Raw genomic sequence first — 123487 nt, 5'->3', positions numbered from 1 at the left:
AGGTAAAATTGCCTTAAAGATATTAAAGCAAATAAACTATGTATAAAAATTGAGACTAAATTGTCACAAGCATCTTAAGTACTGTTTAAACCAAATAATAGTTGCTGACATTTCCGGAAGCACAGCGAGAGTTATATTAACGTGTAATAGACAGCAAGGAGAACCACACGTTTTTAAAAAGCTTGCGAAAAATTATGGCAGCTTTGACTATCCATCATAAGTGGCTTCTGAGCACAAGTTTTCTCATCCTGCATATATGCAAAAGCTGCAAACAAGATGCCTGGATGCTTGTATAGGCAGTTCATTAGCTCAGCCTTTTCATTAGCCTTTTCATCGCCCAATACAAATTCCAACCAGTTCTATTTGTAGATGGATGAGAGTGTAAACTAATCAGTTGTTAGAGGTGGAACGAGACACGAGACGTCTCGAGTATCGACCTGTCTCGTCTCGTATCGGTCTCGTCTTGACTTAACTATTGCCAAACTCGAGACAGGAAGTAGAACTAAAGCACCTGCGCACGGTTGTTAAAACATGGCGTCTTGCGGTAGCAACAACTCCATATATTGTAATGGATTGCGGGCAACTGCCTTTAAAGTTACACCCGGTCCGTTACTACCTGTTGCTATTGATTATGTTGTCCACTGAGTCTAATCATGTAGTCCGGACAACGGCCCTGTTATATTTTAGTCCGGTTCTGTGTCCTTAAAACAGATCGTATCTGTGTCTTTAAAAGGGTCGTATCTAATTACTCTTCGGATAATCCAATTTAATAAATAACACTTTTGCGGGTAAAATGTCTGTATTTTATCGTGTCGTGTCTAAACACCAACCGCCTTCATATAATTCGGGCCTCTTTTACGTATACACTACCAATCGCGGGTAAAACTTGTCCGGACACGGAAAAACGAACGAAAGGCCGTGTCGACCATAGTCCGTGTTCGGTTAACAATGACGTTTTGTTAGCTCAATATAAGAGTATACATGTGCATGTATACAGCAATTAATATAATTTCATGAGTACAATTTAAATATAATTCACATACTACAGTTAATACACAAACAAAACTTAACATTAATGAATTGATAAGAATGAAAGTGTTATCGTGTGTTCTTTTAGTTGCGGTATTTCTTTGTAGAGCGACGGCTATCGGTTTCATTACACATTACATTAAAAAGTAAGAACTATTCAATAGATGGTAAAAATATACATGTACAAAGCAATATGTTTATAATAATTATGATCAATCAAGCTCAAAATTCTCAGAATATATAACTTCGGTATTTTAGAGCTGTTTGTGTCACTTTTGTTTACAAAAACTACATGCATATCACTATTAAAATGTTGTATTTAAATCGTTTACACCAGGTGAAAATTCAATTTAAAAATAGTTTTATTAATTTTATATATACCAAGTAGCTAGTACTTGTATAGTGAAATCATCACCAAATGCTCATTATTTTACTGTCTCGTGTCTCGAGTCTCGAATTTTTACAAGACAGTGTCTCGAGTCGAGTCTCGAACTTGGAAAACCTGTCTCGTTCCACCTCTATCAGTTGTAGTGTTCTTTTAAATACTTTTTTACAAATTTTTGTGTCTCCTTGCTGATTTTCTAGCCATAGTACAAGATTGCTAGGATTGTTCTTGGTCAGTGTGACGACCTAATCTTCTAAGCTCTCATTATCCCTCTGTTTTTCTTTTAACTGTCTCTGGCAGTAATGTTTCATGAATGGGCCAAATTCTAAAAGCTATATCTCAGCAAATTATCACAGCAAGAATTTATTTTTCCAAAATAATTTTTTTGTTGCAACTTTTCAGTCTTAACCTATCACAAAAAATTTTATTAAATTTTGCATGCTTGTGACACAAACTAAGGAAACACCCCATTTATTCAATAGTATCATTTTTTAAGGGACACAGATAATTGCTTGAGAATAGCAAAGCACATCTGCCCTTTAACTTTGGTAAACAATATTGTTATGAAAGTAATGAGCAAGCTATCTTTACAACTAACTGTCAACCATGGTAATGTTATGCAGATGTAAGTGTGTCATGAGGAGATTATCAACAAACAAGTTTTTCCAAACTGTTTATATATACCAGTACAACCTACACTAACAAGTGTGTCAATAAAATATAGTGAGTATGCCTAGGCAAACAATTTAAACCAATTGAAGCTGAATGGTCGACGCTGATAGCGGAATTCTTGGGAATCAGTTTGCATGTCGTAGGTTTGACTTCCCTATTACGCAATGTTTATCCCAAACCTCCAACCATGGCTTGGAACCAAGGAGGTCCAGGGCTCTTATTACCAGAAAACTAGTAGCCTACCCTGTCAGTCTGGCACGCTGAATTTGCAAAATTATTACCCATAGCTGCAAGGTGGTTAAGCTGAGCCATAGTTAGTGTGCACAGCTGCTTTGCCAAATATTTTGAGTTCAATTTTCCGTGCAATGTTTTTCCTAACCTCTATATCTAGCTTCGGACAGATGGACAGACACGGCTTTTATTAGTATTTTTAGTATCATTCTAAAAACTGTCTTCACAACCGAGTGGCTGGTAGTAGGTGAGCCAAGGCCTTAGCTTGAGGAATTTGACTTTAACGAGTCCTTCTACTGAGGAGTCTTCCTTAAAATCTGACATAAATATTCCTATAAAGTATACCTATATGAGTATAGTCACTGATATGGACCATTACATAAAGAGGGCTCCTGTTTGTAAACTAAGGAAAGAGAAGATAATTCTGACAACTTATGGAGAAGTGCTTTCTGCAAATCCTACTATTTTAACTGATTTTAGATTCATCAGTATTCATAAGAATACTAGCTCCTAGCAGCACTGTTTTCTAAGTTGTTTGAAAAACTGTTGAGCACTGCCCTCAGAGAGATATGAGAAAAGCTAGCTGATTAATGTCTCAATCACTACAATCACTACAGATAACACTTTCGCTTGGACATTCTACAGCCTTCAAAGCTCAAATCTTGCCCTTTGTACATCTTCTTTATATCTTTTTTTACTCTTGCATCTCTTGGGATGGTTATACAACTAATCTAACCCCATGTTGTTTCTTTTATGATTAGTTCTAAACCTTTCATTTTGTCATTTTCAGACACTGGCTCTACCCTATGGTTATACCAATATGCTGTGTGTGGCATGTGATGCTTCTCACAGAAAGTCCAGCAACCTGCTGCAGTCACTTGATCATGTCGACGGTTGTATCATGTTTGTGCAATCTTTGAGCACTCATTTACAATATGGCTGGTACATCCTTCGTCTTACACAATCTGAATTTAACATCATTCGTACTCTTCTCAATCCATGCTTTCCTGGCATTGGTTTGCAGTGCTTAGTCTTGTGCTGCTGTTATTAGACTATCTACCTCTTTCTAAAGGCTTCTTCTTGTCAACCACTTTTGTGTCCCCGTACTTTCTGATTATCCTACTTGTTTTTATTTGTTATTTTTCATTCATCAGTTTCGGTGTTTATTATCTAGCATAGCAACTTTCCGTTTTTCTCTAAATTCTATATTTGTATGTTTTCCTCATTGTTTGTTATCAGTTCATTTAAAATATGTATAATTTCTTCACTCTGGTCATTGTGTTTTTCTTCAGACTGCGGCCTTCATACTTTACAGTTATTATTGTTATTATTATTACTAGTACCCATGGCAGTCCGCTGTATCTTGAGGAATGGTCATGTGTGTCGATAATGTGCAGAGAATAAGTATATTTACAATTAGTCTACCCTTAAAAAAGGCAGCTCATTATTGCATGCGTTAAGGTAGTCGACTCTTAGGCTGTATACCACACATTTGAAACCAATAAAAACAACGATTTCTAAATCTCTAACCCTGGCTTCAGAGGCCCAGACAAAAATTCCATATACTATAGAAATGATTGTCTAGTGTCTGTTCTGTTTGATGTGCTGTTATTAAAACAGGTAGAAAAAGAATGCCTGAACTCGTTCTTCATTAGATGAAGTAATGCGCTTAAACACTCTCTGCTTGATAAGGTAGCATTTTATTGGCCAAAGGCAATGTTTTATTTTTTACATTTATATAAATATAAAATGCTAGTAGAAGCAAGAAAATATTTTCTTTGTAACTATTGATGCATCATTGTAGTAGTAGCAAATGAACTAAGACAAAATAACTGGCGTTTTGCTGCCTTCATCGCAAAACTAGCTGCATGCGATTCTCACAGTATGTTTGTTCAATTGTAGACAGAACAGTGTAAGCTTGTTAATTAGTGGCATGCTTAATGGCCTGTTCATGGTTTTCTGAACACTTGTTAAGAAATCGATTAACACTTTCATGCAGTATAGGCCATGCACCAAGGCAGTTTATCTTGCATTTCCATTGGCACCGTTTTTCAGTGGAAATTTATGCAGTGATTTAGACTAATTATTGTATGGATAATTCAAAGCTGAAGAAGTGCCTTAGCTGTCATTTCTACTTCTATGAGAGTTTTGATAAAAATGATATTTTAGGATTTATCTCCCCTGTAAAAACGATTCCTTCCATAGAAGCATCAGATTTGCAACTTTTTCATCAAAATTATTTTACAATGATTTAGAATGTCAGGGTGAAGTCAAAATTTACCTTTTATCTATTGTTGAACATTCCATATCCCATGATTGTTACATGCGCACTTAAATTATATACATGTATATACGTATATTCACATAGGTATATAACCATGTACTTCAAAAGCTTGATTTTACAATACAAAATAAAAACATTATAACTATGTTGTATAAACTGACACTGATGAATCATACAAAAATAATAAAAACACATTGTGAACATTTTGTATGTGTTTGAATACTGGTGTTTCTACTTTTGTAGAAATTATCTTTTAAATTTATTTGTTATGGTATCGTATTTTTTTAATTATGTATCAATATGTTGTTGATTAATTAACATTAATATCGAAAGACAAACTTTTTAGTGTAGTTCTGCATGATCATTCTATGTTTGCATAAATTTATTGATCTGTGCTATTTATTTTTTGCACCCTTGGGAGGTAATAAAATACAAACTAATTTAGTTGGTTTTAATGCATTTACAACTTTTTAGATAAAAATGTTAGGTAAACCAGCTGTTCTAGTACCTACCATTCAGTCCCATTTTGCCATAACCAGTCAGCCAACATCCACATTTGCAAACTATATTTGTTGTGCAATAAATAAAATGCTATGAATTTATTATTATATTATTTATTATTATTATTATTATTTATATTATTATATTAATGAATCCAAAGAATTCATTAATTTTGGGCACAGACCAACGAGGAGACAACTCCAAGTTCAAAACTACCTCTAACGAAATTAAAAATATATCCACGATAGGAGGCAAAATTGTTCCGCCTCCTATTATCAATTTGCTATACACATTTTAAATAATTTTTATATATACGAAGGCCTCTTATTAGGGGGCCTCCCATCCTACATATTTTGAGTATATATATATATATATATATATATATATATATATATATATATATATATATATATATATATATATATATATATATATATATATTTATATATATATATTATTCCATATATATTTTTCTAAAATATTCTATATATATTTTTCTAATATATTTTAGAAAATTAAATAGAATTAAATAGGTCACTTATCTTTTTTCCAGCTACTCACAGTTTCCTGCTAGTGCAATTCTCAGGCTGTAGATTTCAACTGGAACAAGATGGTGACTTTTCAAACGTCCCACTCTTTCACGTGATTGGTGGATTTTGTCGCGCTCTGATTAACTTGTTACTAAAAATTCAGAGAAGATAACTCTTAGAATGACGACAGGATGAGGCAATTTCTGTTCCTTTATCAAGTGTTGAAATGTCAGGTTTTTTAATAATGTAATATTTTTCAGAAATACATAAATTGCACCTTGTCTTTGAGTTACTGCAGGATTTAGCGTGTTTTATTATAGCTCAGTCAAGTTTGAAGTTAATGTCTCAGACTTTTAGTGCCCATATGTGTTTGCTCAGTTCTGCAGCATTTCTTTTTGAGCTATTATTTATACTGCTTTTATGGTTACGGTATTTAGTTTTAAAGTCGGTTTCACAAAGTCCGCCGTAGGTCTTAGCAGTGTGGCTTGGTACACTATGCTCTTCTGAAGGCAGTTTTGGTTAAGCAGACAGTCTGATTTTGTTCTGCAGTTGCATTTTTGATTTCGGTAATTGGTGGATTTGAAAGCAGCTTTTTGTTATGGTATTCTATTTTGTTTTTTGTTGTTACGCATAGTAGAGTAGCTCAATTTCAGGATATTTTTGTTAAATATTTTATGTAGAAGGTTTGTCTTTCGGAAGCACTTGTTGATCAATGTCAGGAATATTTTTCCTATGTTAGTTTTTACACTTGAATTAAATGGTGGGTTATACCAAGTTATGGTTCGTTGTCTAGTTTGTCTTTTTCTTTTGTTAGTTGAGGTTGTATTTTAAAAAGCTGTCGGGTATGATTGAATCGCTTTGTCAAAAATCGGTTTGCTAGAAGAAAGTTTGTTCAGTCTTTTATTAATGTTAAGTGGTGAGTTTTTAATTATGCAAGGGGGGTGGTTGCTCAGTCTAAATGCCCATAAAATAGTGTTGTTAGGTTTGGTGTATAGGCCGTATGAGCCTTTGGCTAAGTCAAGCGTCACGTCTAAAATGTTGACAATTTTCATGTTAGCTTCGATTGTTATTTTCAAATTGTTTGCTTTAAATATATTACAAATCGTCTTTTTCATGTTTTCGACATATTTAGGTGTGTCGTTGCATATTGCCAGTCCATCATCATGGTAGAGCCCAGCATTACTTTTTATTTTGTGTGGTAGTAGAGATAAGATGTAAGTTCCCACGAGTTCACAAATCTCAGCCTCGTCAAAACTACCCATCGTCACGTCGAACATGTTGGCAGAGTCTTTTCTTATCCAGGTGGCATTGTTATGGCTAAGATAAGAATTCTTTGTGTGCATTATTATATGTCATTCATCATTTTATCAATATCAGAATCGGTATATTGGATTGGTATTTGAATCGGCTGGAAAATTTAGAATTAGGGCATTTCTAACTCAAACCCTCATTGTTGTAATTAGATACCTTATCCATTTAGCCATGGGGAATGTTTTGTGTGACAAGTAATTTCCAAAATAATCATATTCATGCTTTTATTATGGTCTTTGAACGCTGCACAGTTTAAATAATCTGCATAGAATGAGTAAACACTAACAAACTCTTTGTGATTTAGATATATAAATATCTAATGTCAATTAATCTATACTAAAACAAGAACCAAGAAAAAAACACTTTAAAGAAAGCTACAAAAAGAGTTTGATTTTTTAGGACCTTGACCTTTACTATATTATATCGAAGAAAAAAAAGCAGCTGACAAATTTTTTGTTTTGTGACGATTTTCGTCCTAATAAATCTGTCTATTTGTGTATAATCCGATCAGATAAGTAAGTTTTAAGAGATTTTCGAGAATATACAAATACTTGGTAACATATTTAAATAGGCCTATATGTGTTTTGTATCGTTATTATACTTTAACTAATCTACAAAATGATGGTTAAATTTGTTGATGAAATTTTATTACAAGGTTTTGTCTCATTGCTGATGAATAGTTTTCGTAAGTTGTGTGCACATGCATTTATCATAAGAATTCCCAAACTTCGCATCAGCTTGTTTGGTCATGGGATAAAAAGCCACCATAACAGAAGGTTAAGGAATACGCCATTAAAATTAAAAATGGCTGTTTGTATATTAAAGCAGTTTTCCCAGTATAAATACCTCATATTTTCATTTTTTTTGTGCAACTCTTAAACTTATCAATACATGATTATTTTATATTGCAAGATCGTACAAGAATGACTGATAAAAAACAAACTTGTTAAAATGTTAATATTTGTGATAAAATGCTCAGATCAGCTTTCTTCTGTAATATATTTAATTGCTTGTGACATTTAAGAGTTAAATTAAACTTTGCTGCAACATTCAGTTTTGTGATCAGATTTCTTGTATTAACTTATTATTAACAGCTCATTCTGGTTGCATAATAAATGCTATTGTATGCGCTCTATCAGTTTACTTCTGTTCACGCATTCTATTGACATCGAGCAGGGTTTTAGCCATGACTAAATAAAACTTTGTTCTCAGTTGTAAAGGTTTCATTAGATATGATTTTGTCTATGATATTACGTAACTAAAAAGGCAATCATAATGAAAAGGTCAAGTTATAGCAATAATAGAGGTTTCTATGTCATGGAGTGGTGAATATACATGTATCTTCTTCGGCGTTGAACAGTGAGTCAATCAGCAAACTCATTTAGGTTGAACTAAAAATGCAAATATAATTCAGATTAGCAACAAAATGGATTAACTAAACTTAGGGATTTGAAGTTGCAGTTTTAATTTTTCAAAGACAATGCTTATTTTAGAGCCGTTATTTCAAAAAGGGTTTAAGACATAGTAAATGGAAAATACAAGCAATTGTGCAAAAAATAAAAAAGATTTGAACTCAACATTTAAAAGGCTTATGAACAAAAAAATTGTTGAGATGGTAGCATCTAGCAAGGCAAAAACGATAAAGTAGATGTTATTAATAATCAACCAGACAAACATCACAAGAACTAGGCTGCATAAGTACGTATGCATTATGACAGCGGAGGGCAGTCAGGCCAAGCGCAAAAGAGAACCAGTGTAATCAACTGGGCATGCCGAGGCCAAGACATGCCGAGACCATGAGGATGACTCGGCTCTTCTTAGTTAATAGGGACTTGGACAAACCTGTCAAATAAAAGGAGATCATAGGAGACCAGGCCGCCCTCGACTTGGCCGGGTAGTACTGGCGGCTGATCATTGGTAGGTAAGGACAGTCAGGCTGACCACCAAACGAGCAATTGAAAGATTAGCCTGTTGGCAAGCTAGCAACTAAATGGACTGACCTACTACCGTGTCAACGTTGAATGGACCAAAATGCTACTGATTCAGCACTGCATAGATCAATCTGCTACTAAAACAGCCATCCTAAAAAAGAAGCAGAACCTGCAGGCCCAAAAGTATTTGACATTCTTGACAACTGCTAACTACTCTTTTCAAGTGGCATAGTAGTTTCGTTCTTCAAGCTTTCACTAAAATAGGCAATCTTTCTTTCGGCTCTGTCTTGCGTATAACACAACACCACCCTAACCCAGCATCCGTTGGCATCCGTATTCAACGTGTACAGCTGATTTAGATCGGGATATTCCAAGATGTATGCTGAAGAGAATCTATACTTCCAATTTTCAAATGCCACTTGCTCTACATCGTCTCACTGCCATACCTCTCCTTTGCTTGTCAGTTTGCGCTGTCGGTCCGAGCTGTAATAGCAAAGCTTTAAAATACTGATGGTAATGCCTTGACATACATCAAAAGCCTTGCATTTCTTTGAGCCCTTTAGCAATGAGCCTGTCCTAGACTTGAACACGCATTCTCCAGCTCATTACCGGCACCTTTTTCGTCAACCAATTTGGTGTGACAGTGGCCTTTAGACTGAAGGAATTTGCACTTTTTGCTTATTTTTTAGTGCATCAACATTCAAGAACACTCTCTGGTAGCAGCTGACCAGATGTAGCATGCTTAAAAATCTGTCGCTAAAGAGTGCGTGAAGGTTGTCTTCAATTCAAGGAAGGGAGCAAGCATCTTGCTCGGCTACTGCATTATGTCGAAAGTTGATGCAGAACTTATAGCAAATACCATAGAGAGCTTCAGGCACATCAGTTTGCAGGAGGCCTTGTATGTGGTGCTCTGCCTCAGCCACTTCACATTCCAGTCAGCGAGGAATTGGCATGAGGCATGGTTTCTTGTATTGGCATAGAGTGTTCAACTTCAAAAGTCAAGCCCACGTCTCTCTTCTACAAGCTAAAAGTTGCTTAGTATTACATTAGAAGGATGGCAAGCTGCTCAGTCTGTCTAGTTTCCCTACAAGTTCTCTCAGGCAAGCTGAAACAAGTCCTCAATGCGGGTTGGCATTTTTAACTTATGCACTTTCAGGCTTCAGGCTGTCTGGATCCACCTGGAAAAGAACCCACTTGGTGGTATTCCACTCTAGTGTAAGTTCATTCTACAGCAAAGGCTTAGAAGTCAGAGTGTGATGAATGAGGTTTATGTACCATTCGATTACGATTCTTATTGGCCCAAGCTGGTTTAAGCTAGTAGCTAATAGAGGTTTTCTCAGGCGGCCCTTTATCAGCCCTAATGGGTGGTAGTTACAAGTGGTAACCAGACATGAAACAGCTATTTAGATTTGAATCAAGGCACTAAGTCTTTTACTACCAGCACTGGGGAGCCACTAGGAATGGCATCCATACGATGGCACCTTTGCTGATGTGGTTCATCACAAAGACTTCCTTGGTCTATACATCTCGAAACCGTATTTCTAACCAGATTATTTTGTAGATCGATATTCGGGTGGCACCAGTAAAGAGACTCTGTCTATCACTATCTTTTATTTGATCCTGAGTGGCCTTGAGGAGCTAGTCAAATGTCTGATTTTTAAGCAGGGTCATGAGGCCACTAGTGTTAATCAGAAACTAGATGAATTGACTCTCTAGCTTTTTTATGATGAAATAGCTAATTGAGTGGAACTAATCGAATACCAGCGCCCTAATTGATTCTGCACCATCTGTGCTCCTGACGGTCATGGGGCATGGCCCATGTGCTCTCAAGTCAATTATTTGAAATGGGTATCTGGTTCTCCGGTTCAAGTGGTAGGTTGGCAGGAGATAGAGCCGGTCTTGCTTTTTTGTAGCAGATGTCCAGTAATCTATTGGTTTATCTTCTCTTGTCTCCCATCGGTTCAGTCTATTCTTGGCCACCATGCCCAAAGCAATGCAAGGTGTGTGGCTGGTCCTCCTTTTGGTCAGCCAGGATGCTTGAATCAAGCTTCCTACGTGTGTTGTAATAGTTTAGTTGTGAATAGTTTTGGAAACTTTTAAACTTCTTAGTTCACTCCTGGTTCTTGATGTCATCAGGGCATGAGCCCACCTTAACTCTATTGTACGGTCAGCTGGTCAAAACAACTTTTGTCAGTTTTATAAGTGATCAGGGTCTTTGTACAAACAATAGTCGGCACTACTGTTGTGGCTCCTGGTCACTTTTTAGGTTTAGACACATTTTGCTTGGGCAGCCGCAGGCAGTCTCTCTGCACCTGCCCGCCAGTGTCGTACCGGTCGCTCTTCTGGCTGGGCCACTTCTTTTCTTTTTGACCCGGTGCGGCTGAGCCATTTCTTTTGGCTTGGTAAAACTGTGCCTGCCATCGCATCACCTTGATGAGAACCCTGACTATTCAGAACTGCTTGAAACAATCTACACTAGCGTACAACAACTACTGTATTACCCATACAGTAGTAAACTGTATTACCCATACAGTAGTAATACTCATGAGTATTACTACTGTATGGGTAATACAGTGCCCATACAATTTATTGCATGGGCACTGTCAATGCATTACCCATTTCAATTTAAAGAAACAGGCCATTATCACAATCTTACCTACTTTTTATTGTTACCAATAACACACAAAAGTTTTGCTGTTAGCCGAAACCATTTCATCAATTATGTTTAGCACTTGCCTTAATGTACTGTATAACCTTAAATTGAATACCATGGCGCTCTATTTTTCAACCCTTTTGTTATAGGAGCAGTCAATTGAAGATGACATTCACATAAAGGCTAGTGATGTATTTTTCAAATAGCTCATCAAAATTTTGGGGATATAAATTTAGCCCTGTAACAGGCGAAGCGAATGTCGCCTATATTGTGCTCTCCTTTTTAGTGAAGTGGTATTAAACCCTTTGGATGCGATAAATCTGCTAACTTACCTCTACTTTGTCAAAAATCGTTCAATATATATGCATCGACAAACCGAAGAATATCTCTACCAGTTGATATCTGTGGCTTGCAATTGACCTGCGATCATATTATAGCCTGTGTCCTTTGCAATTTGTTAATACTTTTTATTTACCTAGGTTGTATGAAAGTTCATTGCACTCCTCAATATGTTTGCTACAGTTTGCAGCCAAAACTAGTTTTTAATGTGCGATAGAAAAGGAGTGATGAGAAAAAGAGTGTCGATCAATTGTGTGATCAATTACCGCAACAATGCTATCAAATAGGATGCTATAAATTTGCAATTTTGAAATTTATATAATGATAATCTACCAAATGCTACAATTATATATTCGTGAATAATTGACATAAATGAACCATACGTATGTTATATGCAGAAACAAAAGTTAATGTTTTTAAAACAAAAATATATGCGTCGTTTGCTCGGATAGCTGCGTTCCGATTGTTGCTTTCAATGGAACAAAAATTTTCTAATTGTCCAATACCTTCCACAATGTTTTTTGACGTTAACTTTTTTGTTCTGCTGAACTAGTCGATAATAGTGTCCAAACAATTTTTTGGAAGACCAAAACTTTTATGAGCTGCATTTAGCCCAAATGCCAAGCGTAAAAGTTTGCTCAATGAATGTAACCTTTGGCCCAAAACTTGCAAACCGCTTTATATGCATGCTCTTCAAAGTATTAAGACCACATTAAACAAGGAACTACATACTGTCAGCCTAAAACAGTTAATATTTATTTCTATGGCTTTGCTTTCAAAGTTCATCTACCATCGTAAATTTAAACCATTTTGTATATACCGAAAATCCTCTAATTGAATGCCACCTCCATTTGAACGCCACCTCTATTTGAATGCCACCCTTATTTGACCGTCACTATGAAACTTTAAAAGCAACACCATAGAAACAATTAATTATGGTTTCAGGCTAATTATAGTAGTCCTTTGTTTAACGCGGTCTCGATACTTCAAAGTAGCCCACATATATATAAAAAACCGGTCTAACCTTACGCTGATAGATGAACTTTCAAATCAACACCATAGAAACAAAAACTGCCTGTTTCAGGTTAATAGTATTTCCTTTAACTCAATCCTAATGCTTCGAAGAGCATGCATATAAAAACGGTTTGCAAGTTTTGGGCCAAAGGTTACATTTTGCATTTGTGCTAAATACAGTCCATAAAAGTTTTGCTCTACCAAAAATTTGTTTGGTCGCTAACATCAACTCGTTGAGCAGTGCAAAAAAAAATTAGAAGCTAGAAGATACTATAGAAGGTATTACGCAACTAGAAGATGTTTGTTCTAATGAAAGCAACAATCAGAACGCAGCTATTCATGCAAACAATGGAAATATTTGTGTTTTAAAAACGTTAATTTTTGTTTCTGCATGTAATATAAGTAGGATTCATATATGTCACTTTTTCATGAATATAATTTTATACCATTTGATAGATTATCATTATATATATTATCTTTTTATGTCAATCTGTACATGGCTGATATCAGATATAACAATGTGTATAGCTGTTATATCTGATATCAGCCATGTACAGATAAACATAAAGAGAATAACAAGTCATAAAACCATTGCTAATTCATAACAAATTGTCACAGTTACAGCATCTACAAATTCCAGAGAAGAGATGATCACCATTGCAAGTCAACTTCAAGATTCAACCAACCCATTGTACTATTAGGACATTGAGAACTTTGCATAAGGAAATCTCAGATAATCATCAGAAGATTGTAGCTATAGTCCAGACTATAACAACTTGCGTAGGGCAATATCAAGATCCGCATTTGGTATGAATCTCTACCAAATGGTACCAGATGAGGTACCATCTGGTGGAGCTAGGTATCAGAATTAAAATAGTCGCGCATCATAATCTCCACCAGACGTGGGATTATGATGAGAGATTAGACATGTTGAAATCTACAGTGATAGAAAACAACAAGGAGTAGTCAGGAACTCCAAAAACTACAAAATCCACAATCAAAGGCCTGAAACATATATTTTCATTCCTTGACACTAAGGCTAATGCTGAATCAATATGAAAGGACGAATATTTACTTATACTCTTCACTCTTCTAATACTGTCTCATCATAGCAGACAGACGCCTTGCAAACACGTCTCTTCCACAAGTTATGCGAAGATATGGATGCTGTGCACTCATCACTATTGTTCCACACCGAAGTTCGATGGTTATCAAAGGGTAACATGGTTCTGCATTTCTTCAATCTACGAGCAGAGGTCAATGAGTTCTAGAAAACTCATAACAAACCCAAACTACTAGCTTCAATGCAGGTGGAAGGCTTCCATCAGTGTCTTGCTTACCTGGTTGACATATTTGGTTCAATCAATGAAGTGAACACAAAGATGCAAGGTAAAGACAGAAATGTGTTGAATGTAACTGATAGTATCAATGCATTCAAGGACAAGCTCAAACTCTGGGTGGAAAGACTGGCTACTGGGAATGTAAAAGTTTCATTTTCAGTTCTGCATTCATTAGTTGACAAGAAAGCTCCTTCCGCTTCTTTGCTAACCGACATAAAGCATCACTTGAACAGTTTTATAGCAGAGTTTGAGAGATACTTTCCAAAGTTAGATCCTAGGACAGAGCAATTGATGAGCCTGACCAGAGACCCTTTCAGGCGCAATATCCACGAGATTCCGGAACAGCTTTAAGAGGAGTTTTTGGAGCTGACAAACAACTCTGCATTAAAAGATGACTTCAAGGAGCTATCAATAGAGCACATTTGGGCTCAGGCCCAAAGATTGTATACCAGCATAAGCCTGGCCGCTTTCAAGATGCTCATACCATTTGCTTCCACATATCTTTGCGAGTCAGCATTTTCAGCAATGCTAACCATAAAGAGCAAATCTAGAAACCGTCTGGAAGTAGCTGACCTACTGTATATATATATACACCATGACCATGCTGACCATGTATATATATATATATATATATATATATATATATATATATATATATATATATATAAATATATATATATATATATATATAAATGTATATAAGTTATATATGTAAATAAAGTTCACTATCTAGTTGCAGTGCATTATTTGAAGGAGTTGGGAGGGGGGAATTTCTGTCTTTAGGTTTGGAAAAGGGGAAATGGGGCGAAAAAGGTTAAGAACCACTGTTCTAGATGGAGTTTGAAATTAAAAAAATATTGTATACATATCATGAAGTAATATCAGCAAAATGGTTGGCAGTAGGCCGATAGCTAAATTTTTACATGGACGCAAGTGAAAGGGTTATGCAGTGGAAGTGTGGCAATTCATAGACAATACAACATTGAATGAGAAGAACTCACCTTTTTGATGTATAAATTTGGTCGGTGAGAACAGCGTTTTTTCCAGTGGCCCCAAGAAACAAACGTTCATATGACCTTCTCGGTACACATTGGCAGTAAATATTAATTACATGCAAAGTACTACTCACTAATTTATTTTATTTAATGAGTAATACATTTGTTTAGCTGTATAGGCACCTTTGTGTAGGCCGCAGAACTCAGGATGGTGTTTTTTAACACGGTAGCAACTTTGCTGTTTAAAACGGAACAGTACCGTTGGGCACTGTAAAGAGGCGTGCTAACCGGAGATTTCGATAAATGTGCCCTAGCGGTGAAAGAGACACCACAGAATTGCTGCACCTCAATATAAGCTGCTTGGCTCAAATCGTCAGAAAAAAGCAGGGGCTAATAGTCCGAAATTACGGAATTTACTACACATATTAGTTCAGTTGGCTTCGTGCGACCGAATAGAAAAAGAAAGACTGCTCTATAATTTATATACTTTTATTAATTTATTTACTATTTATTTTTGTACGACGAAAAAAAGAAGGACCGCTCTATAAGGCGGACACGCACATACATACACATTCTGACAATGATTGCCGTTTATATATTAGATTTGCCTTGGAAAATCAAGCAGACCTATTGTAAAGAACGCAGTATCCTTATCGGTGTTATATCTTACAGCACCAAGCAGTAACACACCAGCAATGATAAAACTGAAAGGTTATATAACAAATCAACGGAAAATTTACGGTTGATTGGCTGCACAGTGATTAGGTCAACCGTTGCCACAACAACATATTTCGAATACAAAAAACGATAACATTTGTCACTAACTAATCTCGCAATACGAGCATTAATAATTTTTTGAGTATCTGTATAGTAACATGCAAGTCTTAGAACCATAATTATGGTAATAAATGGTTAACATTAAAAGTTGCTAGTATAACACATACATATACGCTACATTGACAAGTGTTAGGCATGCACCTTATTCAAATTTGACTGAATTGCGACGAATGTAATATAGATCCATTGAGTCAGCAATTTGAAGCTGCCAGATTATAGGATTAAAAAAGACGTCATCAACTCTCTTACGCATGCCGACAGTCTATAAATACTGGTACACACTGATTGACATTTCATTCGCTTTTACAAGCATGAAGCACTCGTGTCCTTTTTGCTACTTTTCTTGTAACTAGGAGTGTGACCTACAGAGGCATGCTCATGTACACAGACACCGCTGCTCCTCCTGTGATGAAGTGTTCACGACCCAGCCTCTCTTGCAAGCGCACATCTCTGCTGAGCACCGGATAACGCAGTCTACCCAGACCGAACCTCAGAAACCAAGAGCGTGTTCACCCCATCACCAACATCCTCACCACGGGCATCACTACACAAGGCCACGACAAAACCAACGGCTGTACTGGAGACCTGCCCAAAACGCTTGCCCTACTCCATGGCATGAAGTGGAGTCCAAGATAGTTCGTTCACCGGTGGACCTTATTGGAGACGACAGTGACCTTCTCAGGCTACTGGAATCACTAGTCAAAATCGACTTCTGAGTGCCAGTAGTCTCATCAATCACCTCGGCCCTTTTCAGGGGCACCATTTTCTTTTCAAGGGTTTGGTTCTGCGACAGCAATGGTGGAAACTTAGTGTTGTACTTACTGTCCACTTTTTTAATTACACTACCAAATAATTGGTAAAACCGTTTTTTTGAATAACAATTAATTTTTCATTAGAATTTAAGACTTTCGGTGGCGCACACCACCACCGAAAGTGAGGCTTCATATATAATAATGTTTAGGTGATTGTCTATACTTTTTTTATGTTCTACTCAGCAACAGTTAGCCTGTTTTGACAAACTGTTGTTTTTGCATAGTTGTTCCTCGGCGAGCATAGCGAGCAAAACAACAGCTTGTCCAGTGCATCATGCACAGGAATACTGTGGTGGACGCCAGGCCACGGCTCCGTAATTTATGTAAATATTTTTATAGGTTATATCTTGCATGCTGTGTCGTTCTTTTTATTATATCGCTATTAATTTGTCCATATACTATATCGCTATTATGTCTTTGCTTATCGTTGTATTATAACCATGCCAACGGATTAGCGATTCTTTTTAGTACTAATGTTATACGGTTTTTACTTGGTTTCGTTAGAAGGAACGGCTGAGTTTATTGTATACAAAAGACCACGCTCATTCAGTTGGGCAGAGCAGATAGCAGTACGCTCCTCGGCTAGTTTAATTTTTTTCTATAATAAAATTGAAAGAAACTACACACATTCTTGTCTCTTTATGTAACTTTTAGATTGTGCCAAGTAAAGGCCAGCAAATTCCATTACAACACCTCGAATATCCGACGATTTGCTATAAGATACACTGGCTTGTCACAATACGCAATGCACCTGATGCATCAGCTGTGTCAGAAATGGAAAGTTTGAAATAAGCAGAATTCACGGATTGTAATGCTAAAACAAAAGCGTGATAAACTGCCAAGCTAGGAATGCATCAGCAAAGGAAGCTCTGCCAAGTCAGCGGGACAGACTGCGGAGATAGGACTGCATCCGTGTTAGAAACATTGCTACAACAGCGTGTTACTTGTCAAAACAATTTATAAGTATATTGTTTGACAGGTAACGCCAGCATAAGAAACATGGAAAAACTAAGAGAAATGGCAATCTCTCCATTTCTAGAAACAGCGAAGTAAATGATGCTACAAATTGCTAGAAACAGCGTAGTAAATGATGTATTACCCCGATGCTCCTATATATCAAGCATAGTAGCTATCTAACCATTACAGCTGATAACAGACATTAACAAGCTTAGTGGATGTATGACTATATATGATATCACCAATACATATGAAGGAGAACAATACATAACAAGAAGTACCAAAGGTTATTCTACAGAACAAACAACTTTGCAGAGGGACAAGCACGAGCAAGGACATACATACATCGAACCATTGACCAGTCGTAAATGAACCAAATATTTACAACACTTTTATAGATATAGCTTATAACATCATTTATTATAGATAGTATGACTTTGCGGAATCATAATATAACTATGCATGATTTTAAAGGTTTTAAAAAAACAGAATTTCTGTAATGAATATAGAATAGCATGAAATATGAATATCTCTTTTTCCTTGTGTAAGATAGATGATTATAACTGTCTCAGGATGAATATTATAGCAAAATCCATTTTATATGAATCAGCTAATGAAGGTTTTCAGGATATGGCCAATCTGGTACAAACTATTTACTCAGTTTAATTCACAAGCGTATCGCATCGTCATGGAGTCCCATAAGATGTCAACTGTCAAAGCGTCAGATATCAAATGTCAAAAAAAGAATGCTGGCTGACATCGAAGACACTACAAACAGACATCACAAAAATGTTGAAAGAATCCAATGACATGTGACACTAATCCGAGAGTAAGTATTTAAGGAGGAGCTGGCAGCGAGCCAAAGCAGTGAGGATCTGGCAGCAAGCGAGAGCGTAGCTGCCAGCTGCCCTGAAAGGGAGTTGTTTGCTTCCGTTGCCTTGGCTGCGACTATTTCGGTCGCTCCATTGGTAATCAAAACGGATTTAGCCCAAAAAATTATGTAGAAGAAAATGAGATAACAACGTTTAACTAGAGACCAATCTCTGCGGTAACCTTTAGTAGAACTTAAGAACTTAGGCAACAACGACTAAACATGTTGTTATTTGTGCGCCCAGTCAGTTTTATTTGTTCTTATTAATTTTATTTTTAATTTGTTTTATTTTTAAGTTCTACTAAAGTTTACAGCAGAGACTGGTCTCTGATTTAACGTTTTTATTTTAATTTTTTCCCATAAATTTTTGGGCCAAATCCGGTTAATTATTACTAATGGAGCGACCAAAAAAACATCGGTCAGGCCGCATAGATGGGACAGAACAACTCCCTTTCAGTGTGTCTGATGCATCAGGTGCAGTCATAGATATATAAACCTAGATTGACCAATAATAGCTAGTCCCATCGGTTGCCTTGTCAGACTTAAAGATGTGGTTGCATCAAATTTGAGTTGATCTTAAAAGAAAGCATTTTTTTTTCTCTATCAGCTGATATGTTGTTTGTTGTGTTACACGATCTCATCGCCAAGATATTTGAAGATTAAAATCGAAAAAGTCTGATCGCCGTAAAAAACGCTTAGACCACAAAAACGTGCCCAGACTTGCCCAAAATGATGTCACGCGTTATACAACCTGTCTCTATCTCTCGTATTCACATCGGCTATTTGCGATAAAAGTCTAGTCTTACGCGGCTCTATTGGCATATATCTTATTTTATATTTGCTCATGTTGGCTAGAATAAAATTTTAAATCCAGCTACAGATGCATTATTATGAATGTTTCAAAGGCCTCGAATAACAAAAATTGAAAATTTGTTCTACTCACTTTCTCCAAATGTTGTGTAAACATTTGGGTACCAACTACCAATTCTACCGGTCTACGGTAATTCTGTCAAGCTAACTATGTAGAACGAGGTCTTTGTATCAGCACAGTTCCGCAGCTACCCATACTAACGATATACAGCCTCCCATAAATCCCGCCCACATGATGTCCGTCGCCTACCCTTGGGGCGGGGCTGTATATCATTGGCTACACCGTCTACTAGTTTCTTACTAGTAGTATTCTTACCGAATACTACCGAAGTGAAATAAGCAAGCCGAGTCTTTGAAAAGAATATAGATAGGGATAGAGTTTTAAGGATGAGAAGTCTGCTGCAAACTGGATTTGAACTCACATTCTCCAGTTCTGCGGACATCCATATACCATATCCAATTCACTACAATATTCTGCAAATCATGTTTTGCATTATCTTCAACAATATTATTTTATTATATAATTTTTACAAGCAAAAATATTTTAATCTCGGCATAAAGCTTTTATTAAAAATATTCATCAAGTCGTGGCCATTCACATAGTTTCATCTCATACAATAAGACTAATTCATCTACTGCAGCAAACTCAAACAGAACATCATGGTTTATGCAGCACACATTCAAGTCTCTCTTTCCCATTTATGGCAGTTTCCACATTGACAAAGCTGCTTCAGCTGTTGGGACCACATAAACATCTTGTAATCAATAAAACAAATGCAATAAATATATATTATTCATAGATATGTCATTCTAGAGCCTATCTATTGACAGCTTCCAAATTGGTAGTTAAATAGATTGCAAGTGTAATTTTAAAAACGAATAAACGTTTAACAAAGGCACAAGTACGCCAAGCCAACGATTCGAAGCTTTGGTTCTGGAAATTAAACATTTGCATTGATCAATCGATTGTCTTCATTTTCTACAAGTGAAAAGTGAACATCTAATGTCAAATCATAAATCTAATTTACTAGATAAAGATGCCACAGAAAATTTGAAGCGAATGTAGCTAGGTGAACCGATAAAAAAATATAAAACGATGATTAGTGATTGCAAAAAGTTACAACTTTATTAATTAGTACATGTATTAATGAGTACTAAAATATTACCTTTAGTATATTCATCAATCTAAGCCATTGTATAGCTAGATGCTAAAGATTAAAAAGAAGCCGTCCAGAACTTACTGTGCATACGTATCTTGCACGCGCAGGAAATTACATTTTAGCCTCAAACAGGGAAATATAATCTGAATGTAAACTCAACAGGAAACTCTATAGGAGACTCAAAGTAAAAGATTACCTCTATTCTCCGAGCTTCCTCCGTAGAACTTTAACTACCTGATGCCAAGAAAACTCGGAGATATGCAATTTTACAATTACATGTATGTTGTTCGCCAATAAAACGTGTCGATCGAGTAATTCATTAAAGTAACGATGTTAATTAATTTAGTAAATATCGATGTCCATGCAATTTAATAATAGAGTAAAATCCCTAAAATTGAGATTACAGACAACACGTTTTACGAGTGATAACATTTATTACGGCCTATATAAAAATTTTGCACTGATGATTGGCTAAGGGAGCGACCTCATATTTATCGCTCGTGGTTTCTTTTCAGATATATTGCTTGTGACGTTACGAAAGAAGCACCCGCTGGAAGATGAGCTTTTTAAAAGAGGGCCTCATTCAAAAGCATATATTTCTGGACAGGTTTGGTCTACAAAGACAAAAATGGCATCAAATTGTAGCTGATGTTTTAGCCTTTTATGGGTCTTAATTTCATTAAATCGAATTTTTTGACGCAACCACATCTTTAAATAGCATGACATAACGTCATTGTATTGTACCTCATGCTTGACTGCACTATTGTTTACAATGGAGCTAATGAGGAGAAGCTGACAAAATCAAATTTATTTTCACATAAAAACCTTCTTGGATACATAATCCAGTAAACTAAAGCAATTCTGTGATAATATCTGATAACCACCATAGATTAAAACTATAAAAGCTATGAGTTGTTGCACACAAATCATGAGCCATCAGGGCTATATTTGCCACCCTCTCCTATCCCCATTCTCTCTTTTGCCCTTCTTCAAAAAAGAAGTGAGAAGGGGAAAATAGAGAAGGGGGAAAGGAGAGGGTGTGCAAATAGCCCACCAAAGAGTCAGACCCTGGCTAGGTAAATAGACTAACATCATGCTGAACTAAACAAGACTAAATATGATGAGTATGCAAGCATGTCTTAAGTCAAAAATGAGACAGAATGATTATTTTACAGCAGGCTATGTAGCTGGCTAGGTCACCAAAGCTGAAGTGTAATGATTGTATCACTAGCATCGTAGATGTTACCAACTATGATGTAAACCAAGCAACCAACTCCCTAATCACAGTTAAGAATCGTGGTGGCTTGACTTTGTCTTCGCCTGTGGTGATTGAGGTTTGCCACCAGTGAGAAAGTGACTGAGAGTGTTGCTTAGTAGTGCTGGATTGAAGAAAAACTTTCCCAGGCTAGCACTAATTGTCACCATGGAGAAGTTGCTGAGGTTCAACATCATGCTATTGTTTAAGTGTAATCATCATGCTAGTAGCCCAGCTCGTGAGATAGCAAATAGATATATTTCGATTAGGGCGCATTATGAAGCTAGGAATAGAGCTGGCACGGGTAGCTCGTCTGGTCTTGACCCACTGGGTCAAAGGTGCCTGGGTCGGGCCACCCGACCCTCAGGTCTTCCTATACAAAGACATGGGTAGGTTTATAGCTAAACAACAGTGGTTGTATATCGCTTTTTAAGTTCGATTGAAATGGAGTCGCATATAGTCCTAGCACGGAAGGACTAGGCGAAATAAAACAAGGTGAGTCAAGACTATATTTTTACGTCTGCGACAATAGTCTTTGGACTATAGGTTTCACAATGTTTTTTGGCAAGAAATAATCAACATGTCGGTGGTCTGGGAGTTCATGAAGAAGCCAGTCACAAAAGGAAAATACCAAGTTACTTGTACAATATGCAAAAGCAAGTTAAAGGTTGACTTGCAAGAAAATTCACATTACAGTTATTTGGTATCATAAGATTCACCATGTCTTACTCTGTTGTGTTGTAGGTGTGAAATATATGGGAATGTGATTACAAGCTCTTAAAAGCTAAAAAGCGAACAGTTAATCGCAGCCACACGAGACCACCGTAGTTTGGATTCGCTTTCCAAAACGGCTCAAATGGGACGTAGTTGTTACAGGATGGTTTTTGTTTACACTTTCATGCAACCTCATTCGTCGAAATGTTTTCAAAAATATACTTCACGCATTCAATAAAACCATGTCTATTGTTCTTACGCGTCTATTTTATCATCATTGTAATGCTGTCACTTTTAGCACTGATATCTTATAACTTACCGTAAAAAATCGTTAAACTTTTTAACCTTAGCTCGAAGGAGTACATATCATTGTCTGATAATCATGACGAGCCTGTTGGTCACCTGTGATAATCGAAAAGTGCTGCAAAAATTATTTTCCAAGTGTTGGGTCACGGGATCAGATTATGACTTGACGATTGAATAATGCCGAAACGAAACAGTGAAGTAGCGAGTATCTATATTTGATACGGGGTCTTCGGTAAAACCCGAAGTGTTTGTCATAAACTAGTGCTACGATAAGTTTTATATTGAGCTTTTTATTGGCTTTTCAATTCACATGAGAACATCACGTGACAAGACGATAACCAAACTGTAATGACTACGTCAGAGAAATTAACAGACTCCAATCTACGGCGGCTTTTGTTTTTGAGCTTTTAAGAGCTTTTAATCACATTTCCACGTATTTGGCACCTACAACACAACAGAGTAAGACACGGTGAATCTTTTGATACCGAATAACTGTAATGTGAATTTTGTTGCAATTCAACCTTTAAGCTACAAAGAAGGGTCCGCCTCAATACTATTGAGGCATTTACAACGAGGGCATCCTGAGGAACTTAAAAGCGCGTCTAAGAACCTTCAACCCAGCAAATTTATTTTATTTTTAGTTTCTTTCACTAATACCAGAAGTTTTGGGGAAGTGATGGATTTTTGCTTTGCACTATGCTGGCTTATCTATTTCTATATTTGTAAAGTATTTCTTAACTAATCTCTTGTTGATTATAATAGCAGTTGAAAATAAAATCTGTAATAAAAACACTAGCCAAATCATGCCATTAATCTATCACCCATTGAATAGCATTGATCCACCAATGTCTAGTCATAAATTGTAGATTTCATCTATAAACCAAGTCACAAAATATAATGATTGGTGTGATAATGGTTTCTTTTATCTTAGTTTATTGATGTCACAACATTAGGCTGTAATAGAACTATCTCTTAACCTTAAATGAATAATAAATCACGCGTGCTGACCCGGTCCGACTCGATCTTGGCCCTCATTGCTGACCCTGAGTCTAGTCCAACCCTGCATTCCTTGGTCTCATTCCAGCTCTAGCTAAGAAAGCCATTGATTCCATTTCGCTGATCAGATCAATACTTCACAGGCTTATCATATTTAGTCATGTTTAGTTCAACATGATATTAGTCTTTTACCTAGCCAGGGTCTGGCTCTTCGGGTGGGTGGGCTATTTGCCCCCTTTCCTTTCCCCCTTTTCTCTTTTCCCCTTCTCACTTCTTCTTTGGAGAAGGGGAAAAGAGAGAATGGGGATAGGAGATGGTGGCAAATATAGCCCTGATGGCTCATGATTTGTGTGCAACAATTCATAGCTTTGTTAGTTTTAATCTATGGTGGTTATCAAATATTATCACAGAATTGCTTTAGTTTACTGGATTATGTATCCAAGGTCATTATGTAAAAATAAATGCGATTTTGTCAGCTTCTCCTCATTAGCTCCATTGTTAACAAGAGTGCAGTCAAGCATGAGGTACAATACAATGACGTTACGTCATGCTATTCAAGTCTGACAGGTTTTTTCCCTATTGGCCAATCTAGATTTACATAGCTATGTGTGCAGTACTAGCCTGGGCATGGCTCTCGTGGGGGATTGGGAGAGAGATGCCCAGGCACGAGCCATGCCCAGGCTAGTGCATCAGGCATTGAACTTAAAATCCCTGGAATGGCAATCACGTGACTTTTACGTTGATAATACTACGTAACGTATGCGCCATATTGGAGAGTTAATCGAATGCTTGTTCCATATGTAAACAAACTGAAAAATGACAGAAATGTACATAATGAATAGTTATTTTTCAGCTGGGTGTTAATGAAAATTCCTCCTACACAATGTTTAGAGTGCCCTGATAGAAGAAAACCTATTTATAACATATGGAGTGGAATATATCAAATGATAAGTAGATGTAAATAGATTTTGGTGGACCATGTTATTCATACAAACTGTTGTATTACAGATGCATAAACCCAGCAAATGATATATTCAGGCAAATAACAACTGTTCCATTATATTAAAATTTATATTACATATGCATAAATGCATATAGAAAAACTTGGCGCATGAAGTATTTTGATAAAAACAACACATAGGTATGCTGCCAAAACAGAAACTGTTTTCAAGATTCAAGTGATAATAGCTTATGAATGTATGATATGTATAATACAGTGTCTGTAAAAGATGGAATGAACTACAGCAACAACTAAACGGAAATTAAAAACAGTTGTAATTGAGGATAATCAAAATAATGCAAACAAGGAAATGCAGGAATTAGTGGAATCAGATGATTAAACTTATACATACACATTACAGAAACTGTGTAAAAGGAGATTTGTATAGCACTGGATATTGAGCCAAGGTGCATCAGAGTTTCTTAGAACTAAATCAGATTAGAAATAACAGCACAACAACAGCGGCAGATGAATATTACAGTGATTACACTGTTACTGGCCTTTAAAAAGTACTACTTTAGTATTGTATGCCACAAAGATGCACCTTGCAGTTTGAGTGTAGGGTTTTAGCATTATGATGCTGTCGGAGATCATAAAATGACTGAATAAGGTTTTTCATCAATGCAGTGGTTGGATATGCCATCTGCCGTATCCGTAAGGTGTTTCCCAAGGCATAACACATCACTAGATCTTACACTACTGATAAAATACACCACACAATGGAGTGGATCTGGCTTTGTATTAATACAAAAGTATTGATCTGCAACTAGCAGGATCCTGATGACATCGTCTGATGGAGGCACCAATCCTCCATTGTTTTGTAGCTTGAGTAGAGTATAGAGATGTCGGTACTGGATACTTGATTTAGTGGTAATCAGCAACTGATGGCCAATGTCACGACAGCACTTTAGTTAGCTTTTGCACAATATAGCCAGCTATATAGACTATACTGTTACCTATAACAGAAAATTGACATCTGAAATCATTGAGATCCACAAACTGATCAGCTTCTGGAGTAGCCTGTATGATGAGAATCTCATTTTGAGCAGTAAAATTACCTGTCTTACCAGCATCTGATTTTGCACCACATTTGCTGATAAGTTTGCGAAAGGTAGCCTAAAACTGAGTAACAGTAGGATTATTATTCCAACCACCTAAACAAAAGCATCAATTATAACAATTACATAGAATCAACAAAAATGAATGTCTTATTCACATAAACATAGTACCCTTAATATACAACAATACAACTAATAAAATAAGCAAAAATAAAACAGCTCAAAATGCTACCATATCGCTATGTAAAATGAAAATGTGGCAATTTTCACTGGAAGTCATTCACACCCATCTTAGGCATAAAGCTTAAAGGTTGACTTGCAACAAAATTCACATTACAGTTATTTGGTATCAAAAGATTCACCATGTCTTACTCTGTTGTGCTGTAGGTGCCAAATATGTGGAAATGTGATTACAAGCTCTTAAAAGCTCAAAAACAAAAAAGCTGCCGTAGATTGGAATCGGTTTATTTATCTGACGTAGTCATTACAGTTTGGTTAAACTACTTTAAGTTGAACAACCTTGCAGCACTGTGCTTGACAATATGGTTTTAAATTCAATCATTGAAAAGCATCATTCAACATTGAAAAATATTACCTTTAAATGACTCCAGTCGAACTTTTTAACCTGTTGTCAAAACATGGATAATTGAAATGTTCGTTGCAGATAAGTGCCCAAGGATCAGGCTAATTCACTCTTCTGCGGTTGCGATTGCATTGTAAATAACGAGAGTTCTCAGTTGCTTTGTTTGGAAATCTAAAAATTAAAATGAAACTAGTAGTTAGTTAGCAACAGTAGTAATAACAATAGTATTATTACTCTTATCTCCTTACTGTTAGCTATATCCAGGTACAACAATAAATAATATTATAGGCACTACAAAAATTCTTTTCAAATATAAATCTTTAAAAATAACCTAATGGTTTGTAGTTCCAAAATATTAATATAAAAAAATTTCAAGTTTAAATAATAAAAAACCTTCGTTCTGAAGGAAGAACATTTCACTTCCTAGCTTATAAATTTATCTAATCACCGACAAAATACAGTCAAACTCGTACACTCAGTAGTGACACTGAGCGACTCGCACTCACCCAGTGACTAGTGTAGTGGAACTAACTAGCGGCAGTAGTAACTAGTAGTAGCACAGCTAGTAGTAGTCGTAGACTTTAGCAATAGTAATATAACTAGTAGTAGAAGTGACTCACTTGTGAAATGTCATGCTCTTTCCTTTGAAAGTCCATTCTTGCGGTTTTTGCAGTTCATGGAATAGCAATAGCACTGTGCACCTACACCCTTATCTCTCTTACATAAATTATTAGTAGTAATCTCAGTAGTCTGTTCCTCTGATTTAGCGGTGTATTCGTGATCTTCCATAACTGTTAATTCTGAAATTAGATTTCTTTCTCACATTGAAGTGATTGAACACAATGAAATTAACTCAAACAGTAACTGAAAATGGCGTCGGACAGATTTCAGCACTCGCGAATGACCTCTGCCATTCCAGGGGGTTTGAGTTCAATGACATCAGGTACTGCACTAGCCTGGGCATGGCTCTCCCAATCCCCCCCAGGGACGAGTATAACTGGAGTGGCTCAGAACCTGGTCACTTGACGGGAGATTTCTGTTTTTGTCACATGTCTTGCACATGCCCAGTTACATTTAATCATGTATCATGATTAATATTAGACACTAGCCACAATGCTATATTCTATCACAGCAATATTGCAATAACCCACTACTAATAACCCAATACTGTTAAGAAATATAAGATATTATGCAAAAATGTGCATAAATAGTTGCAGAATCTTGCATAAGATTATTGTACACAGAGAGGTATTTGGAAAATGCATAGAAAAATAGAGAAATGCATAAAAAAAATATAAATCTCGAAAAAATTGGTAAGATTTGGCATGAGATATTAAATATTAGACAAAAACAGAAAATTCCCCCATCACGTGACCAGGTTCTGAGCTACTCCAGTTATACTCGTACCAGTTATACTCGTACCACTAGCCTAGGCATGGCTCTCGTGGGGGTACGAGTATAACTGGAGTAGCTCAGAACCTGGTCACGTGACGGGGGAATTTTCTGTTTTTGTCTAATATTTAATATCTCATGCCAAATCTTACCAATTTTTTCGAGATTTATATTTTTTTTATGCATTTCTCTATTTTTCTATGCATTTTCCAAATACCTCTCTGTGTACAATAATCTTATGCAAGATTCTGCAACTATTTATGCACATTTTTGCATAATATCTTATATTTCTTAACAGTATTGGGTTATTAGTAGTGGGTTATTGCAATATTGCTGTGATAGAATATAGCATTGTGGCTAGTGTCTAATATTAATCATGATACATGATTAAATGTAACTGGGCATGTGCAAGACATGTGACAAAAACAGAAATCTCCCGTCAAGTGACCAGGTTCTGAGCCACTCCAGTTATACTCATCCAGGCTAGTGCAGTACTGTGACAAGTGCAGTACTGCTAGTGCAGTATTGTGACAAGCTGATGTTTCGCTCGACGGGGGACCAAAAAACTCCGCAAAAAAAACCACCAGTTTGTCAAGACAGACTAAGCACTAGTCTATTACATAAGCTGATAAAATACGTGGTATACGTAGTTAATCAACAATGCTGTTAATATAACGAATATGACAATTGTGATAAATAACAGTCCATTTCATGTGAGCAAAAATTGTTCGACATGACGAGCTTTTGGTTACGAGAATTTGAATAATGGAACTTAGCTTTACCGAACATGTCTATGCATTATGCTACCAAGAACATACAAGGTTTCAAACAAGATACATGTAACTTAAATTAGAATGCTGTACATGTACATATGCACATACGTACGTCAAGGGCTTAGCTTAAAATTCGACGTTTTGCTTTTAAGCCTAACGTTATAGTCTCGCAATCGATATGGGAACCAGGCTTTAAATTTGCATTTTTTGTCTAGCCCATATTCTTCAAAGTGAACAGGAAAGATCGAAATTGTTCGCTATCGACTTCGAATTTAAAACACCTAACTTCAATTTCCAGACCCTTTCCAGGTCCATCCAACCATATTTTCCGTGGTTGTAGTGCAACGCTTACAATTTGTTTGCTTTTGCTTTTTTTTTAAAGAAAATTGCCCTTTGTCTGGCTAGCCTAGATACTCGGTGGAGCAAAGGTGACTTTTTCGTACTTGTTCAATTCCTTGAAGTACCGCTACATACGTTTATTAAAATGCTCGAATTGGAACCTAAATCCAAGTACTATACATGTAATAACTCATATTAAGGTTCCAAGTCTTTAAACTTGTAAGGTTGGAAGTCGCTAAACTGATTAGCGTGTGGTGACTGAATTATTTGGTGACAGGTCTATGTTCCGCACGCCCTATGTTCCGCAAGGCCCTATGTTCCGCACTTTTCCGCAAAATCGGATAAAATTTCTGAAAAGGACAGACAACTTCTAAAGCAAATGCAATTATTGCTGTTTAAATTAAAACCGTCGTTGTGAAATCACGCCGTTGGGAAAATACAAACCGCTCTGCTGAACTTGAGAGAAAATAAAAAGATCTGACGAATGAACGTTCACTAAAAATTAGTAGTGATAATACACGAATTATCCAATTAGAATACGCAAAAAAAACCATCTTTTTCAGTCATTTTTATTTTAAAGTAATATAGATAAATTCAAAGGCTACTTCATTTTTTTATTTAATTATAGACAAGCGTTCATGTAAGCCTACATTTCTAATTATAAAAGCCATAAACTCTATATATCTCACTCCATAACAATATTAACATAATCATGTAAGCCTATGTTACGTACTCTGTAATATTATACAATTTTTCTTCTAGGCGTAATGTTCCACCATATGATATTGTATGCCAAGAAAACCGATGCTCTACACTAAATGATATAGTAAATAAACATAATCATGAGGCTATGTTCCTCACTCAATTATAATACTGTATAAATATAATCATGAGGTTTATACTCCTCACTCAACTATATTATAAATAAAATCATTAGGGCCAAAGTTCCTCATTCGATTATATTATAAATATAGTAATAAGGGCCTATATTCTTAACTCTATTATATTATAAATATAATCATGAGGGCCTATGTTCATCACCCTAATATATTATAAATATAATCGTGATGGCCTATGGTCTACACTCTGTTATAAAGATAACCCTGATGGCCTGTGTCCTTCATTCTATTAGCATAAAAATAAAAACCGTGAAAGGCCTATGTTTCTCACTATACTTTATTATAAATATAATTATGTTATATTATAAATATTTTATTAGTTAAATTATTTATATTATTAGCTATGTATAGTTACGTATATTATAAACATAATATGTTTCTCATTTTATTATAATATAAACATAATCATGAAAGTTTTTGTTCGTCACTCTATTTTATTATAAATGTAACAATGTTGTATTATATATATTTTATTAGTTAAATTATTTATATTATCAGCTATATACAGTTATGTATATTATAAAATAATATGTTCTTCATTTTATTATATTATAAATGTAATCATGAGGGTCTCTGTTCCTCACTCTATCATGTTATAAATATAATAATGAAGGCCTATGTTCCTCGCTCAATTATAATATAAATACAATAATGAAAGACTATGTTCCTCACTCTATTTTATTATAACTATAACAATATTATATTTTTAATATTTTATTACCCAAATTAGTTATATTATTACTAGTTACGTATATAGTTACTCACTCATAACTATATATAGTTATTTATATTATAAATATAATATGTCCCTCATTCTATTATAATATAAATATAATCATGAAGGTCTCTGTTTCTCACTCTATTTTATTATAAATATAATAATGAGGGCCTATGTCCCTCACTCAATTATAATATAATTATAATCATGAGGGCTTATGTTCCTCACTCGATATTGTATAACGTACTCGCTTGAGCCTATGTTCCTCACTCGAGATATTATGATATAGGTATTAACTAGGGCCTAAATTCCTAACTCCATAACGAGCTTACTACACTTGCTTGGGTCTATGCTTCTCACTCAAGATTGCACAATATACTCAAAGGGCCTATACTCCTCACTTCATAATGAGCATATTATAATCCCTTGGGTCTATGTTCCTCACTCGAAATTGAGCAATATAATTAAAGGACCTATATTCCTCACTTCATAATGAGCATATTTCATTTGCTTGGGTCTATGTTCCTCACTCAAGATTGCGCAATATAATCAAAGGGCCTATACTCCTCACTTCATAATGAGCATGTTATACTCACTTGGGTCTATGTTCCTCACTCAAGATTGCGCAATATACTCAAAGGGCCTATATTCCTCACTTCATATTGGGCAATATACTCCCTTGGGCCTAGGTTTCTCACTCGATTGCTTGGGCTTATAATCCTCAATTGGTAATGCGGAACATGCTCAAAGAGGCTATGTTAGTCACTCAATCCTGATATAAATACAATCAGTAGGATCTGTGTTCTTCATTCTGTTATATCATGAATAGTCATATGGCCGAGGTTTTTCCTTGATATTGCATGCTAGTCTTGCTAGATCATATAAAGCTCTTAAGATCTCATAAAGTCAGACACGGCCATTTTTGGCATGATTGTGAGGCGCAGCACATTGGAATGCTCCCTCGCATACTTTACAGCCTAGATGTGAACTTTTGCTATCATTTATGCTGCTTTAGGCAGCACTTGGCACCAACTATCACTGAATGAGGTTTCATCCTTGTCATGTAATGGATTGAAAAATTATTAAATATCAAACCTGGTGTGATAACCATAATTTGACATCAAAAACTGATTTGTGATCAATTGCAAAAATCTTCTGAAGTTTTTGACACATGACATTATTGTTCAGCAAGCTCATATCTCTACTACCCTTCTACTAAAAATATGTACTGTTTTGTTTTTTAGGACCAAGTTTAATGATTCTGTGAGGTTTGAAAGAAGACTACCACCTGTGACGCGCGGAACTGTGACGCGCGGTACTGTGACGCGTGGGACAAAAATAACACTACGAAAAATCCAGAATTTCTCTACGTTTTGTAGTATTTAGACAACAAATTGTCATGATTTGGAGTCACAACATCTACCCATATACATGTAGTCAACCAACTAATAATTTAAAATTAGTATATATTATACTTATTTTATTTAACCGTGAATTATAAGACACATACGATTCAAAGATTGTGAGACTTTTATGCAGTAAACAATTTTTTCTTAAAATCGTCATATTCTGCCGTTATCATTTTCTCATTTTTTAGTAAAAAGTACCACAGTGACCTGATAGTTACCCCTGGTGCAATAACTGGAGATACTTTAAGAGGAAAGTTCATCTGGGTGGTTCTTTTGTCGTTGGGGTTTGGCTGCATGAACTTCTTGCGTGCACTGTGCATGTACTTTGTAGTTCAGCTACTTTCATTGGCCTTTGCAATGAGAATTTCTCCCGTGTTGACTTCAGAGTCATAGGCCAATGCGACCAGCATTTGTGGTGAAAACTCCATTAATGTTTGTGAAGTATCTCTTGTGGTAACTTCTTGATTAGGTTCGCTGCTCTGTGTGTGTGGAATTGGCTGCCAGGTGGGATCAATCAATCAGAGCAACATAACTATTTTTTAATTGCAATGTGATGGCACGATCAAATGCCATGAATTAAAGGCACCATGTACCAGGGTTCTTTGCACATTTGCGCAGTTTCAGTAATCTTATTTTTTGAGATAGAGAATATCTTTATTGGTTTCGCTGATTTGGAAGTTATTGTTGTTGCAGCTTTCGCAAATGACTGCAGAGTTTACGACATACTTTTTTCCGGTACACTGCCATTAGCACCTGTTGTTTGATGCTTTTCCTCAATACCATCTATTACACCTTTGCCATGCGATGTGATTTTTGTAATCATACATTAAAAACGCACATTCAGTTCAAAGATTACCTCACAATTTGACGGGCATCACGCCAAGTGTTTGTATCAGTAGGCTAATATTGACCAACTCCATGTTTTGAGTTCGAAACATCGTAAATTAATTCTAATTTTTTATTTCTCTCAAAGAAACTGGCTTTTTTGCCTTGGAATATCCAGCGATGTTTTCCCATGCAAGGTATCAAAATGAAATCTCAAACAAAGGCAGACATCGTCATATTATTAAAATTGTTCGGCGTGTCACAAATACTTCCATGTGCCCATAAAACCGAAACTAGCTATATTTTCAGCTAATTAGCAAGTTTGGCTGGTCAAACTCGCCAATTCTCGCCAAATCTCGTTTTATAGTTAAAAGATTTTTACCTCAGATAGCTTAGGAAGAACAGGCTGCAACTAAATGCACTAAAATTGTGACACGCGGAACAAGCTATTCTTTGCTCACGCGAATGGTAAAAAAAAGTTGCATTTGTTAGGAAAAAACACCTAAGCTAAAAATCTACTTTTGTATTGATTATAAAAGAAAAGCAAAATTTATTTCAGAATGAATAGCAAAATTTTAAAAAAGATGACCTATTGTGCCGCCCATCACACACCATACCAGAAAAATCTACTTGCATACCCCATATCATCATGAGAGATTATTTCATTATAAAAACTTTCTTGTTTCTGTATGTCTGAACATGTTTACTCACTAATTGACAGAAAATTATGATCACAAAAAAGTAAAAAAAATTGCCTATGTGTGTGACCCTATGTTTGGCTCTGCCCAGTCGGATTTTTCTTGCTTGCTCTCGCGTAAAACAACTCGCTGTTGCTCACTGGGGTGAGCCATGCTGAAACTGACAATTCAGTTATGTATACTGTATACAAAAAAAAAACCTTTTTTCTGGCATTATACAAAACATGCCTTTATAAATGACCTCAAGACTCAAATTTTGGAGTAATACATTTACACTCTTTCCTTTTAGAATACAAAAACCTGTGGTGAAACCTTATGATGCTCAAGTTAATCAATAACTTTTGGGAACTTGGGTTTGGGAACGTTCAGGAAATTCAATCTTATTGCATTCTAACCATAGCGTGATGAGGTATTCCAAGTAGTGATGAGATTTTGAATTTAGCGATGTATAATGTATTTGTGTTTACTTGCTACCAAGCCAGCAACAGCGCATTTTAAGCAGCTTTGGAAAAATTTGCAACTGACCAAAGAGGTGCAGTTTATCTTACAACTACCAGCAAGTATGTTTGGGGCCTATGCTTATGTGATGTTAGGCCTATTATAAATGTAGGTTATTCAGGGAGTCCTGTTTGTCATTCTACTCTAATTCAACTTTGCTTATGCAGGCTCCCTGGGTGGTGTTCATAAAGCTGAAAGATCATATTTCACATCAGAAGGTTATGCTCGCAGCAACAATAAATATGTCGTATGTTTCAGCCAACTCATACTCACTCAGGCTCTGTAACTCTGAGTCTGACCATCAGGGACCACCGAGAAAGGAGATGGCTGTAGATAGCCGTTTTCTTATGCCTATGGTGTTTTTATAAAAGCACCTATACTGATCATCCCACTGAACACGTAGCCAGCAGAATAAATCAGGCTTATGGGGGAATATGGGCACTAATTCAGGACTGACAACTGCCAGCTTATCAACCTGAGAATTGTTATTCACATTTTTAGTTTTCCTTGTGCCCAGCAGCAGTTGAGCATAAGTTATGTTGTGACATTATTATTTGTGTTCATAAAAATTAAGGCTATTGGAGGGTATGTCAGAAAAGTGTCTTATTGCAGCCACATTTATATACATGTAGTCGTAAACATTTGCTCCGTTTGATTGTCTGACTTAATAATTTAAGTCAGAAGTTTAAGCTCTTAAAATAATGTTTTTACTTTGATAAGGTTTATCATCACCGCTATGTACAATATCTTTAACATACCATGAAATTTTTAGTAAGTGTTTGTCTCAACACACAAAGTAATGACATTACATGAGGTCGAGTTTTTCAAAACATTCTCTTTTTGCAAATTAAAATAAAAAGGCAAGTAAAAATAATAAAGCATTAAGGCTTTACTGTATACATTTGTAGATGCTCAAGGTAGTCAACGGCACTGAAGAATTCAGTGCCTTTGAGGTTGTTTGCGACTTTGAGATCAGTCTGCACGAAGCAATAAAAGCAGCAGAACCCAATGTAGAAGTATGTGGGTGCTATTTCCACACCACCCAAAGTATTTCTTGAAAGGTTGCAGCTTTTGGTTTGAAATTGGCATACAATAAAGATTGTAATGTACTAGAGATCGTACAAACACTCTCAAGTATAGGATCTTTTTCGCCACATCACGTGATCGGGGCATTGAGTAAGTTGTATTAAATTAATATGATTATTGTAAGGTAGATTTTTGTTGTTATACAATTTTATTAATTTCATTTGAATATTATTTGACATGATAAACATTTGAACAAAAGCTGATCAGCAATTGTGCGCATTAAAAAGTTATTTAAAAGTTAATACACCTGGTTATCGAAAAATGGTGGTGATAGGACTAACGATCAAATCAAGAGTGGAAAGTATTTTACTGATTAATAAGCAAACTACTGTAGAAGTTGTTTAATGCTATAGTAATCAATGCGGTTCTATGCCTGGAAGATTAGCTCTACATAGAGTATTTGGTTAATAGAATCTTACAAAAATATATGAAATGAACGCTTACATTAGTATAAATGGCAATTCTTTACAAGTGGATAGGCATTTTTAAGGCAAAAATTGTATTATTATAAGTATTACTCATGTATAAGTTCACCCCGCTATTCCAGAATATTTTAGAAGCACTATAACTGTTTCGATTGTTGCTATCCGAAAAAAAATATAGCTTTCAAAAGTTTTTTATTCGATATGATAAATAGAGTTCATCGGCATGTTTTAAACGAGGTTTTGGTTGACTCACTTATGATATTGTTTGTGAATGGATCACATGCTAAAACAAAAGTTAAGCATTGCCTGTTCTCAATTGGGTGTGGGCTGCTCAGGAGGTAGTAAAAAAACAAACAGTGCATATCTATAGTCTATTTAGAATTTACAGTTGGAATATTTCGCCTAATGTTTTCCGAATATATTACTTGTTAAACTTAAAACCGATCGGTAGTAGTTCAGCATAACATTAGCGCCTGCCATATTATGATTGAAAGTGATGTACTAAGCATGTTCAGTAGAAATATATATGGTATCTTCGCTGATATTTGATACTGGTACTTCTGTGAAATAGCTTTAACATTTATATGCTGAACTATCATTAATATGAGTGTTTGTGAATCCGTAGACAAATGCATGCTTCGTCGCCATTAAATTTGCTATTTGGCTTATTTGCTATTTGCTATTTATGAAAGGGTTTCAATAATAACGGCTTTTGCTGGAAAGTCTTTCGTCTTCAACAACCATGAACAATTGTTTTTTATTTATCCACATTGCTCGTGCCATCAAGATTTTGTTAATTAGTAACTATGGATAATATGAACACGAGCTATATGGATAAGAATTGATTTTCATATTTAAAAAAAATTTTTTTTTAAATATTTTACTGCATATGTGCATATAAAATTTTATGTAGACAACAGTGCGAATGCGCAGTCGTCAGTATTTAGGCTAAGATCCTAAAAGGCTAGTGAGCTAACAGCAATCTGCTGTAAATCAGAAACAAGTTTCCACAAGGTTAAAATAAAAACTGTATGCGATTTTCATCCAAAATTTTGGGTTGAAAAAGATAATTCGTATAGCTTAATCATATTATAAGCTTATTCAGCTAAGTGTTTTTCCTTAATGCCTAGCCTGGAACAGTCATTTCAATGCATGGTTGGAAAAAGCACCCTTCGATATAGCTTCTCATTTCATGTTTAGAGGACGAAGAAGTATTGTATAAACAACAAGCCGCAGCAGCTGCTGAATATGGGAACTATCATTGTAATCTACTTTCTTTGGCAGACTTTGTATGACATAATGATTAATTTGTATTGCTGAGTGAGTATAAATTGTGTCATAGAGCAATAATTGCTCTATGACACAATTTATGCTTAATACTTAATTACTTATAGGCATAGAATTTACCAAGTGTAACTGAAAAAAACCTCACAGTCTCAGATTTTGATGATTTTTTAATATGTTATTGCTTATATTGAAAAACGCTCAAATCCCAAATTTTTATCCTCTAGGGTCATCGGTTCAGGTGCTATGAGGATTTGAACTTTGACTATTTGTCGCCTGAGTTTGAGGGCAAGTCACATCTAGCTTACTTTAGACTCATATAAATTCAAGAATATACAAGTTAGAGGTCTAGATTTTTATTTGTCTACACACAATTTCAATATTTACACAAACAAATAGGTTTGAAATTTTTCGGATGAATAATGTGGGAGATAACTCCGAACAAGAATGACCGAAAATGCTATTTTAGCCACTATTCAAAAACAATTATCACTATTAACATATAATTTGCCATTGTTTCTGTTAATATTTCTGAAATTCTCCAGGCCTCAGCTATCCAAAACAAGTCTCATCTTCTCTGTCGATTCATCGGGTCAGCATCTAGAAGCCATACAAGATTAAGCTCTTTGTAGAAATACTGCAAAAGTAGAAGTCAAGGTCAACCTGTGGTTTCAACAAAGTCACACATTCTTCTCATGTTTCATACCAATTAACATATGCAAATTTTATTAAAACCATCAAAAGTTTGTGTTTCAGATTGTAAAATGCTTAAAATTGAGTTCCAAATTCAATGCCCTCCAGACACCTTTGTAAGTCGCCTTAATTAAATGAGATTATCCCCCCTTATCAAGCTTTAACTTGGCTGATTATTATCCTATTGAATTCAAACTTGCTGTGTGCTTGTGGTTTGTGATAGTAATGAGTTTTAAAATATTTTCTTAACTTACATTTCTCAATGTCATCCATTGTTGTAGCTTGGTAAAATCTATGCCTATAAGAAATTCTATTTGACGCATACATGTATATATATATATATATATATATATATATATATATATATATATATATATATATATATATATACATGTATATATATACATGTATATATGTATGTATGCGTCAAATAGAATTTCTTATAGGCATAGAATTTACCAAGCTACAACAATGGATAACATTGAGGAATGTAAGCTAAGAAAATATTTTAAAACTCATTACTATCACAAACCACAAGCACACAGCAAGTTTGAATTCAATAGGATAATAATCAGCCAAGTTAAAGCTTGATAAGGGGGGATAATCTCATTTAATTAGGCAAATTTACAAAGGTGTTCATATATTCCACTATTCATATATATGAATAGTGGAACTGATAACAAACCCCAAAATGCTTTTTAAATGCATTTTTATTTATATGCAATAACTTTCATTTCAGGGAAACTGATAGTTCGCAGGCGGAAAAAATAACAGAAGTTAGAGGAACAGATTCAAAAGCTCAAGAGACAGCTGGAGCAGGGAAAACGAACAATAAATAGCTACTGGCGGGCAATAAAATATGCTGTGAATTGAATAATTTAAAATTACCCCCATTTACTTTATACTGCATCCATTTCCTCATTCGAGCGGTTTGGTAGCAAACTGTCAGACTCTTCCAGGGCATCCAATGAGTCATAAGTGATCAATGAAGCAGAAGAAGAGATGACCATGTTGCAGCATTTACAGTCATCCACTATGCTTTTAGAGCTCATGCTAGATAGCTGGCTCAAATTTTCTGCAGAGGATTGTACAATGTGCTCAGGATGGAAGTTCCGGATGCATAGCCCGTTTGCAGTTCTAGAGCTACGGCCAATTGTCCAGGCTTGAACATATTGTTGCAGCATACTTCAATAATATCAAGCGTAATTCCTTGGGCTTTGTGGACTGTCAGTGCAAACGCTAATGACAGAGGCAACTGTGACCTGCAGCCGCTAGTCATGTGACGTGAGGGGTTGAAACTACGAACAAAACAATGTGATTATAAACTAAAAAAGCTAAACAACTGAGTCACGGGGTACCATAAAGTCGTGGTCACACGATGGCCGAACCAACATAGGTTTGGTTCGGAGGTTGTTTTGCATTGTTTTGTTTTGTCCATACGCATGGAGACAGGACACTGTTTCATTGGTAGTTTTTATGTATTTGAGCTAAATATTTCTATTGTAAACAAAAAACTTTGAGCAACAAGCAAGATAACTCACTTCAAGCAATGCAGCAGAACAACAATTAAACAGAGAAATATATTATGTAAGTAATATTATGTAAGTATATTACATAAGTAATATTATGTAGTATATTACGTAACATATTATGTAAGCAATACTGAATAATAAAATGCTGCTTAGAATAAAACAATCAAAAATTTCGCTGCTAAAAGCTGCAGACCAACTATTAACTTTGTGGTATTCAAATACGGTAGCCACACCTCATGAGCAGGGCTTCTGCGTAGTATTTCCTTAGAGCCTGAGTCTTTAGCCAGATATTTTGAAATTTTCCCAGACCATCGGTTCACACAAGGAATATTATGAGCCCATGCATCAAAATTACGCGCATACAAAACGGTCTTGTCTCGATCGGAACATGGAAGAGGTCTGCATTTGGACTTCAAGAATTCCATGGTTTCTGCCGAAACTGAACCATCACTTGTCTCTCTAACAGCATTGGCTAACATCATATCCCTTGTTCTTACTATTTGCAACAGCATTCCAATTACATGAGGTTTTTGCTCAAAAAATAATTGAACAAATAACAATGTCTTCTCGTAAGAACATTTGCTTCAACAAGAATTTTGAAAAAAGCTGAATATTGGAAAGAATTTACTGTAAGTGCTGAGGTTTGACTGTATTGAAGTTTAGTGCAGAATACTGGGTTATATTATGATGTGGTCAGTAGTTGTATGCTACCTCAACTAAATTCGCTTTCTGAGGAATATAAGCAGAAATGTTTACATGCTTATATATAGGCTCGCCAATGTCTCCATTGATCAGATTGGCAACTGGAGCCAGAGGAAAGAGTTCACCAACAAATATGCGCTGCACTCCTCCTAGAGGCAAGGAATTTCTTTTAATATCTGGCATTATGGCAGATAATGACAATAAAGTGTGGACCGACGTGATGCTGATTTCATCAATCAGCATCACGTCACACTCTGCCAACCTGCAAACAATTCATTCGGCTAGAGTATTTAAAAGACTAACAGCATAAGCAATTATGTGTGGCTTGTCCAACCAAATCAACTTTAATGACGCAACCAATGACATGTTGTGAGTCACAATGCCTATTAGATGTAGAAACATTTACCAATTAATTTATGTATACAATTAATTGAGTTCTAGGGCTAAAGTTGATAGCCTTGAGAAACAAATGAGAGTGAAGTGTTATAAATTGGCTCCAAATTACATTTTGAGAAATACAAACTCTGCCCTCCAGATCATTACGCATTTTTTGCATGTTTATATGCATCTGGCGTTTATCTTTCTGTTGCAAATAATTTGGTTAATGTGGTAGTCTTCTTAACACGCGAATATCCAGTTTATTTTAACAATTTCACATATATGAAGATTGTTTTAAAACACTCATGGTAGAGCCTATGCTATCCATCGTTGTTTTGACGTCATCACCCTGTTTGCACACGCGCTTGTTCACGAAAACGCCGCCATATTTGTAGAAAACGATTGTCATTCTCTTATTTAATAGTATTTTTTGTGTTGTTTTGACACTATAATAAAAAATTGCAAACAAAATAACCGTTTTCAAAAATCCATTGCAGAAGCTTGGTGTTTTTAACGATAAAAGTTGTCTATAAGGATGGCCGACAACGATAGAATGACGTCACAAAAAAACGAAGGATAGGGTCGTTCATAAGGCCAAGTTGTAAGGCTAGCTACCATGTACAACTACATAGTCCAATTTTGCGTTCAGGTACAATTAAATCAAGATGATCTACAGATTAGGACATGGATCCATGAAATCTCATTTTAACCATAAAAGCACTCAAATTTTCATATAGAACACATAAATTTTTGCAAAACTGAGAAAAATTTTTGCATCTTCTGATGCTATTGTTGTTAAAAAAAAATTTTAATATGAAAAAGTAGCACGAAATTGCGGTTTGAATAAAACTCGTGTTTCACCAATATATTCAACTACTAAGGGCATTTAAACGCATAAATGTTGAAACACTAATCAGCAATTAAAACATTGTCCTTTGTATAGAATACAATGAAGTAGAATTGCCCTACTCCTAGTACAGGGTCTTTGAGTGGTAGTTAGCAAAACGTGATTTGGCAATAATTTTCACAAGTGATCTGCTAAAGTTGTAGCTAAATCTAATTCCCAGTCAGTCCGTAAGATCCCAAAATCACCAGGACCCTGATCTAGAAATTCTTCTTCTGTAATTGCTGTGATTTCCCCATCATCACTCCACTCCAAGTCCAACATTTAGATTGCTCGTACTTCCTATGGGTGTCTATTAATACTAATCTACAAATCGTAATCATCAACAGGCCGGATGTTGAACTTTGAACAAAGATTACTAAGAATTTTTTCATTAGACCCACCTGTTTGACAAACCAAATGTTTGCAGGCAATCTCTGAATATAGATTGATGAGTAACGCTACTACACTATGCCCAAATACCGGCTCATGAACTTGAATGAAATGCTCTGGAAGTGGCTAAACCGGCACACGCACCCGAAATGGCTATCTGTAGCATTTTAGTTTCCTTTAGTATATCAAAAGCAACTATGACCTCTAATAAAAATCCATTGTCAGCAGTAATAGTTGTCCAATGATGTCCAGTCTATTTTATCATAACTATAAAATATGGCATATGTAACATCGCGATACGCTGCTCTAAGGTGGCTTTTAACTCCTAAAGATTTCTTGAGAGAGAGAGAGTGTTGGGTCTTATAAGCATTTATTAGCAAAACTATCATGAGTACTGGACAGGCTAACAAGGCTAACAATGATCACACTCTTAATAAAACGTCAGCATTCCTTTATATAGTGTTGGTAGCATAATAGTCACTAATAATACTGTATAATGAGCCAAGCACAAGATACAAAAAGGACACAAATAATAAGTAATACTATTACAATTTTGTTGCAGGCACAATGGTCAGACAAAGAAGGTTAAAATTGACGCAGATGGCAACTTTGTGCTTTACAAGATCGTGTCCAGGTGTAATGGTGGATTTAGTGCAGTTATTGTGTAAATGAATGTCTTAAGAAATGAACACTAATAAAAACGTATGTAGATCTGTTACACAATCTTCTGAATGGAATAATAGCTGTCATATAGAGGAGATATCGCAATATTTCAATGTTGAGATAGACATATTTCACACATATCACAGCTACAGATATGCTCAATATTCTGATTAGAAGTTACAAAAGACAAAGTTTTATTTGTAAGTAAGTATTTAAGTATTTTACTGCATATGTGCATATCAAACATTACGTAGACGACAGTGCGAATGTGCAGTCCCCAGTATTTAGGCTAAGATCCTAAAAGGCTCGTGAGCATACAGCAATCTGCTGTAAATCAGAAATAAGCTTCCACAAAAAAAATAAAAGCTGTATGCAATTTTTATCCGAAATTTTGGATTAAAAAAGATCATTCGTATAGCTTAATCATACTATGAGTTTATTCAGCAGTGTTTGTCTTTTATGCCAAGCCTGGAACAGCCATTTCAATGACGTCGTTGGAAGGAAGCACCCTTCGATATGGCTTCTCATTTCATGTCTAAAAGATGAAGAAGTGTTGTATAAACAACGAGCCGCAGCTGCTGAAAAAGGTTTGTCTTTTTACGAAAAAATATAGGAACGATCATTATAATCTACCTTCTTTGGCAAACCATATATATATATATATATATATATATTTATATATATATATATATATATACCCTAAACGCTTTTCAAATGCATTTTTATTTATATGCAATAATTTTCATTTCAGGGAAACTGATAGTTCGCAGGCGCAAAAAGTGGCAGAAGTTAGAAGAACGAATCCAAAAACTCAAGAGACAGCTGGAGCAGGGAAAGCGAACAATAACTAGCTATTGGCGAGCGATAAAATATGCTGTGAATGAAATAATTTAAAATTACCCGCAGTCACTTCATAAAAATCTATTGTATATTGTATTTATCGATTCAGTTGATTGTCAGAGAACACTTTTTGTATGTAAAATTATTTATTAAAAAATAGTTCATACCTGTTGGGGCTCTCAGATGAAATTGCTAGAACAAGATAAAATCCTAAATATATCGGCTATATAATATCCAAATAATCCGTTAGTTACTTGGCTGGTTTGTTTATGGTAGATGTTTAAAACACATTTTATTATTATAGTTACATAATATATTATTACATCGATTAGCTCATTTCTTTTATTTAAATTAGGCATGTGAAGAGTAGAACATGTAAAATAGAAAGAGGAGATGTAGAAACTTTTTTAACAAGCACTTGTTGCAATTTATGGCACTAATGTCACATGAGGATATTTTACCAGTTTCCACTAAATAAATTACTAGACAATGTCATCATTTAGTTGCTAGATATAACTACATGTACTTGGTTCTGTTGCTGCTTTTTTGAAATACCTTTTAAGTAAGGAACATAAGCCCTTTGAGTATATTGTGCAATCTCAAGTGAGGAACATAGACCCAAGCAAGTAAAATATGCTCATTATGATGTGAGGAATATAGGCCCTTTGTGTATATTGCGCAATATTGAGTGAGGAACATAGACCCAAGCAAGTAAAATATGCTCATTATGATGTGAGGAATATAGGCCCTTTGTGTATATTGCGCAATCTCAAGTGAGGAACATAGGCCCAAGCAAGTAAAATATGCTCATTATGATGTGAGGAATATAGGCCCTTTGTGTATATTGCGCAATCTCAAGTGAGGAACATAGGCCCAAGCAAGTAAAATATGCTCATTATGATGTGAGGAATATAGGCCCTTTGTGTATATTGCGCAATCTCAAGTGAGGAACATAGACCCAAGCAAGTAAAATATGCTCGTTATGATGTGAGGAATATAGGCCCTTTGTGTATATTGCGCAATCTCAAGTGAGGAGCATAGGCCCAAGCAAGTAAAATATGCTCATTATGATGTGAGGAATATAGGCCCTTTGTGTATATTGTGCAATCTCAAGTGAGGAACATAGACCCAAGCAAGTAAAATATGCTCATTATGATGTGAGGAATATAGGCCCTTTGTGTATATTGCGCAATCTCAAGTGAGGAACATAGGCCCAAGCAAGTAAAGTATGCTCATTATGATGTGAGGAATATAGGCCCTTTGTGTATATTGCGCAATCTCAAGTGAGGAACATAGACCCAAGCAAGTAAAATATGCTGGTTATGATGTGAGGAATATAGGCCCTTTGTGTATATTGCGCAATCTCAAGTGAGGAACATAGGCCCAAGCAAGTAAAGTATGCTCATTATGATGTGAGGAATATAGGCCCTTTGTGTATATTGCGCAATATTGAGTGAGGAACATAGACCCAAGCAAGTAAAATATGCTCATTATGATGTGAGGAACATAGGCCCTTTGAATACATTGCGCAATCTCAAGTGAGGAACATAGACCCAAGCAAGTAAAATATGCTCCTTATGATGTGAGGAATATAGGCCCTTTGAATATATTGCACAATCTCAAGTGAGGAACATAGACCCAAGCAAGTAAAATATGCTGGTTATGATGTGAGGAATATAGGCCCTTTGTGTATATTGCGCAATCTCAAGTGAGGAACATAGGCCCAAGCAAGTAAAGTATGCTCATTATGATGTGAGGAATATAGGCCCTTTGTGTATATTGCGCAATATTGAGTGAGGAACATAGACCCAAGCAAGTAAAATATGCTCATTATGATGTGAGGAACATAGGCCCTTTGAATACATTGCGCAATCTCAAGTGAGGAACATAGACCCAAGCAAGTAAAATATGCTCCTTATGATGTGAGGAATATAGGCCCTTTGAATATATTGCACAATCTCAAGTGAGGAACATAGACCCAAGCAAGGAAAATATGCTCATTATCATGTGAGGAATATAGGCCCTTTGTGTATATTGCGCAATCTCAAGTGAGGAACATAGGCCCAAGCAAGTAAAGTATGCTCATTATGATGTGAGGAATATAGGCCCTTTGAGTATATTGCGCAATCTCAAGTGAGGAACATAGACCCAAGCAAGTAAAATATGATCATTATGATGTGAGGCCCTTTGACTATATTGCGCAATATGAAACGGAAATATAGGCCGTCATGGTTATTTTTATAAAATAATTGAGTGAGAAACATGGTCCTCATGATGATTTTTATACTATTACTGTGTGAGAAACTTAGGCTTCAATCATTATATTTATATTATTATCGAGTGAGAAATATAGGTCCTCATGATTATATTTGTAGTTAGTTAATCTTCATTGAAATAATATTAATATCAAATATAATATTATTTGCGCTTCTATTTGCAGGCAAAAATAAATATCTTCAATTATATTTCATGAGAAGGAAACTCCCCATCTGTAGGTGAGATTGTCAGATGTAAATAACGAAACGGTTATGTAGAGAGGGTAATTACAAGTAGCAAAATAAAATCATACTGGCAGCAAACAGAAATTGCTTCACGGCAAGACTTATATGCAGAGTTTATATACAAGACAATACAGAATATATTGTAACTATTAATTTAATCACATTATATTAAATAAAATAATTACAAATATAGAATTATATTTGTAATATTTTTGAGTGAGAAACATATACCTTACTGAGTGCATTGCAAAATATTATGTGATGAACATCAGCCCTTGCGAGTATACTGCGCAATATTGAATGAGGAGCATAGGCCTCCATGATTTTATAGATGTTATTATTCAGTGAGGAAGATATGCTTTGATGATTTCATTAACAATCAACGAGTAATATACGTTTTTTGATTATATTTACAAAATCAAATAATCAGAAAACAGGCTTTAGTTTTTTTTAATTTAATTATAATACAATCGCTTGGACAACTTATACAGTACGCATTCCTACATAAACTTGTTTATTGTATTCTTGCGTGAGAAACATCGGCAGAGCTAATGTGCTGAGACGAATCGTCAGTCACTTTTACGTCCGCAACGTCTAGACAGCAATGAATTTACTGATTGAGCCGTAGCGATTTGCGGAACATAGGACCTTGCGGAACATAGGGCCTGCGGAACATAGGGCTGTCCCCAATTATTTACTGCCCTACGTGATGTGGAACTTCTTACTGATTCATATATACATTATATATATATATATATATATATATATCTTGAAAAAAATTGTCTAGTTTTTTGTTAATTTCGCTAGTACTATACGTGCTTGTGAAAAAGTAGTTTGTGGCTCAGGGTTGTTCCGTCATTGGTGTTGGTTTTTTCATGCTACCAAAAGTTTAAGGCAGGAAAATTCTGGCTATTTTATGCTAGATAACTTATTCTGTGATACATTTTCTATTTTGTGTGATTCCATCACCTGTCTTAGCGACGGTGTAGCGTTAATCATCATATTGTATGATATTAATAGCTGAAAGCATTGATTATTATTTATTTTAAATCAACTAAGATACAGCTAATCCCTTCAGGGTAATGCAGGCTCTCAATCGAACATGTTTTGCTACTCGCGATTACCTCGATTGTGTGTATATTGTACAAAAGTCAATATTTCAACTCTAAATCAATTCTATGTCTATATAATACAATAACTCAGCACTTACATGTCCTATGTAAGTGCTGAGTTTTCTTTATATTATCTGATACCTTATTTTTCATTGTTTCATTTTGGATAGGCTAAGCTATAGGTCTGAGTAAATAGCTTCACCTGGTTCAATGAGATTGTTTATTAAAACCGTGTTGAGATACAAAGTGCCTTGTTGGAATCTTAGTTTTGAAACCACGTTCAGATTTTCGATAAGAATATTTTTTAGTAACAAACAAGATTTGTTTCTAGATTTGGATTAGAACTTGCAAATTTTAACATCTTCTAAACTGTAATGGAGTTAAATGCCAAGCGCATAGAAACCAGTCTTATTTGGTCTTTGTCTACATAAATTGAAGAGAACGCTGAAATGTGAAGTCTGACCTGGCATTCAATTTTTTCATGCACTTTATGTAACTGTTCACCTAAGAGTAAAACAGTTTAATGTCTGTCAAGGGCCATTATATTGTGCATAAAATTATAGATTAGTGTTTTTTCTAGTAGTTATTTGTAATTATCAAGTTAGGTCAGGATTTGTAACAAAAGCAAATTTTTTTATGTTAATAGCTAATCATTAGTTGTATGTTGATCAAACTCCATAGTGTGTAGGCCTACTATTATTTTAACACAAGTTGGAAAGTGGTATACAAAAAGGCATTGCTTGAGTAATAGGCCGTGTTTGAAAACTGGCTGCATTTGTAAAAATGCTGGATTAGATATTTTGAACTTGCAGAGCTGATACATTTTATCCTTTTTATTAAGTACCGCTGAATGCTTGATGTGACCCGGGTAATACAAATTTCTGCATGGAAAATATATTTTTATTTAACATAGGCCTATACAACATTTACCATCATAACCTTTTAAATTTCATATCATGAAAAAATGTTTTGTGCAGTTGAGTACATAGAAATGTGTATAAAAAAGGTTACTGCTTCAGCAGTTTTGAATAAGACGTTTATGGTACTTCTCGCAAGTCGAGATTGGCACGAGCGTAAAAATGAGATATCAAAAGTATATACCTCTGTGGAGTGCGCGAGGGTATTTTGTCTGGCCGAACAGAGAAATAATGTAGAGACAATTTCTACTCGACAATGTCTATGTGAGCAGTTTTTAGTTTTATAATTTCTAGCGATTGCCCTTTGCAATAACCGAAAATTAAACATTGAAATTGTGCCGTTGCAGTTGCACTGTAACAAAACATTTAAAAGTGAAATGGCACATTTAAAAGTGAAATGGCACATTTAAAAGTGAAATGGCACATTTAAAAGTGAAATAACACATTTAAAAGTGAAATGGCACATTTAAAAGTGAAATGGCACATTTAAAAGTGAAATGGCACATTTAAAAGTGAAATGGCACATTTAAAAGTGAAATGGCACATTTAAAAGTTACAAGTTAAAAATAGGTAAGGTAATTGATTTTAAAATTGTTTTTGAATGTGTAAAAATAACGCAAAAGGTAATATTGACTAATAATAAAAAGTACACTTCCTTTTAGCTTGTAACCTGCAATCGCAATAAGGATACTGTAGATAACTTAGTTGCAATGATTAGAACGGCTTAGTCTTGTGGTTAGGTGCGCCGTGTTTCAATTCGAGTGCCCTGCAGATTTTTCATTGCTGGATTTTAATCGCTAACACAAGACATATATAATACATATAGACACATAGAAATAAAGATAACATCAAAACTTCTGGAGTAACAACTAATTTCACATAACTTATCATTCATATCTAGTTCCCTGCTGTTCGGGTAACATGAGTTAATGATAAATAAACAGTCACCTTGGTATTTGTTGGTTTTGTCAACTAATTAATAAAATGATAATGTTCAGTACCCCTGTAGTAAAAACATTTTGTTCAATCATTTGAGCTCTAGAAGCACTCTCTAGAAACAAAGGTTCTGGTAGCTTTGCAACACGCATCAGCCAAGTCGACAAAGCTCTGGCGAACGATGGTTGTTAGCTTTCTTTTTTAAAATGTCACTCCTTCCTAATGTTCTATTGTAGCAAACACCAGCCTCAGTAGTATTTAATATGGTTTATTAATTAGGTTTTAATCAAACCTAACCAGTGCATTACTGCCATTTTATCATATCCTTTGTTTGTGTTTTTATTACTGAAGTTCAGATCCTCACCTAAATGCAACAACCAACTTATAAAAGTTTCTCTTCATCTGGTCATTACGATTCACAATCACAGCAGCTGGATCCCCAACCAGCAGAATCTCTTAAAAGTTATCCTCATAGTTGGAGTATCATCATAGGTGTAGTATCATCATAGGTGGAGCATCATCATAGGTGTAGTATCATCATAGGTGTAGTATCATCATAGGTGGAATATCATCATAGATTGGGTATCATCATATGTGGGATATCACCGTAGGTGGGGTATCACCATAAGTGGGGTATCACCATAAGTGGGGTATCATCACATGTGGGGTATCGCCATATGTGGGGTATCACCATAGGTAGGGTATCATCATAGGAGAAGAAACATTCCTCAAGTTGAGGCACAGTCGTATTATGGTATGCCTGTTTTCACTGAAGCAATCTTCCCAAAATGTTCAACAGATTTATCATCAATTACTTGAGGAAGCAAAAATTGCAGTGTAATCCGTTTTTGATCGCATCTTCAGTAATCCAGTGATTCTCATAGACTTTTTCAACATCGTTGTAAAACTAATCGCAATTTGTGTTGGTTGAAGGTGGTCCTCTGTTAAGACTCATAGTTTGGTGGTTGTCTAGTCTTAAATTGCTATTCTATGCCATGAACTTATCTACACAATTGTTCCCTACTCTATCATTTTTATCCTTAATTCACACTATATGTAATAATTTTAACTGATTTATTACGTAGATTGTGTTGATCTTACAAGGAGAGATTGAATTAATAAATATTAATCGAAATGTAGCAACCAGATTTTGGTAAAAAAGTTTGGCATAATTTATAGTTACATGCCTAGCTGCAATGAAGTAAGCAATAGGCTCAGGTACAATATGGTAACATGATGATGTCATCTATTAGGACCTAGTTTAACAAATATATACTTGAACAAGGAAAACTGAGTTCATATTAAGGAGACTTGTCGTGCTTGTGACACTACGTACCAAGAACTATGCAGTAAGACAAAGGTTATAACAATCGAATTGAGGATGTTTATGTATAAATGTTATATCATTACTATATACACATAGTTCAATACATTGAATACTTCTATTGAAGTTTTGTGCATCTTCGTCTATAATTGGGGAGATTCTGGATTCTGCTGAACACTGGATCTGTCAATCTTTTAGAACAAACTTTTATTTTTGGCCGATTATAAACTTGCCAAATAGTTGGTCGAAATGTATATTGCGTTAGATCGAGATATCCAATCATAAAATAGTTCAACATCTAGCAGATATGATTTCATTTAATCACAAACAACAAACTAAATGCTTTTTTCATTGAAATTGGTGTATACTTACCACAAAGTTCACTCAATGAATTTCCAAAGAATGTTGCAATTCTAAATTTTCAGCACCGATAAAAACAATAGTTACTCGTAATTTCGAACCAAAGCGAAAACATTTGTTCGATTGATACAGAAAGATAACTAACAGAAGCTGTCTTCTCTTTTTCTTGTTATCAGTCATTTTTTATAAGTGACACATAATAAATATAAAACATGTCTAAAATTTATTTTATTGTCATGTATCGAAATAATTTTGTAATCGTTTAACAGTAGATAGTTGTCAATAAAATTAGCCAGTTTTGCTCTGCTTTCATAATTATGGACAATTTAAAAACTCGTGATCTGCCAAGATGTGATGGATACTTATTTACGCAAAAATTCCTGGGATAGTTCAAGGCTTGATAAATTCCTCAAATATCTCTCAAAAAGGGAATCGCTGCTTTATTGCTTAACAACATTCAAATAAGGTCACATCTTTGATTTCCAGATTTCTTCAAGTATTTTGAAAAATGCGTATTTTTTATATCTTCAGTCGAATTGATTGTTCGCATTGCTAATTGGTTTGCACAAAATTTGGGTAGAATATGTTTGCAAGTTTTTTCCTAGAGTACACACAGATTAGGATGAGATGAATGGGTGTATACATTCATCCTACATTAAGGCACTGAAACTACCTTCATCTATTGAACAATTAGAGTATACATGAACTGTAGATGCTCCTATAACTTAAACCTCTTTTTACATACATTTAAGTACCGGTTATCGTTAAGAATTTATGTAAGGTTTTTGCTTCATTATATGTGAGAAATTATCTGTAACATAAAGTGCCAAGGCAGTGCAAGTTCTCAATTTTGATTTGAATAACAAGTTCCATAGTTTGCCTTAAACATAGCATTTTCTCTTTTGCCACACTGAGAGCCATGAGAGAACATAACATGTAGGGGTATCGCCATTCTACAGTCATGCCTTGACATGTGAGCTTAGTAGTGTTCTTGGACTCAGCTCGTATGGTAATTTTTTTGTATCTCAAAGCAATATTTCCCATATAGAATTAATAGATACAAATTAATTCGTTTCCATACTTGAAAAAAAGACATTTAAAAACAGAATATTGCGATAGAAAAGGGTGTTGTTGTGAATCACTCTTATGCTCACAAAGTAACAAATGCATATTAAAACTACAAATACATGTATACTTGATGCTAATTCTAATCTATTACTAAACATAACTGTAATTTTGTCTTTATCTTAATTTTTGATTATCAGTTTCCGGCTTGGCATTTTTTGTCGCACTTTCACTACAACTTTTAGTCGACATTTTTAAAACTTGTTTCAAACTGATTCGACGCTAAAGACCGGATCGGTGTTTTGCTCGAAAACGACCTTTCACGTGTTTGGCCATTTAGTGGTCATGGAGTACCAACTCGTATCTCAAAGGTTTTTTCATATCACATAGCAGAAACTTGCTCGAAGTTTTGCTTGTATTTCGCTTTTCTCGTATGTTGGGGTTTCTGTATGTCGAGGTATGACTGTATATACTAGTACCTTGCCAGTTTAGTTTGCCGTGAGATTGTCAAGTGTGCCGATAGAGCGCAAAGAATAAGTAGCAGCCCAATTATTCAAAAATAGCAAAAGGGGATCGATTAGTGCAGGTGTTAAGAGTGTCGGTGTAACAAAGCTGAATTGGAGTTGTGAACTAGTTGGAGTCTCCCTGAAAGCAATCTTTCATCATAATCCCTAACATTTGTTTCAAACAGACATACATCGCTCTTACTATTGTAAACATATATTATTGTTTTACTTCATTTTAGATATACACAATATTTTTTTTATTTTATTATTTGCAGCATAGACAAATAGACCATAGACCTTGCTGTCTAGAAGAGAAATTTGATTTCAATTGACATTGAAGGCGCGTCACTCCCCTTAACATAACGTAAAATTATTGCAATCGGGAACTCTAAACCAAGTGAAAGTGATAAGAAAACCGATAAAAGTTGTCGATCCTCACCAATAATACCACATTTACTGCGCAGTCAATCAAAACAGTATATCTAGTTTTTTCCCCATTTAAAAGGTCAAAGGGGTGAGTATAGAATAGGCAGTTTACATGTATATTACTGTTTGTTTAACGTAAAATTCTCAAAACGTAAACATTCTTAGAATGGATTATTTGTGTATCAGGAGCGTCTACTGTATTTAAGTTTTACGCACTCTTTATCAAGTCTTCAAAAAACAGTCGAAATATTTAGTGTCGTTTTAGCAATAATCATTTGCAGCTATCAATTAAGAATTGCTAGCGATTATTTTATTTGCATTGAGGATGTTGATATCTTCAATCAAATTCACATTGCTAATATGAATTCAAAAGAAAGTACAGAATTGTTGGACTGCTGATGGTGATTTTTTATTAATGTAGATAGGACCAAAATCTATAAAAGAATTTCTCTGTTAGTTTTTAAATTTTCTAACGAATTGATTCCTTGTTGGGTAATTGAATGGTATGTGTATGTCTGACTTTTCAGCAACAGGCACTAACCTAAATGTGCAATTCAATTATTTTCCAGTCAATGAACTGTTGGAGTATGACGTTTGCAAGAAAAATTAGCATCAGCTATTTTTCGTTGATCAGTGTTTTATGTATAGACCCAGACTGATTTTACCGATTGTGGAAGAGTTTCTATTTTAAACAGATTGATTTTAAAGGGTTGTCTTGCCTTGTCATGGAGCTTTGCACAATTAATTATAAATAACTCCATTTATATTGCCAAGTTTGCAATTTTAGGATGATGACCAAAGTTGACAGCTTAGCTACACTGGAGCCTGTATTATTTAATAAACCCCTTGTTTATTATGTAATTCTAGAACATCATTTTGTTTTAACAATAATGGAAATGACTACCGGTATTTTGGGTTTATCATTTAATGGGCATTAACTTGCTGAAATGACATCGGCTACAAGCACCCTAAAGAAACCCAAGCTCATTAGCATTGCGTTTTTTTAAGTGGAGTCAAGAAATATTTTAGTACTTGTAAGACAATTTAGACAATCGAACCTGAAAATGGTAAAATTAAACAGAAATAGTATTTGAATATTTAACCATAGCAAATTTTTCTTTCCAAGTTTAAAGGTAGTATTCTTGGGTTCAGTCTCAACGATTATCAATCAATTTTGAGTTGATCACTCTTGCTTGGCTGAATTTGATCTTTTCACTGCAACTGTTGCTCAAGCTTTCAAATGGCTGCTGTAGATATATCCACATAAATCCAACTAATGTATTTGTGGATTTTACCCTATGTCTGGCTAGTAATGGGTAGTAATAATACTCATTGCTTTTCCTGACTGTTCTAAATGCTTAGTTACTAAATCTGGTGGTAGCTAGCAATAGTCTTGGAGTATTGAATACACGAATCACAGTGCTCCAACACAGCTTACCAAAGTGACACTTATCATACAATGATGTTTTTGTTTTTATCGAATTCCACCTCATAGTTTTTCCAAACTTGTTGAATTCCATTTGTTACCAACATAGAACAGTTTCATATTATGTAATATGCACTTATTTTAAAAGACAAGGGTAAACTACTGTAGGTAAAATATTTTTGCTGCTACTTACATAATTGTTTTAACAATGGTACATTAATTTTTTTGAGCATTCGAAACCCTTGCTCGATCTACACAAAGTGCAAAGAGCAATGATGAATATTTATTTGTTCATGCACTCGGCTACGCCATAGTTGGTTTATTGTGCTGTTATATTGTTACTAGCAGTAAACCCGGGGTTTCTTTCATTCTCAATCAGATAGTCCAGCAGGATTGTGTTTCAGAAGCTGGTTCTCAGGAACCAGACAGAGTTTTGAAACCAAATATTATTTTTGGCCTGGTGGGAGGTACGGAGCGTGTGTGCAGACTAGCAAACAGACACACAATAATAGCAATGTGGGCTTTATTAATATAGACTAGATTCTCAAGGCTAGAACGGGTGGCAGTCCTCTAGTGACCACTTTGTGAAGCACACTGGAGGCACTCTTTAGTTTCTTTAAATTATCTTATAGTCGACTCAGCTTTTGTTTCCAATTGGGTTATTTTTCGCTGGAGCACCTTTCGTTTATTTTAAAATGTAGATGCTGACACTGTGTAAGATAGTCGAGGCCAACCAGCGAGTGCAAATAGCAAGTTCTGCTATGTGTGTAAATATGTTGTCTCTCACATCTGTCTGTTCTCATCTCCACATCTGTCACTCACATCACTTGTTTTCTCTCTACAGATATCTGTGTTGACTAAATCATCGCTGCTAACCAGGATGTATATGGAATCGTCTCCTCGCATAGGGTAGTTACCTCCACCTAGACAAGAGAGCTATCACTACGAATCTTTCAAGAGCAGTGTTCAGGAGAAGGTTATCCATTTTGTGAGCATAATAACGACCAGCTATGTACTGCCTACAGTGGATGTTGCCTATACTTGTCATCCCGAAGCCCCTTAACCCAGCCATGTACTTTCATCATTCCATGTTCATGGCACTCTATCTCCTTGATTTTTTCATAAGTCGCAAACCTTGCACCGTTTGCTCGGTAGTTTTTGTTATAGCATTAAGTCTCCTCTGCTACAGTGGTGTTTCAGATTGTATATTCAATTTCCTTTGCAGTGATGTACCCAATTAGGCTTTTACCGGTAACAGTGTGTATACATGGACCGTGTTTTATTTTATATATTAAATCGTTCCGAAATAATTGAAAGTATTTTGCCCTTTTATCATTATGCAATAGTTTCATGCGCATATTATTTCTTGTCCACCCTTGATAACCAGCCATTTGGTTATGCTTTAACTCACACATACGCTGCAGTTTTTTAGTTTGGTCGGAGCTGTTTGTTTATTCACTGTATTTATTTTACAAAGATAAAAAATACATCATTTTCATAAAATGCATCTGTAGGCATTTCATAGAAATAATCCTGCTTGCATCTGCACAGTAACATAGAAGTATGTTTGGGGTGGACTGTTATTTTAAAATGCTTAGCTTATATGTATAGAGTCGGGGCAGAGAATAATCATAGAGTTAAATATAATCAGATAATTCGTTCCAGGCTTACGAGGCCCAGTCAACAGTCAGCCCAGTCAACATTACAAAGTCATCAAGTTGAAAGCTTTTTCGCTCAGTAGTATCTTACAACTCAGCAGAGAAATAGAAATACAAATAGTCAAGTTTCACAGTTAATCACATTTTACACTCATAGAGTTACATGTATATAGAGAAAGGCGTTTAGTAGCGGACTTCACAGTCTCCTTACAGCCATCACAGTCCATTAGAAATTCTCAGGGAGTGATATGAGTATGGTGATAAAGTGAAAGCAAACAAATTGCTATCTTAATTAACTGGGCACGTCTAGTGAAAACCAGTTTGACAGTGATAAGCCATGAACCTTTGCTTGTGAATTGTCATTAGCCTGCTGAGAGGACTAACAGGTTGAAGGTAACGATTTTGTGTTCTACGTGTGTTTTACGCAATAATTTCAATAATTTGAACTGTTTGTAAAAAAAATGTGTACGTTTTGCGTGCGTAACGGTTAACGATGTGTTTATCAATTAGAAAATAGACCTATGCAAGCTGAAGCTTAGTGCCCTGAATTATACAGCAAGTTTTTTCTGTGTGGTGACTCTTTAGCTTATTATAATGTCTCGGCTTTTTGGGATTTTGCTAAAATTACATCCATTTCATATTACACAAATATCGAATATAGTAACATTTTAGAATATCATATAATATCTATTGCCAAAGAAATAACGCAAATGTGATTCCGCCACATACAAGATATCATACATCTCATAAATAGGCCTTAAATTGCTCTCTCAACTTGACTGAAATTTGTTTTGTTTTAGGTTCCTTCTGGTAGCATTGCTGGTTCCTTCTGGTACCATTGCAGGTTCCTTTTAATAGCATTGCAGGCTCCTTCGGGTAGCATTGCTGGTTCTTTCTGGTACCATTGCTGGTTCCTTCTGGTAGCATTACTGGTTCCTTCTGGTAGCATTACTGGTTCCTTCTGGTTGCATTGCACGTTCCTTTTAATAGCATTGCTGGTTCCTTCGGGTAGCATTGCTGGTTCCTTCTGGTACCATTGCTGGTTCCTTCTGGTAGCATTACAGGTTCCTTCTGGTAGCATTGCTGGTTCCTTCTGGTAGCATTGCTGGTTCCTTCTGGTAGCATTGCTGGTTCCTTCTGGCATCATTGCTGCTTCCTTTTGGCAGCATTGCTGGTTCCTTCTGGTAGCACTGTTGGTTCCTTCTGGTAGCATTACAGGTTCCTCTGGTAGCATTACAGGTTCCTTCTGGTAGCATTGCAGGTTCCTTTTGGTAGCGTTGAAAATCAAACAAATGAGCCTCTAATGTTCATAAAATATAGACTCGTATTAATTACAGAATTTCTGGCCTGAATTTCAACACAGGGGGATAAAATTTTGTAATATGAAACGATATCACCAAAGATATTATTTGAGATATGGTGAAATTTTTTAACACGGGTGATATATTGCAGGGCATGCTTAAATCAAAGGGACATGTTCTGCAATATACTCAATGTATGCGGCGAAGGGCCAAGCTGATGAATTATTTGCTATAGAGACATACGTGTAAAGGTTGCTATATATACATACACATATATAAGAAAAAAACAATTTGTCTATTAAATTTCATTTTTGGTAAGCTTCATAAAATTTTTGCTTAAACACTAATGTGCGCTTCTGTTTGTTGCTTCATCAGCAACAAAGTACACATGTCTACCAAAATATATATTACTGTCATTGTGTAACATCAAAAATAGACATCGAAACATAGACATCAAAAAGGTTAGTAAGAATATTCTCTAGCAACGTTATATTGTCAATCACAGAACTTAGTAGTTTATTTAAATGGTATATAAGTAGTTTTATTTATGTTATTTAGCATTTATTTATTTTATACTTATATTATACTTACATATTTAGTATATATATACATGTATATACTGTTATATATTATTAATTTTTTTTTTATAAATATAATATTCTATATATACTTATAATAGTTTATAATTTATTACATGAAATATATGTAAATATTTATACAAACAGTTTATATACATGAAAAGTGTACAAACTGTAACGTACTTTGCAGATGAGAGTGAGACTACACTCGCTCGTGCTTGCCACACTCGTTCTGTGCATATGGAAAGCGGACAGTCTAAATTACTGCCGTCCTTCAATGTCATGCTGGCCAAGCATCATTGAACTTTCCAACTTTAAGCGCGAGATGAATGCTACTGGTGCGGCCGATGTTCTGACTAAAGGTATAACTGCTCATATACTTCACTGCAACTACTCATCTATTCTATGTACTTCAGCTACTGTAATATCTCATTGAAATGTTGAACTCAATTGCACTTTGAAATATTTTTAGATGATTCTGATTGGCCAACTGAAGGTTTGACTTTTAATTTGGCCGTTACTGAAGTTCCAGGGCTCATTGTCTATGTTGAAAGTGTGGATACTATCAGAAAAGCCCTCCAGTTTGCCACCAAATATAATATCGAGATCAGTATCATCTCATCAGGTATTCATTCATGAACCGCTACAATACACATCATTTATCAATATACAATTATATATAATGTATATCTTTTCAGATATCCATCTAATTATGATCTACTACAATACACATCACCTGTCAACATACAATCGTATATGTATGTAGCCTATAGCATACATGATTATATGATATGCTATTAGAGTTGAAGTTACTCTTGTATCTGTTAGGCCATAGTTTCCCTGGAAGATGTACAGCTAAAGATTCGATGCAGATTTCAGTGCATAAAATGAAGGAAATCACTGTCGACATGGGGTGTGAAGAGAACAACTTGGGATGCCTCACTGCTCAATCCGGTGTCCAGTGGGGCGAGGTTTACCGTGAGGTGTGTAGAAATTATGCACATGGTTTGGTACACACTTTACTCAACTAAGTGTACAAGCTGGTTAAATAAGCTGCCGATGAGAGTAAACCAGGTTGTTGCATGTGACTGTGAGGAGTGCAGTAGTTGGTTCGATAGCGCTGCATATGATTTATGTAGTGCATGATAGTATACAATTATAAAGTGTAGAGCTCATTGTGATTGCATGATGAAAAACACCTAAAGTGCTATTAACAATCTCAAAATTATAATTTTACTAGCTGTGTTATCCGGCGCTGCCCGAGTAATAAAAAAGTCTTTGGACAGAAAATTAATTAGTATTTAACATATAACAACATTTCCCATTCTAACTTTGAAAATACATATCATGAGAGAATTTTGTTGTGTAGTTGAAATAAATTAAGAGAAAAATAAAAACAACTGTAAAGGTTTTAAAACTTTGTCAAACAACTGTAACTTTCAAGCTATTAGCCATTGCTTCATTGTTGTCCAGCTACGGCTATTCTAATAATAGCTATAGCCGGAATGACAGACAGATATACGACATACAGACATAATTTGAAAAAAAAAACATATATAGATGACTACCTGATTGCTGATAATCTGGTTAATTTAATTACCAGTAATATAATGAGTTTTGGCACTACAACATCATCAGCACACCACTGCACCGCTGACTCACACGAATTAATCAATATATTACTGTACTACTACTGTATGTCCCCAGACATTATTACTGAATAACTAACTACCAATGCACCACAACATAGCTAGTAATTTGTTACAGTAGTAAGGCTTTGTTACTAACTAGTCAATTACTACAGGGCTAAAGGGAATTGATTGACAAGCTTTTGCTGCCTACGTGCTAGTCAGGAGCTGAGAACATCCAGGTTTTATTACAATTTTCCCCGCAACCACCTTCTTATCTCCACCAAGCTTTCTTAGTGGGTCTCATTATGCACTAAACTCTACTTCACTCAACTTTGTTGATCATGTTCTGATCTACAATACTCGATGCCTCAAAAATTATGGGTACGATGTCGCCGGTGAATAGCCGCTTATCTACAGATTTTATCACCTTTGCTAACAGACCTTCTTGTTGTTGGAATATCGCAAGTTGGTGCATGCGCTGAGCAAATGCTGTCTTTAGTTTTGCTTAGATTCTGAACCCACGACGAAGGTAGCATTAGTTCATATAACTGCCAGTAGTAGATTGACATAGCTATATCTAACAACGCTAGTAAATTACAACGCAACTAGTACATTATTATATGGTTTATGGTTGATTTCCCAAAATTCTATTGGTCAAATTACACATTTGTCAAGAGGTCATTTGTCAAAGTTGAAGCCTTTCGTAAAAAAGTTTTTGTTCAAAAATTTAGACGACTAGCTGAAAACTTAAGCCAATTTGTCAAAAATAATAATATGCTCTCATAATTGCTTTACCGTAAAAATGCTTCACACACAATTTTGATACGCATAAAACTCTTTTTTTTAAAAATTTTTGGGCATATGGGTGTAACAATATATACATGTGCAGCATATCGTGCGTTCCTTTAATTCAAGACCATAGTTACTATGCAAAATTTGCTTTGTTAAAAGCTACCACAATCCTACAGGACATGCATATTTATTTGTTTTGAAGGGCATATAGTGAAATCTTTGGAGAGGGTGTAATGGTAATGTTATGGCTATATGTGTCCTTTTTAATATTTGTAGCAGAATTAGAGTGTTAAAATACAAGTATTTTCAATAATCTTCAATTTTGACTAATAGCCTATGAAATTTGACTAATAGCCTGTCGGCAGCAACGATTTCGTCAACAGCATCATCTTTTCAACCAAGCCTCCATTTACCTATTATACTATTAATATAGCATAGCATAACTAGGTCATAACTAGGTTATATAGCATAACTAGGTCATAAATAGGTTATATAGCATAACTAGGTCATAACTAGGTTATATAGCATAACTAGGTTATTACTGAACTTCATTTAATCATGATTTGTATATGGCTCTCGGTCCGGATAGTCTCTGGCTCTGTCAGACATGGCCATAAATGACTCGCTGGCATTTCATCTTCTAATATTGTTTATAGGCCAACAGGCACAGCAGACTAGTCGTTGGTGGCTCTAATCCTACCGTCAGCGTGACTGGCTGGACTCTTGGCGGAGGTCACTCTCCTATGTCTCGCATGTTTGGTCTTGGAGTTGACAACGTCATTTCCTTTCACCTCATTTCATCTGATCTAAGTGAGGTCTGGGCAAGCGAAAAAGGAGTGCGCACTAAGAGCATTGATGGCAGTGTAAGACTCGCATCTTATAAGTTAATGCTGATCTGCGACTTGCAAAATATTTTAGTAGAAAACCACACATGCATGCTTTTACAGGAGACTTCGAGCAATGACACGTCCCTTTTTTGGGCTTTGCGGGGAGGAGGAAGTGCCTTTGGAGTGATTGTGGACATCACTTTTCGTATGCATATGGATAACCAAATCGCTCAGATGGCATGTTCTTACCCAGCTTACGGAGGTAAGTAACATGGCTGGGCTAGTAATGTGTTAAGGACACTAGCTAATAGCTAGATAGTTAAGAGCAGACTCACTACAGCTTATTAATGTGCAAAAGCAGGCTCACTCCAAGCAATGCCAGGCTCAGTCGGCAAACTTGGAACTTTTGTTTTCAGTATAAATCAGAATCCTTCTTAGCATGTATTAAGGACAATCGTTCTCAATTAACGCATTCATGTATTTTTGTCATGAAACAATTTGTGTTGGAAAGAAACCTCGAACATCTCCAGGAGTAATATTAGTAGTGTACATACAAGTCTGTATATAAAGTGACTGAAAGTTTTGTTGATTTTATAAACAAGATGGTGCTGAAAGATCTAGTTCTGAAAAAAATAGAAATTTGCTATCTAACTTTTACTCTTCCGAATAAAAAGGTTGTCAACTAGCAGCGATATCCAATGATTTTTCTTTAAAACAGGCCTACAAAAATTTAAGCCTTGAACCTGATGTTTTTGGCTTGTTGTTCTCTTTGTCTCACACCGATGCCAACGGTATCCTTGAAACCGATTTGCATGAGTGAAGTTGTTATTAAAAAGGAACTGAGATAAAGTAGTGACTTCCCAGTCTACATGCCATTGCAATGCTCTCTCGATTAGTGAGTTCTTACCATAATTGCCACCATTTAACCAAGATGCTGACTTAGTTAGCACTCTAATTCAGTGATTGCAAAGTCCAGGATAATTGCAGCTTGTCAACTTAGACAATGTGTCATCAAAACAGTCAGAATGTAGTTACGAGTGTATTAGATAATTTGAAACCGATCAAAGTTCAGTTTTTCGACATAGTTCAGGTAAGCAAAAGCCAGAGTTGTTTACTATCGCAAACTTGAATACTCAAAAGTTTTGGTTGTTGAGAGCAAACTAGTCCAATGACCTAGCACAAATTATTCTAATGCAATAGTAAAGCCAATCTTTACTATAATAAGAGCCATGTACATCTGCCTTAACTATAATAAGAGCCGTGTACATCTGTCTGAAGCCACGATTGGAGGCTGAGATAAAATACTGCTTTATATGGATTCAAACTCATGACATTCTGCTTGGCAACCTGACACTTTCACGCTTGGGCTAATCATCCACCTAGCAGTTTATTATAGTGGTGTACATACTTGTTCTCTGTGCTGTATTGACACACTTGATGATCTCTCACAGCACTGTAGCCAAAATACTGGTACACTACCAGTGTACTAGTAGACTACCAGTGTACTAGTAGACTACCAGTGTACCAGTAGACTACCAGTGTACCAGTAGACTACCAGTGGCCAGTAGACTACCAGTGTACTAGTAGACTACCAGTGTACTAGTAGACTACCAGTGTACCAGTAGACTACCAGTGTACCAGTAGACTACCAGTGACCAGTAGACTACCAGTGTACCAGTAGACTACCAGTGTACCAGTAGACTACCAGTGTACTAGTAGACTACCAGTGTACCAGTAGACTACTAGTGTACCAGTAGACTATCAGTGTACCAGTAGACTACCAGTGTACCAGTAGACTACCAGTGTACCAGTAGACTACCAGTGTACTAGTAGACTACCAGTGTACCAGTAGACTACCAGTGTACCAGTAGACTACCAGTGTACCAGTAGACTACCAGCGTACTAGTAGACTACCAGTGTACCAGTAGACTTCCAGTGTATTAGTAGACTACCAGTGTATTAGTAGACTACCAGAGTACCAGTAGACTACCAGTGTACCAGTAGACTACCAGTGTACCAGTAGACTACCAGTGTACTAGTAGACTACCAGTGTACCAGTAGACTACCAGTGTACCAGTAGACTACCAGTGTACCAGTAGACTACCAGTGTACCAGTAGACTACCAGTGTACCAGTAGACTACCAGTGTACTAGTAGACTACCAGTGTACCAGTAGACTACCAGTGTACCAGTAGACTACCAGTGTACCAGTAGACTACCAGTGTACTAGTAGACTACCAGTGTACCAGTAGACTTCCAGTGTATTAGTAGACTACCAGTGTATTAGTAGACTACCAGAGTACCAGTAGACTACCAGTGTACCAGTAGACTACCAGTGTACCAGTAGACTACCAGTGTACTAGTAGACTACCAGTGTACCAGTAGACTACCAGTAGACTACCAGTGTACCAGTAGACTACCAGTGTACCAGTAGACTACCAGTGTACCAGTAGACTACCAGTGTACTAGTAGACTACCAGTGTACCAGTAGACTACCAGTGTACTAGTAGACTACCAGTGTACCAGTAGACTACCAGTGTACCAGTAGACTACCAGTGTACCAGTAGACTACCAGTGTACCAGTAGACTACCAGTGACCAGTAGACTACCAGTGTACTAGTAGACTACCAGTGTACCAGTAGACTTCCAGTGTATTAGTAGACTACCAGTGTACTAGTAGACTACCAGTGTACTAGTAGGCTATCAGTGTACTGATAGATTAACAGGGTACTAGTAGATTACCGGTGTACTCGTAGACATTGTAAATTCTGTCATCATCATAGCAGTCTGTCGGTGTAGCAAAAACAGTTTGATTTCTGTTCTAATCCAACATCTCTAAACTGCTTTATTTCCTGGTCATTCTTGGCCAGTTGTTACAGTTCATACCCGCTTTTCTCAGATTATACTTGACAGGGTGTAAATGTAAAGTATTAAAAAGTATGCTCCATCTCATTGCTAAGATAGACTCTACACAGCAGAAACTATTTAGAGCAGATTTCTAAATAACCATTATAGCCTCAACCTTTCAGTTTATTTCTGTATGGTAATCTTTAAAGAACTTTGATGCACACTTTGGCATGTGACTGTTTAGAATTCTTATGCAATGATATACGCTTGGCTCAATGTTGAATGACCTTGGAAACTCATCAGATTGCTTTCATGTAAACATTACAACATATTTATGATTCTTTGCAGACGGGTTCAGTGAAACCTTTCGAGTCATGTTCAACTCGCTTGGCCCCTTATTGACTCAAGCTCCAAACACCTTCAGCGGTTATATACTACCTTCAGTTGGCTGTGATCCTGTCAGTCGAGCTTGTGGTGGCACTAGTGTAGTAAGTTGCTATGTTTTTACCGTATATATGGGACAGATGGCTACTGTCATTCAACGCATTAATTATATACACACTTCAATACAATGTTGTCAAACAGAATATAAAATTGGCAAATGCTTACAGATTTCAATTGTTCACTATGGACCATCCAATGGTACTGCTGATGATGAATGGATAAAGAAATTCACCGACCTGCCACATGATTGGATAGCTTCTGGCCTCACTAATGGAAGTTGCTTTTTGAAAGAGTATCCATCATTCTACGACTATGAGCTTTCTATTCCAAATGTCACTTACACTGCAGAGGTATGACGACTCCTTTTCATTCTTGGAGTAACTACCCTCACTGTGATCTATCATCTTTTCCAGACAAACTAGAAATCAGAGAACAAATAAGATTATTAGCGCTTATAAACTTTTCAAGCCATAAAAACTTGAGCAACTCAGCGAAGAACTCAGCGAAGAACTCAGCGAAGTTCATTATCAGTTTTAATCTAGATCAGCTATCTCCTAATTTTCAAGATGGCCGATTAGTTTCTGAATGATGGTCACTTGCTTTGAAGATAAATTTTCATGTTAACATTCCCTATTGCTTTAAACAAATACAAGAAGGTTAAGGCAGTTCACCGCCTAATCAGTTTACTCGATGTGTAAAGGTGAACGAATACCTACAAATACATACAAATACTTGAATAACGTAAAAGCACAGATGAAGTATAGTCCAATTGATGTGTGCAGCTAATTTCAATATGGATCATATACCTATACAGAGCATATAATAATATATAGCATATATTAATACAGAGCATATAATAACAATATATAGCATATATTAATATCAATCATATATTAATACAGAGCATATAATAATAAAGAAAATATAGACCGTTTATTAATGTAGAGCGTATGATAATATAGATCAGGTATTAATGTAGAGTATATATTAATACAGAGCATGTAATAATATAGAGAACATAGACAGTTTATTAATTTAGAGTGTATAATAATATAGAGCATATAATAATATAAATCACATCTTAATACATAATTAAATATCTGTATTCATGAAGCTATTTATGGCTAGTTTGCTCACTACACAGAACTGTCCGAGTTTATCATGAGGCTATCTTCAGGAATTGCTTGAGATTTTTGAGCATTCAACTTCCTTTCCAGAGATTTGGCTTCCTTGAGCTTTAGGCAGAACTAGATGGCTTGTCTTAATATTTGGAAAGGGATTCTGAAAAGCTGCAAAACTCAACATTGTTTCAAATAACTTTTTTAAAGAAAATTGGAACTTCACATATTTTTTACTTGTTTAAAATAGATTTAAATGTTTTTGTGATTCTAATCATATTTTGATATTTAATCAAATATGAGATTAGGATATTATAAAATCATGTATTTGAGACAAATGTATAGAAGCCTGATTCAATGTTAGAGCCAATCCTATGCCTTGTCTTTATTAAATAACACTAGAACGCTGGCAGTCCCGTGTGCCGAGAGAGATCGCCATGCGTAATAACTATATGCCCAATTATTCCATAATGCTACAAGGCAGTCGTTAGGCATAGTTGATAGTGCGCTTGGCTACGAAGTTGCATATCTGGGTTTGATTCCAGTGCGATGCAATCTTTTTAATGCTCTTAGCACGTCTTCAGACAGACAGGCACGGCTCTTGTAGTAAAGATTGCAGTGCATGAATAACTAGCACAGGAAAGGGGGGACTTATAAAATGAACCTTTCGGGTTTAGGATGTTAGGGTAGCCTCGAATCTTGTAGAAGTTTCTATACACGCGAATTGATACCTATTACAATGCATTGTTTTTTTACCCAGTATCTTGGAGGCTCTCTTGTGCAACAGGACCTTCTATCCAACTCTTTCACTAACACTATCGTTAGGCACCTTGATGTGGCGCATAAAAGAGCCAAAGTTAACCCAGCATATAACCTCTTTGGTACAGCTATTTGGGTCGGAGGTAAGATCGTTAAGAGGCATTTAAAGGAGCAGTGACATGGCAACTCATTGTTGTTGGTTTCGCTTTTAATGTTCGTAATTTTGGAAATAATTTTCGTTCCTTTGGAAATACTCTTCGACTCTATACATCTACCTGTAGATAAAGTATGTAAAAAGCTTCTGTATATTACTAAAAAACTCTTATACTAAAGTAATAGAAGGGATGAAAGATGTCATGCTACCTTTTATGACAATCAGTACACTGGTTCAGTTATACAATGCACTACATTACTATGATAATGTTTAAAATGCGGCGACTTGTATTTACATGAAACTACGAGCAACTAGATTGATTGTATTTTATAAATTCCATATCCTACATGCTGCTTCGAAAAGTAATGATTTATCACCTGTTAATATTATTACCAGTAATGCGCATCAGCCCATAGTGATGACTCAAAATAAACTATATATAAAATGCAGGGTAAGTATGGTGAACAATTTTAAGGCTCATGAAGTTGAACGTCAACAGCATTACAATCCTTATACAAGCTTCAATTTCAGATATAGTTTTGTCTTATAAAATATCAACTGTGTGATTATTTCATTAATATATGTTGACATCGTGGTTTCCAGTGCATGTACTTCTTCAGCATACACAATCTACGCTTCATGTTTGATATCATGTCACTTGGCTGTGGGTTGCTGTATCTTTAGAGGGAATAATTGTCATGTATGTCAATACTTCACACTTAATGAGTTACTGGAGAGTAACCTTATATAGCTAAAGTATATAATACGAGTTACTATAGGATAACCTTATATAACTAGAGTATATAATACGAGTTACTGGAGGATAACCTTATATAGCTAAAGTATATAATACGAGTTACTATAGGATAACCTTATATAACTAGAGTATATAATACGAGTTACTGGAGGATAACCTTATATAGCTAAAGTGTATAAAATGAGTTACTGGAGGATAGCCTTATATAGCTAAAGTATATAATACGAGTTACTGGAGGATAACCTTATATAGCTAGAGTATATAATATGAGTTACTATAGGATAACCTTATAAACTAGAGTATATAATATGAGTTACTATAGGATAACTTTATATAACTAGAGTATATAATATGAGTTACTATAGGATAACCTGATATAACTAAAGTATATAATACGAGTTACTGGAGGATAACCTTATATAGCTAGTGTATAAAATGAGTTACTGGAGGATAGCCTTATATAGCTAAAGTATATAATACGAGTTACTGGAGGATAACCTTATATAGCTAGAGTATATAATATGAGTTACTGGAGTATAGCCTTATATAGCTAAAGTATATAATATGAGCTACTGGAGGATAACCTTATATACCTAGAGTATATAATATGAGTTACTGGAGGATAACCTTACATACCTAGAGTATATAATACGAGTTACTGGAGGATAACCTTATATAACTAGAGTATATAATATGAGTTACTGGAGGATAACCTTATATAGCTAGAGTATACAATGTGAGTTACTGGAGGATAACCTTATATAGCTAGAGTATATAATATGAGTTACTGGAGGATAACCTTACATACCTAAAGTATATAATATGAGTTACTGGAGGATAACCTTATATACCTAGAGTATATGAGTAACTGGAGGATAACATGTGGTAGCTTTGAAGAATGTTTTCAATTCGTATATATATCATAATTAATTGGTTCAACGATTTTACAGGGGCCGTTAAAAACACACCAGTCAATGCCGTGCCTGTGCATGAAGGTTGGAGAAATGCCATATTCAGTCTCAGCTTTGCTACCATATGGGACATTAGATATGTTCACACGCCTCCCGCACTGCAGATACAGGGTGTTAAAGGTGAGAGGTGCCTTGCAGTACCCGCTGTTCAGTGACTACATCAAGTCATGGTACAGGAGTCAGTTGTAATCACTCATCAATTCTTTACCTCACAGCCCGTGATGACCATTTGCTAGCATCTCTCAAAGGATTCGCTGGTCTGTAAAGTACCTCACTAATTGCAGACCTTCACAAGGACCTGGCAAGGTACTCCCATGGCAAGTATTACAATGAAGCCGAGGCAGACATGACACCGAGTGAATGGAAGAAGGAATTCTGGGGAGAGAGCATGTATGAGAAGTTACTTAGGATAAAGAAATCCTGGGACCCAAAGAACATGTTCACTTGCACAGAATGCGTTGGGTTCGATTGGGACCCAGTAAGGGAACCTGCTAATGGTGTCGTTGGTTAAAATTCTACCTTTTGCAGTTTTATGTCTTTCAATAAGTCGTTAAAATGCTTGCACTATTGTGTTACCACAGGCATGGACTCTACAACAATTCTTTTTAATAATATGAATGATGTTAGACAATGCAAAATGTCTGGAGATAGACATACAAAATAAATTTTGTTTTCAAAGAGTGCAAAAATATCCTATATATAACCAAATGTTAAAGTGGTATTGCGTAGGCCTGTGAACCCTCCGTTTATTCTCGAAGTGAATACTGAGGAAATCAGCAGTGGGTTTGGGCTCAGCGAGATGATGAATGGTCGAAAGAACCTTCTGGAAGGTCAAACATTTTGGCCAACTCTGACAGGTCATCATGTTCAGCGCCTTCTTTGATAAGCTAGAACACACAGATTTAAACATTGGTTAATACTATAGCCTACCTTCAAGAAATGTATGCTAACAGATCTACAAACCTTCAAATTATTGAATTATAATATGAAAATTATATGTTTGCCAAATAAATTGTTAATCACTAGATTAATTGATGTGAAAACTTCTAGTGCTCGAAGCGTATAAACCCCGGTGGCTATATACTACGATATGTAACTGTACCAACGTTATGTAATTGTATGTAGCAGCATATGTAACGATGTGGTTATATACTACATTGTCATCAAAGTATCCGCTATGATATGAACTGTACCAACCTTCCTCGCCACTTCAATCTTGTTAAACATATTCCAGCAGACTACGCCGACAACTTGTTTTTCTTTCATATAAAATATGACGCCTTTTGCGTAATCATTTGTTTGGCTGCTTGTCTCAGCGGAGCCATCCGACATCTACAATAGTGCCGAACAGGTTTTCTGCTACATCCCAAAATATTCCTGAGGCGAACACAAACATCAGTGAGCTTTACAGAGACCTTCACACGAAATGCATTATGTAGAGTTCCCTTCAGCATACTAAATTACGCTAAAACTTTAAATGCTGTACCTATGCTCTGGGTGATGCATTGCTAGCTAAAGAATGTGAACAGAGACAAATCTGAATGAGACAATTTTTAGTAGTATTTTAATATTAAACAGCGTGCTTCAAATAATAGCATGTTCAGGCCCGCTTTTGGTAGCTGGTAAAAGCCAAACAGTAAGAGGTTTTGAGAGTTGAATATTTTAACGCTCTTGAAGATCATAATTTTGATCTAAACAAAAAATAGCTTGTATTCTCTTATTGCCAACATAAAATCCTAGCTATAGTTCAGGTGGCATCACCTCAAAAACCATGTAATATTCAGAATGTCTCGTATCTGTTGATCTGTTCACTTCACCTACCTTAGTCTTTGCAAAGACTGACACGGTTGGGAGTTGAGAATCGACCAGTCCAACTGCCTCAAATGCAACATCAGGGCCGAGTCCTGACCTACCAAAAGTTGTATAGTGCACCATAAATATTTAATCGCACAGTTCAGCTGTCTAATTTCCATCCGAATCGCTATCTGAATCCCATGCTACCACGTACATGACAAAATAACAATATTCTCCCTTTCTTTTTGTTTTCTTATTGCAATCCAGTAGGGTAGCATTTAGTAGTAAGCTACTGTATTTTTTTAAACAGACGCATTAGAACCCATGCTTTTAGATACAAAAGCTATCAAGAGGACGGCAACATAATTGACAATCCAATGAGAAGCCACGCGCTGCTGTTTTTACATGACACTCGCAACTCAAGCCTCACTGATTTCAGTGTTACTAGATGGATGGCATGAGCGAGTCAGCAACTTTCGGAGCACTGATGATCTGACACCCAGATGTTCCACAGAGCTGCAGTGATTGATAGAGTGCTTTGCCATTAAATTCACAGAGAAAACAACCAAACCTCGAGAGCACCAAAAATTAGTGTCATCATTACGCTAAAAGAACCCAAATCTCTCGCCAACAGATATGATCAATGTATAACAAGGTCTAGGTTTTAGAACAAAGTTTAGCTGAGGTGTATGAAGAAAATATCAAAGCCTACCAGTCACTAGTACCAGTCACCTTCACTCAAACTATCAGGCTTTCATCAACAGTTCTAGCGCAGCAAGATCAAAATGAAGAAATGGAAGTGACAATATTAAAAAATGTATAGTTTTTGCTAATATTTTAGCTAGGGGTAGCGCAGGTTTGCTTCCCATCCTTTGTAACAGATAGGGTTGTTAAATGACTCGAACCAATTGGGCCCCAAGAGGGAGAATAGAAAGAGTGCTGGGGCTGACACCCAATAAAAACTCTCAACCATGAAGAAGCTTGTCGACTGTTGTGGGTTTCAAGTGATAAATAAATTTTACTTAGCGGATAAGCTCAGTTACTAACACAGTTTGTCCAATCCTATTCCATATTTACATTCGAGTAAAACAAACACAGGCCGGGCAAGCGAGTTACTCTTACAAACAAACCATGCTAAAATGATATGCATTTATCTAAAAAATATTATGGTTAGAATTTCACACGATCTAAGAAAAGAAATACCGGAGTGTACAGCTCTTCTGGCCGTTACCAGTTACACGATTCCTGGGAATGATGCTGTTGATACATTATTTCTTATTAAACCTAGTATGATATCAGACAAGTAATTTAACATACCAGAACATGGATTGGTGTAGGAACTTTTTAGAAGCACCGGTCATATTATCTCCTGCCAGTCGACCGCTGGCAGCAGCATGTTCGTGATGTTCTACTCGCCGCCTTCCAAACTGCAAAAAGACAGCAAGAAAAGATCACCTAGCATGGCATGTGCTCAGCCACAGCTTATGCATCACATAGCCTGTTGCACAAGGAGCGAGTAGTTTATCAAGTGATTTGAAGTGACTAAACCTTTTTTTTGATAGGTTCTGAAGCTATGTGATCCATAAAACTAAAATTGTACATAGAGTAGTATACAAATGGAGTTGATAATAAAGTCAGTTGAAGATTTTAAAAGAAATGCAGAATCAGAGGTTTATTAAAGGAAATGGAAGTGGTTTATGACAAGGGTTGTGTATGAATTTAACATACCATCATCAAGCACCTTAGGGCCTGGGACTCACAAGCACGTGAATACCCAGCTCCACAGAGATAAACTAGGTTGGTTATAGATGTCTACATAAATGCAGTTTTACCTTGACATCATAGAAGCATGCTGCATCACCAGCAACCCAGATGTCTGTAGCAGCCTCCAATTCAGCATTTACAAGAAAACCACCGAGTGTATCATCTACCTCCAAACCTGCTGATTCAGCCAGCTCTGTATTTGGTTCGATGCCAACAGCGACGAGTATGTGCTCTGCGGATAACTGTCAATACATGAGCCAATAGTAAATTACAGGCAGAGTATTTATGAGCCTGTACTAAGTTTCTCGTAAAACTGCTGTCTATAGTGATTCAGAAAAGCTTCAACACAAAGTTGATCAACTACAATTTGCGCTTTGAATGTCAAGGCCATCGCATTGTAACAGAGATTCTTATAACCAAAGGCTATGTTTCAATCGATTCACTTCAATGCTCAAAAAACTCAGTGATAACTGCTGCAAGTAATTAAATATAGAATTACAATGTATGCATTATATAAAATAAGGTGAACAATTAAAAAGTAAAAGAATTACAGTTAAATTAATTAAAAGTTAAAGTTTAGTTAAGTGAATTAAATTAGCAATCAATAAAAGATTTTTAGTTTGTTGAGAGAAATATTTGCTCAAACTTTACGTTATGTCAAAAAGATTTGGTGATATGTCATCAAACATTGACATTTGACATTAATGACAGGTGAATTGATGTGAAGCCTGGGCGATACAGGAAACAGACGGTGTGTTGGTAGAAGTCACAATAGAGATACTAAACTAGTCTAAGCAACATAATTTATACATATTTTGATTTAACAAGTTAATCAAGTTAACTTAATTAATCTCTAATTATCGCACATTCCTGGCCTTCTTTACTCTCACATTCTGTCCATCAGTAATTATTAGACAACTTGATAGATTTCTTGATAAATTCATCTGAAGATATTTGATCATGTTTTCTTAATGTTTTTTTTGTTTTCATTATAAGAAAGACACTGTCTTCTTTCGCTTTCATATAGAATACCGCTCATACTAGCCTCCTTATGGCCAATGATTTCAAACTAAGAAATAAAGGTATGAAGAGGTGTTTAATATTATCCAAGGAATGCAGAGCCTAGCTGTGTAAAGAACTGCGTAGATACCGATGTATGTACTGATTTACATATATACTGTAGCTGTTTGGAGAAATTTCAGGCATTGTATGATAGATTACTTAGTATGTCAAGACAAATATTTGCTCAAACTTTAACCATGTTGAAAAATTTGACAGTTGATTGCTGTCATGATTGTAGGACAGAAAATAACAGCACTAATAACAATACTCACCTCTGAACCATCACTAAGTAGCACCTCCACTTCTGTTCCATCATCAGACAGTCTACTTTGTTCAACCCTGACACCCGCCTTGACTGTCACACGTTTTGCTCTCAGTTTGTTTGTAGCCCATATGCTGAGATATTCAGGTAAGATGCGGCCCATAACGCCTTGAAAAAGCAAAGTAAACCGTGGACCAACTACTCCGCTGAGTTAGATAGTACCACACTTAATCAAATGGTAACTGTCAAACAAAAATGTACCAGATTGGGGAATCACTTGCGTCACGCTGAGGCCGTTCATTGCGATCTTCTTGCCAAGACAGCTAGCGAGTTCACTGCCCAAAAAGCCTCCTCCGATAATGATTACTGATTTTTTTGAATCTGTAACCTGATCCAGCTTCCTGCGGTAAACAAGATAAGTCTCATTACATTGTGCACGAACTATAATATTATTCACAGACACAACTTCAAAGAAGAGTGGGTGAGTATCTGTTACCATCCTCGGAACCCGATGCTAGCATCCTCGGAACCCGATGCTAGCATCCTCGGAACCCGATGCTAGCATCCTCGGAACCCGATGCTAGCATCCTCGGAACCCGATGCTAGCATCCTCGGAACCCGATGCTAGCATCCTCGGAACCCGATGCTAGCATCCTCGGAACCCGATGCTAGCATCCTCGGAACCCGATGCTAGCATCCTCGGAACCCGATGCTAGCATCCTCGGAACCCGATGCTAGCATCCTCGGAACCCGATGCTAGCATCCTCGGAACCCGATGCTAGCATCCTCGGAACCCGATGCTAGCATCCTCGGAACCCGATGCTAGCATCCTCGGAACCCGATGCTAGCATCCTCGGAACCCGATGCTAGCATCCTCGGAACCCGATGCTAGCATCCTCGGAACCCGATGCTAGCATCCTCGGAACCCGATGCTAGCATCCTCGGAACCCGATGCTAGCATCCTCGGTACCCGATGCTAGCATCCTCGGTACCCGATGCTAGCATCCTCGGAACCCGATGCTAGCATCCTCGGAACCCGATGCTAGCATCCTCGGAACCCGATGCTAGCATCCTCGGAACCCGATGCTAGCATCCTCGGAACCCGATGCTAGCATCCTCGGAACCCGATGCTAGCATCCTCGGAACCCGATGCTAGCATCCTCGGAACCCGATGCTAGCATCCTCGGAACCCGATGCTAGCATCCTCGGAACCCGATGCTAGCATCCTCGGAACCCGATGCTAGCATCCTCGAGACCCGATGCTAGCATCCTCGAGACCCGATGCTAGCATCCTCGAGACCCGATGCTAGCATCCTCGAGACCCGATGCTAGCATCCTCGAGACCCGATGCTAGCATCCTCGAGACCCGATGCTAGCATCCTCGAGACCCGATGCTAGCATCCTCGAGACCCGATGCTAGCATCCTCGAGACCCGATGCTAGCATCCTCGAGACCCGATGCTAGCATCCTCGAGACCCGATGCTAGCATCCTCGAGACCCGATGCTAGCATCCTCGAGACCCGATGCTAGCATCCTCGAGACCCGATGCTAGCATCCTCGAGACCCGATGCTAGCATCCTCGAGACCCGATGCTAGCATCCTCGAGACCCGATGCTAGCATCCTCGAGACCCGATGCTAGCATCCTCGAGACCCGATGCTAGCATCCTCGAGACCCGATGCTAGCATCCTCGAGACCCGATGCTAGCATCCTCGGTACCCGATGCTAGCATCCTCGGTACCCGATGCTAGCATCCTCGGTACCCGATGCTAGCATCCTCGGTACCCGATGCTAGCATCCTCGGTACCCGATGCTAGCATCCTCGGTACCCGATGCTAGCATCCTCGGTACCCGATGCTAGCATCCTCGGTACCCGATGCTAGCATCCTCGGTACCCGATGCTAGCATCCTCGGTACCCGATGCTAGCATCCTCGGTACCCGATGCTAGCATCCTCGGTACCCGATGCTAGCATCCTCGGTACCCGATGCTAGCATCCTCGGTACCCGATGCTAGCATCCTCGGTACCCGATGCTAGCATCCTCGGTACCCGATGCTAGCATCCTCGGTACCCGATGCTAGCATCCTCGGTACCCGATGCTAGCATCCTCGGTACCCGATGCTAGCATCCTCGGTACCCGATGCTAGCATCCTCGGTACCCGATGCTAGCATCCTCGGTACCCGATGTTAGCATACTCGGTACCCGATGTTAGCATACTCGGTACCCGATGTTAGCATACTCGGTACCCGATGTTAGCATACTCGGTACCCGATGTTAGCATACTCGGTACCCGATGTTAGCATACTCGGTACCCGATGTTAGCATACTCGGTACCCGATGTTAGCATACTCGGTACCCGATGTTAGCATACTCGATACCCGATGTTAGCATACTCGATACCCGATGTTAGCATACTCGATACCTGCTGCGAGAAATTGGAAACCTTGTAACCAATCTAAATTTCATATAAAACCCCGAGATATGGCATTAATCTATTCCGAGGTTGGGATCGTAAGATGAAATCGCTGTGGCGGAGCCTTTCAACACATACGATTTCGGACGTTTTTATTTTGGAGAAATACTTATATGCAAAATAGCCTTTTTCTGGCGACTGTTCAAAATGTTTATGCAATGGTCCATGCACCTTTCATTAACACCATCCATAAGATGATGTGAAATAATTTTTTGTGCAATAAATCTGGCAAGGTTTTCAAACCAATCGATAGCTTTCCTTATTTCTGCCAATGAAGTTTATTCTGTCTCCTAGCTCTTCGAATTTTTTTTATCATTTCCAGCTCAGTTTCCATAGTAACCATATTTCCGCTTTTCCCTTTCCCATCACTAGCAACTTTGGTACTGATGTTTAGCGAATTTTAAAGCTTGATATAAACACCAAAAAGTACATCGTAAATGCACCATTGTAATCACTTCCGCAAGATAAACACAATCCAACTTTCCGCTGATTCTTCACTTGGCTAGCCATAAACAAGGAATAGCATTGCAGACCGCTCTCAGGCATTGTGGAATATTGGCATCGTACGCTCTCAGGCATTGTAGAATATTGGCATTGTACGCTCTCAGGCATTGTGGAATATTGGCATCGTATTCATTTCTTGCTACTTCGTAAAGTAAGAAAAACACTAATCAGGGGATCGACAAACGTATTCCACATCGTAACCTGAAAAAAACTGTATCCTAGGACTGCCTTATTAAGGAGTTTTACTGTAGTTTCATCTTGCACTTTAGCACCTTTTAAACGCAAGGTCTAATATTCAAATTACTTGACTTGCATGAAAGAAATTCGGAAAATGTTATTGAGATAAAAATAACAGGGTAACTGGAAAGCAAAAGAGATAGAAATACATTTGGAGAAAACAAGACAATAGAAAAGCACCGAGGTAAAAAGAGCCAGGAGAAAAGGCGACGGAGACACGTATAGTCCTACCTGAAGTCATCTATACCTCTGAAGAGAGTAACCTTGTCCATAACCTGACTACCACCCTTCTCCAGACAACGCAAATTCTTTGGTTTGCCTCCAGTTGCTATGAGACATCGGTCATAGGAGACTTCTGTACCGTCTGACAGTGTGGCTTTCTTTTTCTCTGCGTCCAACTTCACCACTTTCATGCCAGTAGCAACAGCTACCCCACCCTTATCGCGAGTCGCTAGCTCACTAGGTTGGCAATAATACGATTCTTCATCATAGAATATGCTTTTTTGTCCACCTGATCGCAAATTAAACTTGTTTTCCTGAGCTAAAGAACGCTCGGTGAACCACATGTCCTGAAAAAAAAACACGAGTGAATCTGCAACATAAGTTTAACAATATAGGCTACATTTGCTTTGCATGTCATTACTTCCTATCCTCTGTCCTTACAAATAACTCAACACTGAAAGAATCTCAAATATATTAATAGTCTCTGCCATGATATTCAAGTACCACAGCATCTCATAGCAATAATATACACTGAGGGTTGGTAGACTCAAATAGCTTAGCTCAAATGCCCATTCATATTGGAGATTAAATAAGATGTAACGAAAACTGGCACATAGACAGCTTAATTTTAAACAGGAGTAATCTTCTCGTGGGATAGTTTATAATCATTCGGCTTGCGTAAGCATGAACAGTAGAGCGGGTCAATGGCAAACGCAAGTTACTCGACTGACTGAAAGAGTTGAGTTGAGAATAACATGACCTTCCTATGTTAGATCTTTCTATCAGCAGCCTTTGTACAACTGCGCTTGAAATAGTTTGACAATCGTCTCAAAAACTAACCCAATTACCGATGTAATTACGGGCGTGTTATTATTGAATCTATTTTATAGCACTGCTAAGAATCGAGGTCTAATGCATGGCATTGTCTCTCATTATAAACAATCGTTATGGCAACAGTTCCGATGTTAGTGAAGTTTATTGGGTCAATTATTAGCTTTGTTTGTAGCAAACTTGCTTAGATATACTAAAAACTGATGTGGTAAAAAAAGGAAAGCGGCAACGTTTTCCTTAAAACTAAGCAAGAAATCAGAGAAAACCAAAAAAGCAAACATTTTATCAGTTTTTCATGAAGCCTATGAAGCCATCAAGTAGTTGTTACGCGGAAGGAAATGAAGGTGATGCAACAAAATAAAACCTGAACTGAGAAGTAGAAGGTTTAATACAATAATACAATATAATATTTAATACAATAGACGTATTGTATTAAATAACAAGAAATGCAATAACATTAAATATGGAACTAATGGATATAAACATTAAATATGAAATTCATGAAATTAAGTCAAGTTAATTTGAAGGGCACTTAGTCTCGGTTAGACTAGGTCTGAATCTCTATTGGGACATTTACCTACATCCCTGTTTACCTGCCATTAGTTCAAATGCTCTTAAGTTTTATTAATTGTCACTTCACTAGTTTAGGCTTCCACATATAATAGTTGTACGCACTTTTCAAAACCAATTAACTTTGTATGTCAAAGTCGACTACATTTTCCAGGAATCTACTGTCCTGAATCAGAAGACAATCTGTACCGATTCCCAATTTGAAAATGCATACTTTAAATCACCAACCTTGCTCAGTGGAGGTCTCATGTAGGGTCGATATTCTTCTGCACCCACAAGAAGAACTTTGGCATTCGATTGTTTTCCTCTGATGGTTTTATAAGCAGCCATAGCTGCAGTTCCTGCTCCGATTATCAAGTATGGTACGTGGGTAGGAAACTGGGCAACAACCTCTTCCTCAGCCTCGTCAGCTACTTCCTGACAAAAAAACAAGATCCTAGACAATCCTACAGATCAGATAAAAGATGACAAAGAAATTAGTGTCGATTTCCCGAGATTGCAAGAATATAGTTGTGACATAAATCTCATGGAACGAATTACAACAATGACCCAATTTCACAGTACCCTCAAAGGTTGACTTGCAACAAAATTCACGTTACAGTTATTTAGTATCAAAAGATTCACCACGTCTTACTCTGCTGTGTTGTAGGTGTAAAATATGTGGAAATGTGATTACAAGCTCTTAAAAGCCCAAAAACAAACAGTTAATCGCAGCCATCACGAAAACACAGTAGATTGGAATCCCTTTCCAAAACGGCTCAAATGGGACTTGGTTGAACACGATGTGCTTCTGTTTACACATAATTGCAACCTCATTCGTCGAAATATTTTCACAAATATACTTCACGCATTTAATAAAACCATGTTTTTTGTCCTTACACGTCTATTTCATCATCATTGTAATGCTGTCACTTTGAGCACTGATATCTCAAAACCTACCGTGAAAATTTGTTTAATTTTTTAACCTTAGCTCACATGAGTGCATATCATCCTCTGACAAACATGAGGAGCCTGTTGGAAACCTGTGATAGTCGAAAAATGCTGCAGCAATTGTTCGCGCTATTTGGCAGGAAGTATGGGTCACATGATCAGATTACGACTAGATGATTAGACCAGGCTGAAACGAAACTGTAAAGTAGCGAGCGTCTATATTTGATAAGGGCTTTCCAGTAAAACCCTAAGTGTTTGTCATAAACTAGTACTACGAAACGTTTTATATTGAGCTTTTTATTGGCCTTTCAATTCACGTGATAACATCATGTGTCAAAACAATAACCACAATGTTTGAGTAGGTCATCGAAATAAAAAGATTCCAAACTACAGCATTTCCGTGATGGCTGCAATTAACTGTTCGTTTTTTAGCTTTTAAGAGCTTGTAAACACATTTCCACATATTTTGAGCCTTCAACACAGCAGGGTAAGACATGGTGAACCTTTTGATACCAAATAACTGTAATGTGAATTTTGTTGCAAGTCAACCTTTAAATAATAGACAACATGCGCAATCTTTTTTTATTCAGGCATTGCACATGCATCCACATCTTTGGCTTTCTATTTGTGACGGTTTTCATGCAACTCGGCCAATTTCAATCTGACTTCGATCTAATGCAAATCTTACAAAAACCTAACAAGTTAAGAAGAGACTGCAGTGCTTATCCATCTCATCTTGTTGTCAGGTCCAACTTAAAGGTATGTACATGTATTTACTCTTCATTAGAGCTGAGAACGGACCGAAATGTTAAAAAATTTACTAAAAGCCTTAAAATAAACTTGCATATACACATGGGCTACTCCTTACGCTGCCATATACACATGGGCTACTCCTTACGCTGCCATATAGACATGGGCTACTCCTTACGCTGACATACACCCATGGGCTACTCTTTACGCTGCCATATAGACATGGGCTACTCCTTACGCTGCCATATAGACACGGGCTACTCCTTACGCTGCCATATACACATGGGCTACTCCTTACGCTGCCATATAGACACGGGCTACTCCTTACGCTGACATACACCCACGCGCTACTCCTTACGCTGCCATATACTCACGGGCTACTCCTTACGCTGCCATATAGACACGGGCTACTCCTTACGCTGCCATATAGACACGGGCTACTCCTTACGCTGCCATATAGACATGGGCTACTCCTTACGCTGCCATACACCCACGGGCTACTCCTTACGCTGCCATATAGACACGGGCTACTCCTTACGCTGCCATATAGACATGGGCTACTCCTTACGCTGCCATATAGACACGGGCTACACCTTACGCTGACATACACCCACGGGCTACCCCTTACGCTGCCATATAGACACAGGCTACTCCTTACGCTGCCATATACACACAGGCTACTCCTCACGCTGCCATGTAGACATGGGCAACTCCTTACGCTGCCATATACACACGGGCTACTCCTTATGCTGCCATATACACATGGGCTACTCCTTACGCTGCCATATACACACGGGCTACTCCTTACGCTGCCATATAGACACGGGCTACTCCTTATGCTGCCATATACACATGGGCTACTCCTCACGCTGCCATATACACATGGGCTACTCCTCACGCTGCCATACACTCACGGGCTACACCTCGCGCTGCCATATAGACACGGGCTACTCCTTACGCTGCCATATAGACTTGGGCTACTCCTTACGCTGCTATACACACACGGGCTACTCCTTACGCTGCCATATACACACGGGCTACTCCTTACGCTGCCATACACACGGGCTACTCCTTACACTGCCATATAGACATGGGCTACTCCTTACGCTGCCATACACACACGGGCTACTCCTTACGCTGCCATACACACACAGGCTACTCCTTACGCTGCCATATAGACATGGGCTACTCCTTACGCTGCCATACACACACGGGCTACTCCTTACGCTGCCATACACACACAGGCTACTCCTTACGCTGCCATATACACACGGGCTACTCCTTACGCTGCCATATACACATGGGCTACTCCTTACGCTGCCATATAGACACGGGCTACTCTTTACGCTGCCATACACACGGGCTACTCCTTACGGTGCCATACACACACAGGCTACTCCTTACGCTGCCATATAGACATGGGCTACTCCTTACGCTGCCATACGCACATACTACTTCCTATACTGTGACATACAGGCTACTTATCCTGACAGTCCATTTCCTAGGCGAATAATTACCAATAATCATGTTCACACAAACCAGACATATCAGATGAAGACTCCACAATGTTACTAATATCTTCCACACATCATAACATTTAACACTGTCATATGTCATCTTTCATAGCAACGCTCAACGGCAAGTAAACAATCATAAGCTATAATAGTGATTGCGCGAAATACAAAAATACCTCATCACCCTGACTTTCATTAGACGCTGCCTGTTGTGATGTCAATACTGGTGGATTGATCTTTGACCTCCAGTGATCAGAGGAGCCACAATGTGCTACATTCTCATCTCTATGCATCTGCAACACATTCTCGTACAGGTTTTCTATCGATAAATTTCACATTGACCCTTACCGGTTGCACTCGGGGTGCTGTTAGATGGCATAGAAATATAATAATATCGATCAAGTATATCGATATCGTATATCAATATCGATAATAATATCGATTCATGCTTGAAGGGATGAGTGAGTAGGGTATGGAAGGAAGCCTCTGCAATAAGCAATTATTTATGCCCTCGTGGAGTTATTCTCACATGCCACTCTCTTCAAGACAATGATTACTCTATTGCTTAAAAGACGTGTGGATGAATCCAATAAAACAATTTCGGCATTCACTGAATGCATTTGTTAAATGGCAAGGGTAAAGTGATCGTAGACTATGAAAACTATTTATAAAGATCTCGGGCTATAGCATATCGACGATAGCATATCGACAATGGCATATACTAATCTAATCTCAACTAATCTCATCCAACTTAATCAAAGGCAACTCTTAGAATGAGACCGAAATCTGAATGCTAAGCCTGTACCTTATACACATATCCACTTTAGTTTCATCCTTTTCTCCTTGGTTTTTTAAAAGAGACAACTGAGAGTATTTGACGAATCTCAAACGCACTAATGAGTTAAATGAGCAGACGACAGATGAATGCAAATGACCGTTAGAAAGAAGAACTCACGAAGTAGGCTAATCCGCTAGTTCCGATCACCAGCCCAAGTCCTAAGGAAGACCAATAGGAATTGTTGTGATGGTTCTGACCCGAACTGTATTGTGATTTCTGGCTACTCCCACCATGGCCGCACCCTGCAAAGGAATAGGAGTACAGTGATCCCTCCATACTTCATGCCACTTTTTAATAGCCGATTTCTATCATGGATGACACTGAGGGACGAAGGGGGGCAACATAGCTTTGACAATAGTTTGAACTAATGAAAAAATCAAGTTATTAGCCTACAAATATCTTAGATTAACAACTTGTCAACTAGATACAAAAAACGACTGTTCCTCGACTATCTTATGGTTCATCAAATGTTATATAAGTGATGGTTTCTCCATTCAACATGTTCATTACTATTACTAGTCTAGGTAGAGCAACTCAGTGAACATAATTTATTATAAACTACAGCATTAGCAACTCAGACTGGCTCACAACATATACACTAAGTTTGATCTAATGTATGTACAAAATGAATTGCTAATACTACTTGGAAGTTTTCACTTATTGTGGTCAGTGATGGTACCCATGGATATCTACAAGTAAATGAGCGTTGTATCATTCAAACTACTTAGGTACATTATTAGTACATGTAGGTACACATAAGGCTAACAGAATTAGTTACCCAGTACTGGTATGCCAGCGTATCCACTCTTCACACTTGCAACAGATTGCAGCACCCTGGGAATCCTCGCTCTACAACCCCGAATCATTCTCTCTGTTTAATTGTCTACAAAGCACACACAGATTCAAAAGAAGTAACATTTAACTTCTACACAAATGAAAGGCGTGATAAGGTATAAATGATGAGAAAATCTCGCCTTCGGCTTCTTCATTAGCAAATCCGTTGCACATCTGGTTTATAAAGGTCAGCAAGCTATTGTTCATATATGAGTTGTTCATATATGAGTTAGGCTACTCATTGGTTTTCAACAGCAAATCAAAAGCGATTTGATTTCAATGAACAAAACTTAAGATTGTGTATGACTGATGTGCACCCATGATATCTACTCACCGATTTTACCTCACTTTTTTACTAGCTGCCAGAGGTTCATTCAGTAAGCAGCATCAGTGCATTGCATTAAAATGATTTCAGAATGAACAACCAGATAGCTGACAGAGTAATGTTAATCATTATTCAAACTTTAGGCATACACATTTAGTTCATTCTATAGGACCTAAAGAGCAGCTGTACAAGGTGAGCATTGTAACATTGTTTTCTATGAATTTGCAACAACAAAGTTAATAAAGTCCGACATTAGCTCGTCGTTTTTTAAAACATCCACCAGACCAACATTCAAATGACTGTTATTATGATAGGCTAGTTTATAGCGCCAGAGAGGGTGAAAGATAATAAATATTTTTTAATATAATAAATTTCATCATGAGCAAACATCTCTGCATCAATTCATTACACAATTTTTAAAGCTATTTGGTTGTTCTTAGGAGCAAGAAACTTAGTGATGGAAAGAAAAGAAAACATGAAACTGGTGAATGTGATGATTCTGATGCTAATAAATAAAAATAACCTAATAAAAACAAGAAGTACATGTATAAAATAATAAGTAACGTTAATTTGAAGCTTACACAGTTAGACGAAGTGCATCTCTTCAGCAACCTTTATTTATGCACCTCCATTTGCCTGTCTTTAGGCAAATGGAGACAGGTGCGGCAACAATAGAAACTTCTTTGTATTGATTATTACTTCATTTATTCTCACTTTCTTGCATATACGGTAATTTGGGTTCCTTTATAAAGTTCTATATCATGCATTTGTTTTAATGTGATATGTAATTTCTAAATTATTGATCATTAATATTTTCAGCTGTAGACCAATTTAAACAAACAAAACGTATTCTTATGCGAATTAAAGTGATTAAAAGGTTGAGATATAGGAAACAATCACCAAGGTAACTTCAATAGTCAAGGTATGACTGTACTGTACTTTGTTTAACAAACATTGTTTTTATCTCAATAAGCGTATACTGACTTTTACAACCAATATGAAGCAGCAATAATAATGAACAACAATAAAAGTAATTGTTTGTAATGATGACCTTTGGATAAATGTATCTAAAAGAACACAAAAAGTACTTGTAGTAGTATTATAGAATGCTCTTTCACAAGTTGGAATGAGTAGACAAATCATGCAGAGAATATGAACAGCTTTGACAAGTCAGCTTAATTATTAACATTAACGTGAGCCATTCTTAAGTGAGACGTGAATAAAAACTTCTCATCAATGACAGGGAGAAGCGAATAATCCACAAGAACAATGGAGTCAATCAACAACTATGCAATGAAAACACAATAGTTCCCCAAAACTGTATGAACAAGAAGTCGAAGTTGGGCAGAATACTACACCTAACACAAGCCTCTATATCAGCGTGAAGAAAACTTGTTGATGTTCAGTTAAACCAATCAGCTAGGAATAATACTTCCTGCTGCCACTGATTACTAACAATAAAAGTTGCAGTAAATACCACAAGAGAAGCGGAACACTCCATGTTTGTTACCAAACACTTACCACAGGAACACAGTTTGGCCTAACAACATTGTCCATTAGTCAATTTAATATTTGAACTATCAATGAAAATGTTTGAGAAAAACGGAATTTTAGAAAACAAGCAGGAAACATATTGTTTTATAAGTTTTTCGATGATTTAATCAGTTGTTGCCCAAACTATTTGTCAAGGCTAAAAGGATTGAAAAAGATATTATAAAATTCACATTAACCTTCTCAGCGGGTAACGTGTGTTATTGCAAGTCATGCTAACAAGACCTGTTTGTCATAAGATCTGTTAGCTGTGCATTCAGGCAGTGTTTGTCACCTCATCTAAGAGTCATTCATGAGTAGTCATCAAACCACAATCTAATGGCCAGTCTTTTTACAAACGAGCTCACCTAGCCTATATAAATAAACCATTCTCTAGTCATAGTCAAAAATTGATTAGGTAACCAGAAAATTAGTTTGACACACACCAAGGTAGAAGGCGAGCCAAAGGATCATTGCCACTCTGATTAGGGAATAAAAAGTGAATACTGTAGGCCTATATAAAATGAGTGCAAAAATATGAAAAAATGTGAGAAAAGTAGAATTCAAGGAGCAATGAACTGGGAACAACCATATTAAAAGCAGTACACAAAAACATATATACTAGATTAGAGTTCCTTGTCCACAGCCTTGCTATAATAGATTTATATAGCGGTGCGCAATGATTACCTACAATATAGCCAGCAAAGGAAAGGAGAAAATGGAGAAATATCTCCTATTTAGCTACTCAGAGAGAAGATTGCAAAGCGCTGGCATATATGGCTTATTATTTTGTTTCAATATAACTAAAAATGTATTACAATGTTTAATTAAATATTTAGATTGGCACTTTCTTGTTTCTCTTGAACTCCTCTCTTGTCTTTCTTGAACTCCTAGACTAGAAACAGAGTTGCTTTGCATCATTCTTATATACATGTAGTTGCCACTTTGAAAACTTTTCGATGCATATATATTGTGAAAGTCTAGTATGAAGTAAAAACTGCGCAACCATGGAAAAAGTTGCCACGAACAATTGAATTGCAAAGTGTTTGCGATCAAATTATTCTTTACATGAACTTATGCAAATCTGTCATAATGGCACCAATGAACATAGTGATGTCATACCCTCATTGGCAGCAAAGAAGCCATGCAAAGCAAACACATACGTATAACTAGAATGAAGATGGAAACCTGAAAATTAGCATGTTGACAATACTATCGCTAGAAGTGCAGCATCCAGAACAAGTAGGAGAGATAAACAATGCTGTTTGTATGGAAGCACTCCTTGGATTACGTTGTTTATAAAGACAACAAATAGTGTGCGAATACATACAACTGATTTTGGCAGGAACGTTGAATAGTGGAAAACTGAAGGCAAAATAAGCCATAACAGGGGCGGATCTACTGTGGTGCAATTATGGTGCAAATGCACCACCGTAAATATGGCAAAAAAAAACGGATTTAAAATCCATCAAGAATTGAGTAAATTACAATTCATTTCACTAATAACTTGCTTTGGGAGGAAATGGACAAAAATGGCCTAGTAGAGCTCGTTATAACAAACCAGTTTTAATAACATTGACCTGAATTTGTTTAGCTTATAAACAAATGAGTGGTCCCAATAAACATCCCCAATTGAGCCACAACTTTTTCAAAAGAAGTACTACAAGCAATTTTAAAAGCAAAATGTCTCAAAAGAAAGGTCAAGAATGAACTTTGGATCATTTCTTTCGAAGACAAAACAATTCAAAAAAGTATGCCCTAACATGTCTGTTTTATAATAGCATCGTTATGTAGCTAATACTATGAAACTTTTTTATGCATAGACATGATAGACATGATAGACATGATATACATGATATACATAGTATAAGGAACATTATAAAACACCAATTTAATTAATCATATTTAATGTCAATTTTTATCTCTAAACTTGTTGTTTGCTGCAAATAAATGATTAAACTTTTTTGGGCTCAAACACACCTCTCCTTTATTCTAAGATGCCTAAATTTCAAAAAGTTCTGCTAGCGCGGGGCCAGGTAAGGGGGTCACCCCGCGCACCCCCTCTAGATATATTACACAAATTTTGCACCAAACTTTTTCCTAGATCCGCCCCTGCATAACTCTCAAATCACAAGAGAAAATACAAGTTTACATACAATGGAAGTAGCTAGTTGAAGAGCAAATAAAAAAGTAGATCACTATGATTATACATATCACAGTTGTGATGCATATGTAGTTGTTTATACTACGGTATATTACAATGCAAACAAGATAGTATAGATAGTCACCTGGAAACCTACAGTGCATATGTGAAAATACTGCCAAACAGTAACAATAACTACAAGCACAACGCATTTAATGGCTAGCAAAAGTGCATGGAAGGCTTAGATAGGATATTTTCTATTCACATCTAATTAATAAACTTGTTATAAAAATATTATGAACATTTACTTATAACCAACATGTGTATTTTGTTATGCAATGATGATAAGAAAAACCTTATCAATTAGGATAATTACTGAAGCCTGTCATAACAAAAGCTTTCAAAGTCTAGTTACAGATCAGCTTTTGCTATGGGTTGCAAAAGTCCAGACATATGGTCAGAGAATTTATGCGCTTCATGATGTTTAAATCAACGATGTCGAAAATGAAATACATTCTCTATCAATAATCACAATATGCAACAAAATTAATGCTTGAAATCTTAATGAACGCTACAATCCACTAAAAAAGTTGGAAAAATTTAGCCTGATGAAGACAACGCCAGGTTTTTGGAGAGTACATCGCAGATACCGTTCCAAAACCTCGAGTCCTTAAGCTTACGAGATATGTTGTAAATCGATTTGAAATATGATCATGTTTTTTGCTGCTGTAAACCAGTCTCAACAAAATATATTTAGCGGCTATGTAACAAGTAACAACAGTATGTATCAAAACAGTACAACTGATAAGTACACCGGCCTAAGCCGAGCTTCAAATAAAATATTTATTCCTCGAACACCAGTGCTGACGACGTAACGAAATCGTGAACTGACATTCAGGTTGCAGCCATAATATGATGCTATCATTGCAGTAACGTAAGCAGGTATGGTAAAACTAATGATACTCAAGCCTACCTTCTTTTTAATAAAATGTAGCAAATGAATGACTAGCTGAGCAAGAAAAGTCACGTGCATAAGCTTGCCTAATTCGTCAAGTCTTTCGTCGGGTGAGCTAAGCTTCGCCCGCTATGTAAGTAATGAGGCAAACCTATACTACTGAAGTTTGGGAATGGAGTCGCTTACTCTCGGTTAAAATCTGATTTCAAGGAAGAAGGCTAATCTGGGTTGTGATTCAATGTAAAAGATGCGACAATGTTAAAGAGCTACTTTGCGTATCTTAAAGTAAACCCTCACTAATCTTCAGGCTAGCCCTATTATAGAGCTAGCTTGAAGATTGAAATTATAATAATTGCAGGTATCAGCCTTACCGATTCTTATCACACATGGTTGATGAACAATATTTCAGATACCGGTATAAAGCGAAAAGAACGATATGCAAAACGTGTCAAGAGTGAAAGCATTGTAAGCAAAATAGCATTAGTGGCCATTAGTACAAAATGATGTGTAGCTCGCGCCAGAGTTGCAAACAAGTTGACAAGTTAGGAAAAAATAATTTCTAAAATTAGGCAAAGCGTGCCAACATTACAGGAGCTGACAGCATGTGAGTACAGTAAATACTATAGGCATGATACACCGGCAGCAAAAGTGAACACATGTACTGTATCTATGTGTACATGTATCTGAATCAAGTGCGGTATCGGCGTTAGGAGCGAGCACAGGAGTTGCCTAATCACTGCTACTAACGAGATGTGAATATCTGGGACGTCAATACATCGTAGGAGTTGTCTGACCAATGTAGCAAGTAGGAAACGTGAACAAAAAGGAATTGCGGATTACCAGTTACAATCAGTAACATACAGAAAAAGCACATCATATTTCAACAATTAACATTAAATATTTGTAAAGAAACAAAAATAAACAAAGATTTTTAGAAAGCAACAAGTTCACAGCAACGCCCGGGATTATTTCATTTTCAATCAGACAGCCCACAAATTGGAGTTTAAAAGGCTGATTCTCAGGAACTAGATAAACTTCTGAAATCAAGTATTTAGGCGGAAGGCGGAACGAGAATAGAAGGAAGGCTTGCGGAAGGCACAGAGCATGTGTATAGGATGTTTGAGCATTTAGGTAGACTAGCAGGCATACCACAACGACAAAGTGGAATTTATTAAGCATTACATTACATGAGCCAGCAAAATTCACAATTTCCTGAATCCTTACAGCTATGTATTAATCTATTTAAAACCATCAACCAGGCACACAAAAACAAAATTTGGGGCATTTACATATATAATATATTAATATATTGTAGTTATATCTAGACCATTGCTTTATTAGGAATAAATTGTAAAAACTGTAGACATGAACTTAAATAGTCTGACAAGATAGTACCCATGAATTAGCCTGAAAAAACAACACCAAAGTTCCCTTTCTCATTTCTGAGTTATACTGTTAGTTTAAGCAAGAGGAAATTATTTTCGTAATCCTCAAGCTGTGGCCGTTTTGATGAAATTAGTTGTTGAACTTTAACTATTTTATGCAGATCATAATGAGAATTCCAGCATAAGACCCCTAAAAGGGAGCATCACAAGTTTGGTAGAAAAGTTGAACATTAGTCAGGTATAATTGAGAATGGCTCAAAAAAAGCTTTGTAAACAGGTAAAAGTTGAAAAAACAGCACATACCGTAGTGAGAGTAAGTGAAAGAGAGCAGGAACAGCAGCGGTGTAAGAGAAGTCAGGCTAGCTGAGAAGTATAACTACATATGAAGAGTTGTGGGTGTATAAAGAAAGCAAGACCATTAGAGAAGCTGCGGGACATAGCTAGCAGATGATAGGTTCATTTAAACAAAATCCATCCAATGAGGCGACGACAATTCATAATATGCAATTATTTGGCTGTTCAGCCAATTTCTCTAAAAAAGTAGCAAGCCGGGAGGCTTTCAATTAAAAGATAACCCATACACTTCTGCCTCCCTCCTCAACCTCAATCGCACCCTGCCACTACAATCCCAGCAAACAAACCATAAAGTACAAGAAAGGCTATAACTACATAGTGCAGAGTATGTAGAATTATAGAGCATTTATGTAAAGCATTATTTAGGCATTTTTATAATATATTATATTTTGTTTTCAATCATTTATACATTTATGTTATATTATAATGTTTATTATACCTTCATAATGAACAGAAATATACACATTCATACAAACACATGTTTGTTGTTATAATATAATTATTTCTAAAATGTTCTGATCCTTATAATCTCACCCTACCTGTGTTAAATATTATCACTTCATCTTATTATCTATACATCAGATTACTGCCACAGATTAAATAATTCTGATTTATTAGATATTTTGGACCTTTTCACAGAACTAAGGAAATTTATGGTTTCGACTTAGCTTTGTCACAACGATTTGATTTTATGGGCAAACAGTGCTACCTTGTCCGATATCGAAATTCGAGTTGGGAGAAATTGAGTTCAGAGGCTAACCATTACACAAAGACTATTACGCATTTCTAATATTACTAGGCAAATGCCTGGCATTGCTCCGGTAATAAAAAGGTTTTTGCATAGAAAGTCTTGTTTTTAATTAACATATACAACATTTACCATTCTAACTTTTAAATGAAGGTATTTGTTTATTTCGGTGTGTGTCTGGTCAATGCATAATTTAAGACAGATTGTTAAAAAAACATTTTTATTTCTTATGCTACACATTTGTTTAAGATTTAAGAACATCTTATAAATAGTAGCGGATAATGTAGTTGCTATTGGCTAAGTTTCTTTACCCAATGAATTTGAGTAACTTAAGCTAGTAACATAAGCTAGTCTAAATCTTTACTATAATAAAAGCTGTGTCTTTCATTCCATCTGGGCATTAAAAAAAATATTGCATTTCATAGGAATTGAACTCATACATTTGATCACCATTTGGTCACACATACATCCACCTTGCCAAGTTTTGGAATAACTGCAATTCTAATAATTTCATGTCACGAGCTCTTTGGACTGCAAGTGTTGTTTTTAAGGAAGTCTGGGCACATATTTTTCTTTTAGTATTTCAAAAGCGTTTCTGGTAGTGTGCTTCTAGTACTTCAAGCGCTGAATGTGTGCGTATTTTAAGCAATCACTATAAACCGAACATACGACAGACCAACAAACAAACACTTGAATTTATATACATGTATATAAATTCACCGAATAACAATCAGAAAAAAGAAATTTTTTATACTACATATCATTATTGCGTAGATATTATAAACTATTGAAAAGTGTTCTGAGCCTTTAAATCTAACATTGTCCATGCTAAGTATGGCCAGGTATGCTTGTTATCACTCGAGCAATGAAATATTATTACAGAAAGATTGACCAATCTTTAGATATTAAATAATTTGGTCCCATTTATAGTATTGTGAAAGCAGTAATAAATGTACTAGCTCACTCCTAATTTATAGCAATAGTTTAATGTATGGAGCAACAGTGCCTCTTTGCCCCAGAATAAAATTAGATTTAGGAAAAATTAAAGCCAAGGACCAGAGGCTAACATTACATGTCAAATCACGAACACGACTATTTAATTTTGTCACTATCTAATATTTTTTATAGGTAAAAGAGGATTTTTGCAACACTAAGATAAAACCGTGTGGTTTGGATGACATACAGAAAGATACTAGTGATGTCTCACTCACTATTACTCTTGATCCAAGATGTCATCATATAAGTTAGGGCTTCGCTAATATTTTTGCTTAATTTTTATATTACATTTTAACAGCATTTCTGAGTCACAGATGCTGTAGTAGTGACAAAATGTAAACTGGAACATTAGAAAAGCCTGGACAACTAAGACCTGCCAATTGAATCTTTGTTAACGTGATGAGACACCATATCGATTGTGAGGATATTCCTATCAGAATTAGCCATTTCTTTTAGACAATTTTACATACTATGAGTTAGTAAGTCATCACAAAGAAAATCATTAATCAGCAAGAAAATCTAACTACTGTTTGCACAATAGAAATATATCATTTTAATGATGTAACGATATTACTTTCATTTCCTAAACCTAATCACAACAAAGACAACTCAAGACACCAAAATAACTGTTTTAGTATTTTCTTTAACCTAAAATAGGCTTGACCCTCAAAAGTTATGTGCAGATTAACTAGATTTTGATAGGCTATGTATGCATTAACTTTCCTTAGAAAATATGCATTAAATGACAGAAAAGTGAGACATGACAATTTAATGAGTGGCACCTAGTGAAATGGATGCTAGAACTTCTCAGAGCGGATTTAACCCTATAATATACTTGCTAACTAATGCTTTCAATGTTACACGTATTGTCATCAACCACAAATCTGTTTTATTAGATAATAAGTATAAACAATGTGGATATGTGAGAGAGTAACACAGAGAAGAATGGTAATAAGATACTTGGAGAAAAAGATTTAATGGCACTGACTATCTAGAAAAAGTAACAAGAAACCGATAGCCTGAGTATGTAGAAGACAAAAGATGCAAAGTGATGCTAGGCAAAGAAGGACCAATATAGAACTCAGGCAACTGAAGTTAAGTGGAAGCCGAGTCTGCTGAGCTCGCATGTAGGTCAAACAGTTTAGCCAACTCAGATAAATCTTCATGCTCAGCACCATCCTTGATTATCTACAAAACATGATAATCTCTTTTACTACAAAATCCCTTCCAGGTATATTAACACAATTATTTTTATAGAAAATATCATTATGGAAGCTTTTTATGCCTAGTTTCAATTATAAGGAATACTTGAGCGTTGTACTCATACCTAGCATACATACTTATGTGTTTGTTGGATTTGAGTCTATAATCCATGACTAAAAATAAAGTCAATTTGATCATTGATTACTTTCAAGTAGGATATAGGTACTACCAACAGACCAGTGATAGTGTCAGGATACAGGTACTACCAACAGACCAGTGAGAGTGTCAGGAGACAGGTACTAGCAACAGACCAGTGAGAGTGTCTGGATACAGGTACTACCAACAGACCAATGAGAGTGTCAGGAGACAGGTGCTACCAACAGACCAATGAAAGTGTCAGGATACAGGTACTACCAACAGACCAATGAGAGTGTCAGGATACAGGTGCTACCAACAGACCAGTGAGAGTGTCAGGAGACAGGTACTAGCAACAGACCAGTGAGAGTGTCTGGATACAGGTACTACCAACAGACCAATGAGAGTGTCAGGAGACAGGTGCTACCAACAGACCAATGAAAGTGTCAGGATACAAGTACTACCCTAGGACACTTATATTTCGCTAGTATTTAGTTTCGTGAGTAGCACACAGAGTAAAATTTCGCTGCAACTTAATTTCGCAGCTCTGATGAGTGCGAAAATATAGTGATGTGAAAATAAATACAGTGGAACAAACAAATTAGATTCCTCAGGTCCGGTCCTCTAGTAAAAAAAGTTTTTATATTTGCGACTAGTTTGTATTTGTAACCCGCAGGTATAAATGTATGGCAGAAATCGATAATTCAACGTGATCGCTTGCTGCCATTTGTTTCTTGGACTATCAATGACGTCTCGGTCCTTTCCGTCGTGACCGATATGGTACCAATATTAGATCTCAAGTATTTATAGCAAGCGATGGCCATGGCACGTTTTGAGTTCACAATATTTCAAACTTAAAAAAAAATCAAATACAGTACATGTCTCATAAAAAAGAAAATAGATAGCAACCAACATCACAACCAGAACTGTATAACATGGTTGGACCTGGTGAGGGTTGTTATCGTTTTTGGTTGGCAGTAAAATTCATCACTACAATAAGTATTATTTAATTGTATGACTTCACCTACCAGACTTTCATCCTTATCAGTTACAAAATCGGTGACTAAACTGATATCATCATCTTCTTCGTTTGTCTTGGCTTTTCCAAAAAAACTTGTTATCTTAATTTGCTTTGCCATGCTGCTCATTCGGTGTATTAACGAATTTACTAGAAATTTCCCAATGAGCTCAATCACACACAAAATTATCTGCATTTCTAATATCACGATTTTGTTGTGGATATCAATGAACTACAGGGCCGCATTCCCTTGGACAGCTGGCCGGCTAAGACGCCCCAACTTTTTAGGAATTTCATAGTCCAACGGCTATAGAAAGGTTTTTATCGCTGTAGAATATCACTCTATTCGAAGCCATAGATACAAACATCAACTTTTAGTAGTTCTTAGGCGTCATTATTATCTTCATCAGCGGTAAAATATTCTTGTTAACGACTTTTATAAAGGTTTGCAAAATATCAAGTTTTAGCAAACATCTGCTTGCCCATATCCTACTTAATGAACTTGAAATAAAATCGGCAAAAATGATCTTTGTTAAAACGCTTAAAAGAAAAAGATGTCTTCTTTCTGAGCTTTTTAACTGCATACAAGTTTTGCCTGTTTTAATTTTAAAACGTTTATTCAGTCACATCAGCTAAAACAAAGCAAATCTCAAAAAATAGAAAAATGTTGATACTTGCCAATAAAATTTTTTAAAACTTCACGTGAGAGGCCCGGCTGAGGCCTTACATAAGAGAAACCTGTTGGGAGCTTACAGCACCCCCCCCCCTCCTTCTCCACACCCCAGATGTTCATTACTAGTCGTCTAACATTAGCCCCCCAACTTGCAACCAGTGAATACAGGCCTGTGTAGAACATAGCTATTTAATTTCGAATTTTCGCTAGTTCGTTATGATAGTTTAGTTTCGCGCATGAATTTTTCGCGTGATGATGACTCCGCGAAAACGCGAAAGTTAGATGCCGCGAATACTTAAGTGTCCTAGGGTACCAACAGACCAATGAGAGTGTCAGGATACAGGTGCTACCAACAGACCAATGAAAGTGTCAGGAGACGGGTGCTACCAACAGACCAATGAAAGTGTCGGGATACAGGCACTACCAAAAGACCAATGAGAATGTCAAGATACGGGTACTACCAACAAACCAATGAGAGTGGTAAACAGTTCCGAATTATGTCGTGCAGTTCATTCATTGTTGAAGATGCGGTGACATTTAAATATACAGTTTTAAAAAGTAATGTATACACCTCAATGAGTTGAGGCATGAAAACATTTGAGGGGCGCTTCACCCCGTATGCGAATTCAGCATAGCCACATTTTTGTTTGAAAACAAGTTTTTCTACTTGTCATTATTGTTTTACAACATTGTCATCGCGAAGAATTAATTTTACCCAAAAATAAAAATGACACCCATGCTGACAATCTGACAGTTACCAATGCAACTCAGCAACATTAATTCTTGCTATGCCAATTCTCTAGACTATTGTAGCTTCCTCTACTCGGTCAGCACTGCAGTAAAACTACCTAGCAAGTAATGACACTCTTTTATATCGTAGAATATTATATACAAGCTGCATGGTATTTCTTAATAATTTAAGTACAAATTTTCAGTTTGTAAACACTGCCATAGTGAACCACGCTATGAAATTAGCCATTCAAATGTTTTTGAGGAAGAGTTTACAGCAGCAAAATCTAGGCACTTGGCAAAAACGGTTCTGGGACAACCACCTCTATTTTAACTTGCAGCAGTGTTCTCGTGAAATAATTGATAGTCTTTTGTCACACTAGTACACTAATGCAGTTTTACTGACTAATGGAAATCATGAATACTTATCGTTATACGAGTAATCTAGTTGAGCATCTACTAAACTACCCACATATAGCAATACATGTGTAAGTAAATAGCAATAGAGCAAATATCTGTACTGCATCATTTTCTTAACCCTTTGTTTTAGATAGCCTAATATTTGGTCTGCAATCAATCCAACCACAGATATAATCCTATGTTACTAAACCAAATATCTAAGAACTATTGAACCCAAAACTATTACTGCAATCATTACAAACAACATTATATCACCAAGTTCAAAGGTCAACAATGTTTATTACTACTTGATATTTAATTCTGTCTGTATAAAATCTATTTATACCAAACACAGCATATGCGAAATCTCTAAGCATATGCGAAATGTTTAAGCAGGACATGTATTATAAAAAAAATTCTACTTTCCAATTTTATCATTATGAAGAACTGCGTATGCAACACTCATGACGAGCAATGAATTGATAACCTATGACACAAGCCAAAATACAACAAGATTATTACTGTATAAAGTCTGCAAGAATCTCCTGTCACCCCTTTCTGAAGAGTGAAAAGTGCTTGGTTACTGAATGGGTAGTTTCTCATGCAATAATAAATGGTTCAGATTATTCCGAAGATAAAAGCATTTCAATTTTTCAGTCAACCCTTTAGTACTTATTTGGAAGCTCCATACAACTTCGTACGAGTGCACCACCTTCATTTCCTCATCGTATCCTTTCTGTCAACTTCTATATGAGCTCACACCTACCTTCCTTGCAATTCCAATTTTGTTAAAGACATTCCAGCAGACAACACCTACTACGCGTTTCCCTTTCATATAAAATATGACACCTTTTGCGTAATCATTCGATTGGCTGGCAGTCTTTACAGCTACACTTGACATCTACAACATCATGCAGAGTAATAGATTTCACCAAAGACTTTCTCACAGAGTATATGTAATCGTAAGCCATGTATTGCAATCTCTTTCATCTGCTATGAGCCTTTCCACGCACTGCTTTTCATATTTGGAAACAGTTTCTTATAAGATCTTGCCGCTCCTATATACTGTAAATTCACATACACCGTGCCCAGCCTATATGCTTATATACAGACCTGCCTATATGCTTATGTACAGACCTGCATATATGCTTATGTAATGACCTGCCTATATGCTTATGTACAGACCTGCCTATATGCTTATATACAGACCTGCCTATATGCTTATATACAGACCTGCCTATATGCTTATGTACAGACCTGCCTATATGCTTATGTACAGACCTGCCTATATGCTTGTGTACAGACCTGCCTATATGCTTATGTACAAACCTGATTTTGCTCTGTTTCAGAGCGAAGGCTTTCACCCGTTTTACTTTCAACTGCAACCGGACTGTCAGCGGATGTAGCCTTAGCAAAGATTGACACGGTTGGCAGTTGGGAGTCAACCAGGCCAATAGCTTCATAACCGACATCAGGACCAAGGTCAGACCTAAACGGCGAATGAGCGAATTACAAGACTGCATAATGTACAAAATACCAACATAGTATTTGTATAACCCTAAAAACAACTATCACCAACTCACTTACCAGAACATGGATTGGTGAAGGAACCTTCTTGCTGCGCCAGCCATGTTTTCTCCAGCGAGTCTGCCACTAACCACTGCATGGTCATGGTGCTCTACACGCCTTCTTCCTAACTGCCAGATGACAGAGAACCATTCGTAAAACCAAACTGACTGGGAGAGTAATGTATATGCATTGAATGAAATTGAACAGAGCAAACCTTGTGAGATGGTTATAACGGATGAGATGGTTATAACAGGTGAGATGGTTATAACATATGAGATGGTTATAACAGATGAGATGGTTATAACAGGTGAGATGGTTATAACAGATGAGATGGTTATAACAGATGAGATGGTTATAACAGATGAGTTGGTTATAACAGATGAGATGGTTATAACAGATGAGATGGTTATAACAGATGAGTTGGTTATAACAGATGAGATGGTTATAACAGATGAGATGGTTATAACAGATGAGATGGTTATAACAGATGAGTTGGTTATAACAGATGAGATGGTTATAACAGATGAGATGGTTATAACAGATGAGTTGGTTATAACAGGTGAGATGGTTATAACAGATGAGTTGGTTATAACAGATGAGATGGTTATAACAGATGAGATGGTTATAACAGATGAGTTGGTTATAACAGATGAGATGGTTATAACAGATGAGACGGTTATAACAGATGAGACGGTTATAACAGATGAGACGGTTATAACAGATGAGACGGTTATAACAGATGAGACGGTTATAACAGATGAGTTGGTTATAACAGATGAGACGGTTATAACAGATGAGATGGTTATAACAGATGAGTTGGTTATAACAGATGAGATGGTTATAACAGATGAGATGGTTATAACAGATGAGTTGGTTATAACAGATGAGATGGTTATAACAGATGAGACGGTTATAACAGATGAGACGGTTATAACAGATGAGACGGTTATAACAGATGAGACGGTTATAACAGATGAGACGGTTATAACAGATGAGACGGTTATAACAGATGAGACGGTTATAACAGATGAGACGGTTATAACAGATGAGACGGTTATAACAGATGAGTTGGTTATAACAGATGAGACGGTTATAACAGATGAGATGGTTATAACAGATGAGTTGGTTATAACAGATGAGATGGTTATAACAGATGAGATGGTTATAACAGATGAGTTGGTTATAACAGATGAGATGGTTATAACAGATGAGATGGTTATAACAGATGAGACGGTTATAACAGATGAGATGGTTATAACAGATGAGTTGGTTATAACAGATGAGATGGTTATAACAGATGAGATGGTTATAACAGATGAGTTGGTTATAACAGATGAGATGGTTATAACAGATGAGACGGTTATAACAGATGAGACGGTTATAACAGATGAGACGGTTATAACAGATGAGACGGTTATAACAGATGAGACGGTTATAACAGATGAGTTGGTTATAACAGATGAGACGGTTATAACAGATGAGTTGGTTATAACAGATGAGATGGTTATAACAGATGAGATGGTTATAACAGATGAGTTGGTTATAACAGATGAGATGGTTATAACAGATGAGATGGTTATAACAGATGAGACGGTTATAACAGATGAGATGGTTATAACAGATGAGTTGGTTATAACAGATGAGATGGTTATAACAGATGAGATGGTTATAACAGATGAGTTGGTTATAACAGATGAGATGGTTATAACAGATGAGACGGTTATAACAGATGAGACGGTTATAACAGATGAGACGGTTATAACAGATGAGATGGTTATAACAGATGAGATGGTTATAACAGATGAGATGGTTATAACAGATGAGACGGTTATAACAGATGAGATGGTTATAACAGATGAGTTGGTTATAACAGATGAGATGGTTATAACAGATGAGATGGTTATAACAGATGAGTTGGTTATAACAGATGAGATGGTTATAACAGATGAGATGGTTATAACAGACTAGACAAAAATGATTAAAGCAACTATTATGGTAAATCAAAAGCCTAGTTGGGTCTTACTAATATTACCTTGACGTCATAGAAGCAAGCTGCATCACCAGCAACCCAGATGTCTGTTGCTGCCTCCAACTCGGCATTTACAAGAAAGCCACCAAGTTTTTTGTGAACCTCCAAGCCTGCCGATTCAGCCAGCTCTGTATTTGGTTCGAGACCAACAGCAACGAGTATGTGCTCTGCGGATAACTGTCAATAGTGTACGCCAAAAACAATTGAGAAGCAGAGTATCCATGAACCAACATTGATAGTTTGTTGTATAACCGTCTTTAATAACAACCAAACTCAACATAATTAGTACGAATGCCTTGTCATCAGTAGCGGGAGAGTTCAGATCACTGATGGCAGTGACCAGCCAAATGAGAATATTGATTAGAGTGAAAACAGCGAGCACTAGACTGGCAGCAGCCATGAGTACGATCTTGTAAATGAGGTTATAGTAAATATATGAAGTGAGAATGCATGTGATAGGAACAATAAAAACCTTCACACTTTTAGATACCCGATATTCAACGATGACATGCATCTAAAGAGTGTAAAAACCATCAAACTAGCAAAATCTAAACCTTAACTCTGGTCCTCAACCATTGAAAAATTCCTCCCAAGGAGAATTTAAAAATTTTAAAGGAGAAATCAAGCATTTGTTATTGTACTAAATTACTAATGCTTCTCTCATAGTAAAGTATATCATAAGAGAAACATCGGTAAGACCTGTCACTCCTACATGTACCTTCACAGTCTGAGAGTCAATCATATTACACATGGTATTACATACCGAAAGATTAAAGTAAAAATTAGCAAACCATTGCACATACATGTTTCTGTGATAACAGAGAGTCAAAATACACTCAGCTGATGCAAGATATTGCCAAAACTTGCTACATATTGCAAAAAGAGAGAAAGGCTTGAGGGACTGTTGAAAGGGGATAAGTAGAATAAGGTTAAAACTACTGCTCTAGACCAAAGGTGGAAGGTTTCACTGCGAGATACGCAAGAGAGCACCCTGGAAATAAAGACATTAGCTAAACCCTGACAACACCACCCATGGTAACAAAAAACCAGAAAAATATTAAACCTTCGAGTGGGTGACAGTAGTGATAGCACACCTAGTAAGGTTACAAAGCTTTAACTATGACTGTAGATAATATAATGACACTGATAGATACTCACCTCTGAACCATCACTAAGTAGCAACTCCACTTCTGTTCCATCATCAGACAGCTGACCTTGTTTAACTGTGACTCCTGCCTTAACTGTCACATGCTCTGATCTCACCTTATCTGTGGTCCACTTGCTGAGATATGCGGGTAAAACGCGACCCATGTTGCCTACAAGCGCATGTGCAAGAGATCATCCTACTAATGAGAGCTAGATAATCTAAAAATGATTATAAAACTACTAAATATGTCGATACTTTTGCACTACAGGTTTGTAACATGTAATGAATGTTACATGTTACAAATCTGTTACCAATGAAGTTACAGCATTGTTACAATTTTGGCAATGATGTGGTATCATATCTCTTTAGTCAGTTCAATGTGGTGTCTTTATGTCCTAATTTCTTTAGAAATGCAGAGGTCCTAACGGAAAAGATAAAGCTGCAAGTTTATTTTTTGAATATGATAGTTACATGTATAATCGCTTAAAAAATAAGTTTATAAAATTTGGATGCGCAATGAACTGCTCCTCGCTGTCATTTAATAGGTTATTGCAGGTTTTTGCTCCCTTTACTTGCTCATTGCCAGGCTGTTTTACAAACCATATATTAACAATCCAATTCACACCAAAAATTAGTTAGCGTGTTGCACAAAAAAAAATCTTATTGGTTTTAGCAAAAAACACCAAATACAGATTGCTGGATGACACCGACAGAAAAGATTTTGCGAAAATTATGTTTGAGAATGAATTAACCCCGAAAAAAGTGTGCTCGTTGATACAACAATTCCAACATGGCATATGAAAAGGCAGTCACACACAAGTATTAAAACTGAATGTCAATGACTTGTAGCCGTAACAAAATTTACCAGACATTACCTGACTCTGGAAAGACCTGCGTCACATTCAAGCCACTCTCTGTTGACCTTTTACCGAGCGCACAAGCGAGTTCACTACCAAGGAAACCTCCTCCGATTACAATAACAGATTTTGTAGTTTCCATAAGTTTGTCCAGCTTTCTGAGAAATGTAAACCCAATTAACAGATCTGATATCGATAACTAATTCACTGTTAAAAACGAATGAAAACCATTCATCCACGCAAATTAATACAGAGAGATAAAAAGAGCTAGACAGAAAAAAGGGTTTTACAGGTTTTATCAATAACGAATGAGCAGTGAGAAAAACGAAGAACAAGAAAAATAGTTAGTGGCAGAAGGGATCAGGTAAACAGCAATTTTGAGCACTTAAGATAGGTCAGATGAGATGACAGACAAAAAACAATAAAGTTCATGTATAAGGACGGAAGAGAAAGGTTGAGTACACAAAAACAAAGAAGCGCAGATATAATCCTACCTGAAGTCATCTATACCTCTGAAGAGAGTAACCTTGTCCATAACCTGACTACCAGCCTTCTCCAGACAGGGCAAGTTCTTTGGTTTGCCTCCAGTTGCTATGAGACATCTGTCATAGGAGACTTCTGTACCGTCTGACAGTGTGACTCGCTTTTTATCTGCGTCCAACTTGACCACCTTCATGCCAGTAGCAACAGCCACCCCACCCCTCCCTGAAGTTGAGAGCTCACTCGGCTGACAATAGTAGGAGTCTTTTTCATAGAAAATACTTCTCTGTCGTCCGGACCACGTGGTGAACTTGTTCTCCTCGGCCAAAGAACGCTCGGTAAACCACATGTCCTGTGGAAACACATGAAACAACAATTGGTGTAATAGATTGGAAGAAAGCCAAGCAATGGAGAATACCTAACACATTCGATTGCAATGGAATGTTTTTTAAAAATTAAAATACCAAGTGTGAATACTGCTCATTAGGTTTTAGGGTACGGCTACATTTTCGGGGCCCGTAAAAGCTAACTAAAGAACAAAACAGGGAATGGTATGATACATAAAAGCTTAAAAATGAAAACCCTTTAATTGTAGTAAATATTAATCATAAAATCTGTGCTTATCCTGTTTTCGTCATAAAAAGTACACACTGTAGATTATAACATTTATATTACTGACATCCCAAATAATAACTTGAAAGTTTTTTTCAAACTTCAAGAATTTTAAGCGGTGTCAGCAATACAGCCATATTCATCTGCCTGAAGGATTAAAGTCTAAAACAATTTATCCTTTGTTATTTTGAAGGACACGTCAAAACGATTTTCGGAATACCTTTTAAGAGCTAAAAAACAAGTGATAAATTAAAAAGGCGACAACCCAAGTTCACTGGAAAGATGTGAAGGTCTTGACAAAAAGCTCATCCAAACTAAGAAGCAATTTAAATAAGCAAGTAAACAGTTAAAACAGTACAAGTTATACAAATAATAATAAAAATCAAAACGATAACATTGATTGATATACATAAGTCAGTCATGTTTATTCATAATAAGAATAACTAACTGACAAGTAAGGAAAATAGTGAGGTAAGATGCATTGCATAGATAGAAGCATAGTGAAAAGTAGTGACTGGTAGTTGTGCATCCACAGAGGCTGACCTTACTCAAGGGGGGTCGCATGTACGGTTTGTATTCTTCTGCACCAACTAACAGAACTTTGGCATCTGAGTGCTTAGCTCTTATAGCCCTATAGGCTGCCATAGCTGCTGTTCCTGCTCCAATGATTAAGTAAGGTACGTGGGTAGGAAACTGCGCAGTAACCTCTTCCTCCACCTCACTCTCAGCTACATCCTCTAGAGACTGAATCATCAAGAGAGAAAAGGAAGACTGATAAAGAGTTGTGCTTGTGGCACACAGCGAAGGCGTTATTTACAATGATGCATGTTGGAACTATTCAAGTTATGCTCTAGAGTATGTCAATATTAATTTACTAAACTTTTCGATCAATGCAAGCGGTCTCTAACAAACAATGACTTTGCGCTGCCTGTAGACAAGTAATTGGCTAACTGAGTCTGTTCCTCGCTGGTGCATGCAAGGTTGGTTGGCAAACAATCATTGAATTTACAAACTAAACAAAACAAAGTTGCAACTGAGTTTTTTATAGCACACCTCAAAACACCGCATCATTTATAAATTACAAAATAAATCTATTGCTGCAACAAAATTTTTCAAAAGTTTTCAAGTCAAACAACTTAAAACATTACAAAAATGAAACCCACACAATACAAACATACCTCATCAGTCTCACTCTCACTGGAAGTTGTCCTTTCTGTTGATACAGTAGGTGGCATGGTTTTAGATTTCCAGTTGTCAGAAGAGCCACATTGAGCCACATTTCTGTCTCTTTTTATCTGAAATACATAGACATAGATGATTATTAATCAATATTAAACATTGGTAAGCTCGTTGACAAATGAGAAACACACCAGCAAAGTAGTGGCTACATGTAACCCACCATGTATGCTAAACCAGTAGCCCCAATTACTAGGCCAACACCTAGAGAACACCAATAGGATGTGATGTCACCACCATGATGCGCTGTAGAGCCATACTGTGATCTTTGGCGGTTTCCATCAAAGCCTGCAACAAAAACAAGACTGAATGGAATACTTATCCAGTTGGCACTCATGAACTGAATAAGGCAAAGAAAGTTACCTAATGGCGCTATGACTGAGCATCCACTTTTCCCATTTGTAACCAGGTGCACTGCCCTTGGAATCCTTGTACTACAGCTTCGAATCATTCTCTTGTCACATGTGCCTAAAGGAGAAAAGACAGCGAGTTTTTTTAATCTTGTAAGCCAATGGGTTGTGTGATAAGCAAACGCATATCATGGTAGCAACGATACCAGTTATGTTGCAGATAACCATGTTACTGGAAATGACTATGATCTTGAGACGAGTGTTCGAACTCCTAGGTCTCAAGAAGAAGACTCGAGCATGAGTAGATATTACCATTCACTTGAGCAAACCAAGGTGAGAAAACAATTTTTTTAAAGTTATATAAACATGTATACACATCCCATAAACCTCTATTTGTACGCTATGGCGCTCATTTTTCAACCCTTCTATAATGGTGGTCAAATTAAGGTGTCTTTCAAATAAAAGTGGCGTCCAATTAGAGGTTTTATGGTATATAATGTATATGCACATCGTTTCAAGGTAATCAAGTTAGACAAAAGAACTTTAAACTTTAGAAGTTGAGTATATTAAAACTAAATGGTGTTTGGTATAATTAAAATTTGCCATGGCAGTTACGTATTGACCATTCTCGCATTTAAACATAAAAATAATAACTCCTAAATTTTATGATTGATCAAACAATGCAAAACATCTTTAGCAAGTCAGCTAGTAAATTTACAAAAGAAGGTGATCATAAAGTAGTTATTTCTTCATGCTGACATATCAAACCTTAATATAAAAATGTTGATTTGATTGAGATAATCTAAAACCAAATGCATTTCCAAACTTGACAGATAACTTCAAACTTGCTTGTAGTCAGAACCGCTATGCAATTAATGCTGCATTCATAGAACAGACTAGAACGCATTAACAAATTCAAATCTAGCGTGCCTCAAAACATTGTAACAATACACACGCAAATGTTTACTAAGTTAAAGAAAAAGTTACCTTTCTTTCTAAGCCTACGACGTAAATCGACAATCTATGCAAAGACACCCAACTAACTACAACATAAACAACATGGCGGAGTTCTAAATCAGGTACAAGGAATATTTGTTTGTACGAAACAAATCTTTTAAAAGAAAACAGGTACGTAAAAACAAGCGTTTATTCAAAAACAGCAAGATATCCTGTAAATAAATAAGTTTTGTAAGTATAACAAATGGTAGAAACACTTACGCATAAGCAACATAACCGAGTAACCATAAGAGTATACATGACGCTTGCTTAGATTGGCTATATTGTAAATTCTATTGAGGTTGAATGTTTTTTCAGGATGATAATTTTTAAACTTTTTCGGAACCAAGTTACTAAGGGGTAAGTCAGTCAAACAGTCATAAGGTGTAACAAATATGGTGATGACTAAACAATGTCTTATTTGCTTTTCATTCTTTGATCACACTGCTGAGTGAGTAGCCTAAGAAATGAAATGATGGGCTTAATCATTACAGACCCCAAACTGCAATAACACAAATGATGCAGTTGTTAGCTGTAGATGGACCAACAATAATTTCATGAAAAATGAATGCTTGTAATCGATGTTTGTCAACTTTTTTGACTAGTTTTTTGATAGTTCATTTTTATTCAATGTTAGCGCTTATTCTGATTTCTCACTTCCTAAAAAGCAACTACTCTATGTTGATTTGGTATTTTTCAATCAATAATTTGTGTGTATGTGCTTTGGTCAAACAAGCGTGAGCAATAAAAGATTACCTTTAAGATGACAATATCAACCCTTATACCTACTTTTTTTACTTATTTAGTTATCTTGAGTAAGTCAACCTGAATGACATTAGATTTAAAAAAGTGATGATTAGGTTTTTGTATATATGATAAGCTGGCAAATTTCTTCATCGATTTTCCGGTTTTTCTCACCAAATTAGTGGGACTACCACTAGCAAAATTTGCTATTTAGGTTTTACTAATGGCCGCTCCAAAAATAAGTTTTCCTAACTACATGAACATGAACTTTGGAATGTTTAGGTAATCTCATTAGTGGCTATACAATGAATTGAAGTGAGTGCTTAATAATTGTGAAATCAATTTTATAAGATTAATATATTGAATCTAGATAACATGTCCCAAACATGTCTTAAACATCACAGTTAGAATAAATGACAAAACATGAAACACTTACATATTTTTCCTCATCATACCAATCAACACTTGGACATGTGTCCTACACAAGCTTAAAATCAATTTTAATACATTTGCAGATCATAATGCGTGGCAAGGCATATGAGCATATGATAAAATATAACAGCTTGCAATAAAGTCAAACATTAAAATACTCTTCTCATAAAGTTGTTAAAAATTAATAGTACACACACAAATACGTTGTCTTTTTGTAGCTCCTTATTGCATGCATGTTTCGTTTTCAGATTGTTATTCAATAAGCATGAAGTTGTTAACAACTTGAAATGATTTATTGTTTTTAAAACTTCAATGTAAGTTGCCTTCATGCACCTTGCAGAAGAAAGAACTAAAAACTCAGTTCACTCATTTCTCAATATTTGGAGAAATCATAAGCCCAGCACGACTGCAATTCCCTTATTGTTCTGCAATTTACTTACACGAATCATGTTTAAACATACAGGCTAAACTACAATGTGATAAAAAAAAACTTGTTATAGAAATCGCATGGGCTGGTTCAAGAATCTAGTAGATTTGTCTTCTCAGTAGATAACTTTTGCCGCTATAACGATATTGCCGCAATTGCTACTATTAGTATCAATACTTTTCTATAGCATCAAAAAAACCAAAGCGCAATAATAATAGCAGTTAGAGACACAACGGTGGTGATGAAAGAGGATGTGAATATACAGAAAAACAAAAAACTAGGATTTGAGATCAGACAATTGTAGAATGTGAGAGCAAGGACTACACTTATAGGTAATCTTTACACCTGACGCTACACTAGATCCACACTGCGTTATGGTATAGGCCTCTTTTTAGGGTCAAAGGGAGACAGCCCCTACAAAAAAACCAAAATCAACCAGAAATCCATAATCCAATTACCTGTCTACACACATCGTACAAAATATTTACAGGGGTCATGGCAATGTACATGAAGGTGAACACAAAGCAGAATGGACTGTGATAAGAACCAGATGAGGGCATGCATGCAGTAATGTACTGGAAACAGTTGTTCAGCTTATCATCGATAAATATATTCTTGAGGGAGTCCGCAGACAAAAGCAGAATTTAGCAGTAGCCTACTATGACTACCAAAAGACTTACGACAACCAACAACACGACTCGATGATTAAGGTCTACAGATGGATGCAATACCTGGATGATGTGATCAATGCCTAAAGGACACTGATAAAAAAGGGAAAAACAAGACAAGAGGCAATTAAAGATAGTAAACTTGAGAAGAAGATGGATAGACATCAAGAGGGGCTTCCATCAAGGAAACAGCTTCTCACCTGTTGAATTTTGCTTGAAAGAGGTGCCCACAGCAATGCTCCTAGATCAACTTGAGGTTACAAGATGGAACTACCTGAAGATAAGAACACCAAAAGACACAAATGAAAACGCTTGATCTGGAATGGAAAGAAAGCTTAAAATTCCTAGGATATGAACAGGCTGAAGCAATTAATAAAAAGGCAGTGTACAGCAGAGTACATGATAAGATGAAGAGACGGATGAAAACCTTGACAGATGAAGAACTCCATGAAAAAAACCTAGTAAAGGCAAATCAACACCCAAGTAATCCCCATTGTGAGTTATGGAACGAATGTGTACTACTTCATAAGCAAACAGCTTGATCCGCATGACAAACTAATCAGAGCAGAACCAAAAAAGAACTAAGTGGTAAACAAGAAAGTGATGAAGAATTATACGTGTTGGGTAGAGAACATGACAGAAAGAGAGTGAAAAGTATCAAAGAATTGTATGAGGACACCAAGGTGTGGGTCGCTTGTAACAATGCATACAAAAAAGTGAATGGATAACAGTGGCTTGGGAAAGGGAAACACAAAAAAGAAACATCCTTGAGCAAAGCAATAACAGAGACCCTTTCTGTGTATACCATCAATGCTGTCTTTAAGAGATATGAAGTCCGCTTGGATGGGGAAAGAGTAATTGAGACATGGAAGAATATCTGGCAGAGGCTGAAGTCGGAACTGAAGAATTTGATAATTAGCAAAGTAGAAAGATACAAAACAAAAAGAATGCAAAGTAAACTTTATAAACATCTGGAAAACGGGGGAACGATTGGATGAAATGCAATAGGCCCTACATATCCATAGAAAGTGGCAGTGATTACCAATATGCGGGAACTGATGGTTTAGAAACTGTGTAAACAGAACACATGACTGGCCAATGAAGCAAATTTATGTAAACAGTGCGGAAAATTCTTTGAAGTGATGTATTTAACATCAGGATGCAAGCTACTTGTGGGAATGATTAAGTGACAAGGCACAATGCTAAAGATTCTGATGACTGCCTGGGCTAAAGAGAACGAAATAATCCAACTGAGGTTAAGAAAAAACAGCAGAAATAACTTGCCAGAAACTGGCTTACGAAATCCGTGAGCGAAGACCTGGTTAACGGATTTCACAAAACCTGGCTTCAAAGTGGAAATGATTCCAGTAGCCGTAGGATGCATGGGTGGATGAGCATCCAAACTAACTGAACATATGAAAGGAATACTGAATGTTGACGATAAACTAGTCCATATGACATAGTCCAACAGAAACACGTTGAAAACTATATATGCAAATAGCGAAAGTATAGTGGTGAAGGTGCTGTATAACATCATCACAGCATACTAAGGAAAGATGAGGATGCTAGCATTTTTTGGTGGCGGACAAAGAACAAGGTTTTAATAGACTATAAAACACCTGATAATAATTATTATAACACAAATGATCAATTATAAAAACAGATAAAGTTATATAACGTTTTCCATTAATACATGTATGCTGAATATTACGTTATATTACTCTGGGCGTTCAGCACTTTCGCGTTGCAGATAATAAAAATCGTCTTCAATGGAACCGGTAGAACTAATTTAGCTGAAAACCTAACACGATATGACATATTCATAAAACAAAGCATTTTTTGGTCTATAAAGTTCGAATTTTATCATATTTTTTTGCAGAATAAACATTAAAATTAAATGTTTACTTTTTCAAAGTTTTTCAAAAATTTTTCAAAAATTTGCCAGAATATCCACTATTTTACAACCATTTCAGAGCCAATGATAATTGAGATTTTGGCTCCAATGACAGCTATGATTGCATTCAATGCGGTCCTCCATTTCGTATCTAAAGAAAACTATGTAACGTATATCCCTTCGATCTTTTAGTTTTCAGAGTTTAGCTATTAACCATTAAAAGCTCTTTGCGTGACAATCTTTGGCAAGAACTTGTCACAAATTGTTGTGTTCTGTGTGATTGAAATAAAAGTAACTTTCAAGTGTTTTCAAGTTCTCTTTGCGAATGCTGCAGATTATTACCAAAAGGCAGTGGGTAACAAATAGGTGCAGTTTAAAAAAATGAATGCATCTGTTTCTTCCATTTGGTTTCGCAAGTGTTATTAAGTTATGTTGTAGTAAAATAATCTGTTTATGCCGCTTTGCTGATGCTGTTATATCTGATATCAGCTGTGTAAAGGTAGACATAAAGGGAATAACAAGTTTCAACCTACCCATTCCATGATTAGAACATCGAGAACTTGTCATAAGAAAATCTCAGATAATTACTAAAAGCTTGTGATTATAGCTAAGATTAAAATCATGAATTTAATTCCTAAAAAATGCAATTTAAGATTCACACTTAACCAAACCCTCTATCAGCGACAGCACTCAGATGATGAAAACTTGCGTCATGCAGTCTATCAAGATCCAATCTGGTACTGCCTTGCTCGAGACAAGAAATTATAATTAGAGATTACATATGCTAAAATCTCTGCTGATGAAAAACGCCAAGAAGTTGTCAAGAACTCCCTAAAACTACTAGATTCACAATTAAAAACCTGAGGCATATGGTCTCACTTCTGGACACTAGGCTTATGCTTAATCAGTAGATCTATAAAATGAGGAATGTTTACTCATGTTCCTCATTCTTTCAATACAGCTTCATTATGGCAGGCTGGGGTGTCAGCAGAGTAAGCTGAAGAGTCGGTTACCGCGAGAACAAGATGGTGACTGTATTTTACGTCTCAGACATTACTGTTCTTTTCTTATAATTTAGTTTGAAGGCATAATTATTATATTTGTTTCTTCTTAAAATAAACATAAGGTTTTGGGATAACGCCTTGACATTCTTTGCCATAGGAATTTCATTTCCATTGAAACTGTAGTTTTCTAAATTGTAGCATTTGGGAAGGTCAACTGTAAAATCTTAGTTACATTAATCAACAAGATAAATTGATTGAAACAGTCAAAAATTAAGATCAGACCTTATTTAAGAGCTATTAGCAATAATTACTTTCAACAGCCCGTCTGTGTTTCATAATAAACTGATTCATTCCCAAAATGTTGTTGAGTAATTGGTAGGGTAATCCAGTTCTATCAATTACCAACACAACAATGCACTGAAGTTGTTTGAAGTTCATGAGCTGGAAGGCACTCATTTGCTAGTACTGTTAATGTTTTCTTGTAGATTGTGAGGGGCTTTGATAAAAGTTTACTTTTTTTCAATATTACTGCAACATACTTTTTAAGCTCCAATGAACCAAATTAAATAGGCGACAGCTATTTCTGACAGTTATCAGTGACAGCTAGTTCTTGAATTAGCACACTATAACCAGATCTAATCTTAATTTTTTCACTAAAAACCTTGAATGGGACAAAAGGAGTCTGAGAGCTCCAAGCCTTTTTGATGCAATTGTATTGACATTTATACATTTTTCTATTTTTACTTTTTTTAATTTCATTTGGAATTAAATAATCGTAACCACTGAAAACTTTTTGTGGCTCCAGGATTCGACCATTCATCCGACTTCACTCGATCTCTAAACTCCCAAATGATGCGATGCCAAAAAAAGCTAAAACGGACATTAGTTTTAATTGCAGGCACAAACAAACCATCAGCCTGTCTCGTGCGATAAGAGCGCTTAAGCCGTGTCCGCATATGTATCCACTATCATAGTATCACCCCACTTGCTTTAGATCGCATAAATAATTTGAACTGTTTCTTGCGTCTCCGCTTCTCTAATGAAGCAATATTCTTACCCTGTCTTAGCTTCATAAAGCTAACTCTAATTAAATTAATGTGGTTTCTTCATTCAGCGAGTTTTTGATGAATAATTCAAATTAGTAATATAAGGTCACCCAAGTTACGTAACTACTTTATCAAAGGTAAAATTTTGCTATTCATGCAGTCACAAACTTTAAAGTTTGTCAATAATGCAATTTAAAATATAAGCGCAAAGAAATCTCTTTCTTTGAGTGCTCTTGGAGGATCACGGTATATTTTTAGTCTATTGTAGGTAGTGAGCTAGAAACTAGTCAGACTGTTAGTCACATGGAAGCAAAATAATAGCAAAAAATAGCTCATTGGACACATTGAAAAAGTAAGGGCATTCTTGTTCATTGAATATAGCTGCTTTTTGCTCAAGTATTATTACATAGCCAATTTCCATATCGATTGATGTTAAATTTTGTCAGTCAATTTCTAGTATACTTTACAAGCTTTCTGTGTCAGGTTACAATATTAAATAAATATAGTTGACCCTTCTCTTTGCTAGACATACTTGTCATGAAAATTAAGTTTAAGGTGAGATTATCGATGATGCTTATTTGCATGTTATCCTTTGGGCTGAGACTGCATAATTTACTTGAAAAATTTCTGCAGCTATGAAAGGAAAGCGTTCAAATAATAATTAAAATAATTATTTTAGATTCCATTAGATTGTACAGCGCCCAGTAGAATATTTCAGATTAAATCCAATTTCAAACAGATAAGTAAACCAAACTAACCATTAAAGAACCACAACAATTGGCCCAAACACCACCCTCAACACTCATACCACTGACAGCTTCACAAAACGAAGTTTTAGCTCAATGTATACTGCAGCAAGTGCTGATTCTATCCCTGAATTACCTGGGCTTTTTAATTACAGGTCTTTCTGAATTGAATAAGTCCAATTAGTCATTTTAAATCGTACCAGGACTTGCATCAGGGTTTGCGACTAGTGTAAAACTCAATTGCATCAATGCATTAAAAAGTAACAATCAATGATCAAAACTTCTTAAGGAAAAAAGACACATTTTAGCATTTAAGTTTCTATTTTAAATTGTGTTCTTGACAAGTTTCAATGTTTGTGGTTGCAGTATTTTCAACTTTTCTAATATCACTGAATAATAAAGAGCAGGACAGATAAAATTACGTTACATAGTTTTAACTCGTCATAAAAAGAACCAATGAGTGTGAAACATTACATTGGAATGTTTCACCCTATGAAAAATGTAGCATGCTGCCATAGACCTATCAACTATGCTGTATAGTTAATAGGTCTGTGCATGCTGGTATGCCTCTCTGTACCACTGATAACTTGCAATAATATCTATTAGCAAATGATAAAACATAACTACAAGTGGTCCCAAATAAAATAATTGTTGCTATTTTCAAAATTACCACTTACAACGTATCCTGAAAACTGGAGGTCAAAGCAGTGTAAATCAATAATGGAATTTGTCTGCACTGTTTTGATTTCACTTGGTCACACAAACATTTAGTGTTTGTGTGACCAAAATTATTTCAACTGCAATTCAATTGCAAAATATTTCATCTTAAGCATTTGTAAGGCTGAACACAATACATGTACGTGTTTGAATTTTCAATTTTTTATTATGCAGTGGAAAATCCTTTATTGAGTAGCTCTTTACAAATGAAAAGATTCTCTAACATTCTTGTCTAACCTACTACGCTTACACAGTTACACAGGTAAATCAACAATCACATTATTTAATATCTTTATTGCGGGGATTGTCAGATTTGTTTATGGTATAAAGCAATTTTTCTATGAAAATTTACTAACCATACAGTAGCCTTGCATTGTAAACACTTTTTTCTAGGGAATTTGTGAAAAAGAAAACAACTTCTGGAAAATCCTTCGAAATGTTATAGAACTCAGTCTAAAACCTAGCAACCATCCAAAAATCTTTATTCATTAACAAATACTTTTTGGTAGGGAATGTTTAAAAATGTATTCAAGGTTGTACATGACAATTTATTGTTGATTATCCTTTGCTTAGAGCTGGCAATTTTATCTCACAAGGTGTGTTTATAGGCTATAATTGTGGTGAATTTCTGTAAATTTAGAGTATAAATTATCTGAAAAGGCACTAATTATTGCCAATTGTGAGATCATTCTCTGTGGTCCATTGTCTGATTGTACAGAGTCAATGATTCCTACAGTATCAATGCTTTCATACAGTTTCCATACATGATTCCAGCAGAAATGTTTCTTAGTTTTTCTATTAAGGATGTCTGTTAGGCAATATATCAGCGCTAGTCAACTTGTGAGTTAAAAATACATTGAATTTGCTTCCAGAATTATTTAGCATGTTAGAGTATCATGTTTCCTTTGGTTGTTACAAATCATTTATTTATAGCCACATTGTTGTATATTGAGAAATCTTGGTTTATCTCAAGGTCGTATCAAAATGTGATGACTGTTTGATAGATGGTCAGAGGGACCACCCGTCAGTCCCACTACAGGGTAGTGGGACTGATGGATGGTCAGGGGGTTACTTCAGGGTAGTGGGCCAACAAGTGATAGGGATTACCATAGACCTATCAACTATACAGTAATATTATACTGTATAGTTAATAGGTCTATGGGGATCACAGGTAGCAATACTTTGTATATGTAATCTATCATGGCTAACGGATCTCAGGCCTAGAAAGTAGGTGTGTAGTAAATTGTGGATTTCCCTCAGTTCAGCCTGTTATCATTTAAATACAAGGTCCTCCACTACTAGCATGAGCCTGTGTTACTTGTTGATGCCATTATATCTCCACATAATGACATTCATTTGAGGTCAGCTAACCCCTAGGTCATATAGGAATGACCATATCTAATAAATTTGTCTTTCCGAATCTCAGCTTTTAGAAGCTGAACCAAAGCAAAAATGCAGTCACGTATTAATAGACAATATTGAAAGGTATCATTGCGCTAATAATATAATATGCTAGTTATTTGGGATATTTTGAAATGTTTATTGGATAATTAATGGCTCACTGCCAGTGTGTGAACAATTTCTTAGGAGTTTTTAAATACATACTGACCTACTTATATCTTGGTGGGTGCAATTGTTAGTAGTTCCAATTTTATGGGACTACTTTTACTGACTAGCTTTGGAAGGCGTTAGCAACTGTTTGGTCTATATGAATCACTTCATCCTTTGAGTACAGTACCAGCCTGAACTATTACCAGTTCAAGAGAGGCAAAGTAATTCGCAATACCTGTAGTTGTTTTCAGGTACCCTTATGAATGAAAATTGAGTGGACATTCACAGTTGGGATCGTTTTGCATTTCTCTGATTAACTCTACAATAACAAATTTATCTGTTGTTGCTTTCATTCAACAATTCTTTTAGTAGATTTTATTTTTCAATTGAAAAACAACTGAAAACGCGTTATGTCGGAGAAGCATGAAATATGTTAAGCTAAAGCGATGATCGCTTTCGAATGCACAAATGTCTGAGTGATATATTTACAATAGTTGTTTGAAAATCAGCTGGTGATGTACTGAGCAGTCTGTGTGAATTTAGGCTATATAGGTATACCTACATTAAATATACAAGCGAGGTTATGTGGTTTTTACCAGGTACAATGGTCTTATTCTCAAACGTGAATGTCAACCAAAGAGTAGAACTGTCCTACAGGGGTGAGGTCCTACAAGCCAAGGTGCGTTACAAAGGGCCAGTTCACACACTGGATGGCGACTGGGTTGGACTTGCATTAGATAAACCAAGTAGGTCTCTCATCAGGTGAACTATATTGCATTGAAAGCTAGAAAAGCAAGCAGATCATCAGCTTTCATGCTATGAGAAAAGGCTGGATGGCACAGAACTGCAACTATGTTTCTACTTTAGTGGGACAACATAACGGCCTGTACAGAGGAAGAAGATATTTTGAGTGCAAAGGGAACCATGGAGTGTTTGTGAGAGCAGGAAGTCTCCGATTCCTACCAAACACGACAAGAAGGTGACTGCATTTCCATAGTGGCCGTGTTATTGAATCGGCATTGTGATGATTTTACTCTGTTGCTTTCTGATTAGTATTCATCTTCTTCCTGCTGCTTGGCTGTTTTGTAGAATGTTTAACAAATACTACCGGCGGTATGACAGTGGTACTGATGAGTTGTTGTTTGGTGGCACTAAAGCGCCTGAAGTCGGTGATCTCCTGAATGATCCTGCATCAATTGAGAAAGACATCTATACAAGAAGAAGCCATGACAACTATGACCTCTTTGATTGTGAGTTTTCCTGACTGGCTTCATTTCCCAATACGTGTATGCATTCAAAAGGCTAACACTGCAGTCTGCAATAACCAATTCAACTTTTTTAGCCATAGGCTCCCGCTCATTTGGTTTGAGTGGTTCAGTCAGCAGGCAGTTACCTGCTGCAACCATGAAGAGGCCAATGACAGCAGCTGCAAGTTATACCTACACATCTGAGCCTATTCAATGTCATAAACAAAGGGATGAAGAAAGCTGGGAACCAGTGGCTAGCATCCCAAAGACGCACATGCCATTTTCTGCGCAAAGAGCTCAGGTAATGGTGAATAAGCTACATGTACGTACTAGTTACCGTAAAACCTCTACTTGAACACCACCTTTATTTAAATCCCACCTCTAATAGAACACGACTATAATAGAAGAAGGGTTGAAAAACATAGTGCCACTTTTTAATTGAATGCCACCTCTATTAATTAGTTAATGATGAAACAGAAGCTATTGCTCCTGTAATAACTGACATTTTAAACTCCAGCTTAACACCTTCTCAAGTACCAAGTAAAATGAACATAGCTAAAGTAAAACCCTGGTTTAAAAAAGGCTCATATAAAATTTGCTCTAATTACAGACCCATTTGTTTGTTACCAGTGCTAAGTAAGATCATTGAAAAAGCTGTAAATGAACATATTATGAAATACTGAGAGTAATTACTGGATTACTTGAGAGTAATTTACTGCTTAACAATGGGCAATGTGGTTTAGGAAAAAGCGCAGCACCAAGGATGCACTAATTAAATTGACTAACAATGTTTTAAAATCCTTGAACAATGGTAAATGTGTTCTTGGCATATTTCTAGATTTTAGTAAAGCCTTGGGCACAATAGATTATAACATATTGTACTTAAAACTCCACAATCTTAATTTTGACATCACCGCAATTAACTGGATCAAAAGCTATCTAACCAAACCTAAACAACACACTATTATTGATAACGCTTTATCTTCCATACCAGATTTAACATGTGGTGTACCTCAAGGTTCCATCCTTGGTCAACTCTTTTTTTAATTTACATAAATGATTTAACACATGTCACCAACTTTTTCACACCTTTGCTCTATGCAGATGACACTAATCTCTTTTTCGAGTCCTCTAACATCAATGAGCACATAGATTGTTTAAATAACGGACTTCTTGCTATTCAAAACTGGTGCACTTCTAACAAACTCACCTTAAATGTTGATAAGACTAATTTCATGTTACTAAAAAACCCCCAAAATAAATTTCATCTAGCTAACACTTTTTTTTTCTTTTTCAACGAACCAATTTGTCAGACAGATCACACTAAATTCTAAGGTATTTTCATTGATTTTAATCTCACTTGGAAAAAACACATCGAATATTTAATAAAAATCTGATACCCTTATCAGGCTTACTCTACCGCACATCTGAATATTTATCCCGCAAACCTCTGCTTTTGTTATACAACCCCATGGATAATTCCAAACTTTCATATTGCATTGAGACATGGGGCAATGCACCTCCCACCCATCTTACAAATTTAATAACACTTCAAAAACGCATGATAAGGACCATTCACAAAAAACCCCGTCTCACCCACACCAAACCTTTTCAAATCATCATCCATACTACCTATGAGTTCACTATATTCATACCGATTTATACTTTTAGCCTATCAAGATTTTCATTGTAATTACCGGTACATCCCTCGCACAATATATCAAACCCGATTCTCAAATTCCTGTCTAAATCTCCCACAATCTTCTTGCCGTGCATGCCATCGCAGGGTGGATTTCCAACAGGCCATTTTTTGGAACCAACTCCCCCAGTCTATTAAAGGCGTAGAGAAGGTGGCCAGTTTCAAGAGAGAACTTAGGTTGCATCTTTTAACAGGTGAATAAAACCGATGGCGACAAGCCCAATGCCACGACTAGCTATGCTATTGCGTATTATGGTCTTCATCACTCTTCCAGCTTTTTTTCCTTTGCTTAACTAATTTTGTTGATGACAATAAATCACAAATCTATTTGCCAGCCACATTGATATTCTTTAATCTTTACGATCAGTAACAAAATGGTACTAATAATGACTCGGTTATATTTATAACGGTTAATTCTTTCATTGTTGCTCTAGTGGGTGCCATGATTTTAGTGACAGTGTACCTGAGAAGACCAATTGTCATAATCATCAGAACTAGGCTCTGATTCAAGGTCTAAATCCAATCCATTGTTTTCAGATTCATCTACAGTAAATGGTTTACAATCTAACTTGAGAAGACTTAATGTCGTTTTGATGAATGATGAGAATACTCTTCAGGAACGCTGCACGGCGTAATAGCAGCCATTTTTATTGCTTATTCTAATTTTATTATGTTAAAAATGTTTTTAAAACTTAAAAACATTCGTTTTTTAACTCCAAAGCCTAATGGTTTTTTTTTTTAAAACTTTTAAAGCGACACCATCGAAATAAATCAAAACTGTATCCCGTTAATATTTTATAATCAAAATACGGTAGTTCTTTAGTTAATTCGGATACTTCGATGTTTATAAAAACGGTTTGGCAAAAATACTGAGGCTGACAGCATTAATGTTGATTTACCTGAAGTACAGTGCTAAATTTAAACAAAATTAGCATCACCTGTAAAAGGGTTCAATACATCGTTCCACAATTTTAACAAGCTAGTCATAAAATACAATGCCATCCTATATTTGAACGTCACCTTTAATAAAACGACACTATATGGAAGGGTTGAAAAGTCGAGTGCCATCTCGTTCAAATAGAGGTTTTACAGTAATTGTCCTTTAATGCACAGACTCTAACTGCCCACTAATACTGATATGTCTAACTGGTCTTGTAGACTCAAAGAGGCTGGAACAGAGTATCCTGGACTCGAGAGCTGAGCTATCCAAAAGCCAGACAGGCAATGAAGTCAACAGCTTGGAATGATATATCATTTTAAATAACAAAATGAAATCACCTTGTCACACACCGTCCATTGTTGAGTGGGCATTTTCTTACAGCATTTTTATATTTTTAAACCGTGCTATGTCTTCCTTATATTTATGCGTAATTATTAGTTGACCACTTTCTCACTAATGATCCTTTATACAAACACATTACTCTTCATCTCCAACCCTTCGTTTTTTCGTGATGTCATTTTATCGTTGTCAGCTATCTTTATAGACAAATTTATAGTTAAAAACACGAAGCTTCTGCAATGAATTTTTGAAAACGATGCTTTTGTTTGCAATTTTTTTATTATAGTATCAAAACAACACCTGAAAGTACTATTAAAAAAAATGATCATTTTCTACAAATATGGCAGCTTTTTCGTGAACGAGCTCATGTGCAAACGACTTGATGACGTCCAAAAAAAACCCATGGACTATAATTATGTGTATCCCCTGTTTGTTGTCATGTTTCCTCCTTCGACATGTTCAAAATGCCATATTTATCAGAATATCGTCATTATGTAGAGTCGGTAATAATATAATAGAGTGACGTATCGTCCTTAACCAACTTGTTGAGCTCCCCTTACTTTCGATAGTTCATTCAAACTATAAGTAGCATATGCTCACCTTAAAGGGCTATTACGCTATTTCAACAAACATCTTGTAAGAGAATAAAATGCATTGAATGTAACAAAGTTCTGCACCCGCCACTCCTGTCCTGCATAAAATACTACATAGCAATCCGCTTTCAGAGATTTGAAAAATGAACAAAAAACCTCAGTACAATTTTATGAATGTCAATGTTCTATTTGAATCACGACTGATCAATTGATAAAAAATGTTGTACACTAACTGCCATAAACCCAAAAAATTAGATAGAATCATAGACTAAATCAATTAGTCTAAAGGGCATTTATAAATAAAACTCAAAACAGAATTGTTTATAGTCTAGCCTTGGGTGGATTTGCTGGCTGTAGGTCCTTAAGCTTCATTGCTAGTCCCATGTTACCTGTTATTTTCAGCTTACCCTGCATAAAGGCCTGCAAAAAGAAGTAGACAGACATTGGCAAGTGCTTGTGTGCCAGCTACCATTAACAAAACGAGAGTTAACCAGAATATCTACCTTTTGCGCATTGAGGGTACCTGTCATGAGCCCTAGCAGGTCATCATCTCCCATGGTTATGGTACAGTCTGCCTTCTCTGTTAAACAAGGAAATAAAGGAAATAGAAATTATACCCGCAGAAAAATATATAGATATGTAAACGGCAAGAACTAGTAGAATGAAAAAAAAACAGTGAGAAACAGAATGCAGTAAAGTAATTTACCAATGGTTCAAAACAAGATGTTCAAAGGTTGACATAATTTTGACACAAAAATATCCTACCAACACATTATAGATATGCTAAGCTTATTTCATGTAGTTATTCAGAAAACTTAATAATTAGGCAGTAAGTAACAAAAAGATGACTCAAGAATCTATTTTTACTTCTACAGTATCTTAGACAAAAAAGGTCTCTAGAAACCCAACAGACTGCATCTAGCTGAGTAACATAACCAGAGTGCCATTCTCTTCATTATGTTTAATCTGCTTTTAATTTACAGCCACCCACAGCAATCCACAGCCACCCGCAGCATTCAATAAAATTGCAGGATAACATGTGCATTTACGGGCATTTAGTGATACATTGAGTGCGATATGAAATTATACACAGAATGAGACATAAGTTGACGTACAGAATGAGACATAAGTTGACGTACAGAATGAGACATAAGTTGACATACAGAATGAGACATAAGTTGATGTACAGAATAAGACATAAGTTGACGTACAGAATGAGACACAGAGCAAGATGTATAATTATATATAGAGTAAAATATAAAAAGATAAAGAAGTGAGAAGTATAGTGATCTATAAAATATGAAATATATAGTGGGATTGAATGAGAAACACATGTAGTATAAAGTGAAGTACTACATACATGTACATAGTAAAATAGAGATCAAACGGGGCAGGTGTAAGCGGTAGGGTGATAAGTGAAAGATGATGTGAGGGAAACGGTGAGATATGCACTAGCAAAATGCAAGGTAGGGTGGTATGGTTATAGACAGCTCGAGTAATATTTAGAAGGTAAAATAGAATGTGAGATAGAAACAAAGCAACATGCTATAAAGAAAGAATAATGACTTATAGAATGTGAAAAGTAACACCAGCTGAAAAGAGACAAAAGGTGGCATGCTGAGGGACCTTCAGTGAGTTGGAGAAAATATAAAAAGTAAACATATATTTACTTTCGCAGAACTCAACAGAACCATCTCCATCCTTGACATTGACAAACCAAAATCCTTGTTGTCCATTTTTGTTCTTCACTTTGAACAGATAAGTGCCTTTGATTTTTTTTACCACAGATGCACCTTCCTGCAAAAAATGTTTGTTCGAATTCATGGAAGCAACAGTTAGTAGCCAATTTAAGAAAGGAGCACTATGAACTCAGCAAAATACATGTTAATCATTATACTACATCTGCTGTATAACTATACCAAATTACCATAGAGTGATAAATTGACCAACAATATATAGCCACACTTCAACATTTGAATTTAATGTATTATGACATACTTTATATGTTTAAAGCGGTATATGTCAGAGTACCAATTCTTATGTGAATAAATGTATTTGTTCACTTTGCGCCATAGGTAAAATACAATGCCAACTACTGTAAATACCCTAGGACACTTATGTATTCGCAGCATCTAACTTTCGCGTTTTCGCGGTGTAATCCTCTCGCGAAAATTTAATGAGCGAAACTAAACTATCATAACGAACGAGCGAAAACGCGAAGTTAAATAGCTTTGTTCGTTGATATCCACAATAAAATCGTAATATTAGAAATGCAGGCAACTTTCGTCTGTGGTTAGGATAAATGGGAAATTTCTGGTAAACTCATTATAGCTAATACACCGACTGAGCAGCATGGCAAAGCAATATCAGTTTAGTCACCGAATTTGTAACTGATGAGGATGAAAGTCTGGTAGGTGAAGTCGTAAAATTGAAGAATAATTATTGCAGTGATGAATTTTATTACTATCCAAAAACAATATCAACCCTCATCAGGTCCAACCACATTATCTCTTTCACTGCCAATCATGTACAAATTCGTTACCGGCCTAGTGCCAGCCATTTTACCGAAATTGCCGATATTGCTTCATGATATGTATACAGTATTTTTCAAGTTCTACTTTAATTATCTGTATAATCACGAAAATCTAAATTGTCTGTTATGTCATCAACAACTAATTACCTGTTTTATGACTCGCGCGGGGTAGTTAATGAACTCACAGAAAAATGTTCGCTTATAGATTAGAAATTCTCAAACAAAAGTTTAAAACTGCTTCGTTGTTTTAGGCTGATTTTATAGAGAAATCTTCGGACAACACAGTCAATTTCATAAAACACTTAAAGACCGTGGGTTATGTGGTCAACAAATAATAAAATCAGGTTACCAGACAATTGCTGAGAAAGTCAGAAACTGCGTTTATGTCAGTGGCCCCTAGAAAACGCATAAATGCGTTTATGACGGCGTAAGGGTTATACAGTTTTGGTTGTGAAGTTGGTTGTTACCTATCTATTTTCTTCTTCTTGGGATTCGAGTGTGAAAGTCACGGCGGGAGGGACCTAGACGTCATTGATAGTCTAAGAAGCAAATGGCAGCAAGCGATCAAATTGAATTGTCGATCTCACCCACACATTTCAACCTGTGGTTTACAAATACGAACTATTCCCAAATTGAATTTTTTTCTTATTAGTGAACTGGACCTGAGGAATGTAATGTTTTTTCCACTGCATTTATTTTCACACCACTATATTTTCGCACTCATCAGAGCCGCGAAATTAAGTTGCAGCGAAATTTTACTCTGTGTGCTACTCACGAAACTAAATACTAGTGAAATATAAGTGTCCTAGGGTAATTACATGTAACATAAAAACAAGTGCATAAAAAAGTAACAAAAAACTAAATGTAAAAACCTAAGTTATATGAAAAAACTAATGAAAAATAATAACTAGTAAAAAGAGGTTTTTATTTGTAACTCATCTTTGAAACATGTAAATGATAATATAGGGTCAGCAACGAAAATGTCCAGTAGTAGAGAGAGCAGTAAAAATACATTGGGGTAATTTAATTTAACTTGTATTAAATCCAATTATCATCATCATTAACAATTATCATTTGTTTATTCCAATGTTTTAATTTTTATTTCAACAACTTGTTTTGCTTTTAGAAACACGGCTTTTGCTTCGAAAAATTAATGGCGTCGAATATTGTAAAATACATCTTATGTTGGAACATACATTTGTTAATATTTCACACCACATTAAAAATATATATGCTGAGGTGATCATAAGTTGAAGCTTGACTGCTCGTGTACATCTAACCAATTAGTCACTCCACATAAACACATGCTATTTCAGATGGCACAACAATAATCTACACTACAAAGGCACAATAAAATGTATCATTATTTCACCTGCTTCAGAACTTTTCGAATTTCATCAAAGGCAACATTAGCTTTAAAATCTTTCTCATTGGCCATTGTGTTGTATTTGTTCTAAAACAGAAGACATCCATCAAAATATTTGAAATGAAAAAGTGAGCTATCACAGTAGCTTGATTCATTATATTCCAGTCAGTTCATGCTTTGCTGCATACTTTATGCAGCTGTTATCTGTAATTGGAGTGCATGTTCCGGAGCGCATAAGCAACAAAATGCATACATGTAAAACTAATACACAAGAATAATGTAAACAAGACATGACGTCAGATGCAAGCAATTGGCTATGTCATAACGAGAAAGCAAATTGAAAGCTGTTGCAAGATACCCAAATGCCCAGTAGATGATTTTCGTATATTTAGCAATTTTTCTTCTTAGTTTTCAATGACATAAATAAATGTGAACGATATATAATTCTATTATAGTTGATAGCCAACCAATCCGCAAACAAGTTGGCGTTCAATTCTCTGAAAAACCATTAGTAGACCTTAGTTGTAATGGAAAGCAATTTCCATGACAGTAATTTCTGTTCTGCAACTTGGTCATGGGTGCAGCTTTTATACTCCTAGACCAACTAAATGAGTGCTTGAGAATAATAGTTGCATTTACTCATTAGGATTGCGCCTAGACTCTTTAGAGGAATGTCTAACCATTACTGCAGGTCTTAATTATTTTCAGGTGCCAATGACACTATTTGGAAGAATCTGTTGCAAACTTTGAGGCTATATTTTACCTGCTGATTCATACATTTCATTTTCAAAATTTTCCTTTTGGATAAAATGGATCTCTTCTAATGGAGCCCAATCCCTAATAAAAATATATATGAGTCAGTCTTCCATAAAGGGAAACGGTGCTTTCAACAGAGCTCTACATCTGTTGGAGCACACATGAAGGACAAAAAAACGCAAACAACATCCATTGCAGAGGTTTCTGTGCATCATAAAGCTAATTTTTAAATCCAACTAAATTGTTTAAACGACAACCTAATGGTAAGATTTGAGCTTGGTAGGCTTAGTGCATAATAGCATGCCAGATATATATATGCAATTTGTAAAGAAAAAGATGCAAAAAGGAAGTGCGTAAGGCGAATCTAAACTAAATTGGTAAATTGGAGTCAATAGCTGTAAAGACTGATACAACTGTATCTGCTATTTGCATTATCATATAGCTAGTAGCTTCTGCTATTCATTTCAATAGTGTGACAATTGAACTATTGTTTACAATATGAATGTCTTTTAAATACTACATGTTTATACTGTCAACTATATGTAGCTTGATGTCAACAAGAACTTTTCTGATAGGTAACATTTGAATATGTCTATTTAAGTGAACATCTACAAATTCATTATAAAATGGATACAAAATGATTTTCATAAGTTTTCTGTATGCTGTTTCTCTATTCCATTGACGTCTAAGTGAGATGGCAAGTTTTTAAACTTTCATCTTTGCGGTTGCCTTATTTGGCTGAGTGGAAATTTGTGATTAATATCTGCTTAAGCAGAGTCAGCATCCGAATTGCTTTTTGGAATCATGCTAGCAAAAACTCTAGCCTCACAAGACCAATCTATATATATAGATTTCAAA

At 36.2% G+C, this 123487-nt stretch overlaps 5 protein-coding genes and 1 long non-coding RNA gene across 7 annotated transcripts; 2 read left to right on the top strand and 4 right to left on the bottom strand.

The window, feature by feature from the left end:
• Window positions 1–24998: 24998 nt before the first annotated feature.
• LOC137410604 (uncharacterized) lies at window positions 24999–27921 on the bottom strand. Its single transcript, XR_010981228.1, has 3 exons — window positions 27255–27921; window positions 26647–26805; window positions 24999–25949 (listed from the first exon to the last, which is right to left on the bottom strand). It is a non-coding gene; the product is annotated as an uncharacterized lncRNA (long non-coding RNA).
• A 27707-nt stretch (window positions 27922–55628) lies between these two features.
• On the top strand, window positions 55629–68004 carry LOC137392085 (uncharacterized). 2 transcript variants are annotated; one of them, XM_068078709.1, is made up of 11 exons: window positions 55629–55688; window positions 57365–57536; window positions 57647–57799; window positions 58003–58157; window positions 60254–60460; window positions 60545–60686; window positions 63619–63758; window positions 63882–64064; window positions 65593–65734; window positions 67453–67593; window positions 67758–68004. In XM_068078709.1, exons 2-11 carry the CDS (start codon window positions 57365–57367, stop codon window positions 67982–67984), a joined length of 1662 nt encoding a protein of 553 aa, XP_067934810.1. In that variant the 5' UTR covers window positions 55629–55688; the 3' UTR covers window positions 67985–68004. The 2 variants fall into 2 exon arrangements, with proteins under 2 accessions (XP_067934810.1, XP_067934819.1); XM_068078718.1 differs by lacking the exon at window positions 65593–65734 and having other exon boundaries at window positions 67758–67965.
• A 51-nt stretch (window positions 68005–68055) lies between these two features.
• On the bottom strand, window positions 68056–87068 carry LOC137392076 (apoptosis-inducing factor 1, mitochondrial-like). Its single transcript, XM_068078700.1, has 13 exons — window positions 87030–87068; window positions 82003–82107; window positions 81342–81466; window positions 80563–80679; window positions 77421–77609; window positions 75801–76138; window positions 72617–72756; window positions 72366–72523; window positions 71100–71273; window positions 70585–70694; window positions 69295–69382; window positions 68671–68805; window positions 68056–68360 (listed from the first exon to the last, which is right to left on the bottom strand). The coding sequence occupies exons 2-13, from the start codon at window positions 82088–82090 to the stop codon at window positions 68265–68267; spliced, it is 1758 nt and encodes a 585-aa protein (XP_067934801.1). The 5' UTR covers window positions 82091–82107; window positions 87030–87068; the 3' UTR covers window positions 68056–68264.
• Window positions 87069–91366: 4298 nt separating this feature from the next.
• On the bottom strand, window positions 91367–103052 carry LOC137397699 (apoptosis-inducing factor 1, mitochondrial-like). The gene is made up of 12 exons (XM_068083964.1): window positions 102945–103052; window positions 102745–102869; window positions 102524–102640; window positions 101889–102089; window positions 100748–101085; window positions 100272–100411; window positions 99408–99565; window positions 98253–98426; window positions 96239–96348; window positions 95981–96140; window positions 95418–95552; window positions 91367–91682 (listed from the first exon to the last, which is right to left on the bottom strand). Exons 1-12 carry the CDS (start codon window positions 103030–103032, stop codon window positions 91590–91592), a joined length of 1839 nt encoding a protein of 612 aa, XP_067940065.1. The 5' UTR covers window positions 103033–103052; the 3' UTR covers window positions 91367–91589.
• A 10707-nt stretch (window positions 103053–113759) lies between these two features.
• LOC137403843 (dynactin subunit 1-like) lies at window positions 113760–117961 on the top strand. The gene is made up of 5 exons (XM_068089915.1): window positions 113760–113902; window positions 114024–114135; window positions 114246–114406; window positions 114499–114704; window positions 117261–117961. The coding sequence occupies exons 1-5, from the start codon at window positions 113761–113763 to the stop codon at window positions 117360–117362; spliced, it is 723 nt and encodes a 240-aa protein (XP_067946016.1). The 5' UTR covers window position 113760; the 3' UTR covers window positions 117363–117961.
• Window positions 117962–118150: 189 nt separating this feature from the next.
• LOC137403850 (sterol carrier protein 2-like) lies at window positions 118151–122000 on the bottom strand. The gene is made up of 4 exons (XM_068089928.1): window positions 121880–122000; window positions 119645–119771; window positions 118478–118554; window positions 118151–118394 (listed from the first exon to the last, which is right to left on the bottom strand). The coding sequence occupies exons 1-4, from the start codon at window positions 121943–121945 to the stop codon at window positions 118296–118298; spliced, it is 369 nt and encodes a 122-aa protein (XP_067946029.1). The 5' UTR covers window positions 121946–122000; the 3' UTR covers window positions 118151–118295.
• Between the last annotated feature and the right edge of the window lie 1487 nt (window positions 122001–123487).

The sequence above is a fragment of the Watersipora subatra genome, chromosome 1 (genome assembly GCF_963576615.1).
Source record: "Watersipora subatra chromosome 1, tzWatSuba1.1, whole genome shotgun sequence".
NCBI classification, from domain to species: domain Eukaryota; kingdom Metazoa; phylum Bryozoa; class Gymnolaemata; order Cheilostomatida; family Watersiporidae; genus Watersipora; species Watersipora subatra.
Note: the sequence above shows the minus strand (reverse complement) of the source record. Positions and strands in the feature narration are given on the sequence as shown.

Bases quoted from the DNA above. Each gene is read 5' to 3' on its own strand.
- LOC137392076 (XM_068078700.1), bottom strand. From the start codon at position 82,090: ATGATTCGGGGTTGTAGAGCGAGGATTCCCAGGGTGCTGCAATCTGTT. The intron at 80,680-81,341 runs GTGAGTTCTTCT...AATGTGTTGCAG, and splicing joins CTAGCGGATTAGCCTACTTC to ATGCATAGAGATGAGAATGT. The intron at 68,361-68,670 runs GTTGGTACAGTT...TGTGTGTTCTAG, and splicing joins AGATTGAAGTGGCGAGGAAG to CTTATCAAAGAAGGCGCTGA.
- LOC137403843 (XM_068089915.1), top strand. From the start codon at position 113,761: ATGGTCTTATTCTCAAACGTGAATGTCAACCAAAGAGTAGAACTGTCC. The intron at 114,407-114,498 runs GTGAGTTTTCCT...CAACTTTTTTAG, and splicing joins CAACTATGACCTCTTTGATT to CCATAGGCTCCCGCTCATTT. The intron at 114,705-117,260 runs GTAATGGTGAAT...CTGGTCTTGTAG, and splicing joins TTTCTGCGCAAAGAGCTCAG to ACTCAAAGAGGCTGGAACAG.
- LOC137397699 (XM_068083964.1), bottom strand. From the start codon at position 103,032: ATGATTCGAAGCTGTAGTACAAGGATTCCAAGGGCAGTGCACCTGGTT. The intron at 102,641-102,744 runs GTGGGTTACATG...TATGTATTTCAG, and splicing joins CTACTGGTTTAGCATACATG to ATAAAAAGAGACAGAAATGT. The intron at 100,412-100,747 runs GTAGGATTATAT...TACATTTCTCAG, and splicing joins AGAGGTATAGATGACTTCAG to AAAGCTGGACAAACTTATGG.
- LOC137403850 (XM_068089928.1), bottom strand. From the start codon at position 121,945: ATGGCCAATGAGAAAGATTTTAAAGCTAATGTTGCCTTTGATGAAATT. The intron at 118,555-119,644 runs GTAAATATATGT...CTTGTTTAACAG, and splicing joins TTCTGTTGAGTTCTGCGAAA to AGAAGGCAGACTGTACCATA. The intron at 118,395-118,477 runs GTAGATATTCTG...TTCTTTTTGCAG, and splicing joins GTACCCTCAATGCGCAAAAG to GCCTTTATGCAGGGTAAGCT.
- LOC137392085 (XM_068078709.1), top strand. From the start codon at position 57,365: ATGAGAGTGAGACTACACTCGCTCGTGCTTGCCACACTCGTTCTGTGC. The intron at 63,759-63,881 runs GTAAGTTGCTAT...AAATGCTTACAG, and splicing joins CTTGTGGTGGCACTAGTGTA to ATTTCAATTGTTCACTATGG. The intron at 65,735-67,452 runs GTAAGATCGTTA...ACGATTTTACAG, and splicing joins TACAGCTATTTGGGTCGGAG to GGGCCGTTAAAAACACACCA.